The 105,723-nt window shown below is 35.9% G+C and overlaps 13 protein-coding genes and 1 pseudogene across 22 annotated transcripts; 8 read left to right on the top strand and 6 right to left on the bottom strand.

Moving 5' to 3' along the window:
* The first annotated feature begins 6,176 nt into the window (after positions 1-6,176).
* On the top strand, positions 6,177-9,813 carry LOC130745767 (PTI1-like tyrosine-protein kinase At3g15890). The gene is made up of 4 exons (XM_057598138.1): positions 6,177-6,615; positions 7,045-7,192; positions 8,561-8,823; positions 8,907-9,813. Exons 1-4 carry the CDS (start codon positions 6,572-6,574, stop codon positions 9,550-9,552), a joined length of 1,101 nt encoding a protein of 366 aa, XP_057454121.1. The 5' UTR covers positions 6,177-6,571; the 3' UTR covers positions 9,553-9,813.
* Positions 9,814-11,327: 1,514 nt separating this feature from the next.
* LOC130745288 (pre-mRNA-processing-splicing factor 8A) lies at positions 11,328-23,371 on the bottom strand. Its single transcript, XM_057597461.1, has 26 exons — positions 22,908-23,371; positions 22,250-22,373; positions 22,032-22,124; positions 21,533-21,923; positions 20,603-21,089; positions 19,697-20,487; positions 19,484-19,569; positions 18,979-19,161; positions 18,537-18,851; positions 18,141-18,445; positions 17,604-18,058; positions 17,375-17,501; positions 16,794-17,035; positions 16,589-16,712; positions 16,314-16,503; positions 16,027-16,134; positions 15,637-15,890; positions 14,619-15,235; positions 14,435-14,541; positions 13,956-14,210; positions 13,402-13,875; positions 13,090-13,251; positions 12,781-12,978; positions 12,419-12,697; positions 11,997-12,239; positions 11,328-11,793 (listed from the first exon to the last, which is right to left on the bottom strand). Exons 1-26 carry the CDS (start codon positions 23,171-23,173, stop codon positions 11,596-11,598), a joined length of 7,074 nt encoding a protein of 2,357 aa, XP_057453444.1. The 5' UTR covers positions 23,174-23,371; the 3' UTR covers positions 11,328-11,595.
* A 1,880-nt stretch (positions 23,372-25,251) lies between these two features.
* LOC130748432 (uncharacterized) lies at positions 25,252-28,035 on the top strand. The gene is made up of 5 exons (XM_057601655.1): positions 25,252-25,709; positions 25,831-25,963; positions 26,165-26,412; positions 26,745-26,918; positions 27,668-28,035. Exons 1-5 carry the CDS (start codon positions 25,530-25,532, stop codon positions 27,752-27,754), a joined length of 822 nt encoding a protein of 273 aa, XP_057457638.1. The 5' UTR covers positions 25,252-25,529; the 3' UTR covers positions 27,755-28,035.
* Positions 28,036-29,154: 1,119 nt separating this feature from the next.
* LOC130748028 (uncharacterized) lies at positions 29,155-35,412 on the top strand. The gene is made up of 11 exons (XM_057601115.1): positions 29,155-29,663; positions 29,794-29,862; positions 29,973-30,065; positions 30,326-30,447; positions 31,518-31,713; positions 32,545-32,720; positions 33,219-33,348; positions 33,923-34,083; positions 34,196-34,287; positions 34,502-34,613; positions 35,111-35,412. The coding sequence occupies exons 1-11, from the start codon at positions 29,370-29,372 to the stop codon at positions 35,154-35,156; spliced, it is 1,491 nt and encodes a 496-aa protein (XP_057457098.1). The 5' UTR covers positions 29,155-29,369; the 3' UTR covers positions 35,157-35,412.
* A 379-nt stretch (positions 35,413-35,791) lies between these two features.
* On the bottom strand, positions 35,792-36,510 carry LOC130748029 (uncharacterized). The gene is made up of 2 exons (XM_057601116.1): positions 36,265-36,510; positions 35,792-36,154 (listed from the first exon to the last, which is right to left on the bottom strand). Exons 1-2 carry the CDS (start codon positions 36,454-36,456, stop codon positions 35,966-35,968), a joined length of 381 nt encoding a protein of 126 aa, XP_057457099.1. The 5' UTR covers positions 36,457-36,510; the 3' UTR covers positions 35,792-35,965.
* Positions 36,511-39,681: 3,171 nt separating this feature from the next.
* On the top strand, positions 39,682-44,494 carry LOC130745552 (signal recognition particle subunit SRP54 2-like). The gene is made up of 10 exons (XM_057597859.1): positions 39,682-39,801; positions 40,238-40,478; positions 40,573-40,672; positions 40,928-41,081; positions 42,372-42,522; positions 42,614-42,762; positions 43,092-43,192; positions 43,307-43,464; positions 43,754-43,868; positions 43,980-44,494. The coding sequence occupies exons 2-10, from the start codon at positions 40,248-40,250 to the stop codon at positions 44,255-44,257; spliced, it is 1,437 nt and encodes a 478-aa protein (XP_057453842.1). The 5' UTR covers positions 39,682-39,801; positions 40,238-40,247; the 3' UTR covers positions 44,258-44,494.
* A 250-nt stretch (positions 44,495-44,744) lies between these two features.
* On the bottom strand, positions 44,745-49,097 carry LOC130745551 (PX domain-containing protein EREX). The gene is made up of 9 exons (XM_057597858.1): positions 48,636-49,097; positions 48,168-48,266; positions 47,982-48,068; positions 47,687-47,795; positions 46,841-47,538; positions 46,471-46,635; positions 46,145-46,387; positions 45,636-45,851; positions 44,745-45,201 (listed from the first exon to the last, which is right to left on the bottom strand). Exons 1-9 carry the CDS (start codon positions 48,966-48,968, stop codon positions 44,932-44,934), a joined length of 2,220 nt encoding a protein of 739 aa, XP_057453841.1. The 5' UTR covers positions 48,969-49,097; the 3' UTR covers positions 44,745-44,931.
* Positions 49,098-50,469: 1,372 nt separating this feature from the next.
* LOC130749671 (zinc finger BED domain-containing protein DAYSLEEPER-like) lies at positions 50,470-53,597 on the top strand. The gene is made up of 2 exons (XM_057603044.1): positions 50,470-50,596; positions 51,447-53,597. The coding sequence occupies exon 2, from the start codon at positions 51,468-51,470 to the stop codon at positions 53,508-53,510; it is 2,043 nt and encodes a 680-aa protein (XP_057459027.1). The 5' UTR covers positions 50,470-50,596; positions 51,447-51,467; the 3' UTR covers positions 53,511-53,597.
* Positions 53,598-56,869: 3,272 nt separating this feature from the next.
* On the bottom strand, positions 56,870-62,435 carry LOC130748787 (formamidopyrimidine-DNA glycosylase). Of its 3 annotated transcripts, XM_057602035.1 has the most exons (11): positions 62,126-62,432; positions 61,860-61,911; positions 61,636-61,693; positions 60,125-60,193; positions 59,922-60,047; positions 59,430-59,480; positions 58,767-58,844; positions 58,583-58,682; positions 58,426-58,512; positions 57,608-57,642; positions 56,870-57,523 (listed from the first exon to the last, which is right to left on the bottom strand). In XM_057602035.1, exons 1-11 carry the CDS (start codon positions 62,352-62,354, stop codon positions 57,182-57,184), a joined length of 1,227 nt encoding a protein of 408 aa, XP_057458018.1. In that variant the 5' UTR covers positions 62,355-62,432; the 3' UTR covers positions 56,870-57,181. The 3 variants fall into 3 exon arrangements, with proteins under 3 accessions (XP_057458018.1, XP_057458017.1, XP_057458016.1); XM_057602034.1 differs by lacking the exon at positions 58,426-58,512 and having other exon boundaries at positions 62,126-62,435; XM_057602033.1 differs by lacking the exon at positions 58,583-58,682 and having other exon boundaries at positions 58,426-58,528; positions 62,126-62,433.
* Positions 62,436-64,184: 1,749 nt separating this feature from the next.
* LOC130748642 (NADH dehydrogenase [ubiquinone] flavoprotein 2, mitochondrial) lies at positions 64,185-68,321 on the top strand. The gene is made up of 10 exons (XM_057601875.1): positions 64,185-64,333; positions 64,416-64,451; positions 64,546-64,611; positions 65,737-65,853; positions 66,581-66,658; positions 66,753-66,858; positions 66,986-67,032; positions 67,529-67,606; positions 67,700-67,765; positions 67,957-68,321. The coding sequence occupies exons 1-10, from the start codon at positions 64,277-64,279 to the stop codon at positions 68,062-68,064; spliced, it is 759 nt and encodes a 252-aa protein (XP_057457858.1). The 5' UTR covers positions 64,185-64,276; the 3' UTR covers positions 68,065-68,321.
* Positions 68,322-70,315: 1,994 nt separating this feature from the next.
* On the top strand, positions 70,316-74,443 carry LOC130749211 (uncharacterized). Of its 4 annotated transcripts, none has more exons than XM_057602532.1 (7): positions 70,316-70,467; positions 70,588-70,675; positions 70,753-70,877; positions 71,410-71,506; positions 72,568-72,677; positions 73,418-73,492; positions 74,270-74,443. In XM_057602532.1, the coding sequence occupies exons 2-7, from the start codon at positions 70,606-70,608 to the stop codon at positions 74,318-74,320; spliced, it is 528 nt and encodes a 175-aa protein (XP_057458515.1). In that variant the 5' UTR covers positions 70,316-70,467; positions 70,588-70,605; the 3' UTR covers positions 74,321-74,443. The 4 variants fall into 4 exon arrangements, with proteins under 4 accessions (XP_057458515.1, XP_057458518.1, XP_057458517.1 ...); XM_057602535.1 differs by having other exon boundaries at positions 70,347-70,488; XM_057602534.1 differs by having other exon boundaries at positions 70,348-70,503.
* Positions 74,444-77,700: 3,257 nt separating this feature from the next.
* On the top strand, positions 77,701-85,382 carry LOC130748767 (uncharacterized). Of its 4 annotated transcripts, none has more exons than XM_057602010.1 (16): positions 77,704-77,869; positions 78,177-78,296; positions 78,383-78,511; positions 78,813-79,026; positions 79,441-79,587; positions 80,296-80,370; positions 81,249-81,320; positions 81,906-81,977; positions 82,526-82,597; positions 82,711-82,782; positions 83,017-83,088; positions 83,389-83,460; positions 83,691-83,834; positions 84,094-84,165; positions 84,520-84,666; positions 84,819-85,382. In XM_057602010.1, exons 2-16 carry the CDS (start codon positions 78,177-78,179, stop codon positions 85,001-85,003), a joined length of 1,665 nt encoding a protein of 554 aa, XP_057457993.1. In that variant the 5' UTR covers positions 77,704-77,869; the 3' UTR covers positions 85,004-85,382. The 4 variants fall into 4 exon arrangements, with proteins under 4 accessions (XP_057457997.1, XP_057457993.1, XP_057457994.1 ...); XM_057602011.1 differs by lacking the exon at positions 77,704-77,869 and adding an exon at positions 77,876-78,009; XM_057602014.1 differs by lacking the exon at positions 83,691-83,834 and having other exon boundaries at positions 77,701-77,869.
* A 1,390-nt stretch (positions 85,383-86,772) lies between these two features.
* On the bottom strand, positions 86,773-95,598 carry LOC130746123 (protein TOPLESS-like). 2 transcript variants are annotated; one of them, XM_057598657.1, is made up of 27 exons: positions 95,448-95,598; positions 95,241-95,334; positions 94,981-95,113; positions 94,493-94,672; positions 94,275-94,388; positions 94,033-94,191; positions 93,464-93,641; positions 92,862-92,994; positions 92,632-92,762; positions 92,350-92,515; positions 92,128-92,237; positions 91,952-92,021; positions 91,773-91,846; positions 91,583-91,678; positions 91,410-91,505; positions 91,131-91,258; positions 90,782-91,016; positions 90,532-90,693; positions 90,370-90,462; positions 89,980-90,126; positions 89,174-89,284; positions 88,892-89,074; positions 88,682-88,810; positions 88,498-88,593; positions 88,121-88,309; positions 87,871-88,037; positions 86,773-87,164 (listed from the first exon to the last, which is right to left on the bottom strand). In XM_057598657.1, the coding sequence occupies exons 3-27, from the start codon at positions 95,058-95,060 to the stop codon at positions 86,951-86,953; spliced, it is 3,441 nt and encodes a 1,146-aa protein (XP_057454640.1). In that variant the 5' UTR covers positions 95,061-95,113; positions 95,241-95,334; positions 95,448-95,598; the 3' UTR covers positions 86,773-86,950. The 2 variants fall into 2 exon arrangements, with proteins under 2 accessions (XP_057454640.1, XP_057454641.1); XM_057598658.1 differs by having other exon boundaries at positions 92,632-92,741.
* Positions 95,599-100,868: 5,270 nt separating this feature from the next.
* On the bottom strand, positions 100,869-103,679 carry LOC130749729 (nuclear pore complex protein NUP93A-like; annotated as a pseudogene).
* Between the last annotated feature and the right edge of the window lie 2,044 nt (positions 103,680-105,723).

Raw genomic sequence — 105,723 nt, 5'->3', positions numbered from 1 at the left:
GTTGTGGCCATGACTAATTTGAATTGTATTTCAAAACCAATACGAATGAAAGCTTCAAGAACAATTCGGAACAAGTCATTAAAGCCAATTCAAGATCAAAGAACCCAAGATCTACTTAAAAAGAAGACCAAAACCTTTATGCTCGGTTCATTCAAATTCAATTTCAAATGGTCAGTTCAAAGTTAAGCTCAAATGAAATCTAAACTCAAGTCTCCAAGATCAACCCAAGCACAAGTATACCAGTCTTATTCTAGATCAAAGAGTGCAAGATTCATTTGAAGGAATTTGAAGCATCGGTTGAAACTTGAAATACCACAACAAGGAAAGTGGTTATAAGCTAAAAAGACGAAAGCCGACTCTCCATTTTAGCGTCATTATTGTGACTCACATTAAATGGATTGAAGCTAGTGTTTTAGTGTCAGGCTCGATGTTTGGGCTATATTTAGTGTCGATTTAGCCGACTCTAAACTGACAAATTCACTTGACACTTAGGCCGACGCAAATTCATAATATTTAGCATCAGTCGTAAAGACCGACTCTAGATAGTTTGAGCTTGACCAACACGATTTACGACATTAAAAATCTCCTTATCAAATGTTAGCGACAACCTTGGTCGATGTTAAATTGGTTGTCAATGCAAAAATGATGATATGTTACAATCATTTACTCGCTGCTTGAGGACCAAACATTATCCCTAACTTGTAATTGTTATGCATAATTTCCCCAAATTAAGGGTACTATGAGTATTGCTTGGTCTGCATAAGACCACCAACTTAAAGACTCCAAATAATTAGCAAATGATGTAAGTCATCATCAAATTTATATTCAATAAGACAAAAGTAATTTGGATAGCATCAAGCAGACCATGTCATAATACACTCCTCATAAAAAAAAGGCTTAAATAAGTTTTGTAAAAGATAGGAACGAAAAACTTATTTAAGCCTAAAAAAACATCATATCAATGGATGTGACTTCTAGTTAAAATCAAATAACTATACCATATGAATGTGGAACTGGTGAATTTACGGAAATTATCTAAATGTATAGTAGTGGGAAAAACACTCATAAAAATGGTTAAAAAATATATTTCAAGGGAACACAGACCTCGACCACCAATATCATTCCATATAAAAAAAAAATTAACTTGATCTTCCTTTTGCCGAAGTACGTTTTGTGGGCTTGTTAATTAGTGAAACATTCAGTTTTGATGCAGTGGTAATTCCTAGTATAAGCTGGGCATGATCCTTGTTTCTTATTGTACTTGCGCATGGTTGTTACTGGTCATGAAAAACCAGTTTGGATAATTTCACAGCAACTCACTTACAACATGTGTTACAATTTAGATAGAAGGGTAGAGGACAACCACTCACAGCCCTGACATCAATCATTGAATCATCATTGCCCTACCTAATGACCAAAATTATATTATATAGTAGCATACCTATGATAAGGCATCTATAATTAATATGCCACCTTCATCCGCAAGTGAACAAACCCACAAAAACAACTCAAATTAAACATCAAAATATTAGAACATATTCGTTGCAGCTTTTTAGAGAAGTCATACGAAAAAGAATTAAAAAAAACAAATGTTCTACTAGCAAATTTGGAGCAACAGGTAACAATACTAAAAAAAATTTGTTATATTCATGTAACCCTTTTACCTTATGGACCATATATGAGATTTCTGGCTGACCAGGTGGTCATGAGATAGCTCAAGAAGCTTTGACCCAATTCAAGAAAAGGCACGCGAGCAACAAGTTAGCTAGCCATTTATGACTTGTATATGCACCCCTTTCGACTTGATTAATATAGACTTCCTTAATTTTTTCCGTCCATATGAATGCAATCACACAATTCTCTTCTCTCTCTCACATCATTGTAATTACATGATTTTCGCTCTCACATTAATCACCATTTACGAGACACTAATTATATAAAGTAGTCTCTTACATCTTGTATAGACATGTTTATTCTAGAGTTCTAAGATAAAGCAATAAACCTACTCGATCTAATCACCTTGTAGCCTTTTTGTGAGCACCTTCCTTTTTTGTTTTTTTTTCACACATGAAAATTGGCATATAGATGTTTTCCCCATTTACTTAAACAAACTACAATACTTTGCGCACCCTAAATTAAGGGTGTGTTTAGGTAAATAACTTAATTAATAAGTGCTTCTGATAACAAATATTTATTATATAAGTACTTATTCATTAACTAAAATGAGAAGTGTACTAAAATAAGCTGAAAATGTGTTTTATTCAGGTATAAACTATTTAGATAAATTTTCTTAAACACTTACATAATATACTGTAAAATAAGGTTATACAAATTATTCCAAACTTTGTAGTTTTGGAGGATTATTAACAATGTGCGGTTTTTCTTTTCTTCCCATTACCTAGTCTGCTAGTGTTGTCTTGATGGCCACTGATGTGCTGGCCAGTTATTTTCATTTTAATTTTTTGGTAATAAGGAGGCCCTACCACCATTGGAATCAGGTGTGTCCTTGAAGTAACATAAATGGATAGTGAGTGGGGGAGGGAGGATAGGGGTCACCTATCAGATTTATGAGTTTTCCTAAATGTGTGTTTAGATCTCTATTAAAATGTGAATCTATGTTAAAATTAACCAATAAAAATATATATCGCTTCTTCAATCCACATTAAAGTTAAATTTTAGTTTTCTTGTTTATAATATGAGATACGCACGTAGAATCATGTTTACATTTAGTTCAACAATGAAAGTAAAACCAAGCACCCACTAGAACGACTAGTTCATCAAGGGGACATGGGTGTTTTTATTACAAGGGAACAAAAAATGATGCCTTTTTTGTCAATACAAAAAGTGTGTCTATGGCTTGATATTTGCCGGTAAAACAAGTAAATAGATGATAACGGGAATTTTAAGATAAATTGTATTAAGAACTCCTCTAATAGATTGAAATAAAAGTATGCTCACATTACACTTACATTTAAGTGTAAATACATGTTAAAGTAAAATCCAATTATGCCAAAAAACAAAGCATGAGTAGATTCTAAGTAGGAGAACTAATTCTAAGAAAAAACAAATTGACTCAAACATTATATAAGAATTAAGAAGTATTTGGGGTGAGATCCTCTCAAGTGGGGAAAAACTTGAGGAAATAATGTGAGTAAATCTCAACCTTCAATTTCTTTTAAAACAGATCAAAAGTTAAAATTAAGAGAAGATTAGATAGTGTCTTTTATGTGTGATGTACCCAATCATTTCCTTTCTCTACCCAATCCTCATACCTTAAAATTAACACAGCCTAATTCATTTTCGTATAGTATAATAAACGTAAATCATTAAATAATTGTAGAAAAATTAAACCACCCAAAATTTACGAAAGCACGCTAAAGCATTGCAGACATGGAGATGGAGCAAGGAAATATACAATTAAGTTGCCAATATACCACTGAGTATCCTAATATACAACATGCAGGTCTAATTGAAAAATATAGCAACGAAAAAGAAGAATTTTCTTTCTATAACTTATCTCCTCAAGCATCATTCCTTGCTTTCTTCTATTTAACAAGAGAAAACGTGAAGAGAAACCGAGCAACAACACACAACACACAGTATTCTCTTGATAAGTTTATTGAGTATTTTAGGTTTGGGTGATTTAATTTTTCTACAGTGATTAAATGATTTACGTTTATCATACTACACGAAAATGAATTTGGATGTGTTAATCTCATAGTATGAGAATTAGGTAGAGAAAAGAAATGATTGAGTACATCACACATAAAATACACTATTTAATCTTCTCTTAGTTTCAGCCTTTGATATGTTTTAAAATAAATAGAGGGTTGAGATCTACTCACATTATTTCCTCAAGTTTTTCCCCATTTGAGAGAATCCCCACCCAAGTATTTGTTTGAATTTCTATTGAGTTCAATATAAATTCACAACAAATTGAATATGATAAATTTTTACTAATCTTATTCGTGTTAAACTCAAAATGTGATAAATCATAGTTTCTTCATTGACACCTTAAAATATATAATTATATAAAGTTACCTTTATGTTCACACTAACATGAAATTAAACATACACAAAATGTCCTCTTGTGGCATCGGTAGGAAAAAATCCAGGTCTCCCATGTCTGTTTGTCCAAAACGGCATAGCAGATGTTAGTTATAATACAGTCTGGCATATCTGTTATTGCTGCCAAGAGTTTTCGTCTCTTTATGCTTACGCATATAGTATCTAAACCAAAGTGCACAACAAAAAGACAATTATTCTTCGCTTGACTTTACCTGTCAGTGCAAAAATCAACCGTTAATTAGAGAAGCTAAGCATTGTCCAACTAGTGATAATTAATGTCTAAACTAACATCAATATGTGAAGATCAGTGTCAGTGATAATATTTTATTGTAAGATTATAGTAGTACTTGCAAGGTAATAATTGGTGGTTCAAAACTTTTTTATTGTGTAAGAAAACAAATAGATTAATAATAATATCAGGGTAAGAACAAATACATAAAATATAAAATTGTATGAAGTAGAAGGGAGACAAGAGCAAAACCTTGCCTTGCAAAGCATGTACAATTTTCTGCAATATGGGCTAAGCCCTCAATTGGTTTGAAGTTTGAACTACTTCTACACCAATATTATTAACAACTCTAACACAACATTTAGATAGTTGAGTTATTTAAGTATTTTAGTTCATAATTAGATGTTTAGATGGTGTGTATGAAAAATGCATGATTTATTAAAAAATGTGTATCTACTTAATGTAATCTTCGAGTCTTAAGAGTAATGTCACAGCATTCGGTTGGGAAGTTAGCATATGAAAATTAAAAAAATATGACTGATAATATATAAGTGAGCACTTGATCACGTAAGTAAGAGAAACAACTTCTAGCTAGATATACCTGACTAACAGAGGGGACGAAATTCAGCACTACAAAGTCATACGACTAGGAAACAAAATGCCTATAAAAAAGTAAGTAGGAAACAAAATATACTCAGTGAAGTAAATTCAGACGAAAAGTAAGGGCATTGTATGTTGGAATATTACAGAGTATGTCATTATCTAATGTAATGACATTTCATTTGAGTGTCATCTTTACCAAAAATAAAAATTCGTGATGATGATGATGATAATTATTATCATAATATGCTAGATTATTAGTATCAGTTTGTTATTATATGAATGTGGAGTCTTAAGAGTTAAGATTGGTCATTGTTTTTTCAGAAATGGAACATTAAGCACCTCTGATTTTTTTGTGGCGGTTGTAGGTAGAATGCCCTAGTTGGGGTGGAGATATCCACGACGGAGCATGGTGAGGAATGTCGGATCAAGTCAGTCAAAGAGAGAACCTTAAAGTCTTAGAAGAATTAAAATTTTGCATAACGAGTAATGCTTAATTAAGTTGTTGAATGACTAAACCTGTATTTATAAGTTTGACGACAGTCGTATATATTAGTGACTTGAGGTTTGTAGGAAGCCTTAAGGAATGTCTTTTGAGATGATACTTAGACGAACTACAATTTTACATAATGAGTAATGCTTAAGTTAATTAATGGCTAAACTTGTATTTATAGCCTCGACGACCGTCGTATTAGTGACTTGAGGTATGTAGGAAGTCTTAAGGAATGTCTTTTGAGACAATAGTTATCTCTAGTAACCTTGCGCACGATATATCATTAAATGTTCAGAATGATTCGATCAGTTCGGCACCGATCGCCACAACTGTCATATTAGTGACTTGAGGTTTGTAGAAAACTTTAAGAAAGGTCTCCGAGAGAATAGTTATATTTAGGTGACCTTGCAATATATCATTAAATGTTCGGAACAATTCAGTTGGCTTGACTTTAATCACCACCATGGGTCATAACATGTCTCCGAAACCAAAATTCGCTTACAGAAGTACTTACCGATCGCACATTTTTTTTGGTATATCAGAAAGATAAATTGCACCCGGCATGAATTGATCCCTGGACCTCTCCCACCCAACCTACATGTCCCCAAGCTCTTACTACTTTAGGTATGATTCGTAGACTTACGGATCACACATCAACCAAAATATACAAATTTCTTTCCTTTGAAGCTATTTCGATCCTTGTAATGTATTAAATAAATAAAATAACATATCACCCATTCTCTTATTCTCTTATTAAAAAAAGAAAATGGACCCCCCATTTGTGTGTGTTTTGTTCTTTAATTTGAAATCTGCAAACAGCTGTAGTTGAGTTAAAGAACACCAAGGGATAAAAAGAAGACTTCGCTTACACACCATTTCCATTTCATTCATCTGCTCTATCAAAACAACAACAATAACCCTTTTTGTTCCCTTCCTTGTTTTTTGCTGGGTTTTTCCAGTTTCACATACAACGTTTTCAACAACACCCCACAAACTATGTCTGTCTTCTTCACTTTCTCTCTCAAAAGTCTTTGTCGCTGAAACAAATTCCCAAAGCAACGACTTTTATAGCAGAGCACTTGATTTCGTTTGGTGGGTCGATTTCAAGTTTCGATTTTGTTCACTTTTTTTTCTGATCGATTGATAAGAAGAGACAGTGGGGGCTGATTGGTGGGGAGGTTATGGCTTTTTGCCCAATCTTTTGTTGTGGAAATGCTTCGGATCGGTATGACAATGCTTCTTTAGTCTCTACTTGATAATATATGTTCCTTGTTGTATGTTTGTTTTACTTGATTTTTACCAGTATAATTGTTTTGGATCAGATGTGATACATTGATGACATATCAAATTCCAATTTTTTTCTTCATTTTTTGAGGAAAATTAGTACTGAATAGGGTTTTAGATTCTGGGTTTAGCTTAAATTGCAGGAATTAGTCAAATTAATGGTTAATTTGGAGGAGAGATTGTGTTTGTTCTTAATGAATTAACTCAATTAGGATAACATGTATAGTTGATTGTTCTGGGTATACCTAGTTGCTTTTTTTCATTGATGATATACTTGAAGGTGTTTTGAAGTAGAGGTTTTAGGTTTAAAGTCTTGTCTTGCTTGTGCTTTTTTGATAGATGGTTGATGATAGTGTCTCTATTAATGCAGCAAAGGGAGAGGGAAGAAGCAACCCGCATGGAGGGTGTTTTCTTTGAAAGAATTGCACTCTGCTACAAATAATTTCAACTATGATAACAAGCTTGGTGAAGGTGGATTCGGCAGTGTATACTGGGGCCAGCTTTGGGATGGATCACAAGTAGGAATATACTTTATTTTCTGCTCTTTGTTGCATGTTATCAAATCAGCTTTTGTTTATGGTTATTCTTGATCATTCTAAGCTGAATTGTTTCGGTATGGTTAATTTGCTTAGTTTTACACAATATGTGTCCCAGATATTGGCCCCATTTGGAAGAGCTTATTTGAGCTTATCTGATAGCATAAGCTCTTATGCCAGTGTTTGAGAGAGCTTATGCAAACAGCTTATGGCCTACCATAAGCTGTTTTGAGCTTATTTTCATAAGCTACTCAAGATAGCTTATGAAAAAGAGCTGATGCCTATATATGCTTATTTTCGATTTATTTCAATAAATATTTTAAAATAGCTTATGAATAAGCACTTATGTCATAAGCGCTTATGATCATAAGCGCTTAATTAAGCTGTGTTTCCATACGGGGCCATTATGGCCATTTGGTATCTTAGGCATCTGGCGGTATACATCTCAAAAGTTTTCCTTTAGCTTTCTCAATTTTAGTTGACCCTTAGTCTATGATGATTTTATCATGTAACACTGAAAAGGGTCAGATTGTGAGGGTGGAACTAATTCAAATGAAATAAATGAATGTAAGCACCCAACCCAGGACTGCTACTGCAGTAAATGGTCTTGAAATTTTACATGATCAGGCTCATCACGAGCAGGAAATGAAGAATTGGGTTTGGACTTTTTATGATCTTATAGGAATTTCATTACCTTGGTAAACGCCCAACTTGAAGGACTAAAATGGAAGGGAAGGAAAATCATGTAAGGTTGATTATGGGTGTAATTTTGTGATGTGGAGCCGTGTATGAATAAGAAAGACAGCAATAGATGGGGGTTGATCTCCTCCCTATTTTTTTTACCAATCAAATATTGAGTAGCAGGCAAAAATACCCTAAATCTGGCATCTCCACTGGCTTCTTTTTTTTCTATTTCACCAATCCTTCAATGTAAGTACGAAAGATCTCTTTCAATGATTTGTGAGTGAACTTCCAACAACTTGATGCCTTGGCTGCCTTATTAGTTAACAGTAACCAGTTTTTTTAAACTTATTTCATTCAGTTCTGCTATCGGGCTAGGATGATTATTGCTTGAAGGAAAAACGTGATTAAGTTCCTTAATGAATGACTCTGACTTGTGAGTTTTGATTTGACCTTAAAATGTGATTTCTAAAACACTTAATCAGAAGTTTCAGGTGCTTATGCTTCAAAATCCTCTCATAAAAACATTTTACCTGCTGCCTGTGAAACCAACCTCTTTAAAATATGCTGATGGCCAAAATAGTAGTGTTAACTGTGTAACCTTTTTCTGAGATCTCTTCTTGTTGGCTGCTTGCAACTCTATGTATTTTCATCTGTGTATGCATGTAGATTGCAGTGAAAAGATTGAAAGTCTGGAGCAACAAAGCGGACATGGAATTTGCTGTTGAAGTTGAGATATTGGCAAGAGTACGACACAAGAATCTTCTTAGTCTTCGTGGCTATTGTGCTGAAGGTCAGGAACGGTTGATCGTATATGACTATATGCCGAACTTGAGCCTACTCTCTCATCTTCATGGACAGCACTCATCAGAATGCCTTCTTGATTGGAATCGACGGATGAATATTGCAATAGGGTCTGCCGAGGGAATTGTGTGAGTACTAAGGACTAAACTTGCTTTCTTCATTAACTTATGCCTCTGTCTTTTTAGTAATACTAAGATTTAATGCTTTTCAGATATCTTCACCACCAAGCAACACCACATATCATCCACAGAGATATTAAAGCAAGCAATGTGTTATTGGATTCAGACTTCCAGGCTCGGGTTGCTGATTTTGGTTTCGCCAAGTTGATCCCTGATGGTGCAACTCATGTGACCACAAGAGTCAAGGGCACCCTTGGCTACCTTGCACCAGAATATGCCATGTTAGGTAAAGCTAATGAGTGTTGTGATGTGTTCAGTTTCGGAATCCTCCTTCTAGAACTCGCTAGTGGCAAAAAACCACTTGAAAAACTCAGTTCCACAGTGAAGCGTTCAATAAACGATTGGGCCCTGCCATTGGCTTGTGCGAAGAAATTTACTGAATTTGCAGATCCAAGGCTTAATGGCGAGTATGTGGAGGAAGAGCTTAAAAGAATTGTTTTAGTTGCTCTGATATGTGCTCAGAGTCAACCTGACAAGAGACCCACCATGATTGAGGTGGTAGAGCTTCTGAAGGGAGAGTCCAAAGATAAGCTTTCTCAGTTGGAGAACCATGAACTCTTTAAGAACCCTCCAGGTGTAGGACATGATGATGGGACTTCAGCTGCTGAAGGTAGTTCAGACTTCATCTCTGAGGAGAAGGAATCAAAACATGAGTTGGAAGAGAGTACAGAACCATGATTCGTGCAAAAACGATATGGATTTGATGTGTTAAATACAGATTGTGAAGCTTTCAGGATTGGTTTTTTTTCTTTCTCTTTGTACTGTTGGTATTATTTTATTTATGCGGGGAAACATTTGTCATCCGTTTATTAAAGCAGCGGGTGCACGTTTGCCTTACTATGAATGTGGCTATGAACCATGCAAAATTGCTAGGAGCCTGGAATTGGGGATTTGATGTGTTGAATATACAGATTGTGAAATTGTAATTGCTTATCCATATTTTCATGGCATAATTTATGCGACACCTTGCAGGGCCACAGCCCACAGGCTGTAAGGTCCTCAATAGTAAATAGTGTCCCACTGCCATCGTGAAAACTGATGTCTTTAAGAATATAACTCTGATGGAAATGTTAATATATATCAACAATGAATGGAAATTTGCAGCGAATAGTGATGTGTTAAGAATAGAATAGAATCAGACTAAACCACTAAGGGTTTTACCCACGCCCACGACTAAGGGGATAACAAGAGCACTTGCGATACAATATCTACCCAAGAAGATGGATACTCTCACATACGAGAAAATGTCACAAATAGAGGTGAACCGTGTAATATTGCAAAGGCATAATGATAGTAGGGTCGAGATATCCCGCTCCAAACCAGACGTGAAGAATGGAGGTTATGGGGCTACACTCCCCCCTAATCTAGATTTGCTTCAAAGAAAATTCTTATATGTTCTTTGTGGTTGTCAACATGAAATTTGAGCCTTTTAAAGAGCCAGTAGCTGTAGTTGTGGGTAGGGCTCTTTTATTATTGCTCTGGGTTTCTATTTATATGACCTTCGGGCGGTACAAACGGCCTACTTTTTGGTTGTTGCAAGGGCTTGGATTTCCAGTTGTCGGCTAGCCGAGGAGTACTAGAACCTCCAACTGTCCTTATAGGCGAAAGCCACCTCCTTGACAGATTGTGGACCCTCCCCCACCCCCAACTAGTAGAAAAACGTGCATTCTTGGGAAGAGGAAAAAAAATATAGAGCAAAGGTCTTTTTTTCGTTCACTCTTTCTGTGTGTACTAAAAGCACATTTGAAAATGAGTCACCTGCGGATGTCAAATCTTTCAAACTTCACCCTTACGTCAGCTTTTGAGTAGAGTTAGATTGGGCTAATGTTAACGTATACTTCTAAGGACATGTGTGTATATGCATCTGTATTTTAATTTTTTACTACAATTATTATAATAGATTTTTTTGAGACTAATTAAATATGATTTAGAGATAATTTTATCCATTTAAACACCTTAAGTAGACTTTTAAATGAATCGACCAGGTTTTTAAAATCTCAAAAAAAAAAAAACCATCTTCAACATACTTGCACCTTAAAAAGGCTCCAATCCTGTCTTACGCAGTCAGAATGCATTGGCCATATTAAAATATTACTCATTGTTTTGTTAACTTCTCAAAAACTTTATTTTAACTAATCGCATCACTTGTGACTCGACCATACACTCTTATTCAACTATTTAATTTATATGCATCGAACTAAGCATGTGATATAATACTCGACATTGATTACCACTACTATAATTATTTCAATTTTTTAATATAAAGCATCTTCAAGAGACACTTCTTAATAAAAAAACACGAAGTCCATATTCTTTCCAAAAAAAAAATGATAACTTACTGATTCAACTATTCAACCTACGATCACCCGAACTATCAGTCCGGGTCATACAAGTAAGCAAATAATGGATTCAATTCCAAGTTGACTTCTACACCCATGAAAAAAAATGGGGAATGGCTTGTGCTACATAGCAAAATTGTTTCATAACCAATTAGTTAAGGCAGTTGCTTCTGCTTGGCAGAAAACTCAACACAGTGGAATATCCGAAACCTCAGACAACTTGATTGCAGAAGCAGAGGTAAGGAAAGATGAGAAATGCTGTTGGCTATTATTTACAGAGCCATGATACCGTTGCTACAAGATACCTACTAGTACCATGATTAGATCATACAAGATACAACATACTATGAAAAGTTTCAAAAGTTAAAAGACAATTTGTAGCTCAAGAGAATGTATCCTCACGATCACCCTCAACAACTGTTTCCCCTTTTTCCTCCATGTTGCTGAACTCTAAGAAATGGGTGGGTCTATGGTCCTCGTTGTAGTACTCCCTAGGTGTCCCAAGTTTCACTCCATACTTCATCGATGGTGCGTGTCTCACCCCCATGAAGTTGTAATTCCATGGACCATTATCAGGAATCTGCAGATTTTAGCCACAGAACCATCAGTCAAACAATGCAAAAAATAAAATAAAAATAACAGATTGTAGCAATAATAAGTAAAAAGGTTAAAAGGCACAATTTTAATATATTTTTACATAAGACATCAATATAAATATATAAACCATCACCCAATCATATTCAAAGAAGAAAATAGATAACTTGAGGAGGTCGGAAAACGTACCATGTAGAAACCAAGGAAGCGATCACTGAGGAGCATCTGAACCTTTTCATAATGAGTGGGAAGGTAACCATGAGGATTGCTTCCTGTATCCTTGTTGATACGGCCCCATTCATAACCAGATGGAGTGAGTTTGTACGCGGTTAAAGAACAGGAACCAGGAGTAAAGCTACAAGTCAAGATAATACATTTCTCCCCATCCCATTGCTTATTGTTCTCTAGGATCTTAGCATGTGAAGTGAGATCCTGCAATAATCATTCCTCAAGTGAGACAATGTATACCATGAATCATAAATATATTTCCCTGATAAGTAAAACAACAATCTAATTTTTTTATTTTACTTTCAAAAAATCGTCACCATGTCGTGTTAATTGAAATTAATTAAAAACAAAAGAAAAATATAAGTAAGCTAATGCAAGCAAACCTGAGGCGACAACTGGGGAAGCTCATTTGGTTGAGTATGCATCCATCCCAAGGGCTCCAAATCATTCAAGAAATCATGCTCTGGAAGAGCTGATGGGAGATGGACTTGTTGATGAGTCCCATATTGTGGTGTCATCACAATGCAGCGAATTTCCTTCACCTGAGGATTGTCCGGAGGACTTATGCCATACAAGTACCCAGCAATTTGTGTTCGAAGATCTGCTATGCAAATGAACTTCTTCAAAATGTTCTTTGGCATAATATAGGTGTAGCCGGTTTCCTGCACCACAAAATCCAACATTAGCATATGACAGAAGTTCTAGAAGTGTAAACGAGGGAGGAATGAAGAAAAATAGTTCAAACCTTTATATCCTCGGAATTCACATATATATGGTTTACACGAAGGTATAAATTAGTGGCGGATATTGCTCTGACACGCCAGTCAGTCTTAGAACCAAATGCAGCTTGCTCATAGGGACTGGTGGTAGTTACTATAAGTTCTTCACCATGAACATTTGTGGTCTTTGTTGTTACAGCTGTCGCCTGATTAGCTTCATGAGCCTACAAAATAGAAAATACAGAACAGAATGAGTAAATAACTCAAGCAAGAGACGGCAGGATAGATTGGAGGGCGAAGTGTTGAATGTGTCCAGGAAGGAAAAAAAAAATGACCTGTTGCTCAATCTCTGCAATCTGTTGCCGCTGTTGTGAAGGTGGAGTAATTTCAGCTCCAAGAATAATATCACGAATCTCAGACTGAGTCAGAGCTGAAGTGTTCACATTGTTTTTCTTGGCATAATCTGAAAGTATAAGATCTCTTAATGCAACCTCCACCTGTCACAATGCATCATGTTTAGGTTACATGAGAACAAAATATAACTCAACAAACAAATAAAAGTCAATCTTGACGGTGTAGCACACTGTTAAAAAATGTAAACATTTAACCAACGAAAGACAGGTAAAAATTGCACATTAAACTTTTACCTTCATCCACTGGTCATCACTTAGAGAAGGCCAGATGTGATGAGGCTCGGTGATGATAGTTTTGTCAGGCTTCAGTAACATCTTTGCCTTTTCATTATTTACATGAAGAGCTCGGAGAATCAGAATCAGTCTAGAGAATGCAGTGTATGATGAAATACTCTTCAGCCAGTCATCATAAATGTTGAACAAGACCATTTGTGGCTCCGTGGCCTTCAAAATAAGATCCCCAAATTTCTCAATTTTCAAACATGCCTGGAAAGGAAGCTGCAGCTCACTTCCTTTGATAACAATGTTGGGGAAATCCAGCAAGTGAACCTCCAATGGATCCAACATGCCTTTACGAGTGACAATAATCTGCTTTGGCTGTTCTTCTACAGGCAAAGACCTTACTAGAGCAGCAACTTCTTCAGCTGTTTTCCACTTGGCCAACTGGCCAAGACGCTTCTGACCAGCCCAGACACTTGTATGAATAACCTACAAAGTATGATATTGATCAACAGCCAGATAACTAACACTAGAAACATCACAATAAGAACAAGAGCATGAACACAAACCTTAAGAAACAACTGTCCAGTCCTTGGGTTGAAAATAAATATGGCACCATTGATGGGTTTTGTTGTAAGATTTCCTTCAAAAGTCTTGTGAATTGTAACACGATACACATTAGTGTCATCAACAAACCAAATAATTTGGTTGCTGAATATCTCTCCATAGTTTTGGGAAGACAAATATGGTTCAGTCGGCTCAGAAGAGTACAGCTGCAAACCTTTCCTTATACGTTCCCTCAAAACATACAACGCAGGATTTGACTGCATATACACAACATCATAAGTAAAAGAACTGTGTTAGATAATCAATGAAACAAACACTTCAGCCACAAGAGCTAAGTGGAGATGGTGTAAATAAGATGTGTAAGTATAGGTTGAAAGTTGAAACCAGTCAGAGGAACAATATTTATCCCCAAATAAAAGAATTCCATGTACCCCAAATGATTCATAATTTGTAAGACTTCAGATATATGATGTTTGTTTACCTTCATGATCTTATTCATGGCTTGCTGAAGCAGTGGCTTTGACCCAGGGAACCAGTTCCCAAAAGCAGAATGTAAGTTGTACGCCAAGTCGAGACCAATCATCACCCCTGCATGGAAAAAACAATCAAGTGAACAATAAATATTAAAACATGTGAAGGAGCAAAGGAAAATGATAGACACGCACCAGTAGGAGACGGATATATTGACATATTATCTGTTGTGTAGTCCATAAATTTGGCTCGAGTGTAACGCTCAATATCATGAGAGTCATAATCACCCCATCGAAGCTGAACATCAATCCAGTACTTATTGCTTGCCTTCTGATCAAAAACATCCTTAGATTCAGCGACAAGACTAGGCTTTGACATTGGCCATCTATGCGCAGCAAAGAGAAGAATGTCTGCACAAGAACTGTTCATTTTGTAACTTTTCCTAGGATGAATTGTTTCCTTCTGAACAGTTTCAATCTCCAGAGCATCCAACTCTTGATCCAAAACCTGACAAAGATCCATGACAACACTCTCATGGATCTTCTGCCACAAGTGAGCTCTGAATATCTGAATAAGAGATATCTTCAAAGTTGGTATTTTCCCATGCATGAAAATACCAGTAAGATCTAGCTGCACTTGGAAACCCACATAAACATTGGCTCGATTAATAGTAGGTGACCACCAAAGTGTAAATCTACGGTTGGGTATCTGGTTGAGACCAGATCTCTGAGCATTGGTGAGCTTCTTATACTTCATAGATTCCTCAAAGCCTGATGCCTTTTCCCAGAAGAGACCTTCCCAAGTTGGAAAACTAACAGTGAAAAACAACAGTGGGTCAATCACAACTTCTATAAAATAGACGCAAATAGCAAGAGCTAAATACTGAACCAAATGATTAAATTAAGACAGATGTGCTTCTATCACGTGCCAATTTCATTTTTTAGGATATTGTAAATAATAAAGCTCATAGATGACATTATGACTCATGAAATGTGAATGTTTTTTATTTTGTGTCAGTGCACGTGCCTTTGTACTATAATTTCTAAAATTTGGTGTGTTCCTATGTCCATATCATACTCCTCTTAATAAAAGGATGTATAAAAATAAGCGGATAAACTCAGGATTCTTTTCTAATTGGCACAATGGTTAAGCATGAGAAAGCACACCCCCAACTCAAACAGCAATGCAAGTTCAAAGGAAAATAAGACTCACTATGTTCCTTTGAATAATGTGTGTTCAAGAATTCCTTCAACTCCTCCAAGGGCTTGAATAACATCAGTTCGGTAATTGTTCAAGTTCCACAACTTCCCATCATGCCTTTGGTGAGTCCACCAGAACGGATTTTGTTTCAGAACTTGGTACTGCTTGAAGTCTGTACGCACCCTCCATCCTTTATCATAAGCCAAAGTGTGTCTATCTTTCTGAAACAAAGTGTTAATACGTGGTATTCCTCTATCCCACGAGTCCTGCAAAATAAATCAAGAATAAGTCAGCAAGTAAATTACCCTCTAAGGAAAAACAAGCACATTGCCATCAATACTATTCACATGAACACCGAAATCCTAATGTCCAGATCATTAAGAGGGATCTCAGAACACTCACTTCCAGATCTTCAAGGGTCAAACGCCTGTTTTGCGCTGATGCTTCCTGCCTTTTCAATGCATATTCAGCCCAGACACGCTGTGAATCAATGAACTCACTCTCCCAAGGCTGCATGAATAATAATAAAAATAAGATGAACTACATATGAATATATATATATATGAATCTACACAGGAGTCTATATGAATCAACAGACATCATATTTGAGCACAAATGCATGTCAACTATTACATTTTTAATAGGAAATGTCATCTATTACATATAATGGGGAGAGAATTGAGGTTCACCTGGATGTATCGATAAAGGTTGGGAATCAGCTGATCCTCCTCATGGCTCATCCCACTCCTGAAGTGGGTTACACCAACATCAGTCTGCTGACTGTATCGGAGATCACTTTGTGGAATCAAGATGTGACCCATAGACAACATTCCGAGCCCTCCAATTTCTTTCGGGGTGTAGAAAATGACAGGTGGAAACCTGATAAAAGAGACAGTAGCATGGATATATTCAATTAAAATTTCAAAGCTTCAAACGAAGTAGTAAAAAGTATCTGATCATTTACCTGCTAGGCATCTTTGAGTTGAGCCCAATCTTAATACGGGTCTGAATCTTATTCTCACATTTAACAAGCAAATCCAACAGTTCTTGAGTATGTACAGTTGCCTCTCTGAAGTAAGTCATGAGTCCTAATAAAAACAAATAACAAAGTTCAATGAGAAAACTAATGATAACCTCTGCAAATGTTCATACAATGCAACTTCACATACCTATTAAAGCTGTATTCCACTTGTTGACAATTTTTGTGAACGTAGTAGACCCCGAAGACATAAGAATCTGCCTCACACGGTTCTCAAACACTTTCATATGTTCATCATCAACTCTTAAGAAAGCGACAGCTGTCCTTTCTTTAGTTTGTTCATTCTGGAGATTCCAGACTCCATCTCTTGTGTTACTGAATGCTTCTTGAGTCATACGAATTTTCGGAAGTATCCTCACTTCAAACCCACACCTGTAGGCCATTGAAAGATGTCAGCAAAGAGAGCTTAATTCATCGTTATACACACACTAAAGGAAGATTCCACAAAAAGGAAAACAACTTGGGAGTCAGTAATGACAATTTGGTAGAGAGGATACTTTTGGGGAAGATGTGGATATATACAGAAGGAAACTGAAGAGATAAAAAACTACATTTTCAATCAATATGTCAAGCAAGACAACCAAGGCAGTCTAAAATTCTGAAAGACTTCGATGCAAAGCGAAAAATTTGAAAACATAACCTTTTTCACATTTCACAGCAGGGGGGGGGGAGGAACACAAAGATCAATTGCTTAAAATAATCATTACTTACATGCTAAATAGCAAGTTTGGATTATCCTTGCTGTAAACAGAAACAAAGCTGTTCTCCCACTCCAAAGTTGTAATGCTTCGAGGAAGACGATTCTTCATATCCCAAAAGACACTCCTTCCAAGATTGACTGAAATTACAACGAAGTGAATTGTCAAACAAAACATTAAGAACGAGTCAAATAAAAAGTCAAAATGCAAAACCTACACAAGGCAAAAGGAGAAACAAATACCATCATGTTTCATGAGCCTCATTCTTGCATCTCTTGGCCAGCACTTCTTATTATTGTACCCCACCATGTTCTCATTGTTAGGATCAGGGTGCTCAGTGAGATATCGCTGAATGAGGTCCCGAGCCTCTTCATGGGTGAAGCGAAATAATATATGTACCCGATCTATGTACCTTGAATACAGCCTAATTGGATGCCTAGTCTCAACTTTTGTGTCCCAGTAAGTAATGAATTCATTCGGCATCTGCGGTGGACCAGCAATCTCACTGGCTCGAGTCAGTCCAAGAAGCAAAAGATCCAATACCAGTCCATAATATTGAACAACAAATGATGCAAACTGTAAACCTCGTATAAGTCCATATGAATTTGTATGACTCATATCCTTATATGACAACACAACATTGTTTTTTGCAGTGACATAATCAGCAATATTATGGTCTAGAACCAGACGCAGAAGCCTGCAACAATAGAAACACAATTAGAGGTGAAGATAGTCATGATTACATTCAGAAAGTGATTTAGCAATTCTCGAACACATACCTGTTAAGCATTGTTAAATCAATCTTCTCAAAAAACTTCTCAAACTTGGTCTGCAACATAACAACGCATTGACCATCACTGGTGTCCCATATACCTTGCAAATTGTTTATACCTTGACACCATTTGTAAACCAATAGGGGAGGTGGCTCCGAATCTGCTGGCTTGATCCAGTTAGGAAAGAGATGACGCTTGTCACCCTCATACCAAAGATATTGGTCAAGATATGCATCGGTAATCTTCTCAAGAGGCTCAATTTCATAAACCGGAATCAAGTAGCTATATAAATCCATAAACTCTATACCAACCTGCCAAAAAAGGAAATAAAATTATACTTGTCTTGTATAGGAATGAGAATAAACACCCTAAAATTACAAAAGTTTGAATATAATATCATACTTCTTTGAAGGCACGTTGGGTGAGGAGGTGCCGCTTGATTCGTGATAATGCCTCGTGTGGATTGTCATAAGCTTGCTCAATCAGCCCCAATTCTTCTCTTTGCAGTTGATTCAACCTCACAGCAACACTGTAAGATTCTTTCAACCTCTCAAGTGCAAGGATAAGCAACTTCGTATCATGCTTGTATGATAAAGGTGGAAATGGAATAGGAGAGAACTTCCTAGATTCCAACCAATGTACTGTAGTTGTATATATAGCAACAGCTTCTTCAGGGGTAACATATGGCCCATCTTTCAAATAATTGTGTTGACGTTCCTACAGCAAGGATAGAAGATCAGAAAGTAACTTCATGAAAACAAGACATCTATAAGAAAAGCTAAAGAATAATTCTACAAAAATAATGAGACACAAACTCATGAGTCATAGAGAACACTAAATGCACCTGCTCAGCCTTCAGCCACAAGCGTGTCAATCTTCCGAGATTCTTACGACAGACAGTTTTATCCACAGTTGCACCTCTTCTAATACGCTCACGATTATAATGAGCAACATTGGTCCACCAGTCCGCTTTTGATTTCACATATCGAAGTATCATGTTTTCTATGGGAACAGGCAGACCAGGAACCTACACGTTGCCAAAACAAGTGAATCAGCCATAAGGCCAGGAATGCATAAACCAAATTCAAATGAGGCCAAATATTTACTGTAAGACTAAAAATGAGCAAGTATCTGTTAATGGCTAGAATAAATGAATCAGTTCGTATTTTTGGAAATACGTTTTTCCATTGCTAATTGTGCCTCACAATGCTCAAAACTACAACCATAAACAAAAATCTAGACATCATAGAAGTGCTATTATCCATACCTGACCATGTGTTCATACTTTATAGCTGTACTATTTCACTTAAAATACAATTTAGTCAACAAATTACAATAAAAAAGCTTACCTTCCAAGGAATATTTGCTTTCCAGCAGCGCCAAGCCTCACTCAAATGCTGCAATATAGTTCTTGCCTTGTTCTGCTTTATACCCTCTGTCATTCAAGGAAGGAGAAAACCTTAACTTTAGTAAATCTCACAGGAAATAATTGCAGAAGCCACTCAGTGAAAAGAAATCCAAATACAGAAAGCATAAATAATGTTAAATTTAATAATTATTACCTGGCATGGCATCAAGAACATCATGCATAACAGCTGCTCGAAGCTCTAAATCAAAGTGGCTCTCAACTCGTTGCTTGGTGACTGTCTTAGCCACTCCTTTTGAGTGGCGCCCTTCAAATTGACGTGCAAGCAAATTTCCTAGCCATCGTTCAAGAAGGGGCACAATACCACGAAGGAAGAATAACCATACCCTCCACATTGGAGCCCAAAACCCACAGCCAGGTCCCTTCCCAACAGGCCCAGTGTTAAAACGATAGTAAATCAAATGTTTCAAGTCCTTGCACATTCTTATTTGTCGCATAAGCCTGTACTTATATCGGTACATACCAGTCAATTGACCAACATGTGAAAAGGTATATTGGAGGCCATCTGCCAACTGGAAAGCATCAACATTACCCAATCGGAACTGAACATTGGCATCCACCACAAGTTTTGTCAAACGTAGGATCTCACGACAAAGATGAAAAGCATTACCAAATCGTGACTTCTTTCTCTCCTTAGTAGTCAACGTTTTCACAGGCTTAAGATTGAAATTATAATCAAGATGAAGGTAGTTCAAATTCTTCCTGTGGATCAACAGATTCAACATGTTATACCCCTGCCTACAAACTTGAAGACCTGCTTCAACCCAATCAAGTTCTGTGGTCTGGAAAAACTTTGTTGCTTGGAGAGATCTGAATAAGTGCTTCTTTTTTTGAGCCTTTGGAGGCCTATGATGCAGCTCATTCAACACAAAACACTTCAGTAACTTTTGATAACTAACTCGAACTTTAACTGGATATGATGGAGGACTGTTGGGCAATTAAAAAAGAACTGGTTAGCTTTCAAGATAGAGAAATATGCATTCCAATATATATTATTAAAGATAATCTATAAATCATGCAAGGGAGGGAGGGTACAACTTACCAATGCTCCTTATACCATTCTGACACAAGAGGAATATCTTCAGCCCGCCTCATCCGACCAGATCTCATATTAAAAGGACGAGGAGCAAACAGCAAGGATATTCCAGCAGCTGTGGTGTCTGTATATAGCTGTGTATCTTTAAGTAAAGGTTCCACACCATCTGGCAATATCCAATCATCATCATCATCCTCATCATGGATTCTCTTCTCCCGTCGATCCTTGTTAGCACTGGTTATTGGGTGTATCAAGGGATCATAATAGAATGCAGGTAGATCAGGATCTTCAGTTTTTATGTACATGATCATGGGAGTATGGTAGATACAAAGCTTTACTTTGCGAGGCCTGTTGTTATAAAGATGAGGGAAAGCAATTCTGTACTCTGTCCGAAGTGGGGACCTTATAATGAGCTTATTGATGTCATTAAACTCATTCCAGTCCTCATCTCCCTTCTCCATGTCACGGTAGAGAGGCTCAAACTTAGGGCCACCTGGAGAGCAGAGAAAACACAAAAATCAGTGCAAGATTCTGAATTCCATATTGTTATAACATGCCTAATATTATATGCATCACAAGTTTCCATGGCCTCAAAAGTTCAATCAAAGGAAGCAGATCTGAAATATTTCTGTGTATTTTTTTAGATGATTTGTACAGTATTTTACATACACAGTTGAGAAAATCATGCTTAAATTAAATTTTAAATCAATTCCTAAAACTCAAGGGACATGAACATAAAGGAAAGTTGAAACAGATAGGTCAACCAACAAAAGTTCAGTATGCTTAATGATCAGCATAGTTACCTAGTAGTTTTATAATTACCAATATCTAGCTTGATGTGATCTTAAACTTGATCAAAACCTAACCCAATAAATAACAAGAAAGGTTCAAATGTTTGTTTAGCATAAAAAAATAGAAAGAAAGAAATCCAAGTACCAGGTATGCACATGTTCAAAGCCTTTGCCGTAAAAAAAGACTCCATGTCAAACAAGTAAAAGTAATTGCGGTCGATCAAATCAGACAGAAGCTGCCCAGCGAGCCGATGCAAAGTAGCCATTATAGGAAGAGAAAGATGCCATTTCCGGTAACTAGGACCATTTATGAGCTTTGTTTTAACAAGAGGCTTGTGATCATAAAACCAAGTATATACAGCAGAATCTTCTTCTTCATCGAGCTCCAGTTGAATTGGCTCTAGAGGATCAACATCCAAAAGATTATCAGCATAGTCAAGAGGAGGCTCCTCGTCATCAAATGGGGGAAATCGCATCCTCTTAAAGTGACGACGATCCCTTTTCTCCCTTCTCATCATGATCCACATTGTACCCCACTGCATAACAGACAATAGTTTATCAATTGAGAATCATTAAGGTAAGAAAGGATGTATAAGGATCATACACAGTATAGCAGGTTTTATAGGGAAAAGAGAACAACAAACCTGAGCCAGATAAATAGGCTCCACAACCCAAGGTATTTCATTGACAAATGTGATAGCCCCAGAAATATGGTACAAAACCTTGATATCTCGGACCTACATTCACAAAAGCAGATTCATGATGGTATTAGCATGGGACAACACAGAGAATCAAATAAGTGGAAGAAAACATGCACTGCTAAAATTGAAGAAATAACAAGAACTGGAAAAATGCAGAGAACCTGCTCCCACGGCATGGGCATATTTTCCAGGAGCTTGTAAACTGCATGTGGTATGAATTTAAGTGCCCCGAGATAAACACGTTTATCATGACGAAATTTCTTCGAGGACATATCCCCATGATCCCTGAAATGAAGAACAGCAAGAGGAAAATTACTACTTGAAAAACCATATTAGTAAGTAATGTATCATACAAGATAGAAAACAACCCAAATCAAAATCTTAAAAAAAAACCATCCTATGCTACATGCCCAGCATCAACTAACTTAATATAAAACAGTGAAGGCTCTACACCTATCTATCTGGCTAACCATGAGCATCATTCAAACTTAGAAAGCTTTACACTCACACAAAAAAACCTACAAAATTAAAAAGGGGGAATAGCGCTTCGAATAATCATTTTCCGAGTTCACGATTCGGAACAAATAAATCTTGTCAGCTAACCCAAACAAGTGTAATATCCAAGCATCCTTCAGCCAGCACAATCAAGTAATTTCAACATCAGACTTCATAACTTCTACAACTTCATAACTAAGTTCAAGAACCAGCTATTATTTCCTAGGCAAATGAAAATTAGAAAGCTACAACCGAAAATTTCAAGATTCAGAACAAAACAGTAGCAACAAATCGCCAAGGAAATCCAGAGAGAACAACACTTGCCTGATAATTTTCCTGACATGTTCAGGGGGCATGTCCTCTTTCTGAGTCTCAACGAACCCGAACTTCCTCTTATCACTATAACGCTTCGAGTTCAACTGCTGCCACTTCCTCGCCTTCTCTTCAAGCCTAGCCTCCGCATCGGCCTCAGTCTCCACAGGGGCCGGGGGCGGAGGTGGAAGCACGGTGTACGACGGTTGCGCCGCCTGAGGCGGAGGAATAGAAGGGACAGAAGTCCCCGGTGGCGCAATCTGGCCGTTGTTCCACATCTTGAAAAAACTGTGGTCGATCAATTGAATGATTGGGAGTTTTTGATTCAGAGAGTGGTGGTGTTCATGGATTGAATCGAGACGCTAGAGAGGGTTCTAGCAGTGAGTGAATGGGGTTTCGAGTTCTAGGGTTTATGAGTGGTGTGTGAAAGTGAAAATGGCAGTGTGAGAAGAACTAGAAGCGGAAACGAGAGATTGAGTTGTGAAATTGGTTTTTATTGAACTCGATGGCTAGGATTCAAGGTAGCACGTGCCGCCATGAGGACACCGCCTTACGATTGGGTTACCCTTTGCTTGGGCTGGTTGCTTTGGCCCAACTCTATCAGCAAGATGAACATAGGGACTTTCCAAAAAAAAAACTGATAACACACCAAGAAGAAAAAAAACAACTATTTAGTATTTACACATCCTGATAAAAAAAATTCCAAATGCACTCTTATAATAATGAAGAGAAAAATAGCCCACCATCTTTTCTGAATTTCTATTTTCGGAAAATAATATCACCCCGAATCTCTAAAAAGGTTCTTTTATCAACAAGGTGTTGCTTTAGTGGTAAGCAAACCAAACTAGTATAAGGATGAATGCACGAGTTCGAATCTGGAAAAAGACAATTGTTGGGAGAACCATGCAACACGTCATCTCTTTATCGTTTATGGTTTTATGGTTACGATAAGCCTTTCTAAATTTGAATTTCATCCCTCCTTCTAACTTTATTTATGTTTTCAATTTTTATTTATCTTTAAGTTTAATGGCTCGCAATGCATCAATATGAAGTTGTCTCCTTACTTTTTTGTTGTTCAACTATGAATATACCTATTTAACTTCTTGAGTATTCGAATAGGTGTGAATCCAAGAAGGGTGACAACATGGAATCTAGTTCAAAACGTCTATGTCTTAAGTCACATCGCGTGTTAAAGTTTGTTTTCTGCACTTCAAGTATCAATGATTTGTGTTAGATTTTTATGGACGAGCATGAGATTGGGGGATAATTGCGGGTTTGGTTCAAGAGATAACCACTCAATGAATTAGTTGTCTTAGGGTGAAACTATATTGGGTATGAACTATAGTGGATTACTGTTTTATTTAATTAAAATCACAAAAACAAATTTATCTTAACATCTTTCTATTCACTCAGATTAATATTTAACTGGCGGAGCTGACACAACACATGGATACGATAAACCCGTATTTACTTTATTACAATTGAATCTTAAAGGTTTAGCTAAAAGTAATGCAATCAAGGAAAAATCTTCTTTTCAAATATAAGCAAATTATAATGAATATGCTGAAGTGTATCATAACAAAAGTGTGTTATTGGCCCTATTCTAAAAAGATAAATAAATTTGCATGTTGATAATAAAATATTAATCTACTTAGCAATTGAGGTGGAATAATATTTAAAAAATCTTCTATTTTCACAAATAATTTTAAAATCCATTTTTCAATAGAAGAAAAGAAAAATAAGATTGAAAATAAAACTATTTATATCACTAACAAATGAAATTTTTTCTTACTCACAGTTGAGCTAATGACCATCAAGTATGACATTCTCTTAACTTGGGAGTTAGGTTTTCAACATGTCATTTGTGAGAGCGACTCACTTGATGCTATCCAAAAGTTGGATTCTTCCCCTTTGACGTCGCACTTGAGAGTTTTGTTGGTGAAGATAGTTGTTATTTCTAATTGTTTGCAGCGTGTTAGTTTCTGACATATCCCGCTTGAGGCTAAAATGTGTGCCGACATGCTTGTTTCCTTGGGTTTGCGATTTCAGTTTAGTCTTCAATTTTGATCCTCACCCTCAACTAATTTGAGTCATTCTCTTACTTCAGACCGACATTGTTGTATTGGTCCTTTTAAATTTTCGCTTTCTTATATTTAAATTCCTTTATTCACCAAAATAAACGAGATATTCTTCTTTGTTTTTAAAATTTGGAAACAATTTTACAAAATAGTAATCAATCATCCTTAATCTTTTAATAGTGATTTCAATTAAGGAGGTTAATTAACATACTATTTGTATCAAAAATTTCAATTTATTTTCATTTATAAATAAACGGGTAGAAGATAGTGAGTGACGATAGAAACAATACAAGACAAGAAGACGCACGAAACTTTCCCTACAGGGCAGATAACCCTGGTTTTCGTTTTCCTCTCCAACACCCCAAAGACAAGTATATAACAACAACAACATCCCACCACATCGCAGAGAGAAGAAGAATAGAAGAAAAATCGGAAAATTCCCCTTTCAAACCCTAATTTTGTTCAGATTGAATTGGAATCAATCATCAATTTGGGGAAGAACAGAGGCAAAAAAGGAAGGAGAAGAAGAAGAAGAAAGACGAGGCACTCGTGAACGATGTCTGCTGCGGTGTGCGGAAGCAAGAGATCTTTCTTCGAAGACCTTCCTCCTTCACCACCTACCACTGTTTCCAAGAGGCTCCGTTGTTCTTCCTCCTCTTCCCCTATTCGTATTTCCCTTCCCTCCACCACCCTCCTCGATCACCTTCGCTCCATTTTCCCTCACATGGATGATCAGGTTCCCAATTTGATTTCACAAATTACTATTATTGTTATTATCCTAATATCATTATCATTCATTGCTGTATGAATCGGTTAACGTGTTGTGAACTGTAATTGATGGATGATTTCGATTTTAGGTCCTTGAGAGGGCACTTCAAGAATGCGGCAATGATCTTGATGCTGCTATCAAAAGCCTGCACGGTCTGTGTTTGGGATCTGCTGATGATAATTCTGGAACTGCTCCGCAATCCGAGGCTAATGTCGAGACAGGTACCATAATGTTTTATGCAAAATCATATAGCTGATTGTCACTTTTTGTTTTAAGGGAAGAAGCATGTTATGATTCAATAGGATTTTTTTTATGTGTTTTTATGCAATTTCATTTGGATGTTTGTTATCGGGTCTAAGTTGTTTATTAGCATTTTGTGACTTAATCGTAAAGAAATTGAGTGTGTTTGTGTTTGTTACTAGGTGGAGGTGCATTGGAAGATAATGGGGATGCTGCTGCTGCTTCTGCATCTGCTTCGGCTTCTGGGAATCAGGCGGCTTCCAACAATCTGCCTGCTGATGGAGCGGAATGGATTGACTTGTTCGTCAGGGAAATGTCGTTTGCTGCTAGTGTGGATGATGCCAGGGCACGTGCTGCTAGGCTGCTTGAGGTTCTGGAGAAATCGATCACTGCGCATGCAGGCTCCGAGGCAACGACTGCTCTTCAAAGTGTATGTTTTCGTGCTGTGATTGCTTTTATTATTTTGTACACCCCATTAGGATTTTGGTCTTGTGAATTTGTGAATTCGGTTATTGAGTAGAATAGACTAGTTTGCTGTGGATACAACTGAGTTAGTTAGCCAGGTGCCTGCTGCATTTGAAATTTGTATTAAAACAACCCTGTCTTTGATGTCTTGTCATCTTGCTGTAGTTAAGTAAATGTGTTGATATATGATAGGGGAACAGAATCAACAGATTATTGAAGCCGTGGTTGGATGATAGATATTAATTACTGAAGGATTGAGCTTGTATAGCAGTTGTGAGCAGATGTTTTTTTTTTCAGGAAAATTTGATGCTGAAGGATCAAATTGAAGTGTTGACTAAGGAGAAAAATTGTTTCAAAAGTGCATTTAGAATCCAGCTTGAACGCCTTTCTGATTATGAGGCAAAGAACCAAGAGTTGCAGCAGTTGAAGCAGTTGGTGTCTCAATATCAGGAGCAGATCAGAACTCTTGAGGTTAGAGATTGGCTTTATCTCCGTTCTTATCACACATTTCACCCTTTGATCAAAACATTTCAATACTTATCATAACTTGGTTTTAAAACTTTGGGAATTCAACTAACTTCTAAATAAACTTTTGAATCCCTCCCCTCTGTATAATGGAAGAGGGAAGGAGGAAATGATGTGAATGCTTAAATTGTATTAATAGACATGGCATAGTGATGATGACCATGGAGATTGATGGTCCATTCCTAAAGCGTAATCTTTAATATTTATTGATACATGGAAGTGCATCTAAGGCCTTAGATTAGCTTCCATGTAATCCTCATCATAGGATTGAGACTTGGTAATAAATCTACCATGGTACCACCTACAATCAATCACAGGTCTTTCAAGTTATTGTGGGGATTTTTTCGTTCACATGTTGAAAAGTGGGTTGAGCCAACTCTGGATTTATTGCATCTTAACATAATGCTGAAATTGGTCCATTGTTTTAATCAAAGTGGTTACTAGGGAAAAAATGGTCAATGAATCGTATGTTTAGAACTTTAGATAATTTTTTCTTTCATCAGAATCATTTATGAAACCCAGAAGTTACTCAATGATGCTTCTCCCCAGAATTGATTCTGGCTTCAGAATGAGATGTATAAGAGTTTCCAAACATGCATGGAAATCTAGATTAACCCCCCCCCCCCTGAAAAAATGTATCTTAATGACTTTTTTGTGCATGCTGATGACTGCTTTATCTTTGGCTTTGTTGACAGGTGAGTAACTATACTTTGAGAATGCATTTGAACCAGGCACAACAGTACAACCCTTTTCCTGGGCGTTTCCCTCCCGATGCCTTCTAAATTCTAATGCAATCAATTTGTAGAGTGTTATCATAATCGAGGCAGTAAAATAGCTGTATCCGGTTGATTGATTATATCTGGTGTTTTTTTTTATCCATAAAAAAGTATGTATTGTTTATTGTTACAGTTTGTGTAGCTCCTGTAGGCCAAGGAATAGTAGCTGGTCCTAGTTCAGGGGTATCTTATCCATGTGGAATAGAATGACATTATAAGTAAGATTATTCGTGAGTTAATAATTCGGTTATTTATTCCCCTCTGGATTGGGGGTTTTTTAGCATCAATTATACTGTAATCAAATGCTCAAGATCAGTTTGGGAGTTGGGAAAGTTAGTCTGTTACCATAAGTCATGTTTTATTGCCCTTCGGAGGCTTGACCTTTCAAATGCATTGTTTTTCTATGAAAATAAACTGGAGCGAAGCTTAATGAAAACTATTTAGTATTTACATATCCGCCTCTAGACAAAGGAACGAAGAGAAAGGAGAATGCTCTTTGTGCGATAGAGTAAAGCCAAACCAAAAGGACCAACAACTATACCTCTCTTCCCTCTAGTTGATGCCGATGTATTGGCTTCTATGCCTCACTTTGATTAATTAATGATTCAGCTTCTTAAAAAAAAAAAAAAAACTATACCTCTCTTTCTTTTCCTCAAGAAGTTGACTAAGTGACTTTAGACCAATAATATTTAAGGTAAGTGAGTTAAAAGTTAAACTTATCTTAAAATATCATTGGTTCACTTAAGCCAATAGTGATTTAACTTAAGTTTTTTCACGAGTCATTTAGACAAACCCTTTTCTCAAACATTTTCAATAGAAATCTGTTTTTTTTTCAAATATTTTTGAATGAAAAGATCGTACTACGCACTCACTTCTTGAATTTGGTTGCAAAATTAGGATGAAAAAAGCCATTAGTTAAGCTATCAACAACATTGTTACTTCTTGAAAAATATGACATAAGGATACTTCCCCATTTATTGTGATTAACTTCCTCCAACTTGTTTAACTTTCTTAGCACCAACTTCCTCTAAACTACCTAAAATGCACAATAAAGATATGTTTTTGGAGTGATTTGATACAAATATAACCGTCGCAAGCCGCTGATTAAATGTCGATACAAAACATATGTCTACGTATAAGAATTCTTTAATTTTATGGTGTTAATCGATGTATTCAACAAGCGATAAAATAAAATAACATAAGAACTCTTTTGCTAATGATGAACAAATCCAAAGAAAGTACAAAAGAACATACAAATTCTAAAAAGATCCTCTAAAAGGGATGGAATGTGAGAGTGAGGAAAGTCCTACAAGAAAAAAATAAAAAATAAAAAATAAAATAAAAGGATTGTATGTTGAATCATCCAATGAAAGGCAAAACAAAACCTCTTTGATGCTTTCCCTAATCACAATATTAAAGTTTGCATCGTTGCGAGGCGCAACACCACAACTTATCTTGTGAGTCCCACGCAGTCTCTTCCTTTCTGGTTACACCCACAGCCCACAGTAGAAGAAGAAGAACAACAACAACTGGGTGGGTAAACAATCATGATCAAAATTAACCGTTTTCACTCCTAATCCTCTTTCTTCTTCTTCTTCTTCTTCTTCCATTCACTCATTCAATGGCGCTTACATCACTCTCTCCGCTCCCAATTCCGCCGCGCTCCTCCGCCAGTTCATGCTTATGCGGCGGGATCAATTTCCGCTCCAACAACCTCTCCATTCATTCCTCTTTTCCTCTTTTCTCTTCTCTCTCCTTCAACTCCAACTCCTTCAATTCCAAGGTCTCTGGCAGAACAACCAGGCGCTCTCACACCGTCTTCGCTGCCTCCGCCGACTACTACAACACTCTCGGTGTCCCCAAATCCGCCACCGTCAAGGAAATCAAAGCCGCTTATCGAAGGTTAGCCCGTCAGGTACTATTATTATTATTATTATTCCAATCTCCCTATTTTATTGGAAATTGAAAAACTATATATATATATATATATATATATATATGCACTGAACTGAACCTAATATCATTTCGTGTTTATCTTTCTCCAGTACCATCCTGATGTCAACAAGGAACCTGGTGCCACTGATAAGTTCAAAGAAATTAGCAATGCATATGAGGTATGCACCATGGAAACTACACCATGTCTATCAATGTTTTTTGATTCCATTTAGGGCCTTAATGTTATTTATCATATTAGCTCTTGAATTCTGAATTACCACACTGTCAGGTGCTATCAGATGATAAAAAGAGGGCTTTATATGATCAATATGGTGAGGCAGGAGTTAAGAGTACCGTGGGAGCTGGATCAAGTGCCTATACGGTATTCAATATTTATTTTTTGCTTGTTTCTTTCGTATGTAACTCTAGGTATAATTACATAGCTGAAGGGATGATAAAAGCTTCCTTCCTAGGAGAATTACTGCTCAAGTACCAATAGCTCCTATGAACATATGTTGCCTTCTTTTTGGGAAATAATTGAAATGCATGCTCGTTGAAGTTGTCTAATGTCTTTTACTCTATCTACCCTTCTTTTGTTGCTTCTATAAGGTAGATTTACATTTAACAATATTTTCCTTGCAGACCAATCCGTTCGATTTATTTGAGACATTTTTTGGGCCAAATATGGGTGGCTTTGGTGGCATGGATCCAACTGGATTTGGAACACAACGTCGTAGAACTGTTACTAAGGGTGAAGACATCCGGTGAGTTGTGCTGTCATAGTTGGATATTTTTGTTTTGGCGATGTTAGTCAATTGAATGATTATTATATTTAGCTACTTAAAATAAAAATGGCTTAGTGTCATGAAAAGACCATATTTCTAAATTGGTTTTTGTAAAATTTAGTTTTTGATAGATCTTGATGGACCTTGTTTAATACATATAACCCATCCCACTTAGTGGGATAGAGTTCAGTTGTTGTAGCTTGTGTAGGTTTTCAAGGAGAGAGAAAGTCGAAATAAAGATCCATCACTGGAAAATAAATATCTATTTAACTACCCAGAATGGTTTAATATTTTATACATATCACTGATTTAGACCCTAATTTATATTATTAATCTCGGTCAAACACCCTTGGGGTACATTTAAGCCTACCAATAACACCTATAACATATTAATGCTCGTCCTTAAGATACAAAGCATCAAACCACTAAGAGAATACAAAGAAAACTCCAAGATCTAATGCTTTGGTTTTGGAAGGTGGGGGATTAGGGGAAAGGAGTCAATGTGAAACCAAGGTTGTCAGTCCTGGATAGCGGTGCGTAGTGGCCGACCCTAAAATCACTATAGTGGTATAGTGCATAGCGGGATGGCCGCTACACTGAAGAAGGAGGAAGAAGGACTGGGAAGAAGGAGGTGCAGGAATAAGGGTCTAAGGGAGAAGAAAGGTGGAAGGGGGCTGTGTAAAACGGAAGTTTTGTTTTTCAGGGGCCTCTTTAGGTTAAAAGCCGTCACACCTGGCCGCCACTCCGCACTGCACCACCGCTATAGCGCTGTTATAGGGTGCTATTAACATCCCTGTGTGAACAATAAGTTAATACTTAGATATTTTTACATAAAATTTAAACACGGGAATTTTATCAGTAATATCTTTTTCTAATTATTATATGATGTCCTGACATTTAAATATTTAATGTCATGTTCTCATATCAATTCAGTAATCAGAATATGTGACTTGACAGTTCTACATATGTAATTATGCTAACATTACAGCTTTCAAACTTTTAATGAGTTTGCTGTAAATTAAGAAAACTTTTGACTCAAATGTCAACAGGTATGATTTCTCATTGGAGTTTTCTGAGGCAATTTTTGGAACAGAGAAAGAATTCGATCTTTCGCATTTGGAAACATGTGAAGTCTGTACGGGTACCGGAGCCAAGATAGGGTCCAAGAAGAGAGTGTGCGCAACTTGTGGTGGGAGGGGTCAGGTGATGAGGACTGAACAAACACCTTTTGGATTGTTCTCACAGGTAATTTGAGTTCTTTGCCCAATGGGTCTGGTTATTATTTTTTCTCAATTTCGTATGTTGTGCTGCTGTGAAGAAAAAGTAATGAGAACTCTTCATTATTTGTAATCAAACTGGAACTTTTAATTTTTCCTGCTAACGTGTATTCTTCGATGAAATTGATTACCACTCTAGTAGTTCTTGCAAAAAGAATCCCATTTGTTGCATGGAATGACTATGGAAGAGACAAGTAAACCAAAATCCTGTAACCTATGCCCCTGGTCCCCCAACCAAAGAAGGAAAATAAAAAAATGGATAAAAGTAAATTGACCAATGAATTTATTTTGGTGAATCCTTCTCTTCAATACTGATATCATTGGTTTGTTTTAAATAAAAGTTCTTTGAAATTTGAGTTCAGTCCCATGAGAAATACTTGTTGAATAATTTTTTGATAAGATGTACTTGATGAGTAATTACATTACAGAGGTTGTAACTTGAAATATAACCTCTGATGAAGTTTGTGTTGAACTGTTGATCAATATGTTTCTTATGAGATGCTGTGCATACAGTGCAGAACCAAACTTAATTGTTTGGTGTGGTAAGAAAATTGATACGCGGACAAATTAAGTTCTTACATTGTGAAATTATTCTGCACGTGCCTTTATACTTTTCCTTCTATTTTTATGAATTCCTGTGACTCTCATGTTTGACTTTTGGGAATAAGTGGTATATCTTTTCATTTGCTTTGATTACTTCATCTATCTTCATTTTGTACACGGATTTCTTACATAAGATAATGATATTGTAATTATTCTATGCTGGAGAGTACTATTCTAATCTCTAATTCAATGTTAGGTTTCAGTTTGTCCAAGCTGTGGAGGGGATGGTGAAGTCATATCTGAATATTGTCGGAAATGCAGTGGTGAAGGACGCATAAGGGTTAAGAAAAATATAAAAGTTAAAGTTCCTCCAGGGGTTAGCTCAGGCAGTATTTTAAGAGTTACTGGGGAAGGTGATGCTGGACCTAGAGGGTATGCTGTATTTAACTATTTATGGCCTTCTCATTGTGAAAGTCTTTGGTCAGTTATTGGATTGAAGTTTAAGTTATATGATATGCTTTTTGTGTAATGCTTTTAGTGTATTTGCTACATGATATACATGTTGCCATCAGTCAGTAAGTTTTGCTCACGCTTTGATGAAAGATGAAATATTTCTAGAAGGAGTGAAGTGTCTTATTATAAAGTAAAAGGAGGATTAGTATCCGTCCTCTTTAATCTTAAACAAATAGATATAAAGAAAGCAAAGACATAATACATTTACAAAGGACACCTGCTCAGAAGCCATGAAAAATCCTGTGCTGGAGCAAGTCCTGCTGCTCAGGGACAAATGTCCCCTATTTTTCATGTAACTTCCCAAAGAGGGCATCCTAAATGTCTCTATCAAAATGGTTTACTTGTCTGTGAATTCTAGCTATATGGTTGCATGATAAAATGATTTAGAAGTGGCTATTGATCTTCTTGTCATAGCAGGGGCCCTCCAGGAGATCTTTATGTATATCTTGATGTCCAAGAGATACCAGGAATTCAAAGGGATGACATTAATCTCCGCTCAACAATATCAATCAGTTATCTAGATGCTATACTGGGGACTGTCACGAAGGTAAATTAATTTACTAATTTCGAGCTTGAGTATTTTTTGGATTTTCTTTAATTGGCTGGAATTACACTTGTAGTTGTCTATACTTTCACCAAAGTTTTATTTTGGTCTATTTTCAGTTGCAATATCGATGTAGTTTTCTTTGATATCCTTGTGTAGAACATGACATTTTGCTCGTTGTTCACTAATATCCTATTCAGGCTTGGTCTTAAGTAAAATATTTTGTGCAATAATAGTGCTATATCTGCCTATAAAATGGTAATGGATTGATAATTATACCATACCTTCCTTTGAACGGAATCATGGCTAGGTAGAGTAATTGCAGGACAAGGTTTTGTTATTTCACCTGCAACCATTTTTGTTGCCTCACTAGTGACGCATGAAAAAATCAGAACTGATGTCTCCTTTTGTTTTTTTGTTCACATGTTTGACCTTTTTTAATAAGATTTTGTGTTTTCGATATTTGCTGGATATTAAATTCTATTTCACTTAGCATTTTTTTGGGTGTGGCGTCACTGATGTGGCTTGTTGCCTTGTGGCATTACCATCAATGGTTGAATTTTTGGCACCTAATCAGGTAAAGACAGTTGAAGGCATTGCTGAGCTACAAATACCTGCTGGTACCCAACCTGGAGATGTCCTCGTTCTAGCGAGGAAAGGTGTGCCAAAATTAAACAAACCATCAATACGTGGTGACCACTTATTTACAGTCAAAGTTACAATACCAAAACGTATTAGGTAATAAGTCATTTTATAATTTTGATCATCTCTGTTGCTCCCTCTTTCCATAGATTATTTTGTAGTCCATCTGAGAAGTTTGATATGAATCACCCCTGCTTTGCACCTTCAGTACGCAGGAACGTGAGTTGCTTGAAGAACTTGGTTCGATAGTTGACAAAACAAGCAGTCGTTCAAAATCCCGTCCTCGGACTCAATCTTCCAGTAGGTGGCTTCTTTATTATTTGCATATCTGTTCTTTTCCCCCCGCTGTCCCTATCCAACAATCTATAGGAACAGTTAGTCATTTGACATCTAAAATCTATCTTAAGCATATGAAGTTTGTATTTTCAAAATGTCTACAATAGAGAAATCTTACAATGTAGTGAGTAGACTGTTGATATTTGAGTTGTGAATCATGATGTTTAACCTTCTGCAGCTGGAAGTTCAGAAAGTCCTGTAGCTCAAAAACCTGAAAGTCCATCACCAACAGTAGCAGAAAATTCAGAAGAACAAAATGATATTTGGAATCAATTAAAGGACTTGGCTGGGTAATAGTTTACAATTTTTTTCTTTTTATTTGTTTTTTCATCAATTGGTAGAGAGCCTGTAGTTTTCATAAGTAGAAAAATTCTAGTTCTGACTTTCACATTTTATGCAAAAGCAAAAAAAAAAAAAATCAGTTTTAGTAGCATGGAACTGACTAATCCTTTATATACAATGAGTTACGAAAAGGACTCATGATACTGTCCTTAAATAAGTTTGATCTGGGGTTATGTTCTTTATATACAATTGTTTTGTGTACTCCAATGCTATTTTCTCTAGTAAACTAATTCGTTGACAAGAGTCTCTTTCTCATCGAGTAAATAATACATATAGGAACTGAGGTTGTGGCTACTGCTATGGTGCTTTTTAGTTTTTATTATTGCTTGAGTTCTCACAAATGTTTTGACTGGAAGAGAAATGTTGAACTGTACTGGTTTATCTTTGGCGATTGTTTTGTGCATTTGCTGATTTCACTAAAACTCACCACTACTGAAACTTGCAGGTCTGTGGCAAATGGAGCTCTGAAGTGGCTGAAAGATAATCTTTAGTCCCATAGGATTATTATTTACTAGGTGGTCCGGAGACTTCGGGATGTAGTATTTCTTCTAATTAGAGCTTGAGTTGTAATGATTCCAGCAACAACTGGATGGGAAGGGAGTATTCAGATATTTTTTTCAGATGCTTTAACTGAAAATTGTTAACTGCGCAGCAAAATCAAACAAGAAGCCATGCTTATTCTTTTATTTATTTTACTTGTAAATTTTGGCACAATACAACTTATAAAGAATAACTTGTTCAAGGATCTTCAAATTGTACTTTACGAGGAGGTTGCACTAGTGAAAACTAGTATATAAAGAATAACTTGTTCAAGGATCTTCAAATTGTACTTTACGAGGAGGTTGCACTAGTGAAAACTAGTATATATCCAACCCCTATTTGAGCGAAAATTAGTGTGTTTGGATACTAGTGACTTAAACTAACTTTTATCTCAATTCATAAAGATAGTTTCGTTCACCTGTTGCCTTCAAGTGCGTGTTAAAGGTCCGTTTGCATTAGTCGTTATTAAGTGAATCCTTATGTTTAGTTTAGGTGTTTAGTTTCAAAGATCCTTTTTCCAAATACCAGCTCCACAAATTCAGCTGAATAACTGCCACTTATACCACTAATAACCTGAGATCGAATATTTAGGTATCAATACTAGATTTATTCGACAACTGTGTCCTTTCTTTTTTGGCACTGGTGATGTCCATTATACAAAGTTACAAACCAACCATACAAAAACATTATGATAACATACAAAATACAAATGGTATTGTATAACACTGTTTTGTTTCAGACACGAATAAACAATGTCTCTCTACGGCTTTGCGAGACTTTCCTTGATCAAAAGCAAGACAGCAACAACCACTGGAGTTAAGATGATGCTTAGAGCAAGAACAAGGTTGGGAGTTGTAATCTCAGGGAAAACAGCACTGCCATACTTGACTGCACCAGCACCCACAAAAGAACCCGCTGCTAGTTTTGCAACATATACTAAATCCTCCACCTAGTGTACAACATACCAAGAAAAAAAATACATGTGTATTAGCAAACAATAAGATAACTTCAGAAGAAAATTGAGGTGATAAATAAGATAAAGAAAAAGGGAGATTTTACTTGAGAAGTGTTGGTGGAGTTTTGTTCTCCTGTTTTGGGGTCCCGAGCTCGAGGGATAACACAAGACCAGCTCGTTGTAGTTGTGGAGAAGCGAATTGGCATTGGGCTTTGGAGGAACAAGGGTGAGTTTGGTGGGTTTTCCCTCCGGTGACACAGAAACCTCCAACCTCCTCCAACAACTGAAACTGCCATATCTATCTATTCACAGCCACTAGCAGGAACATCAACGGTGACAGTTGCATTACATAATCTATCTGAGAGAGATAATTACGAAAATAGAAACGTAACATGGGTTACAATACCGGGTCCAAAATCAGGCCCATTACAAATAATGGAAATTCCTGTACTGCCCCCCACTGCGTCTTTCACGGGTAGGGATGGTAGTAGGTCGAGTTGCGACAAGTAGGGGAGTATAGGACCCGACTCTGTCCAATGACTAATCCTGATCCACATCCCTTAAAACTACATCTCATAGGAATTCTTTTGGTCTAGGAACGTGTTCGAATTTAAAAATGGAATCCAACAATATTTATGGTCGAGTAAAAGTCAAGTCCAACCCATCCTATAAACACTTCTTACCCACTAACTCTAAAACACAGTTCTGTATATTTTCATTAAGGACCCGTTTGGTGTGACGTATAGTATAAGGCCTGATAGTATAAGGCCTGATAGTATTAGGCCTGATAGTATAAGCCCTGATAATTTTCTTATACTATACAGCGTTTGGACATACACTGTATAATTTACCATATCGTTTAAATTAATGCAATTTTATGTTTAATGAAGTATTGAATAATGATATAAAATAAAAATCAAATATGGAGGTGATTATAACGGTGGTGGCGGTGGTGATGGAAGTAGTGGTAGGTTGGTGGTGGTGGTGGCAATGGTGGTAGGTTGGTGTTGGTGGCGGTGGTGGTGACAGTGGAGATAGGTTGGTGGTGGTGGTGGCAGCGATGGTGGTTGTGGTGGTGGTGATGATAGGGTGGTGGTGGTGGTGGTAAGGCGGTGGCGGCTACAGTGGAGGGTGGAGGCAATGGTGGTGGTGGTGGCGGCGATAGGGTGGTGGTTGTGGTGTCGGTGGTGGCAATAGAGTGGTGGCGACAATTATGGTGGTGGTGGCGATAGGGTGGTGGTTGTGGTGGCGGTAGGGCGGTGGCGGTGGCGGCAACATCGGTGGTGGCGGTGGTGGCAGCGATGGTGGTTGTGGTGTTGGCGACGATAGAGTGTGGTGGTGGTAGTAAGGCGGTGGCGGCTTAGTAGGGTGGTGGTGACGGTGGAGGGTGGAGGCAATGGTGGTGGTGGTGGTGGTGGCGATAGGGTGGTGGTTGTGGTGTCGGTGGTGGCGGCGATTATGGTGGTGGTGGCGATAGGGTTGTGGTGGCGGCGATTATGGTGGTGGTGGCGGTAGGGCGGCGGTGGTGGTGGTGGTGGCAACACCAGTGGTGACGGTAGGGCGGTGGTGGCGGCGGCGGCGGTGATCGGATGGTGGTGGTGGTGGTGGTGGTGCCAATGGTGGTGTAAGTTGGCAGCAATAGAGGGTGGTGGTGATGGTGACTTATACGTCGCAACCTTATCATGTCTTATCCATCACTCACATGATGGATTAAATAATACGTCATTTTAACGTATAAGGGGACTTTGATGGATAAGCTTATACAATACAATGTCATCACCAAACAATGGATAAACTCATAATGTATTGTATAAGCTTATACTATCATGCCTAATACGGCGTGCCAAACGAGCCCTAATAGTTAGGTTTCAAGTAAATAAAATTTGTATTATTTTTTCTAGTTTAGTATCTTGTTATGAAACATTTATGATTTAGGTTCTTTCATAATTCATTAATAGGATTATAGTTTTTTTTTTTACAGAATGATAAGTATTTACAATTCATAGAAGAAATTTGAAATTGACATTCAATTTGTCTTTCGGCCCAACTCAGATTCGTCCTTTTGTGGCCTGATCTTTGTTAAACTCGAGCCTCATCGGGTTTCTTCAGGTCTAGTGACAAGTTTAGGTTTAAAAACTGACTCGATCAATATTCAGGGTCGAATGAAAGTCAAGTCGAACATGTCCCAGCTCGTCCTATGAATGTTCTTAGCGACAAACATCAAGGCTTAGGTCAGACCAAGCCAAATTGGTAAATACATAAGGTCGAAGCTTTTTTAAAAGCAGTTAAAAATGTTAAATTTATGCCACTCAAAAAGTCTTGTAAGCATAATAGACCAACTCATTCAAATCAATGTAATTAATATAAATTTATTTTATTATTTTTACATTGGATTTTTTATAATATCTTAATCTACTCATCAACTTAATTATATGCTTAAGCATGTTAGAATATACAATGATTTAACCATATATGTCTCTTTATAAATGGACTGATAAACCTATTTAATTTGACTCATATGATAAAATTGATTTTACTATATTTTAGGTCATTTTCATGTAAGTTTGTTGATTTACATAAAAATTTATTGATCTACTCGAACGTCTTATATAAAATAGAATTTTAAAGGCTTAATTGCAACTTTGGTCCCCGACGTTTACCAATGCCACGATTTTGGTCTCCCACCTAATTTAATTACATGGATGGTCCCCGACGTTGTAGGTCGTGTGCAACGTTAGTCCTACCGTTTATTTCTTAATGGAGGAGACTTACGTGGACGTCTAGTTGGAGAGAAAAATGAGGTATGAGGAGAGAGGGAAGCACGTGAGTATCACATGACCCTTATCTGAACCCATTATACCCAAACCCCTGACCTCCTTAGAACGAAGAAGGTAACATGATTTAGATCCCTAGGGTTTCAGATTTGGGTATAATGGGTTCATATAAGGTTCACGTGAGTTCACGTGATACTCACGTGCTTCCCTCTCTCCTCATACCTTCTTTTTCTCTCCAACTAGACGTCCACATAAGTCTCCTCCATTAAGAAATAAACGGTAGGACTAACGTTGCACACGACCTACAACGTCGGGGACCATCCATGTAATTAAATTAGGTGGGGGACCAAAATCGTGGCATTGGTAAACGTCGGGGACCAAAGTTGCAATTAAGCCAATTTTAAATAGACTACCAAGCCAGACTAGGTTTTCATAAAGACGAGGCTCACCTAAAAGAAAACTAATGAATATGAGTGCAATTAATTTTATTAACTTTTAGAAAACTATTATTCATTTTCCTATTTAAAATTTAGAATATATATTTTTCTTATTTATTGCTCTTACAAAGATATTATTTGAAAAAAACATTAATAAATTCTTTCTTGAAATTCTAAGATAGAGATATATGGTTTTAAAAAAAAAATAGAGATATATATGAACAAATTTTTATCTTATTGGTTCAATTTTTTTTTTAATCTTCTTAATAACAAACCGAGTATATTTTAAATTATTTGGGTATTCATACATACTTCACAAAACCTTCCCTGCCATTCACGCCACCACTTCCCAGCATCCTTCCTCCTTCACCGGTCATCTTCCTTTCATTCAACTTCCTCCGTTCATCGCCGCTCGCCTAAGGAGTTAAAGGTGAGATCTTTTCACACTTGTTCCTGTTTTCATTGTCAAAAATCAAAATAGTATTGTTTGTTCTTCATTGTTATGAGTGTACTCTTTAGTTTTCTAGCCCCTTATTTTTTTAGTATTATATTTTTGCACCCCTTGTTGAGTGCTGCTTTTACATTGTTGTTCTCTCTGTTTATTGTTTCTTCATTAAGACTGTTTTGTTCTTCCTTGAATGTTTGTTTGAAATCATGTTAGAAATTAGTGCTGCTTCTAGTCAAGTTGAACAAGAGGATTGATATAGATAAATAAGCGGGGTCTTAGTGTCATACTTTTTTGATTTTAGTCATGTTGTGATGTTGTGTCTGGTGTCTGTGCTTCATAGTTTATAGGGCTTCCCCTTTGTCTTCACCTTGTATTGTGGTTTCGGTACCCTAATCCGGTGATTGATTTGTGGAATCAGGCAAGGCAAGATGGTTCTAGCGCAGTTAGGGGGGAGCATTTCGCGTGCTCTCCAGCAGATGAGCAATGCCACGGTGATCGACGAGAAGGTCCTCAACGAATGCCTCAAGGAGATCACTCGAGCTCTTCTTCAATCCGATGTTCAATTCAAGCTCGTCGCCGACATGCAGACCAACATCAAGAAGATTGTCAACCTTGACCATCTCGCCGCCGGTCACGACAAACGCAAGATCATCCAACAAGTACAACAATCTTTTCTTATTTTATTGTAAATAAATAAATGGTTATGTGTATTATTGCTTATGCTTGTTTGCTTTTCATTGATTCTATTTCTAGGCTGTGTTTAATGAGCTCTGCAAAATGCTGGATCCTGGGAAGCCCTCTTTCGCTCCCAAGAAAGGAAATACAAGTGTGGTCATGTTCGTTGGTTTACAAGGTCTGTTGCCTGTTAATTAAGCTTACTTCTGATTCCTTATCGTATGTTTTTAATGATTTTATTCAACTGACACAACTAAGTGACACTCGCAGACATAATTTTGTATTCTGCACTTGTACATTGTTCTGAGCAATGTGTGGCATTTCTCAGATTTTACTTTCTCAGATTTCTCATAATTCTTTTCCATGTTTTTGAATAATTCAAAGGTTCACAAGTATTGTGATATATGATAATTTTTTGTTAAAATAAATTCAGGTTCTGGAAAAACTACAACCTGTACAAAATATGCACATTATCATCAGAAGAAAGGATGGAAGCCAGCTCTAGTTTGTGCAGATACATTCAGAGCTGGTGCATTTGATCAATTGAAGCAAAATGCCGCTAAAGCTAAGATCCCTTTCTACGGAAGGTAAGGTTCTCGTTGATATTTGTTAATAGGTTAGTGTTGCAGTTGTATCATGCATGCAATTTTGAAATATGGTACTTACTCATTGAAGAGGAGTGACATAGTGGAGATAGATGACTATGCTGTCTATTAATGTTCTTTTGGTTAGTCCATGCCCTCTGATTACAAATCGTAATTTTTAAGTTGATTCTGAAACTATGAGAGGAACAATCTTCCTTGAGATACAATCTGAAGAGTTTCTTCTAGGAGAATGGCCTGTAGTTGTTATGGGAGATTGTACTTGCTTTCCTGAAGATCATATACTGTACAATGTTATGCTGTCTCAGAATCAAGGTTGTCAAACTCGATAGTTTAGATAAACTCGTGGAGTGCCTGCAAACTCGACTCATGAACTCTTAAATCATGCAAAAATAATCATTAAAAACAATATTAATGATGAAAAACTCAACAGCAAAGCTTTAAACATGCTTAAATAGCCAAATCATGCAATGGCAATTATATGAGCAAGTTTAAATCATGTTTTAATGACCAAAACATAAATAAAATTATATCCTATCTTGTGCACTCTTGAAATCCCACCTCCAATTTACCTTTTTGGATTCTAATTTCTAAAAAAAGTAATAACCTTTGATATTATTTTTTCCTTCTTTCATGTTTTCTGTTGGAGGATGTTAAAAAGAGAGAACTATCAGAGAGAGAGATATTAAGAGAGAAATCAGAAATGATAGAATTGTGTATTTTCCTTTAACTGAATTGTAAACTAAGAAGCTCTCTTTATATAGAGCTGATGAGGTAGCTTACCCAGCAAGCTATTACCAATATACAATTTTCACTAACAGTCTGCTAACAAACTAACTTCCTCTAAAGGGCCAGATCTAATACAACTGAGCGCACATGAGTATAGTACTCATGTTCTCGAATAGAGGAAAAAAAATAATACTTAGGGAAAAATGTAAAAGCTAGGAAAAAGGAAATTGTTGGCTCATTATAAATATGCTGGTAATGTGGAAGATATCATACTACTAACATAAAGCAAACTTAGCCTTTTTTTCTTCTCCCAATGGATTTTTGTTCAGCCTTAGGATTTCACATTTTTCTTTTTCCTTTATTTTCTGAAAGCGGGTATCCACACTCAACCATTTTTCTTCTTGGTATAAGTCCTTGCAATTGAGTTATGGTATGTTGTGCTTAATATCATTTGTTTATGGAACCTTTAATACCCGTTGCATTACATTGTCTTTCATTTCAATGCTTAAGTAATTGGTTCATTGCTCTGGTTCCATTCTTCTACAGCTATATGGAGTCAGATCCTGTGAAAATTGCTGTGGAAGGTGTGGAGAGATTCAAGAAAGAAAACTGTGATCTTATAATTGTTGATACAAGTGGGCGGCACAAACAAGAAGCTGCTCTTTTTGAAGAAATGCGCCAAATTTCGGAAGCAACGGTATTTCCTGTTTAAGCTATATGCATTTGACATCTATTTCCAAAAACCAATGAATTCTAATATAGTAATATCTTTTCTTCGTATTGCTCAGAACCCAGATCTTGTTATATTTGTTATGGATAGCAGTATTGGCCAGGCTGCTTTTGATCAGGCCCAAGCATTTAAACAGAGTGTCGCAGTTGGAGCTGTAATTGTTACCAAAATGGATGGCCATGCCAAGGGTGGTGGTGCTCTTAGCGCGTAAGTGTTACTTTCAGAATAATTGTTTCATGTTTACTATCAATTTTGCAGCCATAAACAAATGAAATTAGCAACAACTAATAACAAATTCTAGTCTAGCAATCATACATGCATGGGCATTGCAATTTATTTTACCTCAATTTGAACCATCCTCGTGGTTTGAATTCTACATTAATGCCGAAATTATATATACACCATTTGAAGGATTTCGAAAATTAGTTTTATATGCCTTTAAAATAAATGTTTGTTATATACTTTTGTGTATATATAATGTTTGTATATGCATATGTGGTTTGGATACATTAGTCTTATTAATCTTATACGTGCAGTGTTGCAGCAACAAAGAGTCCTGTCATATTCATTGGAACTGGAGAACATATGGATGAGGTTGAAGTTTTTGATGTTAAGCCGTTCGTTAGTCGTCTATTAGGTGCATATTTCTTCATTTCTTTTTTCTTTTCACCCAATACATTATAATTTTAAGGACATCCTATGTATGTCCAAGGTCATATTATTTAATCATATTAAACTGATTTTGAACTAGGCATGGGTGACTTGTCTGGGCTTATGGACAAAATTCATGGAGTTGTTCCTAGGGATCAACAGCCTGAACTGCTTGAGAAGCTGTCAGAAGGACACTTCACATTGAGGATGATGTATGAGCAGTTTCAGAACATACTTAAAATGGGTCCTCTAAACCAGGTTATTACCTTATTATGTTTTATTCATTTGTTTTACCCCCTTAATATTTGATGTTAAAGAGGAGCATTGGCGCAACGGTAAAGAGTCGGTGCCATGTGACTGAGGTCACGGGTTCAATTCCATGTGGTTGAACCCTTCCCCGGACCACATGCGTAGCTGGAGCTTTATTGCACCGGGCTGCCCTTGATATTTAATGTACCATAATACTTATGAGTACTTACTTGACTGTTTCTATATAATCACCTAATAATGGCTTCCGTTGTGCTAATTTCTTAGTTGGTTTATGTAGGTGTTTTCTATGCTTCCAGGATTTAGTGCTGAACTAATGCCCAAAGGCAGTGAGAAAGAAGGCCAGGCAAAAATTAAGCGTTACATGACAATGATGGATTCAATGACAAACAAAGGCAAGCATTGTGATTTGATTGTCACAAAGATCAGCTTCATGTATAGAAGATTCTGGTTTTCATTGAAATAGCGCATTCTGATATGCTAATCTTTAACTGCTAATGTTTCAGAGTTGGATAGTTCAAACCCAAAGCTCATGAATGAGTCACGTATTTTGCGAATAGCTCGAGGTTCTGGTCATCAAGTTAGGGAAGTGATGGAGATGTTGGAAGAATACAAGCGTTTGACAAAGATGATATGGAGCAAAATGAAAGGGCTCAAGACATCAAAGAAGGGTGATATGAGTGCCCTGTCGAGAAATATGAATGCTCAGCAAATCATGAACTTGATGAAGCAGATGGGATCTACAAAAGACATGATGGGAAGGTTTGGCGGTGGTGGTAATTAGTTTATTGGGCAGGACATATGAGCTGAGTGGAGTGGTGCTAAAATAAACCACTACTGCTTCAGAACCAGACTCTGTGAGCAGGCTAAGCAGTTCAATAGGTGCTAGATAGGCTCTGCATAATTTTTTTTTGTAATGTTGAATTCAGTTCAATAGGTGCTTAAATAAACCACTACTGCTATATCTTTTTTTGTAATGTTGAATTCTTTTCCTTTTCTATATATTTACTTATTATTTATATAGTCTTAGATATCAATCCAAGTAATCTAATTTTTTTTTAAAAATCGGAATTTTTTTTTAAAATCAGAATTTTTATGAGTAACAAAAAAATGCTGCATTGATTTTATATGCTGGTCAATGGAAGAGATGCAAGGTTTAAATTCTGTCATTAGATTTGTCAATTACAACTAATTAGGGACAATATTTGTTATTCACATTAAGCACAGCCATTCATTCTACTTCCAGCGGAACCAGAAACGTTTGAAACCAGTTTATAGAACCAAACAGGGCATGGTTGTTCATTAAATTTGATGATTGGTTTTATGATTAAGCTCGGTTACTGTTCGCAAAGAATGCTATTCTGGCAGTGAAATCATACTGGTGCAAGATACAGGGACAACATTAACAGAAATAACTCAGTAATAGATATAGAGTGCATGCGTGTAGTATTGAACATGTCATCTTTCGAAAAACTTGCTTAGAACAGTTTTTTGCAAATGGACTTCGTCTTCCTCTTCCTCCTTGTCTTCCTCATATTTGATATTGGCATTTAGAGAACATCGAAGAACAGCATTGATTTGTTTCCTTAAACTGGCATTGTCTACAAACATATTCGCCAGCATCGTCCTCAATTCATTGCTAGTTTTCCCCGTATCATCTGTAGTTACATCACGTGCCTCTTCCATAGCAACAACAGCATTTTCTACATCTTGTGCTAACAGCTGTGCCTGTTCCGTTTTTGCAGACAGCATGTAACCAAAACAGTAAGTAGAGGGAACACCAAATAGAAAGTTACTATGCAGTAAACATGGTATAACCCGAATGATAAGTGCTATGTGACTTTTAGAATTTTGTCTGCGTGAAATTGAAGAGATCCTTGTCTTTCTAATGAAACAAGTCAATTATATTTGACAGGACTTAAAATACAAACTATCTATCACACATTCACACTGAACGTAAGCAGATTCAATCTAAACCACACAGCCATTGCATTACTCTGAAAGACCCATCACTTAGCATGATTTCAAAGAAAGCAGATGCCCATGGAAATAATAATGGGTAAAGAATGGAGTGTAATGCCCAACACTGGAACAACAATGAGTAGGGGAAAAGGGAATATCTAATCTAAGGATGATTTAGTTGTTCAAGGTGGATATCATACCTCCGCAAGCAAGAGACCAATCCGGTTATCTGATGTTGCTAATAAATCCAAAGCATCGGATGGAGAAGTGTCAACATTTAGTTTATCTTCCTCTTCCACGAGGAAATTTACACTGCACTCCTGAAGTCTCTTCTGAAGGATTGCACACTCATGCAGCAACTTTGCATTAGCATTATGTGAAATTTCAATTCTTTGCTTTTCCTTCTGGAGAATTCTCTGAAGATACAGTAAAAAATACCATGAAATTAATTGTATACCAAACTTTTAGGACACCCTAAAACAGAAGATTCAAACAATTTTTTCCATTAAAAAAAATCATGAATGAGAAATTTCAAAAAATACAAGTAAATAAGTTTCTCGCAGAAACTCGTCAGAATAGATTAATAAGATCTGCCCTCCCTCCATCTCTTAAACTCATGGAATCAGTCAAATTCATAGTTTCATAGTCTAAGATATGTCTAAAATTATTCAGTACTAGTTGCAAATTACAAGAACTGAAAGGACAATACCTCTACATCTATTTTCTCCTTCATTAATTCGCTGAGCTGTTGCTTCAGTTCTAACTGAGAACTTCTAAGGGATTTTACCTCCTTTATTAGCAACTTTGTATCTGTCTTTGATTTCATCTCAAACTCATCATGATGTTTCTGCAGGTTCTTAAGTTGTTCTGTAGTCACATCTAGCTCTTGCTGCAACACTTGCTTCTCATGAATGATGGATGCTTTTGTTGATTCTGCTAGCAGCTTTTCATCCTAAATCAATATAACTTTTCACTGTAGACTGTCAAAATTGAATGATAAGAGATATTGATTGAAGTTAATAATCACTACCAGACCTCTTCAATCTTTAATTTCATTTCTGTCTCCAGGCACTTCCTCCGAAGTTCCTCCATATCCCACTGCATTTGTGTAAACCTTTCCTTTTCGGTTAAAACAGCCTGCTGCATGTTTTCTCTGCAATTCAATCGGGTAGTTTCAAGTTCAACTTCCAAATCTTTGACCTACAAGTAAGATGAAATATTTGAACATATGAACATAAAAACTCCAATATTTTATGAATAAAGAACTGAGAAACCATATTCTGCTAAGGTTAAAGCACCAAACTGCTTGTGAAGATTTACTAAAACATATAAAGCAAGTGGCAAATGAAAACTTCCATTTCAAAATTCAGTAATAACTGAAAATCTTAAAACACATATTGGGCACCTTTGTCACAAGATATCGTTTTGTAGCCATTTCTTGATTCAATCTTGCTATAAGATCCTCTACATCTGTTTTAGCTGTGGCTACTCTCTGCTTATGGGTATTAAGAATTCTGTTCAGCTTATGTCGCTCATCCAATGGAAAAGCCATCAATAGATCTGAGTTTCTGGAGGATTCATGGCTCCCAGAAAGGTCATGTGAAATGTTCTGAGGAAAAGTGTTCAAAGTTGAATTTGATGTTTCAGTATTCCTCACAGAACTTAAGTCACTTCCACTACTTTCCATTGACAGTTTCCTGACATGAGCATTGGTATAATCTTGTATAGCTGGTGTAAACCTAGTTCCATCTAGACAAAAAGCTACAGCATCAGAAGTATTCTTAGTGATTTCGTCTGTACGATTATCCTCATAACTAAAATCATTGCTGTTGGATGTGGCATGCTCAGCAGTTGTTTCAGATGGATTAATAAAGTCACGTTTAGATGTGAAATTTGCCATGAATCGATCAGAACGTTTATCTTTTCCATGCCTCGGTGTTCCCAGCTCAGAAACCTCATAAGGGGTATCATCACCAGAAACGGACGCAGCAGACGAACTATGAGCTTTCATAGAGCTATGCAAGTTATCTCGCAGCATAAGAGATGTTGCAGTGTCAGTAGCAGCAGTTTCATCCGAAACATGCTGATTCACATCATGAAATGCTGAAAAACATCAAAACAGTAAGGTATTAAATGTTTGTGGACCATCACACTGACTGTTCTTTATACTCTTTCAAAAAACAAAGAACCAGTTCAAAATCCAACATACAAAGGCAAAACATAATGTTTAGGTATGTAAGGGAAAACATACAAGACCTAGCAGCAGCTTCAAGCTCAAGAAATATCGCTACTGGGGCACTTCTTGATACAGCAATGTCTGACAACAATTTTTCCATCCAATCCTCTAATAAGCACCGGCGCTGAAAGAAGTCAAATTGTCAGTATCAAATTGCATAGAAATCATATGGCAAATAAAACAATAATTCAGATGATGAAAACAAAAGTATTTCTCAAGCATATAACATGGACTTAACAGAAAAACAAACAATTAGTGCAGTAATAGTGTAATACATAAAGAGCATGTAATGTGATGTAAAGTAAGGTACCTCTTCCAAAAGAGTATGGCTTTTAATCCTCAAAATCTTTCTTGGTGGAGGTGGAGGCAGACTTTTCATGGGGAATTCTTTTTTCAGCTGGAAAAGTAAAGGGAAACAAAACAAGAATAAGTTGAACATCATCACATCCATAATAGCTCAAAATTGCAGGTGCATAGAATAGAAAGACAGACTCACATCAGTGAACAAATTGAGGAAATCACTAAATCTGCGCAAAATGATACGGGTAGTGGTGATAGCTTCCGGGGATCTTATACCAACTTGAACCCTGTAAAACTATAACAACCTGAGAATGTTAACAAGTTCCATAAAAAAAATCCAATTTTTCATACACCCCAACAATAACAACACACACCCAATTTTTCTCTCTATCTCTCTTCCCATCACATCAAATCATATATCCTTTCTCTAACTTCCTCATTTGGGTGTTTACACTCAAAATTGGTGTAGATCAAACATTTCCCTTACTAAAAAAATCCCATTTTCATACCCTAAACACTAAGAAGTAAGAACACCCCACATAAATATACCTCAATTTTCTACTTCTATCTTCCTAATTCCTATAATATCACATCAAATTTCAGCTTAAAACACAACAACAAATGAAATAGAATTGAAGACAGGATGAAAATGAAAAATACGAACCACAACAGGATCAGAAGAAGGATTGGATTGAGGAACAGTGAGCCAGGAAGGAAGCGTTACAGAGAAAGACCAAGCATCAGTGGTATGGGGATGATGAGGCCAAACAGTGTTGCGACCGTTCCAGTAGCGAGGAGGAGGACTCCAATCCATGCCGAAGGGAAGAGGGGAGGTTCCGTCGTGACAGTGGACCGAAACGGTGTCGTTCGGAAGGGAAAGGCCATCATCGAATGAGTTCGGGAATTCGTGATCATCGTCGTAGGAAGAAGAAGGATAAGGGAAATTGAGATTGTCGAATAAGCTTAGAGAAGAGAAATCGTGTGCATACGCATGCATCTTCTTCTTCTCCGATGATGATGATGATGATGATGAAGTTGAAGAACAGTAACTGATAACTGTCGCCACCTACCACCGCTTTCCTTCTCCGCCGTGGATAGAAAAACACAGTCCAATGAAATCATTGTCTTTTTTTATTTATTTATTTATTTGTATGTCAATAGGTATTTTAGTTTAATCCATTTGCACCAATAATAACATATATCCAAAATAATAATAATGATAATATTGAGACCCCAACCACATGAAATAAAAAAATTAGTGATAAATAGTAACTAAGTAAATAAAGGATTTCAAAATAGGGGTTAAGAGCACATCTATATAAAAGAGATACGTCCCGCGACGCTAGATTAGCTAAAGCATAGGCAACGATGTACGGCTCACGTGGGAAGGAAGAAAGTTGACCTTCAAATCTCAGTCCAAAATGTCTTTAATCGTAATAATCACATTCATGCAACTGTGAGTATGTATATCTATACTACAGTTAAGCAAGTCCATGCCAACCTTACAAACCGGTGCACACAAAATCTCTGTTTGCCCAAACTCTCAAGCGTTGAGAAGATCATTCTCCACAACTAAAAGCTTTGCACAAAACGGCCCACTCTCTCCAATATTGACAGTTCTGTCAACCGATGCTCATCTGAATCACGAAAAACACCAATGAGGCAACATCAACCATCCTTTTTCAAATTTGGGATCCAACTACCATAAACATGCAACTCTACCGCTGCATTTCTTGCGTTATTATTCATTGTTGGCATGATAGCTATAGGTTTGAGCTCAAGAGTGCCATTATTGTGCAAAAGATCATCATCTCACACAACGCAAAGCTCAGGTTCCATATTTAAAAATTGCATCATTCTTTTGTTATTTCTTATTTACGCTTAGACTTACAACGTAGTTTGCTTACTAGTCATTTATTTTTAAATGTAAAGAAAAAACACACAATCTTCTTTGTTACTTAAACGGTAAAACAACCTTAAAAGAAATTGCTGTGCAAACAAAATAAAATATTGAAACTTTATTTATCATCTTCAAGCTATCAATCTTTATCTCAAAATATTAAGAGTTAGCTTGTTCAACTTTATTTCAGTCTATTTCATTTTTTAAAAAAAAAAACTCTATTTCAGTCAAAGATTTTTTCAGTATCTTTTTTCTGAAATTCGCTGATCACAATTAGGAAACATACCGAAATATCAAAATCCTTTAATAATATTTCTCAATCCTTGAATATTTTCCTATCTGGTAATAATAATCCTTGCAAATATTGGAGTCTTTATATGGAAAAGATTTTGAAAGATCAGAACATTTCTAAAATAGTTAGGATAAATTTCAAATGTTATTTTTATTACCAGAATAATAAAAATTACTAAATACATTCTAAAAATAAAATGATAGCACACGATAATAAAATAAAATACAAGGATTGAAATATTACTAATATTATTATATTATTGTTTAAAATTATATAGTTTATGCAATATTCAGAACCCTTATAAGGGGTTTAGTTGTGGTTTTTCTTCAGCCGCAAGGACCGAGTACTCCGCAGCATTAATCGCCTTCCTTCGTATTGTAGGTTTCTCTCCCGCCGCCACTCTCCGCCGCGCCACCACTCTCTCCGCCCAAAGGTTCATTCTCTCTCTCTCTCTCTCTCTCTTTGTTTCCGTTTGTTGTTCAAAAGAATCAAATACAGTGATGCTTTTACTGGTTCATTCATGGCTGATTCAATTCGTTTTTCGCTATCTTTGGTTGCTTGATGTGATGGTGGATTTGTCTTGTTTCCCGCTTTTTTCTTCTTCTTCTTCTTCTTCTTCTTCTTCTTCTTGTTTTTCACTTTTCTTAGACCTAGCCTTCACTTTAATTTAACGATTGCATTCACTCATGAACATGTATATGTGAAAAAAAACTAATCTTGATTATTCAATTTTATATGTTAGGGTTTTTGGCCATAATGTATTTGGTTAGGGATACCTTCTGTGGTGAAAATATATTAATTCTGGGCATACCCTGATAATAAGTTATAAATATGATGGCACCGACATTTGGTGCCATGGGAATTTGAGATTGCGAGTTAAGTCCGGGGGCTCGTTGGCGTTAGTATTGTGCCATGTGTGTTTGTGTGTCTATATGTGTACATATGGAGCATATTAGTTGAGAATATGGGAGGGATTAATGTTCACCATCCATGTGTAGTTATATAGTCAAGATTAGTTTCCATCACTTGTGTTCTCGCTTGATGCATCCTCGTGTAAATACATATATGGGGTATAAGAATGAATAGAGGAGAAGGGCATTTCGAAATGAAACATGCTAGAGTAGATATAACACTTTTCAAGGTTTTGACTTTTTTTGTCTAATGCTTTCAAGGTGAATTGTCTTAAAGTTACTTCCTTTGCATGGGTTGAGAACTTCAACTGCTTTTTAATCGCGCTTTTCTAATGTTTCACTCATTTTTGTTTTTTCGTTTTTGTTTTATAGGATTATATCTGCAGTCTTGTCATGGAGTGCCCTGATTCCGACGCACAACCCAATTGGCGTAGTAGAAAGAAATCTGGTGTCTGGGAACACTTCACTGTGAAAAGTGATGAATCTGGATGTTCCAAGGCTTACTGTAAAAGTTGCAAAAAACCATTCGCTTATATCAATGGTTCAAAGCAATCTGGAACCAGCCATCTGAGGAGACACATTTCTCTGGGAATCTGTCAGAAAAATCAACAAACCCTGTGCTCCAAAACTGGTGCTGATCCACCAAAGAAGAAACGAGCAAGAGCGAAAGTTGCTGCTATTTCATTTGATCAGGAGCGCTGCAACGATAAGATAGCTAAAATGATTATTTTGCATGACTATCCACTTCATATTGTAGAACACCGAGGTTTCATTGATTTTGCGCGGGCACTTCAACCACAGTTCAACCCGCTGAGTTTAAATGCTGTCCAAGAGGATTGTGTTGCCATATACCTCAGAAAGAAGCAAAACCTGCTGAAACTTATTGATGGGATTCCTGGACGAGTCAACCTTACCTTGGACTTATGGACTTCAGATCAGACATCAGCCTATGTTTTTCTTCGAGGTCACTTTGTTGATTGTGATTGGAACTTACATCATCCCATTCTTAGTGTTCTGAAGATGCCTTTTCCTGATTCTGGTGGTTCCCTAAATCAATCCATAAACACCTGCCTACATGACTGGCATTTGGAGGGTCGGATATTTACTCTTGTGCTTGATAAATTCTTCTTCAGTGAGACTTTGATTGGAAATCTGAGAGGTCTTTTCTCTATTAAGAACCCTGAGATCCTCAATGGTCAGTTATTAAGCCAGAACTGTTATTCTCGTGTGCTTACTCGCCTTGCATCAGATGCGCTTTGGGCAATGAGAGAAACTATTGACAAAGTTCGCAAGAGTGTGAAGTATGTGAAATCTTCTGAATCTCGTGAACAGAAGTTTCTCAAGCTGAGGCAAAAGCTTCAACTTTCCAGTAAGAGCAACCTTTTAATTGATGACCAAACTAAGTGGGATACAGTTTACCACATGCTTGTTGCTGCCTGTGAATTAAAGCAAATCTTTTGCTGCTTTGGTGTCGGTGATCCTGATTGCAGAATGACTCTAAAATTAGATGACTGGAAGCAGGTGGAAATTCTTTGCACATATCTAAAGTGTTTGTATGATGCAGCAAACATTTTAACTGTGCAACCATACCCAACTGCCAACTTATTTTTTCCTGTAGTATCAAAGCTTCAGGTGGAGTTCACTCATGCATCCCTAAGCCAGGATGCTTTTTGTCGTAATTTGATCATGCCTTTGCAAGAAAAGTTTGACCAATATTGGAGAGAAAACTGTTTCGTCTTGGCAATTGCTGCTGCGATGGATCCAAGGTATAAAATGAAAATTGTTGAGTCCACCTTTGCTAACATCTATGGAGAGAATGCTGAGCTATGGATAAGAATTGTTGAGAATGGACTTCATGAGATATTCCTTGAATATAATAGTGTAGATGTGCTTTCTTTGACCCCATCAAATGGGGATGAAGGGGATGAGTCTATAACAATGAAGACGGACCCTTTTCAAAAAGGGTCATTGGAGACTAAGCCATTTCAGTTTCAGTCAGGGTCATTTGAGATTGAGCCATTTCCAGAAGGGTCATTTGATTTTGATGGATCTCCTTTTGATGCTGAAGATGGACTTCCTGATATTGAATTTTACATATCTGATTTCATTAGTAACCCATCATTCAAGTCAGAATTGAGTGAGTATTTGGAAGAGCCTCTAGAGCCAAGAGTACCAGACTTTGATATTCTGAGATGGTGGAGAATAAATGCATTGAAGTACCCAACATTATCTAGAATGGCATCAGATATTTTGTCTATCTCTGCATCTACTCTCCCTGCAAGTTCTGTTTTTGATACAGAAATTAGGAAAATGGATAGCTATCGGAGTTCATTAGACTCTCCTACTCTTGAGGCCCTAATTTGTACCAAGGACTGGTTCCGGTATGAATCATTACCAATCAATGTTTCAAATGATCTTGTGAAAGTGGAATATTAGGGGTAGCTTTTCTCACTTGGGGATAATATTATCAAGTAGTTTGTAGGTATTCAAGTTTTGATATCGGTCAAGTAATTCATGTTTCAAGTTTTGATATATTTTTTACTTGTTCATAATATAAGGTTGATTCTATTCTAGTTATTTTGTCCAAAACCATTTTTGTCCACATCAGATCAATGAATCATAGGTTCAATGAAAAACCTGGAAGTTTTTAGGCATCGACCTAATTTACTGTGTTCGGCATAAAAGGATCTTGTATGAATATGAGCTTGTAATTTTATTAAGAATCTTTTTTGTGTTATTTAAGTGAATTTGAATTTGAGCTTGAACTTAAACTTGATTAAAAACTTGACAATTGCTTTTAACTATCTTTAACCACTTTTCTTAATCCTAGAAATTTAGGTAAAATTGACTTATAATAAGGAACAAAAGAGAGAAAATAGAAGTGCTCTTAACTTTACTACTTTTTGAAATGTTACTTCAAATACTCACTAGGGTGGGGAACTTTGAAACTGGTCCACCTGTGCACCATTATTATATGCCGTTGGATCTGAGAATCTTGGAATATTCTTTTATTGAATGGTTAGGATTAAATCATGATAAAAAGGATAAAAATGTAAATTTGTAATCCCTCTTCATCTTCCCCACTTTACTGTTCTTCGTCTTCTCCAACCCCCACTGTTCTTCATCTGACCAGCGCCGACCATGTCACCGCCGCCACCCCTTGACCTCACAGCTCCGATGATTTCCAGTTTCAGAACCTCTCCCCCCTCCTCCCCCCTCACTCCCACACTGCCACAAAAAACCCGAAATCTCAAATGCCAAATACCCAAAAAATACCCATAACCCACTACAAATTAAACTCAGAATCCAACCAACCAAAAACCCCCATAAAATCATGGAGAAACCCCTGTGGTGTATGAAGATCTAAAGAACAGAGAACATAAGCATGGATGTGAAGATCTGAACAAACCTTGGGAGAACATATACCAGAGAACATGAAGGTTTGAGGGTTTAGGGTGGTAAATGAAGAGGGTGAAGAGTTTGTTGAAGAGGGTGAAGAATCCGCCATGGTCGCGAACCCTTAGTTGCTTCTTGGAGATTGTGGTGGATTGTGACTTTTCTCTGATGAATTTGAGATTGAAACTGGGGTTGTGGATGAAGCTTGCGATGATGAATCGGTGGGAAATTTTCGAGCTTGTGCCTGAAGAAATTGGTACTGATAGAACTGAAAAATCGCATTTTTAGAGTGTTGGAGAGGGTTATGCTGGTTCGTCTATGGAGGATGATCAGTGAAGTGGATTTGGGGAAATATGCAGAATATAAAACTCCAACTGTAGAAGTATCTCAAACACCTGTGTCTCTTAGAGGGTGAAGAGTTCTAGTCTTGATTCTGGGTATGAAAAGGGGTGGTTTAATCGGTGTAAAGAAGGAAGGTTTGGGGTTGCAGGTTTTGTGGAAAGGGGGTGGCGGCTAGGTTTTGGTGATTGTAGGTGGAGAAGAAAGGGGCTGCTGACATATTTTTTTAATATATTGTGAATTACCAAAACTGACCCTGGGTGCACCGGTGGACCACTTTTAAAGTTGTCCACCCTAGTGAGCACCCAAATACTTTTGGAACTTATAACTTGGTTTTTTATTTCCATTTTTACTTTTTTTTCTCCATTAATTTTTTTTTGAAATTATTACCCAAAATGTTAAACAAATGAAAAAAATTATTAAAATTTAAAAACAGGACTTTATTTTACTAAATTATAAACTAAATTCATTTATATAATCTTATGTAATTGAATAATAATATTAAAATAAAAAATTAATATCACCATTTTTAAGATCTTAAAAACTGAATTAAATGAGAAGTATTTTTTTTTGTTACAAGAGGAATGCTATGAAATGAAGTATTTAAATAAAAATATTAACATTTATTTGTTATATATTAATATGAGTTTAATGGATATGCATTCTCAGTTTTACACTGACAACCAATCATATTAATATGAGTTTAATGGATATGCACTCTCAGTTTTACACTGACAACCAATCACATGATGCCAACGTAGGTGGAATAATAATTTCACCTTAAATTTTAATTAAAACAAGAATATATTTGCTGATGTGGTGGAATTCAATTAGGTGACTGTGTAAATAAAGTTTACACTGACAGTGCACACACATTAAATTCTTCTTTTAACGTCCTTTTATATTTTTTAAATATTTCAACTAATTTTTATTGAGGAGGACTCAATTTACTCCAGGAGTAAGTCAAAATACTCACTCCAAATCTTAGCCATCAATTTTATTAAAAACTAATGGTTGAGATTTTAATTTAAAACCTATCACTTCACGTTTATTCTTTGTGTGAACCTTCCCCGTTTTCTCATTTTCCAGTTCTTTCCCGTCTACCTCGTTCTTGTTTCTCCTCCATTTTTTCCTCTTTCTTTGCCACTGATTTAAACCCTGAACTGAACATGCACGTGACAATATTTACATGATTGTGACCGGTATACTGTGCGCATATAATCACAAAGTTCCGATGCAGAATTTTAAACATGATAACTGGTTTATTTGCAAAAATCCTGAATCTGATAAAGTTAGTTATCTGCATAATTTGACAAGGACAACAATTGATTTTGAAGGATTCAAGTAAAGGGAAAATCAAAATATGTAAAATTGAACCATTGATTTTAAAGGATTTCAGTAATTTGTCGGGACACCAATTGATTTTCAATATATAACTATAGGATCAATTTGTTTCTGTGTTGGGGCTCTTTTACAAATATCTCGCTGCTGTGGCAGAAGATGGCGGAGAGGCGTTGGAGCTTGGGTTTGGGGAAGTGGGAAACGACAAAGTCAAGGTTCCAAAAAGATCGATAGGGTTTGGGGAGGAGTTTTTCAGTTTTCCATATTTCTAAAATTGGTCACTGATTGAGGGGAAGGGTCACGTGGGAGATTAATAGGAAATAATCTCAACCATTAGTTTTTAATAAAATTGATGGCTAAGATTTGGAGTGAGTATTTTGACTTACTCCTCGAGTAAATTGAGTCCTCCTCATTTTTATTTACCAAACACAACTTTCAGCAAGAGGCTAACATAGTACATATGCTCCTGCACACCTCCCCATAGTCGAAGGGCCAGGATCACCTACAGTTCACGCAATGGCTTTCTTTCTCTAATGGCCAATGGACCTTTTTTACAAATAAGTGTAAAATTTTAAAGAGCGATTGCACATTCAAAACCACAATCACCCAATTCTTAAAATTATACCCCGCAACCTTTCATGATACACCAGACCAGACCAGAGTACCACTTATCATGCTATTATATACCTAAGACACAGCAAGTAAAATAACCTCATGGAGAACTTGTGAAGGATATCTAAATGTTTTCAGGCAATTGATTAAAATAAAGACAGGCTAAATCAGTAGGAGCTGCATTGACAAGCTCTAAAACTTTACAGTAGCTGCAAAAACTGAAGGCTGAAAACCTTACATTTTTTCGGTTAACATGCGGAAATTGAAAAGTAGCCATAATTTCTGGAAGCACAGCCAATAGATAATAAGTACAAAACAACAGCGAACCTGAGTTGCATGAATACGATAAACCATCTTTCTGTCGTTCTAGTTTGATCACAGTGATGGCAAAACCATGCAACCCCAGTAGTTTATAGTTTCTACTTAGCTTTCCTTCTAGCACCCCTATGGTCTGGTTTCTTCTTTTCAGCTTGATCCATATCATCATCTTCATCAGTAGCAGCATCACCATCATTGTCATCCTCACTTTCCTCAGACTTTTTCCTTTTGGAAGGCTTCCTTCCTCTAGCTCCAGTCTTTGTCCCTTTCTTTGATTTGAGAGTTCCCGAATTCTCCTCTTTCCCGGGCGTCGGTTTCTCAATGTCATCATTGTTATCATCAGCTCCCTTTAATTTCTTCGAGGTTTGCCTTTTAGGCTTAGCAGTTTCTTTTACATCTTGTGACCCGCTTAGCTTTTGCAACTCTGGCACGTAAGCAGTTGTCTACAAGCAATAACATTTGCACATCAGAAATAAATAAAAGCTAATGACCAAAAACAATTAAGGGCAATGTTCAAAATGGTGTACCCTGCCACCAGCTGTGATGAAGTCAATTTCTTTCCCTGCGATGGTATAAAGATTTATAAATGTCTGGATATGGCACTAAAAACATGATTTTTCATTTATTACTCTTGGAAGGGAAGCATGTGCATTTCATCCAATATGTATGCAGAAAAAAGGACAGCGGGTAAATAATAAGGTCTAAAAATTCTGACTATGGATAAATAAGACATTTTGTTTTATGTCGATCCTACAACACAACCATTGGATAATATAACAAAAGAAAACATCAGCCATTTTCAGAAACCCTCTTTAGAGAGCAACACAATTTCAAAAAAATCTCAAACAATGGAGATTGGCTAACTTTCGTCTAAGAAAATATGCATAAATAGTAGCAAAGCTTGACTCCACAAGAAAAAGCTGTGGGTTTCAAAATGGAGTCTTCAATGACACATGAATGGTGCTTTTATTTGTCAAATTTGAAGTGATTAATATATAAAATCAGTACTTCAATCTCACTCTCCACCAAAGGTGAATGCTCTAAAACTTTACTAATCGTGTGATCATTCCCCAGACAAATTCAAAAACTTCAGCCTTGTATCAACAATCTCATCAGAAATGGCAAAACAAGCCCAGATTGATACATTCTGGATGCTTCAATTTTCAATTTGGTTTCAACAATAATAAATTACACCAATCAAGAATACAAGTTATTCAATTTACTATAATTATTTTAGGGAAATTGCACGTGAAATTAAAATATATGCACCACAAAACCTTAGAAAGATCGGGGTACCATCCATTTTGCACTAAAAGTTTTTTTAATACAAAGTGAGGAAGCAAACCATCAACAAAAGCCTTGCCGGGCTTCTTTTCACGTGAATGAAATATCCAACTAGTGGGATACTGACTACTATCTGCTCCAACTTCAACTGCTTTTTCAATGACCTGTAAAAGGAATCTATTTGTCAACTAATGCATACTAGAGGAAGTATTCCTCACCACTTATTTTTCCAGGCTTTTTTCCCCATCGAAAATGAAATAACCATTCAAGAGGAAAACGGCAAGAGTCAGCATCAACTTCAACCGCCAATTGAATAACCTACAGGTTTTATCCTCTATATTTTTTAGGAAGCATACAAGTTCTGTAAACCATGAGAATGTGAAAAGAAATCAGCATGCCCACCTCTCTAATGCACTTGGACAAAGTTGAGCAGTTTTCTTCAGACAGGCTAGAAGCTACCTGCCGCGGATGAATTCTTGCCTGGAGAAAAGGGGAATATAGGCCTTAAGTAAACTTAATATTTGATTTCTAACCAAGACTAGAAGGATAATTTATTAACCACTGACTATGAAAGGATGCTAGAGGAGATACTAAATCCTGCAAAATGCATACCCCAGAATAAATTGAAGATCCTGATGAAAAATACCAATGCAAAAATCTAGTACAAAATCACTTGATGCCAGCTTAATTTCATTTCTATATCATATGGGAAGATGTTTCAACTACCCAAATAATAACTTAACAACACAAGTGTGAATTCAAACTTAGCCATTTATTCTTATAAAGAATCATTATTCCTTGAGAACAGTGTATGACCAATAGTCTTGTTGATGTAATATAATCAAGGAAATGATATTAGTCTTTTAAAAACCAATAGAGCACATTTATTACAGTATTTTCTTTCAATTCACACGTGATCAATGTCTAAGGTCATCCTTATTCATATTAAAGACTAAGGTCTGAAGAATATTAAAACTGACCAAGCGATATATAACCTTTCAAGCCACATTTAGAACTTCAATTACAAATAATTGAAAAATATCAAAGATTCAAAATTATACTTACTTGGTATAGTACTTCATCTGCGACCCAATTTCCAATACCTGAAATATAGCTCTGCAGAGATTGGAAATTTCAGATCTTTTATAATCAATACCATATGATAAATTCGACTGAAACATAAAGTTAGAAAGTCAAATTCCTATTCATTGTGAATACACAACAAGGAAAAGATGGTGCATCTAACAGATATAAAAAAAATGCCTATGTAAAGGACCACAATTTTTTTATTACAGTAGAATACTGTCTTGTACTCAAGCTCAAGTGATCAGTTAAGTATATGTTATGAATGTTATGATATTCAATGAAGTTTGAACAAAGAACATCACATCATGACTTATCAAGTGAGAAGGACATACTCCCATAATTATAACACTTGATCAAAAGAAAAGGAAAACATATACAATAGTAAAAGAATGATGTCATAATAATAAATAAAAAATTAAAAAAACGAGTAGAATATAATCTTTGAGAGTGACAAAGGTAAGCACTTAATACTTGATCAAGTAATAAAGCCTTGATTTCAGTTTTCTTCTTGTGCAAGGACTTGGAAAACTCCTCAAGTGTCATGGGTTCAAAAAGTGCATCAGGACCAAGCTCAGATATAGGAGGCACTGATGTTGGCTATACCAAAAAAAAAAACAGTCAATAACAAATTTGTTATTGATATAGAAGACAATTAGCAAGTAGGGTCACAATACATCTTTGAGCAGTCGAACTCTAGCAAATCGCCTTTTGTCAGTGAAAGACAACTCCAGACCATCATCTAACTGCACCAATGTGATATAATCAGGTTATTACGCAGAGGATGTTCCCATGAATAACAATACTTGCTGGAGTAACATTTCAAATCTCAAGGCTGACTAGGCATGTAAAGAAAATTGAAAAATCACCTTCACATACGTGTACAACATCAACAGATTAAGTTAGTGTATGCCATGAAAGAATGAAATAATAGGAAATCCCATAGAAATTTTAAACAACAGATATTGAGAAACTCAGGTGCTTCACCACAAACCATGATATAATAATATTTTAAAATATGAAAGCAGAGATGAAGGTCATCATCCTATACAAAACATATTCAACAAGCACTACCAGTCCACAATTAAATTTATCAATATGGAAAAAAGATGAAAGGCAACAAATGATGATACAGAAGTTTACTTCCCCTAGCTCTTTCATTGCAGAGGTGCTTTATCGTAAAAACTTGGGAAACTGAATATAATCAGAAGTTTACACCCTTCTGCACCCCAGAAATATTAGAAGTTTTTCTTTCCACTATATATGTAGTTCAGAATGGGTGGGAGGGGTAGCTCACTTGGTTGAGCTAAGGGTAGAAATAGGTGTTGGAGATGGAGGTCCAGGGTTCGAACCCTGAGGAGGAGCATTTGTAATTACTAACAACTAACCACTAACATTTTCCTATAAAAAAAAATGTAGTTCAGAATGATTTCATCAATAAAATGTAACTTCGGTTCATCAATTTGATAATTGATACTACTTAAGACTTCAATAAAATAATATTCTTCATATTCTTGTGAAATTTAAAAGAAAAATTGTTAATCTATCATTGAAATCCACTACGTGTGTTAAGGAGTAAAAGTAATTGGGTTCATCCTATGGTGGAGAAACTAGTTTATTGCATTACCTTCATAGCTTGTTTACAAAATCCCTTGTGTGGTCAGAGTTGTACTCTGCTATGAATATAGGTTGTGGTCATGGAACCTAACAAACTGAATTCTAAAGTCTAAAGAGCTTTCAGTGAATACATCGCATTTTCTCACTTCAACCTATTCACTTTCTCTATTTTCTCAATAATGTGCAAAGACCTAAACATTTGTACACTTACAGATGCTCGACAATCCTAACAGTTTATCTCTTGAGTAGAACAGAGTGAAATATTCCATTAAATAACCTTCACTTGATTGACAAGAAAAATAATTTTCGCTCACACCATGAAATCAAGTTTTATGGAAGTATACCAATAAATCTGTATACAATATCAAAGTTGCCTAAAAAAAAATCTAGCCTCACCACAGTAGTCTACTTGCACTTTCCAGCTGAAAACAGATCTTATGAGTCCACGACAAATAATACACATAAATTTGTCATCAGATCAAAATCAAAGCATTTAATTCCGAGAGGTTACAAGTCCAAAATATGATACAGTTGTTCAAGCATTCCACACCAACAGAGTGACAGCTCTTACCTCAATGAAAAACTTTGAATATTTGGAAGGCCATTCATCCTTATCATTTACGGCAGACCTACACGCACACTTATATCAATATAGTAACCAGTAAAAGGATTTCAATACATTGTGCACTAGACAAATGCATGATAATCAGAGCTTCTACATCATCAATTTTTTTGGCAACTTGAGCTTAACCTATCGGTACGAATATGAAGTAAAGATTACTCCAGTGGCCTCACCTTTTATACTGTGTGACTGCAACCCCCTTTATGTATATAGCACCAGCCATGCCTGAGACAGATAGAAGTAGAAACCCATTACTTGTAATGCATGCAGGAATTGCAAAGAACAAACAAAATCGACATTGATATTTGATGCATTTGTGAGAGAGACCCTATTAACATGGAATTTCAAGCAGAGAAAAATGAAAATGAAGCTACCTAGCTAGGGTTTGAAATCAACAAACAAAAAAGGAAAAGGAAAGAGGAGATTAAAGAGAGGGTACCGAATTGGAAGGAAGGAAAAGGAGGGGAATCGAGTTGAAGCCACATGTTCTTGCCCTTCCGGCGAGCAGCGACGATGGTCTTTCCGACGACGGAAGCTTGGAAATCGGAGGGGGAAACAGCGTCGATGACTTTGGAATCGTCGGCGACGATGCACTTGATTATCTTCTTCCCGATACAGTTCTCCTCCACCGCCCTCCTCGCCGCCTCCACCTCCGGTAGCTCCGGCATTGCTCTCTCTCACTCTCCAATTTTCCCGCGCTCTCGTTTTCTACTGACTCTGAGTAGTGACACCAGTGTAAAATTTCAGGGTTACTTTTGGGTTCATGTGCCCGCTGCAGGAGACTACGTGTTCAAATCGTGACCATTGCTGTTTATGTCGCTGCATGCCAACCAATGGCTCAGATTCTTCTCATTTGGACTTGGATGGTCCAACCAAAGCTTTTTGACATGCAAGTTTTGGACATTTGGTTGGAAAACTAGGATAAAGTCAAAATATTAATCGATAGGAGCAAATTCAATTGATTTTTGCAATTGTTCACCATAATTTTATAATTGGCTAATTTGGCCGCCCTGCAAATGAGTGCCAGTGGGAGCCTACATAAACTGCGAGAGTTTATTAATTCAGAAGGTGATATCTGGTTTGGGGATAGACAAGCATTGAAGGGAGCTGACTAAGCGTCTATATGCAATAACATTACACGCGGATGAATCAAGTAGTGAAGCAAGTGATAAGGATGTGGACATTCATGTGGATAGGGGCTCCCCGTGATGCATCTAAATAGATTCAATAAGTTCTCAAATGTAATGGTATTTAATCAGGAAGATATATACCCCTTGTAGTGGGGATGAGTTCAATACCCAAGAAAATGTGATGGCACATCAAGGTTTTTAAGAGAGAACTTGAACACCAATGCTTCTGAAAATTGTGCAATGAAAGTGTTGTCATTTCCTCTCAACAGAAGGTCATCAACACACACAAGAAAATAAACAAGAGCAAGACCTTCCTTTTCCCTCTCATCTTATCTTACCGTACCATTCATTCACTTTCACATTTTTATGCTCAAGTCTTTTATTATCAACACTCAACTCATGGATATTGAGTGTAAGAACATTTGAACAGTCTCGTAGGATTTCACATCCAATCCTCATGCCATCCAGGTCGAGTGAGGAAGAGTCATAATAAGTCAATGAGAGGTTTATTTTTTTGTCATTTAAAAAGTTCTCCATTCAAAACTGGCCCCAAAGAGGCCCAGTTACAAAGTCAGATAGACAAACTTTGTTTTACACTTAAAGTATTAAATGAAATCTAGTATCCGACACAAACGGAAAAAAGCATTAAATGCACAAATCTAATCTAACTCTCTGACATAAGTAAAAGCCAATTAGCATAAACACTTTAGGGTTTCCGAGAGAAACTAAAGAAAGGGACAATGAGATGCATTTGGACATTTTTAGCTTTGAAACCTAACTCAGTTGCTGCCAAGTCAATGAGAGGTTTGAAATGATTGCTCAAAGGCTTCAAGCCATACTGGGCCATACTTGGTTCATGACTATTTGAAGAGGTTAACTTGCTTTGGAAACATTAGACCTTTATCATGCTCTAATTAACTCCTAAGAGAGTGCTACATATAGGAGAAAACATAGTGGAGTGGAAGTGACGCATCTACATATACTTATTATCTTACACACGTGTTTCTTTCATATTGTTTCTTTTAAAATACTATGGAGTTATGATTCAGACACACCTATCGAATCTTTACTTTTTCTCTCATTTTTTCCTATCTCTCTCTTCCTCCACCTCTTCACACCTAAAAAATGAGGTGCGAAGAAATGATTATTCATTATGATGCTATGAAAGTAGATTAAAAATTATGAATATGATAATAAAATTTATTGAAAAAAAAAGCTTTTAGAGATTAATCAAATTATAGTAGTAGTTTTAAGAAGGCCAAAAAAATGTATCATTTTAAAAGAAATTGTTTTTTCACAATTCCATTTGTACACGTGTCAATATCCAGTTGATGCGATCGAACGGCCATGACTCTACCACCTCTCCATGTCCTCTCTTACACAAGACACACGCCCTTCACTTCATACTCTCTTTCTCTGCCATTCCGATCTGCGTTTGGTTCATCCTCCGGTCTTCCAAAATGCTGGCACGCCTCGCCGCGAATCGCCTCACCGAGATCCGTCAGATTTTCCGCCAGGTTTTCTTTCTTTCCTTCCATTTCCCCTCTCCCTTCAATTTCCCTCACTTCATTTTCCTAATTTCCCCCTTCGTTTTCGCAGCCAACGAGGAGAGCTTTCTCAACCGCTCTCAACTATGTAAGTGTTCTTCATTTTCCACTCTTCGATTTTCCGTTTCACGCTTGTGATTGATTGTTGATGTATCCGTTTTTTTTTTTTTTGACTTGGGCAGCACCTCGATTCTCCCGATAACAACCCCAATGTTCCTTGGGAATTCACCGATGTCAACAAACAAAAGGTAACTAACGTTTCATTGCTCTCGAATTGTCAAAATTTGTACTTGACAAGTGGGCACCTATGATCAATTTTGGTGTGGAATGTGGAATGAGGGTTTTGTATAGTGCTATCAATGTTTTATATTTGTAGATTTTGGTCTATGTTGATGCTTAATCACTCACTATGAACATAACGTTTTCACAATTTCAACTTTTACTTGTCATAGAATATACTTTATTGATTACCCTTATGTATTCCATTATAGTGAATTTGGGTTTGGTTCTGAAACATTTGGTGTACATGAAAAATCTTCAAGGACATGTTTGTACTGCCTTGCAGCTTACTATGATGTTTATTTTAGGCGCATTTGGGTAAATAGCTTCTATAAGCCATAAGCGCTTGTTGATAAGTTTGTTTGAGAAACTCGATGAAATAAAAGCTCAAAATGACTTAGTTTCACCTTAGTTTATTAGTTTCATCTTATTTGAGAAGCTCAATGAAATAGGCTCAAAATGAGATATTTTTTTGTAGATAGGAAAATAATTTATCCACACCTTAGTTTCACCTCCACCTAGAGAGATATAGGAATAGAAGAGAGATAAATGTGTATATGATAGATGATGTGGTAGGTAAAGAAGAGTGAGAAAGGAAGTGAAATTGGGTGGAAATGGGATGGATGAGAATGTCAGTGTGAATGTATCAAAACCCTATGTAGTATGTAGTTATAAGCACTTCTAATAAGCTTAGATGAGTAATGAAAATAAGCTTAAAATAGCTTATATGTAGGTCATAAACTACTTTCATAAGCTTAACCAAACACTTGAATAAGTATTCATTCTATGAGATCAACTCAAATAAGCTCTTCCAAACCCAGCCTTTGCCCTATTTATGCCTAACTAGCTTTAAATTTTACTCTGATTACTTGATTATTGAATTCAACATGCAGAGTCAAAAGCTTCTGATTGAAGTTGAAAATATTGCATTAGAGTGTAAAGTTTTTGAATCTATGCCTTATTGATAATTTGATTGGTTCCATATCCAAGAGTTATTGATTTTTAATTTAATATTGACATTATTTGTCTGATCCTTTTTGGTATCTAGCACTTATTTATACAATCGCAATAATTTTAATCTATGATAATTACAGGCTAAGGAGATTATATCTAACTACCCATCCAACTATAAGCAATCTGCGGTGATCCCTCTGCTGGATCTTGCCCAGCAGCAGCATGGGGGGTGGCTCCCTGTTTCGGCAATGAATGAGGTATGTTGGCCTCATGCTTGAAGTATTCCTTTTAGTATGTCTAGAAAAAACAGGATGAATGGACGCAGAGTACAAGATAAGATTAAAAAAAGTATCAGAGACAGTTAAGGTAGCACCAGAACCTATTTTATCTTGCATTACATGATTTGAGCATGTGTGGTAAAAACATGTAGGTAATACATACAGGATTGCAAGTTGATGAACTTGGTTTATTGTGCTCAATAATTCATGTCTATCAAGTGTTAAGTAAAGGAAGTCACTTAAATATGTCCTGTGAATTTGTTATTGCTTTGCATGACCACTGAATAATTCCTCTTGATAGTCTTGACATTCTTGTGATGAGAATATTATGTTGATGCACAAACACAATAAACTCTTGTAAAGTTGGTCTTTTTGGAATCCTTGCCGTGTTTGTTTGAGTGAGGGCTTTTGTGCTAGTGATAGTTTGCCATGTACATCCTTCTATAGCCAGAGCATCACTTTGTAGGTTTACATACATGCTATGACTAAAGTCTATTCATGCAACACGGATTAATATTTATTCTTCTTTTACAGTATAAATACCCATCGCGATTTCATTCAGTTTTACTTGTAGCTTCCTGTTGCTAGAGTGAAGGGTACCTGAATTTTCATAATGTTTGCAAACTGGAAGTTAAAATACTTAGTAATAAGGGAGGAAGCTATTTAACTCCTTTAGAAATAATAAACAGTTTTGTGAATTATTCAGGTGGCGAGGATTATAGAGGTCGCTCCTATTCGAGTGTATGAGGTTGCCACATTTTACTCAATGTTCAATCGAGCTAAGGTGAAAAGCATGTCATACTTTGAAGCTTTCATTTTTGCTAATCCACATTAATACAGGCTAAAGCTAATTGGATCAACTTGCTTTAAATATTCAGGTTGGGAAGTATCATCTATTGGTTTGTGGAACAACACCTTGTATGATACGAGGTTCTCGAGAAATTGAAGAAGCTTTACTGAACCACTTGGGAGTGAAGCGAAATGGTTAGTTCACCTTTCTGGTTTTCTTAATTTCTCCAATTTCTTTTCACCGGACCATATCTTACTATTGACAACCGAAACCATAAGAGACTTTTCTAAGAATTGGCTTCCTTTTACCTTTGATTTGCAGAAGTAACAAAAGATGGTTTGTTTTCTGTTGGAGAAATGGAATGCATGGTGAGTCTTTTCTATGAACAATATCTGATATTAGTTTCAGCATGTTTCTTATCTTCAGAGCTGTGGTCTTGATCTTGCTTGATTTGCACTGGCATAGTGATTGTATAATGTGGGGAAAAATTACGTGAAGAACAAAAACTGGAATCTCTAGTGGTCGTTTTTTTTGTTAGCTTTGGATATTTCTGATATTAATTATGGACTTTTTAACTCTTAGTATTTTACCCTTTTAAGTTATATTAAGTTATCAGAATAATCTCTTGGATTGTTAGCTGAAGAAACAACAGAACAAACTTTGTGATATTAGTAAAAAGAATCACCTCTTGTGGTGGATGGCTTTTGTTCTTTAGAGAAAAACAAGAATCCAATAGGATGTGAAAGAGGTGCATACTTGTCTTCTGTGTTTATAAGTGTCCAAAGGAGTGAAAGTATGATGTTCTTGGCTGGAGTTTTGTCGATTTACAATTAATGCATGATTGAAGTTGTTGGTGTTGTGCAGGGATGCTGCGTGAATGCTCCTATGATTACAGTGGCTGATTACTCAAATGGATCAGAAGGATATACTTATAATTACTATGTATGCCTTTACTCTTCTCTCTCTCACATTTGGGATGGGGGGTACTGCACTTCTGAAGCACTCTTAATATGTCATTTTGATGTTTGATTCCAGGAAGATGTAACACCAAAGAGAGTAGTTGAGTTAGTAGAAATGCTGAGAAAGGGGGAGAAACCACCGGTAAGGATATTGACCACACTTTATTTGAGCATTGTCCATGTTTTAGACACCAACATGTTTGAAACTTTGAATCAAGCTCTCCTTCCTTACAATCAATTATGGCACCCAGAATTGTTTTGAAACAATTATAGAATGATTTTCAAGCATGCACTTACACTTTCTCAACTTGAATTTCTTTTCTTTGTATTTAGCCCGGCACACAAAATCCACAGCGGATTAAATGTGGGCCAGAAGGAGGGAATACTACTTTGTTAGGTGAGCCCAAGCCTCCTCCTTGCCGTGACCTGGATGCCTGCTGAAGTGTGATACATATCGCCTTGAATAATGTTAGGCTTGCTGTCTTCGAGCTTGCCTTAATCAGAACATTGCCAATTTGTTAGATGCTCTGCCAATTTTTGTATTAACCTGCAGGGAATAACTTCCCTTTAAAATACTTGTTCCTCAAAGAGCCATAAATCCCTTGGCTTGTTTTTATCAGTGTTATTTATGCTTTTCTGTACTCTGTACATTAATCATCATCATAAATGAAATTTGAGATTTCGATGGGATCTAATAATTCTTTTTAAGTGTATTATTTTGGTATGTTATATCCATGTGGGTGGATGAGGTTGAGTTATAACCATTCAACAGTGGTAGTGCAATTGTGTTGAAGAAATGTCGATATTTGACAGTCAGAGAAAGTCATTGGCAGGACCGACATTAAAACATTGGGAAATCAAGTATGAAAATCATCGTGTAATGCATAGTAACTTGCTCTTTCCTCCTTGTATGTTTCATTTGTTATTATTCGTCCAATCAAACTTCTTCATCTTACTGAAGCCTGAACAACTACAGACAGAAATGGTATATTCTTTGGTGGTTGGATTTTACAAAGGGCACAGATCCGATTCCTTTGTAGTTATCATGTGAACCACCTAAACTCATTTTCACTGTTCTACTTCAGGGTAAAATGATCATGTCTAAAGTGTGCAATACAAGAAAGTGTGTTTGGAAATCTGGTAGGTTTTAAAGATTGGGGAGAAAGTGATTCTGACAAGTTAATAGAAGTACTTTTTGTGGGAGAAAAATAAGTTTTGGAGAATAACTCTTGTAGGGAAAGAAATGATTTTGAAAAGTTTAACCGAGGATGTAAATCATGTCAATGTATAGGTAAATGTAAAAATGATACACATGTATTAGAGTGGGCATATTATAATTTATTGTTTTTATTCAAGATAGGTTGAGTTTAATGGAGTCAAACTTTCTTCTTGGTTTTTTCAGTTGAGACCATGAATTTATCTATCTATCTTGCACTATGTTCAATCTTTATCTATTCTTTGTATTATGTGATAAATCCTTACGCCGCGAGTCTTCACACATTCGCATGGATAAATATAGGGCGCTTAACTTCATGGTTAAGAGATAAGGTGAACAAACAACTTCAGTCCATCAAAATTTTGACTTTATCGTGGATCTTGAATGAGTTTACTAACATAAACTTTTATCTACCACAACTTCTTTTAGCGTATGTTTGGATACACAGTAAAATTAAAATCACGGTGAAAAATCACAAAAAAGAGTCTGTCTGCTCTGATTTGGACTCATTGTAGTTTTCCAACAGTATTAAAACATGCACTCCACTATGAGCTAAAATTATAATAGACAAAAGCTACTTCCCTTAGCTTTTGAAATTGTCCATCATGATTTTATCATTATATCCAAACATGAAATTAATATATTTCCCCTTTTTTTCCAATATATCACCACAGTCGGCATGAGTCTAATCTACTCGAGACTCAAAATCACATTAATGGGTAGGCGTCTCACACCAAATAATTTCCCCCTTTGTCTTTGATCTACTGCAGGTTTACACAGAGAAAAAAACCCTGTTTATAAGGAATTGCTAAGTTTACAGTTTACCAGAAAAAAGTACTACTAACCATGGTAGTTGAATCGTGTATCGTATTGTATTATGTATCGTACGATACAAACACACACAAAAATAAGTTATAAATGAAAAATATATGATATATATAATATAATTAATCAAAGGATGACAAAATACAAGTCTTCATCTCCTTCAAAATCATCAATAACATGACAAATGCAAAGCACTTCCATACTTGCTAAACTATGCTTTGATCATACAACTTAATAACAGAGGTGAACGGCCTTGAAGACTTGAAGTTGAACCGGTTGGTTTTGATTCAGATAGAACATGCGTTGAAATTGGGGGTTTTAGGGTGATTTCAATCCCTAAATTGATTGGGTCAGTTGGGTTGACCCACTTTGGTTCAGATTAAAAAAAAAACGCAAAAAAAGGCTTAAAATAATAAATATGTGAATGGGTGCGATACATATTCGTATCACGATACAACGATACCTGATACGATACAGCCGATACAGGTGCGATACAGGGACAATTCGATACACAGGTACGATACGTATCATTAGGCTAAAAAAACGTATCGTATCGCGTATCGTATCGGCGTATCGTACGATACTTACTACTAGTGACTGACTACTAGGAGAATAAATTCAACATGAAAGAGGTACTACTAATTAGGGCATTAACATCAAAGTATCCGACGCAACAGAGCAACTACTACGCTTCGAGAGAGTCGATGATGACAAGGCAATCCACGTGTATATATTAATTCTCTCGCAGTCGCAGGAACAACAGTCCTATGTGGTCTCAACTCTGAACCATCATCCGACCAAAGGTGTCACCTGAATCCATCCGTGTATTTCAACACTCAGTTCTCTTCTCTGTTCCCTTTCTTATTGTGATGTTTGTTCTATACTCTAGTTTTTTGGGTGAATAATAATAAATGCTTCTTCAGATTTTACTTTGAAGCTTCATGGGTAGTGCTTCTTCTATGCTGACTCAATATGACATCGAAGAAGTTCAAGAACACTGCAACAATCTATGTGGGTCCACCCTATCTTGTTCTGCATTCAATTTTTTCTGGGTAGGTGAAAGGTCTGATTTTGTGTGTTAAATTCAGTTTCACAGCAGGAAATAGTGTCCTTGTATCAAAGGTTTTGTCAACTTGACCGCAGCGCAAAAGGGTTTATTTCAGCAGATGAGTTTATGTCTGTCCCTGAGTTTGCTATGAATCCACTTTCTCAGGTAAAGTGAGCTGTTTAGATTTTACTTTTAGATATGTTGTGATACCAATTGAATGCAATCGACTTTCATAAGAAGAGTTACGTAGTGCCAATGAATATCCAGACATAGCCTTAGTGTGTGTTTGGATCAGCGTTAGCAGAACCGATTTTATTAAAATTGCGTATGGGAAAAGTGATGTGATTTATGTTTGAATACCTTTATGAAAAAAGTGGTATGATTTTTGTAGAGTAATGTTATGAAATTCAGTTGTAAAGTCTCAGAATTGATTATGTTTAACGCATAAGCAATTATTTGTTGTGTTGTGACAAGTGGAATTGATTATGAAGAAATTATCTGCTTTACCTTGTACACCTAAACATCATTCCAACTAGTTAGAATTTATTTTAACAAAGTGGAATTGATTCAGTAGAATTGATTATACTTTCTGAACATACTCTTAGTTTGTTTTGGAACTTGTGCACTTTCTTTTGCCATCACAATATGCTTAAGGATGGTGTCTGATCTATCCCATATTTGATGGGCTTATTTGCAGAGACTGCTTAAGATGGTGGATGGTTTGAATTTTAAGGACTTCGTGGCCTTCTTGTCTGCATTCAGTACCAAAGCTAGTGCATATCACAAAATAGAACGTACGTGTCAGTTATAACATATAGCTGAGTTATTTTTGTTTCAGAATTTATTTTATCAATTATAATAAAGCTTTGGGAGTCAGAACATGCAATTCTGAGCTTGGGATGGATTGAATTTGTTTTTACACCATTGCTGAATTTATCAATTATTATTAACATTGGTTTAGGGGTTATTCTTTAAGGCTTCAGATTTGGCTTTTGGTTGGATGAATTAGGTGTCTCTGGCCTTGGTGTCAAAATCTCACAAATGATTTGACTAAATGCAGTTGATGCTAGCTAGGTTAGAGATGTAGAGAGACACAAATACAGAGAGAGAGAGAGGGGGGGGGGGGCAACATAATTCATTTGTAAGTGATAACATGTAAAGTTGTCTAGTCATGTTAGTTTGAGGTTTGAGCTTCTTGATAGGTACCGGTTCAGATAATAGCAATTACAAAAATAGTGGAAAGGGATTTATTGATGTGTTCCTCCTATCTCGAGTCTCCTCTAACACGTATTGCTTTAAATACTTGTGACATATTAAGAGTTCTTTGAGTAGGACCCAACCCTGGGTTATGGAGTTTATAAAATGTCAGCACCTACAAGTCTTGTGCTGGGTCCTCCGTGGTTATTATACAAAAAAAAAGACAAACTGTACGTCATAGTTTCCCTTCACACGACTCAAATCATTCTAATAAGTGTCGTTAGTTATTGAATCGTGGTATTCTAATGGAAGCATGAAAGCCCAAGAAAGCCGGATTAATTTGGAAGAGTGGTTGTGAGATTGAGAGCTTTAACTTGCCTTATATGTTACAAAATTTAGAGCTCAAAGTAAGGATTTATTCTTAATGTATTTTAGAGTGCTGATACTGGCAGCAATCAAGTTAATTTAACAGTTAAGAATTTCTTATGCAAATATGGAGTTCAAATGATATGAATATTCATTCTTGAAAGATGGATTGCTTTGTGGGGTGGGGTTGAGAGAATTTTGTTAATTTTTTTCCTTAATGATTTGTGGATACTATCTTCTACTACTGGTATTTTGTGATTGCCTGTAATGAGCGTACCTATCTTTGTTGCAGTTATTTTCAAAGTATATGATTCAGACCGTAATGGAAAGGTGTCTTTCAAAGATATGCTGGAAGTATTAAACGATTTGTCTGGTTCATTCATGTCTGATGAACAAAGAGAGGTATGGCCAAAGATCTATATGCTTCCCTATATGGAGTCATCACTAAGTAGTTTGGCTGGGAGTTTCATCACTAAGTAGTTTGGCTGGGAGTTACTAGATAGAAAAGTAGGTTTTCATTGAGATGTATAAATTGTTACTTGTTTGAAGTCCTTATTTAAGTTTGGCATGCTGAAATCTGAATTTTAGCATCATCTAGCTTCCTTAAGATCAGTATATTCATCATCTGGTAGACGGAACACTGCTTGACAATGTAAAGTGGGCCATTACTCATTAGTTGATTTTGTTAGTCTCACATTTTGCATGTTCGCTTAAACCATGTTTGGTTCATAGAAGGGAAATGATTTTAAAACAGATTTACCTTTTATGCCCTTACTTTCAAGTTCAACTCACAATTTCGGATTTTGAAGCAAGGATATTTTACTAACATACTTTATTTCCCTCTATATCCCCCAATTTTGGAGGGGTGCCAAGATTGAATTGGAATGGATTTTTGGTCTCCTTCCTTCCCCAATTTGACTATTTGAGCCAAATAAGACAACTTTAAAAAAAGCATTCCCCTCCCCTCCATTCCCCTACAACCAAAAGGAGAAACCAATGGCTCAAATGCTAGCCTGCTGTTTGTATTACCTATAGATTAGTTGCATTTCCCTTTTGCATACACCTTTTTAATGTGCTGCTATTGGTATATTTAGACTCAACTGGAGCTTGTCTAATTTTGTTCCCTATTTTTTGATTTGCAGGAAGTCCTGGGCCAAGTTCTCGAAGAAGCAGGATACTCAAAAGACTCCTATTTGACATTGGATGACTTCATTAAGGTCTGTACTCTGTACATTTCGTTGTTATATTTCCTCTTGACAATTTTAAATGGACATTTCAAAAAGAAATGAAATATCACAGAGTAGCTAAACCTAAGTCATTTTATTTTCATTTTTATCCCATTTGGTCTACTGTAGACCTGTCATACCTTTGTGTGAGCGGCACAACACACTGGAATGATCTTTGATTTATTTGGTTTTATTCTCCTTAATACTTCCTTGGCCACTATGGCCTCATAGGAAATAGTTATTACTTGTGGTTGAACTAAAGCAACAAAGCAGAAAGAAATCAATGTCTAGGAAGGGAATTTTTCAACCGTGAGCATTTAAAAAATCAATTTGCCTAGTGCCTTCTTAATTCAGAAACATGGCCTGAATCCTGATTGGGTATCTCTTAATACAAATGATGAGATATCTGAATACAGACAAGATTATTTGATACCTCAATTAGTTTTTTTTTGTTATAATGAAAGAATATTGTTCAGTGTTTTACTTACTTGCATATTGAAGTTCATAGTTTGTTCGACATTTGTGCTTCTAATGCATTTGAGAGAGTCAATTCATTAGGCGCCAAAAAGGGCAAAACAATGAAAAGAAAGATAAAGAAGACTCATAATTTAGACAAATTAAACATTATATTTCAAAAAAAAAAAAAAAGACAAATTAAACATCAAAATCCGATGGCATCACCAAGAACTTGTGTTAGAAAGACTGTTTTTGCCCCTTGTTTCTCATGCTATTTATGAATAGTTTGATGCTAATTTGAATTTGTCACAGGTTCTTGGCCAATCTGACCTAAAAATGGATGTTGAAGTCCCTGTTGATTAAAACAGCCAGCAGTTTTCCCTGTTCTCTTGGGAAGATAAATATTGTAAACTGTGTTCATGCGATTCTTGTAAAATAGTTTCATGTGGAAATGAAAAAAATGCACAGATACTGTTGTCTCTTTTCTTCTTGGGATTCTTCTAGCACTGTTATCTATAGTCCCTACCTAATTGGAGCCGATTCGAGTCGTTTTTGAGCTTGACTCAGCTTTTTGCATTGCTTGACATGTTTTACTACCTTTTGGTCTCCTGAATTCAAATATGAGTAATTCTTTAAATTTGAAGCTTCCAAGTGTTAAGAAATTTCTCAAGCTCTTACCCACCATGCATATATGTCTTTGCTTCTTGCTATTTTGGCTTTGTTGTCACTCCAGCTATCTTCTTCCACTGTTGTCTATTTAGGAGTGAGTAGTGAGCAAAGATCTCTCTTCAGCTTCAGAACAAGCTCAGAGCAGTTTGAACATTGGAGGGAGTTAGTGGGTCAAAGAATTCAAAAAAATTAATTTTTCGGAGTTTCATTATAGGATGAAGGGGAGCTTTAACCAAACTTTCTCAAGCCAAAGTTTGTTAAATTTTTTTAGTGTTAGTTGAATTTTTCAATTTTTTGTCGAAATTCTAGAATTTTAAATGTATTAGCCCTTGGAATGGGTGACAGAATTCAAAAAATTTAATTTTTCCGAGTTTCATCGCATGATTAAGGGAGCCTTAACCGAACTTTCTCAACGTAAAATATGGGCAAATTTTTTAATGTTGGTGCAAATTTTCAAATTTTTGTAGAAATTCGTGAGGTTTAAATGTGTTAGCCCATGGATTTAGTTGCGAAATATAAAAAATTTAATTTTTTGAGTTTCATGGTATAAAGAAGGGAGACTTTAAATAAGTTTTACTCAGGACTAATATTATGACTTTTACTCAAGACTAATATGAAAAAAAAATTTCGTCACTCATTCTATGAGCTATATCACACACAGGAATTATGACTAAAAACAAAAAACTACACCGATACTAAAAAAATCATAATATTAATCCTGAGTAAAACTTAGTTAAAGCCGCCCTTCTTTATACTATGAAACTCAAAAAAAGTAAATTGTTTAGATTTCGCAACTAAATTCATGGGCTAACATCTTCAAAACTCACGAATTTCGACAAAAAATTGAAAATTTGCACCAACACTAAAAAATTTGCTCATATTTTATGTTGAGAAAGTTTGGTTAAGGCTCCCCCCTTAGTCATACGATGAAACTCGAAAAAATTAATTTTTTTGAATTCTGTCACCCATTCCAAGGCATTACATTTAAAATTCAAGAATTTCGATAAAAAATTGAAAATTTCAATCAACACTAAAAAATTTGAACAAATTTTGGCTTGAGAAAGTTTGGTTAAAGCTCCCCTTCATCATATAATGAAATCCTGAAAAATTAATTTTTTTGAATTTCGTCACCCATTCCAAAGGGCTAATACCTTTAAAATTCAAGATTATCGACAAAAAATTGAAAATTTCCACCAACACTCAGAAATTTGCACAAATTTTAGCTTGAAAAAATTTGGTTAAAGCACCCCTTCATTATATGATGAAACTTGTAAAATTTAATTTTTTTGGAATTCGTCATTTATTCCATGGCCATTTTAGCTTTAGAATTCCAGAATTTCGAACAAAAATTGAAAATTTCCACCAACGCTCTAACATTTGCACAAATTTAGCATGAGAAAGTTTGGTTAAAGTTCTCCTTCATCATATTATGAAACGTGAGCAATTTAATTTTTTTTTTCAGATTTCGTCACTCATTCCATGGGCTAACATCTTTAAAACGTCGGAATTACGGCTAAAAACAAAAAAACTACACCGATACTAAAAAAAATTCATAATATTAATCATGAGTAAAACTTAATTAAAGACACCCTTAAAGCTCAATTTTTTTATTTTTTTATTTCGCAACTAAATCCATGAGATAACACCTTTAAAACTCACGAATTTCAACAAAAAAGTTCAAAATTTGCACCAACACTAAAAAATTTGCCCATATTTTACGTTGAGAAAGTTTGGTTAAGGATCCTCTTAGTCATACGATGAAACTCGGAAAATTAATTTTTAAGAATTCTGCCACCCATTCCAAGGGCTAACACATTTAAAATTCAAGAATTTCAATAAAAAATTGAAAATTTCAACTAATACTAAAAAATTTGAACAAATTTTGGCTTGAAAAAGTTTGGTTAAAGCTCCCCTTCATCATATAATGAAACCCCAAAAAATTAATTTGTTTGAATTTCGTCACTCATTTCAAGAGCTAATACCTTTAAAATTGGATATATTGTATGTGGATATAAGATTAACACCTTTTGAAATCTCATCAACGTATAAGCTACCTAAAACAAACGAAACAATTCAGTCTCATATATGTTTCAATTGGATCATTCAATTCAATGATGTCCCTCTCTTTCTCTTACCCGTCAACACTCACTCCTTTATGGTCCAATTAGGGTAATACTCAAATTAGCCCATAAATGTGTGAAATCGGTTAAATTAGTCTTTGAACTTAGAAAATATCCTCGGGGTCACTGATGATGGAAATCGTCAATCATATTAGTCTCTACCTCCTCAAACGTCTATTAAGTCTAACAAATTGGGTGATGTGTGGTCAATCAATGGAAGTAGACGAGTCTTAATAGATGTCACATGATGTATTATTTCATTGAACCAAAATACCCTTATTGAGTTTTAAAGTAATTTTACGGTGAGTTCAGAGTATTCACCGCCGACAACAATGACTAATCCACTCGTCGCGGGTGCTCGCACTAAGCGGTAAACGAATGACCACAATATGTTATTCATTCCCATGAGCGATGATCAAACCCCCGATCTCATAGTTAAATGATGAAGTGAGCTAACCACTACGCCATACCTTATTGTTAGTTTTAGAGTAATTTTGATAGCATGTTAAGAGAAGAGCATCACAAAGGGGAAGTGGATGAAGAGATAACAAAGGGGAAAGTACTTGACCTAGAGTTTCATTAGAAACACAACTGAACAAATATAAATAGATAATAAGTAAAAAACTATACTACCCTTAAAACATAAGTAATTAAACAAAAGCTCTATAATTTTATTTTGTTTGGTTTGATGATAAATATGGTTGAATTGGGTGTGATAAATGTTAAATACTTCCTCAATAATGCGTCATGCATCTTGTAAGGATTGAACTTTCGAACTTAGTGGTTCAAACAACCACTTTTAACTAGTGTGATCAGCACCATGGGTAAACAAAGCTATATAATCTAACAGTGCATGCTTAATTTCCTTAGTTTTTTCGGTTTTCAAATAGTTAAATGTAGTTTTAGACTTGGGTTTATTTATTTTTCATTTGTTTGATTTTATTCAATTATTTATCAGTTGGGTTTCTACATTTAGACAGTGTCAATCATGCTGAAGTTGAGATTGCAACGTATACGGAAAGAAGAAGATTCTTGCTAAAATTCCTCCACATGTCATGCACATACACCGGGTGCGGGACCAATCATGTTCAAGCAAGAATAATATCTGAATGCAATCACTCAGGTATTGTCCACTAAAGTTTTCGATTCTAGTATTTCCTTATTCTGGGATTGTTATTCTATAAGGAAGAACAATTTTCAAGTCGGGACTGGCTTTTTTAGACAATTTCCAGCATTAGTATTTTAATCTCAGTATCTTCTCTTGTACGTATCTTCGAGCACGTCTATTGCATTTATTAGAGTAATGATTCTATTGCTTTGGTCAGAGAAATTGGAGATGCTACCTTTCTTCTCTTCTCTGCTACCATTTCTAATTCTATTGCTAGCTGTGCTTCATGTTCCTTCATTCTCTCTCTATTTGACTTTCACAGATGAGAGGACCTTCCAGGCTATGCAGCAAAAATGGGACTTTCTTCTTCAGATATTCTTCTTCAAATGAACAACCAAAATGTCCATCCCTCTTGGACTTGTGCATCCACAGAATCACTGAGGTACTGCTTTTCCTCTACACTTCCTCACTTTCCACACAGTCTTTATATTTTTGGATAATCCAATATGATTTAATCTAACACAACAGGAGATGCATAACTATAACACATTTTCTTCACTGCCAAGGGACTTGACTCAACAAATTTTTAACACCTTGGTTTATACATGTTGTCTCACACCTGTTTCGTTCCAAGCTTTCCGAGATTGTTCCCTCGAGGTAAATATTTCATTCTAAAATCCATCATCAATTCTCTGTTACAAATATAATATAAAACTATATCTTCACCCAATAGCTTAGCTTTTGGGATAATAATATAGTTGGTTCATGATATGATATCAAAGGCTCGATGACCTGGTGATCTAGAGATTGATCCTTGTTGCCTCATTATTCTAAGTTGAATTTTAGCACAAGGTAGTTGAGTTGTGCATTGTCTACTCTTCAAGGTTCAATAGGCTCTTGCGTGAGGGGGTGAACTTTCCCAGTGATCCTTATTAGGGTTTTTGTTGTTGTTTCACAGGATCTTTACTTGGGAGAATATGCTGGTGCTGTTGTCAATGATGGTTGGATGGATGTAATCTCATCACAGGGGTTATCTTTGTTGCATGTGGATCTTTCTGGCACTGATTTCACAGATCAGGGCCTTGCCTGTCTTAGAGATTGCAAAAATACTATTTCTCTGAATCTTAATTACTGTCACCAAATTTCAGATTGTGGATTGGAGTACATCAGTGGTATTCTTTCTGTTTTCTGCCCTGACCCTTTCTCATTTCTGCATCTTCACTTCTCCATGCTTTTTGGTTGTTCATGCCTTGACATTTTTCCTATGAATTTTATTCATCTGTAGAAAAGAATAAAAATCTCATTCTCATCCCATAATCACATTTTCTCTGTTTAAAAAGCGTCTATGCGACTATGCATCTATGTGGGAGTGGGTACATTTTCTTCATATTTTATTCATTTACATATCCAATTCTGCATAGGATGCTAGAATGGTTTATGAATATCATATGCAACATGTTATAGTGGTTTATGAATATCATGTGCACATAAATTTTTCCCAATTTCTCATCTTTGTGTCTTTATGCATGTGATGGTATTCGGATGTTACTAATGCCTAAAGCTTTGTCCATAATCGAAATTTTCAGGTCTCTCAAACTTGGAAAGTTTGAGTTTTAGAAGAAACGCAGCAATTTCAGCTCAAGGATTGAGTAACATTTCTGGTCTTTCTAACTTGGTGAAATTGGATTTGGAGAGATGTCCTCGGATTCATGGAGGCATTGCTCATCTTCAAGGTCGGTTCTTATATGCAATGTTGCGTGAGAACTTAATAAACCAGTGTTCTTGGGTGCACTTCAACTACCCCACTAATTATACAACATTTAGAAGATGATTTTGATTGCATAATTTCACTTGATGGAGATATATCAATCAGATAATCTCACTGTACTCCTTTCAAATCATCTTCCATAGGATAGTAGTCTAACCCTTTACAATGTTAAGTTTTCAAACTAAAATTTGAACAGAAAATGGCTAGCAGAACAAGTTGGATTCAATTTTCAGGATTCGATGTAGTTATTGATTTTCCATCTGTTGCAGCCAATGCCTGCTAAATAGTTGCCAAAAGTTAATCTGTTATTTTGATGTTGGAAAATAAATTTTCAATGAATACATCTAAATGGAAAAGGGTGTCATGTGCGCAATGCTTCTTTACATTGAATTCGCAGAATGTTCTTAATCTCCTCTGTCTCTTCCCTGCATGAGATATAGTCTAGTTATGGTTATAAACTGAAGGGTTAAATAGAAATTAACTGAAAATTGATAGAATCAATAAAATGCTTGAGTGACTTCATGGCAATGGTTGGGCCTGTGTGGGTGAGGTGTGAGTGTGTGACCATCCCGTATTGATGGTAAAGATTGCCTGAAGTTTACATGCCTTGCAATTATGGAGTACATTTGAGAACTTCTATCTACAATTCAATGATATGGTCCATATTTTTCAGGTTTATCCAAGTTGGAATCTCTTAATATGAACTGCTGTAACTGTTTAACAGATGTTGATATGAAGCCTCTATCAGGTTAGTTGCATTTTTCTTCCTTTTGACTGCGGTAACCAGAAGTTTGGATAGCGGAAAATTTTAGGTAAAATATGTTTTTAGTCCTTGTAAAATGGATAATATTTGATTTGAATGCCATCTAATATATGTTAGACAATTGCAATGAAAAAGTAGGGAACCAAATATTGTTTTGGTACCACTCTTGTATTGTTTTATGATTTATCCATCATTTTGTTAACGTTGATAACTAAAGTGAGGGTATTTCAGTAAATGAGGGATTAAAATGTGATTTTTCAGAAAGGCGAAAACTTAAGTACAGTAATTTTGGTACTGTTTGTGCTGTTGACCAATAACAAACCTGACCACTCACTTTCTTAGTCTATTAAAGTGACTGGAGACACTTGTTTTATGTAGTTTGTGTGTTTTCCACCTTGTAGTAGTTTCTGTTAATATTACTGGTATCTCCACTTGAGGTAGAAAAATAAGCCTATTGTATTCTAGGGCAGAGTGCAAAATGCTTACATTCATAGTTGCCCAACGTAACAAAAAATCCCATTATGCTAACCCTATTTTTTACCAGAACAAAATCCCAACATAGGATAATATACTCAAAGAAACCATCCCAAATCAAAAACCTTAATTTCAAAATTAAAATCCTAAAAAACTAGTTGCCCATTTTACATCATCCCTTAGAACTGCGTTACTATTACAAGACTACTTTTTTATCAAATGAAATTAGGTATACTAACTCATGGATGAAGATTCTGGAAAATAATGGATGATTATGACAAATGTGTTTTATGAAGGGGGCCTGATATTATTTTCTCAGTATTACATTCACTGAAAGGGGATACATGGTTGACTAATGGTACAATTTATTCAATTTAATTTAACTCCAGACCTTACAAACTTGAAAAGACTGGAGATTTCCTGCAATAAAGTCACAGATTTTGGCATCAGTTTTCTAAAAGGTATTGTGCCTTGCATTGTATTATTGTTATGCTTCAGAACATTGGGAAATATATGATTATCTTATGCTAGTTAAGGTACCCTTAAAGGTTTTTGTGTTCATTAAGGTTTATTTATATTGCTCAGTAACTGACAGGCTCAACCCAGCGTTGTCATCCTCTTCATTAGTTTCAGCATTTTCATCTCTCAGATGTGTAATATTGAAGGTCAACTTAATCATTTTTGTTAAAACAGAACATATATTCGAGTTGTTTAACAGTTGGAGTCCAGTCCGGGCTGAAAAGGATTTATTGAAAATCTGTTTCTTTGATAATATAAAATTGCCACTTATCCTTGTGAGTTGACATTGCAAAGTTGGTTAGAAACAAGTTGCAGCATCAAGTCTGTCCATGTTTGACTATGCATGTTGCATGCTGTCATTGATTCCAATATCCACTGGTTTTGTTTTTCCAATGTACTGGATTTGTGTTAGGGTGTCTCAGTGTCAATGTGTCTGAGATCAAAAGTTTAAAGGAATTTTAGATTTTCATCCTTTGATATTCATCCTCCTTCCCTTCCATTTTCAATAATTTCTCAGCCGATTTCAGGACTACGAAAGCTTGCTTTGTTAAATTTGGAAGGATGCCTTGTAACAGCTGAATGCTTGGACTCTCTTGCAGGTTGAATTACTTCATAGATTTTTACTCTTATTCTGTTAATTTTGTCATGATAATATTGAGACTTACCTACCTTAACTAGTTGCTAGGCTATAATATTGGTTATTGTCCTATGAATGCTTTGACACCTAAAGCAGTAAACCTGAACCACATTATGTGTTTATCATTCCTTCAAGCATGTGTTTTGAGAAAGTTATAGAGTCAAGTAGAGGAGGTAATTTTAGGACTGTTTTCAAATATTTTATATGGATTTATTTTTTAAAACTTCACGATGTCAGCATAGTATTCACCTGTTTGCTTTCTTCCATTGATTTGTGGTTTTAATTTTAGGTTTCTCTGGTTGACTTATTTAAAATGAAAAGGTTTCAATTGAATGTTATTATATGAACACACATGATTTTGAACCATTTACTATTATTTTGATTACTTACATTGAACTCTGCTTATTGGATGTAATTGGGAGTTTAAATTGCTATTATTTTGATTACTTTCATTGAACTCTGCTTACTTTCGTTCAAGTTTTAATTTAACAATGTTTTGTTTTCTGCCAGAGCTTCCTGCCCTGTCATACTTGAATCTTAGTAGATGTAATCTTTCAAACAATGGATGTGAAAATTTTTCACGTAAGTTGTTAAAACTCTTACAGCTACCTAGCAAATGCTTATTGAGATTCACTTTTTGGCATCTTAAAAATTCTTGGGGTACTAAGTTTGGAGGATTGGCTTTTCTTTTTCAGGACTGGAAAATCTTAATGTATTAAACTTGGGATTCAATGGCATAACAGATGCATGTTTAGCACACTTGAAAGGTGATTTCAGTCAGATTACAGCTTATGACAAATTCTAAATACCTCTAAAGTTGTGCTAAAATCATTATAAAAAATTAAATAGGTATTGGTCTGCCACAATCCAAATGAGTGAAATTATAAGAACCAGTATCCAAATAAATATACCGCAAGTCTGTAAGTAATAAGAACTAAAACTAAAGTCAGTGAAACTATTGGGACTAATTGGTTATTTTAACATTATTTTTCTTCAAGCAGGATTGACAAAGTTGAAGAGCTTGAACCTAGATTCCTGTTGGATTGATGGTGAAGGATTGGTCCACCTCGCAGGTCTTGAGTCTCTCTATCACTTTTCCTTCTCTCTCATTAACTTTTAACTAGACAATGCCTACCGCCGACATTCCATTTAAAAATGCACTAGTCTATGAATAATACCTTAATTGATTGACATTATAACTCCATACTTGTTAAAACATAGCTATTATTTTAGGGGACACAAATCCTAAATTTTAGAAAACATGTTAAGACACACGTAACGTTGTGAAAACACTGCTCACATTCGCTAATTTATGAAACAGTCATCTTTTAGTCTCTAATTTATGTCATTTCTGAATGCTTTTTACCCTATAGGCCATCAGCACTTGAGTTGCTTGAATCTCTCAGATACATATGTTGGAACCAATGGACTACAGCATTTATCAGGTCTGGTATGCTACATTATAGTACTTTCAATCAAAAGTTTGTACTCTTTTATAGTTATGTTACTTTTACTTTCTTAGTAACTTGTGCTTCGATTTCATTTTTATGCAGTATGATTCTATTGTTATCCAAAGAGTTTTATATGCATGAGCATGAGTTATCCTAATGTAGAATTCTGCATCATAGACTCTAGTTTCGCTATTTTGACTATTTTGCTATTCTATTTCTTATAGGCTTGTCTAGTCTGGAGAAAATAAATCTGTCATTCACTATGGTTAATGATACTGCTTTGAGAAAACTATGCGGACTCTCATCTCTCAAGTCACTAAATTTGGATGTTGGCCAAGTTACTGATTCTGGACTAGAAACCCTAGCAAGTATGCGATCCAATAATCCTATGCAAATTACACTTCAAAGAATGTTTTTTATTTTATTTTCTGTTATGTATCAAATTCTAAATGTTTATCATCTCAGGTTTGAAATTGACCACTATTTCCCACTATAATATTTTCTAGGTTGACCTTTTTATTTTTCCAAAACATATATTGCATGATTTTATTTTATTTTCAAGTTTTAAGTATGCTGGACTTGAAGCTTAATGTGGCATGACACATCATTCTGAATTTACCTATGCAGGTTTGACTGGGCTCACTGATCTGGATTTGTTTGGTGCAAGAATCACAGATTTTGGAACAAACTATTTGAGAAGTATGAAATTTTGAACCAATATTAGTTTCCCACAATTATCACTAGTGATTTTGTTTTCACATGACTGAAAGCTGAAAATGGTTGTGCTGGTGGGATATGTGTAGCCTACCATTTTCCAATGATATATATATGTTTGTATTACCATTCACATGAATGGTAATAGAACCTTCGAGTTACATAGACGTTTTTGGCCAATATTTTCTATCAAACAATCTTCAAAATTAATCTTTATTCCTTTTGTGGTTAGCTGTATTCTGCAGAATGATCTATATGTTGGTATTAGCTCTTATAATGAGCCCTTTTCAATTATAATCTGAATTCACAAAATTGCTAACTGTGGTGATGGCTAAACAGACTTCAAGAACCTGAGGTCACTGGAAATATGCGGCGGAGAATTGACTGATGATGGTGCGAGAAATATCAAAGAGCTTTCTTCTCTGACATGTTTAAATTTATCACAAAACTGCAACCTTACAGACACTACGTTGGAGCTAATTTCTGGTATTTTTGCTGATTGCTGACTTTTGTGTTGTCTTAGTGCTTTTCATGGTGAAAAAACATATAGCTTCATTTATTGCCTATGATCTTTGTGAGCCTAAGAATGTGATTGTAATTACCTCGCTGTGCTGACATGTTTATTGATGCAATTTCAGGGCTTACTGGTTTGATTTCGTTGAATGTTTCCAATTCTCGTATCACGAATACAGGACTGCAGCATTTGAAAACACTCAAGAACTTGAGGTTTCTGTCATTGGAGTCTTGTAAGGTGACGGCTAATGACATTAAGAAACTTCAAACAACATACCTCCCGAATCTGGTAAGCTTTCGGCCCGAGTAATTTGGGAAGTATTATGATACTTAGGGTGTTTGGTTCTGCAGTGAGAAGTCCTATAATAGCTTATGGGGAGAAACTATAAGTGTAGCTTATAAAGCTATCGTGTTTTAAATTGTGCGTGAAGTATGGAAAAACAACTTCAGTTAGTCAACTTCAATGTTAATATTTATATAGGGTAATGGCTTCATGGGAGGGGTTTGATGAATTGCCTCTTTGCTTTCTGTAAAGCTTTCTTTTATTTTAAACCTTTATATAATTATTATGATTATGTAAGTTATTGACTATTGTTTAGAACACTTATATTCCATGTGGCTTTATGATGGGAAGTACTAAATGTAAATCTGCATTGATCCATAAATGTATGAAGTGGTTTCAAATTCAATTATGCAATCAGTGACTGTTCTAATGTTTGATGTTTTGAAATTTGATTATTTTTCACTGGTATAACAATTACGAACGAGTGTGAGTTTTGCTATTCTGAAAGTCCCCTCATGTCAAAGGTTAGGTAACACAGAGGAGCCATTTAAGCCAACCCAGAATCGGTTCCTTTGAGGTGTGAGGGTATGAGCAATAAGAGCAAAGAAATTGCATGTTTGGATTTGGGATGGGAACAAATTTAACACATTCAAACCAATTAATGTAGAAGCTACATGTTGTAGCTTATTTTTACGTGATTCTAGTCTTTGTAAATTTGAAATAATACACAAAGAAAAATGGTGAAGGAACCCAATTAGCCGATGTGGATTGTAGTAGTTAAAAACAGGCTTGTTAATAGGCGAAAGTGGCACTTCATATGTTTTAAGCTTATAAATATTCGCACTCTCATGTCATTGTCATGTGCCATGCTATCATTATTGACTCCTATCAATTTACTTACCTACCTCAAGTATAGCATCCAAAATTTTTTACAATGGCGAATCAACCCAACAAATTAAAATTAAAAGAACAAGGTTGCTGCTCCTTTTGAGTTGACAACACAAAAAGAAGTGACACAACTTTTGTTACTAAATGGAAAGATCCGTTTAGCGTAACATATACTACAATATACGTTTTTATATAAAATATGAACGTAATATTTTATATAGTTCACATTTTAAATAAATATATATGTAATACACTTTCAAGGATGTATGTGGGAATGACATTTTACATGAGAACTGTAAAAATAAATTAGACCATTGGATATAAATATAAATAAGATTAAATGTTATATAGTAGTCATGCGACCATGTTATGTGACTTCTAAAAAAAAATCACATAATTAAGTATTTTAATCTTAATTATTCATAATTAAATCTAACGATCACGATTTTATTCTTTACTTAAGAAAACCATTCTCACTTAATTTCTTCTTTACTTAAGAAAACCATTCTCGTCCACATCTGCTTATAATAGATATCATAAATAATTTTCATGAGCCACTGGAATATGTCATCAGCCAAATAAATTTATGAAGTCATATACTTTGGATACAAACATTTACCGACCTGGATTTGACTATTCTAAAATGAGAAAATCACTTACTTTATAAGGTAAAGTAAGTAATCACAATCGCTAATAATGATTACTTACTTTGAAAAGTCAACATAGAAACCCAATCAATGGTAAATATGACTTATTTTACCCTCTAAAGTGAGATAGAGGAGCCGGTCAGCAAATCGGATTTTAACAAATGGTTTCCACATGAAAAAGGAATCCATCATCAAGACAAATCAAATTTACAACTTTGCAAACTCATTCTTCAGGTTCCTAATGAATCACAAGCTGCACAATTTTAAAAAAGTATATATTCATATAAATAAAGTTGGTGATAAAGACAAAATGGAATTAAGTTAGGATAAAACCAATCTAAATAAAGAGGCAGACAAAAAGCTAGGAAGTACTCAAGTAACTTCTACATCTATAGAATTTTATAAGAAAATCTCACAAATGTTGACAATAACTAGTTGTTTATCTCTGAGCTTCATCTGAAGAAGCTCTAACTGAAGAAGCTGCCCCTGCTACATTGCTTGCTGACCCATTCTCACTAGGTGGAGGCACACCCCACTTGCCTTCAGACTCAAGGGGTTCAACGACATGAACAACACCATCTGACAGTCCTACAGCAAATTGATTTGGTTCTTGTGGATGTGCAGCAATTACAAGGGGTTGCACATTACCATTGCTGCAAAGAAACAGAAGCATAGTATTCAACAACAAGTACTACAAAAAAGGTGAGGTCACAAGTTCAAACCCCAGAAAAATAATCTGTTGGGAGGGACTGTCAATTTCCCAAACCGGATTAGTGTTGCCCTTAGGGGGGGGGGGGGGGCACTCTGGTCAAAGAACGAAAAAGAAAAGAACTACAAAAAACATTTTGATGTTTCTAATATAAAACAAGCGAACTCTGAATCAATGAATTATGTGCATTAGAACAATTAGATTCACTGAAGACTAACTTCCTTCTATTTTGTGGAAACACTTTTTAAAGTAAAACATACTTGACAATCTCCTCTAATTTATTCATGTTATATAATCTTTACAAGTAAGCAGTGATTCTGCATACCACTAACCTCAAAGTGTTGTGAAAAAATTAAAATTCATCCACAAGAAAATATTTCCAACTAAAGTGAGGTTTTTCTACCAAAATAGAATAACAAAATGAGATAAGAAAGAATAGAGGTAGAAGAACAAGAACTGCTTTGGATTTTAAATATTTACAACCCAATTTCTTCCAAAAGAAAATGAAATCATAACTGTAAATGCAATTTCTACCTGGGAATTTAATTTTTTTCTACATTGTCAAAAATATAAACTAAGAAAACCGTTAATAACTTGGAACAAGCGTGGTGCAAAATGCGATAGAACGTCTAACAAGCAAGAAATAATACCTGGCACTTGCAGAAAGATAAGCAGAAGGATTGATCCGGCATTGTAATCTAAGGTTTGTAGCACTGAATACACTGATTGTTGCATCTAAAAAGCTGGCAAATATCAGCTGGCTATCACAAGAGAAAGTCGCATGCAATATTGGTGCGGCAGAATCTCTTGGGAACCACTGCAATCCAGGTTCTATGCATCAGACAAAAGATAAAATTAAACTATTAACAGTTACCATAAAACTGAACTTCCTGAACTAACCTGGTGTAAACAGTCTAGTTTAGTTGCTTCATGAATTGCAAGCTGAGTTTCATGTACAACCAAGAAGCGGACCTGATCCTGATGAAATTGTACACGGGTATCTGCCTGCGACGGTGGAGTCCTCCCAGCAGGAAGTTGTAAGAGCCGAGTTTTCTGCTTTTCCCATCCATCGGTATTCCACACACAAAGCTGCACAATAGACAGATACCATATGATTACTAATGAAATTTGAATTGCAAAAAACATCTCCAAGGGAGTCATAATCTGTGAAAAACTGAAAACTAGTTACAGATTCAAAATTATAATATCATGCAATTTAATCATATAAAAGACAGATTCCAGAATCCAGACACAGATATACAATGGACAATTATTACCTGAGCATCTGCCCCAGAAGAAACTAGTACATTCAGTATATGCGAAAAAGCGAGACCAGTTATTCTTTTAGAATGACCTTTGAGTTTACTTTTAAACTGCAAAGAAAAAAATCATGTATAAGCACCTAATTACTCAAATCATAAATCAAAACTCAAAAGGAAATGTTTACAGACAGCATGATACCTGATCCATACGAACATTATATATCTGAATCGAAGAATCATCCATGCCTATAGCAATTATATTGTTATCCTGAGGGTGGAAAGCCAGAAAGGTTGCCATAGGTGGTGCTGGCTTGAACATTGCCATTGTCTGCAATTGGCCAAGAACATCAAAATGTGTCAGTTGCAAACCGATTAAAGCCTTGAATCGTGACTAGGGATCATAGCTCACCTTAAATGTCATCATATTGAACAGAGAAATCTTCCCTCCCGACGCTGACATCACATAAGAATCGTTTTTGGACAGAGCAAAGCAGGGAACAGCTTCCTCAGGATGATTGTTATCGTTAATGTCATTAGTCATCAAGATGCCACTTGAAGGTTGCCACAACTGAGGTGGCACAGTGATACTTGCCTACAGGAATAAATATAAACATCAGAGAATAATGCAATTTCTATTCCCAATTTTGTGAATAGAGTAATCAGACAAAAGTAAATTTACATATTTTCACACCTTGGCAGGTGAATTGCGGTCACTTCGTTGCCATTTCCAGAGAAGATGAATGGCATTTGAAGCTAATGCCAGAATAGCATTACCTGAGTTAGTGTATATCAACCTTGATATCTGTCATCACAAGGATATAGACAATTAGAAGTTCAGAGCAATTTCAGTTTGGAGCATAAGCTACTAAGGCTTGTTAAATTTTCATTATTCTATGCTTAAACGCCTCTAAGACGAAATGTATTGTGACATTAACATAAAAGACTACAATAAATTACAAATAAGATGCAAAACTTAAGGGAAACAGCAAGCTAATTGAATAAATAACTGCATCTGCACACATTTTTATGCACCAAGACCCATATTATATCGAAGTGTTAATAAAAATGACAGATTAAGATGGACAGGCAAGCTTTTCCCAAAGAAAGTACATCAAACAAAAGCAGGACGATCTTGCAAAAAGCTCACTCTGTAAGGTATTCATGTTACAAGGTACCCAATGCTCATGGTTTTCAGAGAAATCATAACACAGTTAACACCATGCTACCTGGCTTTGATATGAAAATAATGTACCCCAAATATTTTGCAGATAGAGGAGACTGGAATCCACGCAGTTACAATAATCCAAGGCATAACAAGGAAATACACAATCACGCACACACAACACATATCCAGCATTTCGTTATCCAATTAAAACTGAGTTTATAAAAAAAAAAAAGACAAATTCCATTGACATAAAAACACTAATGACAGGGTGCTTGATATAATTAGTCATGTGGATATTTAAAATAAATACAATTAGGAAGTAAATAACATACCTTGGTTACTCTTTGATTCTCAGGTAGCTTCAAGGATCTACATTGAGAAGGTTCATTGATTTCGGTGAGCTTCCATATCTTTGACTTGTCATTTGATTCATCACTTATTCTAGGTTTAACATCACCCAGGTTCCGGGCATCCCCATTCTGATGAGTTGAAATTGAAACAGTTTATTAACAACAACAAAAGCAGTGATAATAAATACATCATCACAATCACAATGAGATGCTTAACCTTTTTTTTAATTTTTTTCCTATTGGGATACATTAATCTAACAAATAAGAGTTGTGAAATGAGACAGAAACTAGACACATTAAAAAATAAAAGGCTACTAGTAGCATTCAAGTAAATAACAGATCCTACTGATACAAAAGACAAGAAAAACTAACCATTCCAGTTATAGCTACCGCAAATGAGGCCCTATCTGAATGTGCAGCACTAGAGGCAGCAACGGCGGAAGCTGAAATTGGATTTATTGTAGGCTGCGAAAAATACCATGAGTCAGACCAGGCTTTGTTAATGAGAGGTCAGGAAAATATCTATAAGTCTACCTTTGTCATGGCTTCCGACGTTCTTGTTGCATCAAACATAGAATTCTCAAATGAACGCAACAAACGAATACCATCTTCATTGGATAAGATTTTAATTCCATTCTCATTTGCAGAGACGGCTAAAAGAGATCCATCTTTGTTGAAACGGATACGCGGACTTGCCTAGAATTCAGATAAGGAAACGATCAGACATTCAGTAACTACTATTCCAGAAACCAGAATCTAATTTGCAATAAATTAATGAACTTACAGGGAGACCCCCATCAGCATCAATAGTTGTCAAAAGCTGAATATTGTCCATATCCCAAAATTTAATGGAGAAATCATCACCGGCAGCCAAAAATCGGTTTTTGGTTGTATCAAATTGTACAACACCCAAAGATCGTTTTCGAAAACCTTGATAAGTCCTTTTAAAAGCTCCTTCGCTTTCATTCCATTCAACAATAGCAGATTCCCCATCCTTGCTAGTTCCACATGAAAAGAGCCTATGGTATACATTCAAAGAGAAATGTCAGGACAGAATGCGATCAAAGTAGATATTATAATTTAACCAAACAATAAGATTCAGAGGACAAGTAGCCATGGTTGAGAATATAGACCTTGAACCATCAGCACTATAGGCCATAGTTGAACACCAACGGCCGGGTGCATCATAATCAACACGAGATCCCATATTGTCATACAACCATGCTTTTATCTTTCCATCCAATGCCGTGGAAAAGATGAACTACAACATTTAAGACAGAGTATCAGCAAGAAAACCAACTAGAAACATATTCAGAAGATTTTCATTGTGGCACTCTACTAAGTGAGATAACCGAATCATACCAATAAACTCAACTAACATTTTTACCGAAGGTACTAAAGTCAACATTTACCTGAATGTTTTCTTTATAATGCGGGCAGACAGAATAAACGGGAGCTTCATGACCTTCAAAAGTATACTGCTTTGTACCCGAAACAGCATCCCAGACCTTAAGTTACATAACATAGTTAGCAACCTACGGTACACTCATATTAGCAAACCAAGCCTATGATCTGATAAACCTACCTTAATGGTCTTATCATCACCACATGTTATCACACTTAGTTGCTTAATTGGGTGAGAAAATGCTATATCATTTACTCCGCCAACATGCGCATCAATCTATAAAGAAAGTTCATAAGTAAGCAATTATGAGAACTTAAAAATAGAACATAAAGCAACGAAAAATCTTCATTATTTATGAGTGTTTGTATACCTCCAGTTGCTGTCGTACTTCATCCCCACCATGGTAAGAGTATATCTGAACAATGTGCCTTGAGTAAGCAACTCCTGTTTATCAAACAAATGCATATTCATGATTGAGTTTACTTTTTAAAGTATGCATTCTAAGATCAATATATCAAATTCAATTATTTTTTCAAACACTCAATTTACCAAATAAAGCCCCATCAGGACTCCAAATCACACGATTGACAGAGACGCCTGGATCTTTGACAAGAGCAGCCTGAATTGATCATGATTAGTTTTATTTTCAGTTACAAGTTTCATGGTTTGGTACAAATATCCATCTAGAATATCAATGGACAGAGTCAGAGATGACAAAGACCAACCTGAAATGACATTGAACAAGCACTTAGATCCCAAACTTTGAAGTTCCTTAAGACCAGCCGCTCCCTAGAACCCACTTCCCACAAAGCAATGTCTCCCACATTAGTACCAACTGACACATTGCATCAAGAAAATAACTCAGTCAATTGACAGTATAAATGGTACATAAATTCAATCAAAACAAGTCAACAACAGTATTAAAAGGCATTAGAAGCGCAGCCAACCAAGAAGTAAAGTCTGTCGAACTGGATGAAAATCCATGCTCATAGTTGACGACCCTTGGTTTAGAGTTCGCAGGACAGTCTTTGGCAAGTCATCAGGTGCATTAAAAGCCTGACCATGACCATGAGATGGGAATGTTGCTGACAAAACATTCACAGGTAAATTTCCCTGCACAAAATGATGAAAGATTGGTAGTAGAAATGTTACAGGTAAAAACTTGCATGGGTACGAAACTATGAATTACAAGACCACGAGTCATATTTCCATTAAAGATACTAGCTTACCTCGTCTGACATTCCTATTGATCTTGTTCTCTTAGAAACATGATCGGAATCTCCCGATGGGTAGTCAACAGAAGGGTTGGTTGGAGGTGTCCTCGGGTGCTTCAAAGCAGCTTGAGAAGGCAACGAAACAACTGAGGTCAAAGACTATACGTAATTAACATAGTCGGAATATTTTAATTACCATTAGGCATTAAGAGTTGGAGATAACAGACAGCAAAAGAACTGAGTACCAGGAATTGATGGTCCACCAAGACCGATAGCTGGTCCTCCAGAAACTGCGGCATGTGCTGCCGTGGTAGGATTAGGATTCGACATCCAGCCAGCCAGGGGTGACGGCGCAGGGGCTGGAGCAGTTTGAAAGGGCTACACAGTCCAGCACAAAAATAAGAACCTATATATCACATGTTATGCAAACCCTATTAAACCAAAGGCTTAATTGCACTTTTGGTCCCTCTAATTTTACAAATGCGTGATTGGGTTCCTATGGTTTCAATTGCTCCAATTAAGTCCTACTTTCAAAATTGAACAAATACCGTCCAAACATTAACTTGTCATCTACTAATTAACGAAAAAGTTGACGCGGATCACAATTTTATACGTGAATGTCATATTAAGACAATTTATGTCACTTTACATCTCAAAACTTGTGATACATGTCCATTTTTTCCGTTAGTTATTAGATGACAAATTAACATATGGACCAAATTTATTCAGTTTTAAAAGTATGATTTAATTGGAGCAATTGAAACTATAGAGATCAAAATAACACATTTTCAAAACTATAGGAACCAAAATGTAAGTAAGCCTAAACCAAATGAGTTAGGTAACCTACCCCATGTGCACCAAGAGGAGGAAATCCTCCGGCCTTTGGTAAGGATCCTAGCAGTGGGTTATTAGCAGGTGATGGAGCCCGTGCACCGTTTGGTTGTCCACAAGAGTGATCCACAAAAAGAGTTTTTATATCCGGATTCGGCCGAGGATTCTTACAAAGTTGATGCTGCCAATTCAAGCTGTAATTTCAATTTTAAGAAGGAAATCAGTTATCCAAAAAATAAAATAAATTGATCATTTGTTTAAAGAGTATCTTCACTGCAAACACGTATGGAGTATCTCCAGTACACAGAGAATGACCCATCATTTAGCTGAAAAAAATGCATTGAAGCCGGCACTGCACAGCCAAATATTGCAACAATTGGTATTCGAAACGTTCTATGAATAAAATTACGAATCCTAGCATTGATAAAGCAATACTAGTAATGAGTTAAGTGGTTCGGTAACAATTTATAACACGATCTATGTATTCACCGAAGAAAACAGAGATATAAATATGGTAGATGAGCTCTTCCGATAGTAAGTAAAGATAACCAAAAGGAAAATCATGGCCATCGCTCCTTGAATTACCTCTGATTGATGAGAGTCCGTAACCTTGAATTTTTAAGGTTGGGAAACTGCAATTTGTCACGAAATAAGGGATTCGCCTCGATCAACTTTTTGAGCTCAACCAACATGATTGTTCTAGCAGATTTCGTATCTCCATACTTAGACAATTGTTCGTTTTCCCTGTAAACTAAAAGCAGAAATCACTTGCTCTCTACATCTAACACAGAAGTTTAATAATTAAGTAAGAAACTACAATTTCGTACCTAAAATTCTCCAATGTCAAAAGCTGTGTGATTTCTTTGAACAGCTCCTCATTAAATGTGGCGAATACTTTCAAATCCTTCGCTAATATTTCTACTGCCTTGGACCGATCATGCCTACCAAAATTTAAATTAAAAGCAGCTTAGTTTCCATACCTACACTAACAAACCCTGTTAAGTGTCAACGACAGAATATAAATGTAAACTTGTTGTGAGCTTACTTATCCAATGCCTCCAGGTATTTCTGCTTTCTTATCTCAAAAAATATCTTCATAGAGTACCTATTATCATCTACTTTTGTGAAACCAGAGAGATACCTCTGAACCTCATCCCAATTGCCATTGTGCACTTCGTCTTCAAAATACTTCATGTTAAAGAAAAATCCAGACTCCTGCTCAAGCCTAATATTTTCAAAAAGAAAAGAAAACCATTTAATCAATTAATGTGATCAAAGTAAATGTGATAAAGTAAATAAATACTAGAGATGCCGTGTGTGTTTGTATTTTCGTCAAACTCAATGTGGATCGCGTTGTACTCAACATGTCAAAATCTCGCTTCCTTAATTGGCAAATTTTAGTTTCTATGGTAATGTATATGTATTAAGATAAGTGAAATCACATTTACATTTGAACTAACGCCAGAACAAACACACGCCGCGAATATAATAATAACAAAAAATGACAAAATCAAATGGAACAAATCCCCCTACTTGTGAACAGTCTCTTTGAACTTTTCCTCATCCAGAAATTGCAGGATCAGGAACACCAACTCCCTACTGAGTGAAGACATCACAACCAGTCTTCAACGAGAGAAGATTCAAAATGAGCAACTTGAAACTAGATCTGCAAAAAAAAAATCCACAAATGAAAAATTGCAAGTCATAGACACGAGTACTCCAAAGACCATAAAAAAAAAAACAAACACTAGACCCAGAAGAGCTTTGATGGAAGAAAAGAAAACCTTCCGTACCTAGAAAAATTCAACAAAAAATAGAGCGATGCAGCATGCAAGCAGTGAAAAGAAATCCAAGATTGAGTTTCAATTGTAAAGCAGCTTTATCCCCCTATGAAGGAATCCAAGATGAAAATGTTGGAAAAAGTAAACAAACAATGAAAAGTCGAAATTATAAAAGCAGCAAACTTTAACAGATTCGAAAACTAGAGGAAAAGCTCTCACCCAGAAGAAGAGAGTGTGAAAGATCAAAACTTTCTCTCTCCTCAGGACCAGAAATCACTTCATGTTTATATGGGACACTTGAACTATGCTGAAATAGGTGAATTTTATATATGAGGCGACAGCGACAGTGAGATGAGCTGATAAGCACACCCGCTTATCAGCATAGGTTTTTGCATGTTTGATAAGGTATGAGATAAGTGGGACAACTTATATTTCCATTGTGTTGAATGTGGGCCCCACTAAGCCGGCTTCATTTTTTGTCCAAGTAATCGGCTTGGTATCTCGAGCTCACAGCTGTCCTTCGGCTTCAGAGTAAAACTAGAAGATATGGGCTCATCTAACATACACAAGTTTTTTTCTTGTGTAACATTGCACAAGAGGAATATGATCCACTATATAGGGAGTTTTCAGATTTTCTTCTTTTTCATTTAATAAGATTAATGCTTTTTTGACTTTTGGCCCTAAATTATGCAATATCCCGAAGTCACCATCTCCAATGTAAGGTTGTTAATTGGGTTGCTTAAATACTATTCTGGTGGGTCTAATCTGCCACATAGAATTTAAGCAACCCAAGCAAGATTCGCTCCAACCACGGTTGTTTATTTTACTTTTGTTTGAGTCCTACTATACCTCATATATTTATATTATTTTAAGATCATTACACTATTCAAGTTTATGGATGAAAAGAAAAAATATAATTTTTTAATCAAAAAGCAAGAAGAAAGATAATAAGCAACCGTTGCTTAAATTTAAGCAACCAGACTATCACGTTATGTTGCTCCAAAATAAGTAACGTTACTTAAGTGCTCAAACTGGATTAAGCAACCCCCATTGAAGATGCTCTAAGATATACTTTCAATTATTTACTTAGGACATTTATTTTTTAATAATTATACATTGCAACACTCTTCTTCATCACAACCACCACCAAATCTTCTCCTGCCTCCTCTACTTGCTCCGCTAGATCTGGAGATGAGAAGAACCCGACCACAAGAACATTACTCACAGTTGTCGAATCGACAAGGGAGAGATGGAGAAAACAAATGAGGCAAAGATAGGAGATCAGAGAGTAAGACAGAGCGGCTATGGGCTGTGAGAAGGTAGGGACGATGGTTCCTGGAGCAGCTCTAGGGATAACTCTGTCGACGGTGACGAGAAGTCCAAGGGAACACGCGACGAGGTCGAAGAATTGGCCCTGGAGGGTTGTAAAATATATAGGTTCTACTAAATTGAAAGCGAAGTTTATATTTTAAGTGGATCTTCACCTGAATTTCAAGTGATTAATGAGAGTGTTAGAAAGATAGTGTTAAAATGAGTGTTATTAAAAAAGTTCAGTAAAATACTATGAACACTCTTCTTAACTTTCTTTTATAATTGGTCAAAATTCATATATGACCCACTAAATTACAAGATCTAACTCTCAATTTAGTGGGACTTACATGAATCTTAATCAATAAAAAAAGTGTTGCCAACAAGACTCATATTCTTTTAAGAGAAAAAGTTTGATGCACTGTCAATGTAAATTTATTTTACACCGTCAACCAATCAGATTTCGTGAATGTGGGAAAGATAAATTTTTTATTTAATTAAATTATCTAACACGACAAATCTTTAAAATTTAATCAGTTGATGGTGTAAAAAAATTGTACACTGTCAGTGCATCAAAATTAAACTCTTCTTTTAAAATAAAGTTTAATTCACACCTTTAAACACCCTCACCTTGTTAGAATAAGAAGAAAAGAGAGATAAAAGATAAGATGTGTGATGTGATGAGAAAAGATGAGAGATAAGAAGATAAAAAAAGTGAAATGAGATACAAGAAGAAATAGTGAGGTGTCTATAAATCATAACTCTTTTTTAATTATAGAAGGTGATCATGGATTATGCTACTGCCAAACATAGGATAGTTCTTTGATCTAAGCCGTTGGATATAGATATGTTAATAATTGTTTTGCTGAAGCGGTAGATCAAACGGAGGAAAGAGAGGAAGAATGGTTACGAGAAGGAGGAGATAATTTCTCAGAATGCGATTTTTACGGGTAAATAGCCAAGTTGGTCCCTAAATGTGTCAGCCGCCTTCAAGTTAGTCCCTAAACTTCTAAAATGCATCCCGCGGTCCCTGAATGTGGCAAAACACATTCAAGTTAATCCCTGGGGTTAAATTTGTTAACGGACGTTAACAAAATCTTTTTTTTATATTTTTTTAATCCAGCTGGACTGCTTATGTGGAATTGGAATGTTAGGACGTCAAATTAGTCCCTGAATATGGGAAACTAGTCCCCAAATTAATCCCTTTTCATTCTTCATAACCTTCATCTTTATCTTCATCTTCAAATTCAAACCCACAAAACCCAGAACCTTCAAATTTGAACATCATACCCTTCAACTCACAAAACTTTCAAACCTACAAAACTTTCAAACCTACAAAACTCAAAACCTTCATATTCCTCCTTCCTCTTCTTGTCTTCTTTGTTGATAAAAATCAAACCTTTGTTCCCTCTTGTGTTAGAGAAATGTTTGATTCCCAAAAAATCCACAATTTCACTTTCAAAGATGAATATATTGCATACCAAATCTGGATATCCATTAGATAAATCAAAACAATAGGAATCCATAACCCAACATAAATCGTGTTTCCATTTTTAATAAACTCATGTCATTGATATTCAACATCCTTAAGCTGCCCTTGACCCTTGATGGAGCAATTATCAGTTGAATCTGTAAAAAGTAACTGAAGGAAAAAAATAATTATCTTCCTATTCCAGAAAGAATTGAACCCAGAACCCATAAATATTGAATCCAAAACCCATGTTCCCCTCTATTTTCTGACTCATAACCCATACAAAATTCAAATTAAACCCAGAATGCCAAAACCATTCAAATTAAACCCGCCACCAACTCATCTTCACCACCGTCCACCAACCTCTCCCTCTCTCTCATTTGGTCTCTGGGTTCGCCTTCACCATTTCTACAGAGCCTAGAAAACGGACGAAGGAATCAGGAGTGAGTGAGAGAGAGAAAGAAACCCCAACCTCCAAAAGACCCAAAGCCCCAATCAGCAGCAAAAGTTCTGAAGAATCCAAACGGTGAGAGTAACCGCCGCATGTCGTCGATCTGCTCTAATCAGCTTCGATCTGCACCGTGAAGAGAAGAAGAAGGATGTTTGAGCTTTGATCTGCTTTGATCTACTTCGTGAAGATAAGAGGTGTGGAATTGTTTCATTTTTAAGAGAAGGGAAAAGGATTGCTGGTTTGTGGGGGTTGGGGTTTCTTGGTTTGTTTATGGGTTGAAGAAGATGCTGGTGAAGATGAAGAGTGAATTAATTGACGATGTTCTGGTGTGGAGAATTTGATTTTGGGGTTATTGGGTTAAGGAGGAGGATGAAGATGGTGAGATGATGAAGATTAATTTAGGGTTATAGTTGTTTTATGTACTGGAGTTTTTTTCTTATTTATTTAACTATTTTATTTTATTAATTTTTTGAGTTCAAATGTCACATAAGCTTCAGCTTTCACAAAAAAAAAATCATGTCAGCATTCTGTTAACGTCCGTCACATTATTTAACGCCAGAGACTAACTTGAATGTCTTTTGCCACATCTAGGGACCGCGGGATGCATTTTAGAAGTTTAGGGACTAACTTGAAGGCGACTGACACATTTAGGGACCAACTTGGCTATTTACCCCGATTTTTACTGAGTTCGGATCGCTCGGGTCCGCAGAGTGTTTGGGCTTAAAGTTGGAGGGTTATTACGGTTGGGCCATGAGGAGAGTTCTTTTTTTGGCCATGAGGAGATGATGGATGGCACTTGGTTATTGTATCACGTCTATATGATTGAGATACCCAAGAAAGCAATAAAATGAAGAGAAGAAAAACAAATAATAAATGAGATATATGGTGATCTAATTAGAAGAGAAAGATGAAGAATTTATGAAGTCTATGCATTGCTTATGTGTCTAAATATAATTATTGATCATGTTTAGTACCCCTCAAATACTGTTGTGGTGATACTAAACATGTTTAGTTACAAGTTTTTTGTGAAAATTCAAAGTTGTAGTTGTAGTGGCGGTGAAAGTAGGAGCCACGCTGCTACTCAAGGCATTTGCCCTAACCTACATTTGGTCGAGGCTATGTCAAACTTGATTTACTAAGTCTGATATAAATAACTCAAGAATATTAAGTCTTTTTTTTTTGATAAACAAGAATATTAAGTCAATTTTTTTAAAAAGTATATTTCACTAAAAATATCACACTTTAAACCTTTAAATCAGTTTGATATAAATTTTAGTAAATTTAAATAAAGTAGTAATTTTATTAGTAAGTCAATGGTTAAGAAAAGGTTTGATGAAAATACATACATATTTGGGAATATTACTTTAGGGTACATTGTTTTAGATCAATTTTTGTGAATACTCTAATACTACTTTGCAAAACCAAAATTGGCTCATGAAGTACAAAAACAAAAATCATTGAACCGAAAATGCGGTGGAAAAAACGGAAATTAGGAATATTAAAGGCACGCAATATAATAGAGCCACTGGCTTAAAAAATCTTAGAGGAAATTGCTAAGACAAATATAATTGACTCAAATATTGGTGAGAAGATGATGCAAGGTCTAAACTTGTTGAGAAATGTGACATGATTTGTTAATGTTTATGAATTATGAAGGTCCGAGTTCTGATGGTCTGTCAAATTTATACATTGCTAATATAACATACAACGGATGTGCGACATAAAATTTTATAGACACTACACCAGAAAATGACTCGGTGCAATATACCGCAAAGAGTAAGAGTTTCTGATAACTCTTAGAATCTCTTTTCCTTTGATATATACTTTTTTGTTGATTTAGACTAAATTCTTTATAATTACGAATATATAATTCATAGCTAGATTATTTTTTGCAAGACTTTAGATAATTGAGAAGCTTGTGGATACTTCATAGTTCGCAGCACAACATTAAATAAAGGTCTCAAGTTTCAAAAATAAAAAGTTAAGGATTTTAACTTTTCTTATAACCTTGTCATTATATAATTTGGTTACTTAAGTACGTTTTTTGTTTGTTTGTTTTTTCCATCATTATCATGATTTTAAAATATTTGTCATGAGGTAAACTCTTACAAGGCTACATACAAGCGATTAGCAAAAACAGAAGAAAAGGTGATAACAAAATTCATAACCACTGATTGCATCAAACTACTATGTATGTATTTTCATCAAACCTTTTCTTAACCATCAGGTCCAGCAAAAAGATCAATGAGGCCAATCCAAAGGCAGCAATAATTGCCGTCGTATCCTCACTTTTACAACCTCTGCGCAACTCTCTCATCTCTCATATAAATCACGATGCCGGTTCCTCTTTAGACTATTTGCAATAAAACTTGCAAAACATTAGCCATTATGAAACAAGAGCACGTACTAATTGAACATAAAATAGATCTATATCCATTATCAAACAAGAGCACATATTAACCACACCATACCCATACCATATGGAAAGGCTTAGGCTTATTACTTCTGTGGGTGCTATATATTAATTAACACGCTGAGAACTACAATAGTGAACTATGATACTTCAACAAAAGCAACTGAAGCATGGACATAGACACCAAATAAGGAGAGCCACAAGATAATACCTTTGCCCTCAAGGCGTGAAGTGATCCATCAGCTGAGTCCGTCACATAGTCCAGACAAGTGAGAGCAACCTTCAAAAGATCCGGAATACAAGCTTGGACATGAGGAGCTAACTTCTCAAACGTAACACATCAACGGCAATATAAGGGCCTCAGGGATCTAGAGGGAGAAATGGAAGATCATTGTGAAAAATTCCTTTACCAGACTGCAGCACCTGATTTTTCACAAGGAAATCTATAGGCCCCATGAAGAGGGAAAGATGGTATTTCAAGTTATGAAGAAGTAGACTTTTATCTACAACAAGATCACTCCATGACAAAAGATAAATGTAGGGGAAAAGATGAACTTAAGGATCAAATTAAATCATCTTATGGGTGAGGTAAAATCACTACAATGTCCTAAAAATTGCTCTAGGGTTTGTAAAGTTCTTACCTATAAAGCTTTAATTGAGAAAGATTAAGCAAAATTTGAAGAATGTCACTATTATAAAGGCAAAACATAGCCATCAATGGAACAAAGACAATAAGTTGAGAATTATTATGACCTGGCATCTGGGTAGTAAGTATGTCTCCAAAATCTCATTGCCAGAATGGATGAGGCCGGCCAGCAGTCTGGCTCTCACCATCTAATCTTCCAAGGAAAAGGACATAAATAGCTTCTGAGAGGCACTTATTGATGGTATCCAGCGCCATTGAGAAGGAACCCACTCTCTTCTGAATTTCTATAGACTGAACAAAAAGGAATCCAGAGTCAACAAAAGCGAGTTATAAGAGGACTTCAGATGTAATGAGAAAAATGAAGTATGAACAATATTAGTGGGAAGATAAACCTAGGGAGACACAATACAATAAACATATAAATATGAAAAATAATCACATGTAAGCAAAGATATTAAATATTGAAAATGATTGAGTAAGAAAAAATCCTGAATGTCTTAAAAAATATATCAGCTGCATTAGAAAAACGTCTAAAACAAAGAGTGAGGTCTAAAACTGAGGTGATTCCCGTTCCTCAAGAACCTGTTTAGGGTGCAAAGGACAATTCTTATCAGCAGGTAATAGTGTTATAATTTGGTAACATCGATCAGTTGAAGGTTTTCTTTCGTTTCCTACTGTTCAACCAAAGTAAAACACAAACATGAGATAGAAATTACTTTGTCATACATCCCAGCCTCCTGACATTGGCATGCAGCTTCAAATAAAAATTGTTGCCTTGCTTTGGAATCAGTAACAAAATATCCCAATTCCCCTTCTTCTCCAGCACCTCTTGCACCAAGTAAAAGATATATGCCTCCATCCCTTAACAGTAACTCTGTTAGAAGCTGTTTCAGCATCAAATTTCTCTGCCTTTGTTGATCAACATTACCTCTACCAGTCCATGACAACTGGCCACCTCCAACTGCAGCAGCAGCTTGTGCATAATATTCTAGTGCCATTTGGAGATCACCAAGACGAAAATACATAGATCCATATTGCCTAATAAATAATAATGGTGGACACTTCCACATAAGCATCTATCACTCCCAACTTCAGAAAGGACACCGTGATCAGCTAGCACGATTGATAGGTGGGCAGCATCAATCTTTATCTCCTGTTTCCTTAGACAAGTGTAATAAAGCTGGAAGCAATTGAATGCTTAAAAGCAAGATATAGGGGATCTTTTCCATTTTTTTGGGTAGTATGATGCTCCAAACCATCCAAACTGTATCGAATCAGACCATCATCACTTAGAACAATATATGAAGATCCACCAGGGAAATCCCACACAGCTGACAATTTGAACCACAAGAAATCCTCTATTGTACTAAAGAGAGTTGGTTGATCTCTAAGCAGGCGACCGATATGCCTTCGAGAACCTGATATAATGGCAAATATAAGTATTTTTTTCTTGTCATTTCCAACTCGACCTACTCGATACCAGTTCTCAATATTCTTTCACATTCCTCAGATGCAGCACCTGCAATCTTTTCTGCTACCATTCCTCCTGTATTATTAACAATAATGTTACTTACACACCTCTCATTTGAGGTGGAAGAGGTGGAATGAAGAGAGAGATAGGAAGAAAAGAAAAAGTAAAAGAGAGAAAGTATGAGATTTGATAGATGATAAGAGGAGAGAAATAGAAATAAAAAGAGGTGGAAATTAAGTGTTTAAAAAATGAGGTGTGTATATATCATTTTTGTATTATTAATCCACGATCATTTATTGGTATAGAATAAGAAGTAACCACAGTATGCACCAGAGTAGCAAATTGATGTGAAGCACGAGAAGACAGGGCACCATTTCTTCCTTCATCATAATAACCAGACCTCAGGCAAAAATATTATATCTGCCACATAAAAGAAAGAAAGCTTAGCTCACCATCGAGATCAATTTCAAGAAGCAAAAGAAAACTAGATATATCAGTGAATTAAGTTAAACCAAGGAAAAAAACATGAAAGAAAAGAAACGATAAGACTAACTAATTTTTAGGGAAGGCAAATTGGCAGTGAAGGCTAAGGTAATAGAGATTTGTGACCATGCCCCATTTAACAAGAAAACCCAGACACAGACTCGAGTACCTAGCAAATGGATGTCTATATAGCTGGACCCGAACCCATTACCCCCATTTCAGTTGAATGAGATGTCTCTCCTCCTTCAATAATCTTTTTTTAACAAACTAGTAAAAAACAAATATAACTATACAGGACACAACGGTAATGATTTTTTTATTTCAACAATGCAAGGAAGGATGCAATACTTATGCCATAGATTTTTACCGATGTAGTTTTATGAATATATCTTAGCTGATCTACAATTAAATACATAAAGAAACCAAACCACATATTAATTACACAAATCGACTGTGTGTAAAGAGTATAAAGATTTTATTGACAAGGTACTAAAACTTCACATAAAAACACTGACTACTTTTACTTTGCTTATGGAAAAATGGGACAGTAGATAGAAAAATCAGTTATACCACGCATGCTACAATACCATGATATATCAAATGTGAAAAGTAAAAATTATATAAAAACGAAAACCAATAATAACCGTCATAAAAATATAGCTCTCTAACTCTGACAAGAATCAATCAAGATGTGATGTAATGTAATGAAAAAAAAAATCAAAGAGCATGATTCCAACAATTTATTTTGATCAATGCAAGCAAATTACAAAAAATAACAGTATGTGGTAAGAACACCAATAAAATTAATGCATTTTGAATCAATTTAATGTATAATGATTGATAATTAAATATGATAGTTAAACCAAGATGAATAAGAAGCAATGTGAAAGTGAAAAAAACCTGCTGCAAATACTACTCAACACTTGTTGCCTCAACAGGAACAACCGCGGTTGAGTGGCAGCATTCGAACCGAATCGGACCACCATCAATGAGCATGAGCCCTTTCACCGGTGCCGAATGTGTGACTTTCGTCGCCGGAGCTGAAACATCTTCTCTCTCTCAGTCATCGCAGCCTCTTTCTCTGGATCGTCTCTCTCTCTCCCTCTTTCTCTGATGACTGATCGATGGTCAGAGATAATAGCAGACGCGCAAAGCAGCAGCAGTCTTAGAGCCTATGAGCCTAGCTATGATGAGCCTATGAGAGAGGGTCAGAGTTTTAGATAAGAACGTGGCGTGGCTAATATTTAGACTAGACTGAACAATTTTGAGGATATTGATTTTGGTACGCACCATACATACACCATACATTGTTTAATTAAAGTTATCAATCAATTATAGTTTAGTTTAGGTAGTTTTTTTTATAAGGTTTAGTTTAATAGTCTAGTTATCAATCAATTAATTAAAGTTTTGTTGATTTTATTATCCATCAATAGTTTAGTTGATATATTTATTTAAAATTTTATATTTAAGCAATTGATATATTTTATATAGGTGTTTTACTTGTATTTTAAGCAAGTGAAATGAATGTGTACCAATAAATCTAAGTACTTTGATCGAGTCGATATTTATAATAATATTTTATTTTATTTTAAAGTAGAGGTGTTGAAATTTGTAATATCGTTTTTTATCATTTACCAAATGTTGCTCTTTCTGTTGTTAACAGGTCTCGATAGCTAAACTCGCACATAATAATTATCTATTAAATCACTTAATACGAGTATCACATTCTAAATAATTTATGAATAACACATAATTCACCTAATTTTAATATTTGTTAGTTTAAAGAACCTTGGTATATATTAATGTAAATTTGTAAAATGTTAAATTTATGGTAATGATTGTATGGCTACCCTTGCAACGCTCGGATCACGGCCAGAATCCTAGTTTTATTAATTGAAAGGACAAGAAGAATATCAATTTATTTTCCCCCAATTTCTTCAAGTGTTTTTAACTTTTTATGGCTTATACCGACAAAGACCAAATCGTTTTCCCTCTACTGTATTTAATTCTCAACATATAAATGGTTGATTCAGTTGTTCACGCCTTTACGGTGCTAAACATGAAATTAAAGCTAATTGTTCTCTGAGACACCAACAATCAACTATACCGACCCGTCACATGACAATCCAAAAGAAAATGGAGTCATCAGGTAGCAAAGTGATGAATTATACATCAATGAGGAATAAAAAACTGGAATAAGTATAGTACAAGATGAGCACAACGTGAGAGAAATTAAAGAAAGAAGTTTAAAT

Source organism: Lotus japonicus, chromosome 3 (assembly GCF_012489685.1).
Source record: "Lotus japonicus ecotype B-129 chromosome 3, LjGifu_v1.2".
NCBI classification, from domain to species: domain Eukaryota; kingdom Viridiplantae; phylum Streptophyta; class Magnoliopsida; order Fabales; family Fabaceae; genus Lotus; species Lotus japonicus.
Note: the sequence above shows the minus strand (reverse complement) of the source record. Positions and strands in the feature narration are given on the sequence as shown.

What these genes read in the sequence shown, in the direction of transcription:
- LOC130745767 (XM_057598138.1), top strand. Translation starts at nt 6,572, where the DNA reads ATGGCTTTTTGCCCAATCTTTTGTTGTGGAAATGCTTCGGATCG. An exon ending in TGTGGAAATGCTTCGGATCG is followed by an intron (nt 6,616 to 7,044) that starts GTATGACAATGC and finishes CTATTAATGCAG; the next exon opens with CAAAGGGAGAGGGAAGAAGC. An exon ending in AGCTTTGGGATGGATCACAA is followed by an intron (nt 7,193 to 8,560) that starts GTAGGAATATAC and finishes GTATGCATGTAG; the next exon opens with ATTGCAGTGAAAAGATTGAA.
- LOC130745288 (XM_057597461.1), bottom strand. Translation starts at nt 23,173, where the DNA reads ATGTGGAACAACGGCCAGATTGCGCCACCGGGGACTTCTGTCCCTTCT. An exon ending in TGCCCATGCCGTGGGAGCAG is followed by an intron (nt 22,125 to 22,249) that starts GTTCTCTGCATT and finishes TTGTGAATGTAG; the next exon opens with GTCCGAGATATCAAGGTTTT. An exon ending in TGTGGCTGAAGGCTGAGCAG is followed by an intron (nt 18,852 to 18,978) that starts GTGCATTTAGTG and finishes TCCTTGCTGTAG; the next exon opens with GAACGTCAACACAATTATTT.
- LOC130748432 (XM_057601655.1), top strand. Translation starts at nt 25,530, where the DNA reads ATGTCTGCTGCGGTGTGCGGAAGCAAGAGATCTTTCTTCGAAGACCTT. An exon ending in TCCCTCACATGGATGATCAG is followed by an intron (nt 25,710 to 25,830) that starts GTTCCCAATTTG and finishes TTTCGATTTTAG; the next exon opens with GTCCTTGAGAGGGCACTTCA. An exon ending in CGAGGCTAATGTCGAGACAG is followed by an intron (nt 25,964 to 26,164) that starts GTACCATAATGT and finishes GTTTGTTACTAG; the next exon opens with GTGGAGGTGCATTGGAAGAT.
- LOC130748028 (XM_057601115.1), top strand. Translation starts at nt 29,370, where the DNA reads ATGGCGCTTACATCACTCTCTCCGCTCCCAATTCCGCCGCGCTCCTCC. An exon ending in ATCGAAGGTTAGCCCGTCAG is followed by an intron (nt 29,664 to 29,793) that starts GTACTATTATTA and finishes ATCTTTCTCCAG; the next exon opens with TACCATCCTGATGTCAACAA. An exon ending in CAATTAAAGGACTTGGCTGG is followed by an intron (nt 34,614 to 35,110) that starts GTAATAGTTTAC and finishes TGAAACTTGCAG; the next exon opens with GTCTGTGGCAAATGGAGCTC.
- LOC130748029 (XM_057601116.1), bottom strand. Translation starts at nt 36,456, where the DNA reads ATGGCAGTTTCAGTTGTTGGAGGAGGTTGGAGGTTTCTGTGTCACCGG. An exon ending in ACTCCACCAACACTTCTCAA is followed by an intron (nt 36,155 to 36,264) that starts GTAAAATCTCCC and finishes GTTGTACACTAG; the next exon opens with GTGGAGGATTTAGTATATGT.
- LOC130745552 (XM_057597859.1), top strand. Translation starts at nt 40,248, where the DNA reads ATGGTTCTAGCGCAGTTAGGGGGGAGCATTTCGCGTGCTCTCCAGCAG. An exon ending in GGTGGTGGTGCTCTTAGCGC is followed by an intron (nt 42,763 to 43,091) that starts GTAAGTGTTACT and finishes TTATACGTGCAG; the next exon opens with TGTTGCAGCAACAAAGAGTC. An exon ending in AAATGGGTCCTCTAAACCAG is followed by an intron (nt 43,465 to 43,753) that starts GTTATTACCTTA and finishes TGGTTTATGTAG; the next exon opens with GTGTTTTCTATGCTTCCAGG.
- LOC130745551 (XM_057597858.1), bottom strand. Translation starts at nt 48,968, where the DNA reads ATGCATGCGTATGCACACGATTTCTCTTCTCTAAGCTTATTCGACAAT. An exon ending in GCCATACTCTTTTGGAAGAG is followed by an intron (nt 47,796 to 47,981) that starts GTACCTTACTTT and finishes GACTTCTTTCAG; the next exon opens with CGCCGGTGCTTATTAGAGGA. An exon ending in AACGATATCTTGTGACAAAG is followed by an intron (nt 46,636 to 46,840) that starts GTGCCCAATATG and finishes TCTTACTTGTAG; the next exon opens with GTCAAAGATTTGGAAGTTGA.
- LOC130749671 (XM_057603044.1), top strand. Translation starts at nt 51,468, where the DNA reads ATGGAGTGCCCTGATTCCGACGCACAACCCAATTGGCGTAGTAGAAAG.
- LOC130748787 (XM_057602035.1), bottom strand. Translation starts at nt 62,354, where the DNA reads ATGCCGGAGCTACCGGAGGTGGAGGCGGCGAGGAGGGCGGTGGAGGAG. An exon ending in CAGATGAAGTACTATACCAA is followed by an intron (nt 58,845 to 59,429) that starts GTAAGTATAATT and finishes CCTTTTCTCCAG; the next exon opens with GCAAGAATTCATCCGCGGCA. An exon ending in AAAGCCTGGAAAAATAAGTG is followed by an intron (nt 58,513 to 58,582) that starts GTGAGGAATACT and finishes TTGAAAAAGCAG; the next exon opens with TTGAAGTTGGAGCAGATAGT.
- LOC130748642 (XM_057601875.1), top strand. Translation starts at nt 64,277, where the DNA reads ATGCTGGCACGCCTCGCCGCGAATCGCCTCACCGAGATCCGTCAGATT. An exon ending in TCCGTCAGATTTTCCGCCAG is followed by an intron (nt 64,334 to 64,415) that starts GTTTTCTTTCTT and finishes TCGTTTTCGCAG; the next exon opens with CCAACGAGGAGAGCTTTCTC. An exon ending in CTGTTTCGGCAATGAATGAG is followed by an intron (nt 65,854 to 66,580) that starts GTATGTTGGCCT and finishes TGAATTATTCAG; the next exon opens with GTGGCGAGGATTATAGAGGT.
- LOC130749211 (XM_057602532.1), top strand. Translation starts at nt 70,606, where the DNA reads ATGGGTAGTGCTTCTTCTATGCTGACTCAATATGACATCGAAGAAGTT. An exon ending in AGAACACTGCAACAATCTAT is followed by an intron (nt 70,676 to 70,752) that starts GTGGGTCCACCC and finishes TGTTAAATTCAG; the next exon opens with TTTCACAGCAGGAAATAGTG. An exon ending in TGTCTGATGAACAAAGAGAG is followed by an intron (nt 72,678 to 73,417) that starts GTATGGCCAAAG and finishes TTTGATTTGCAG; the next exon opens with GAAGTCCTGGGCCAAGTTCT.
- LOC130748767 (XM_057602010.1), top strand. Translation starts at nt 78,177, where the DNA reads ATGAGAGGACCTTCCAGGCTATGCAGCAAAAATGGGACTTTCTTCTTC. An exon ending in TGGCATCAGTTTTCTAAAAG is followed by an intron (nt 81,321 to 81,905) that starts GTATTGTGCCTT and finishes AGCCGATTTCAG; the next exon opens with GACTACGAAAGCTTGCTTTG. An exon ending in TGGACTACAGCATTTATCAG is followed by an intron (nt 83,461 to 83,690) that starts GTCTGGTATGCT and finishes TATTTCTTATAG; the next exon opens with GCTTGTCTAGTCTGGAGAAA.
- LOC130746123 (XM_057598657.1), bottom strand. Translation starts at nt 95,060, where the DNA reads ATGTCTTCACTCAGTAGGGAGTTGGTGTTCCTGATCCTGCAATTTCTG. An exon ending in TTCAAAGAGACTGTTCACAA is followed by an intron (nt 94,673 to 94,980) that starts GTAGGGGGATTT and finishes TGAAAATATTAG; the next exon opens with GCTTGAGCAGGAGTCTGGAT. An exon ending in AACTAGACTGTTTACACCAG is followed by an intron (nt 88,038 to 88,120) that starts GTTAGTTCAGGA and finishes CCTGGATTGCAG; the next exon opens with TGGTTCCCAAGAGATTCTGC.